Raw genomic sequence first — 144,179 nt, forward strand, 5'->3', positions numbered from 1 at the left:
CATATGATCTACCCAAACTGAATCAGGAGGATGTGCACAATTTAAATAGCAATTTCAAGCAATAAAATAGAAGATGCCATCAAAAGCCTACCAACAAAGAAAAGCCCAGGATGAGATGGATTCACAGCCAAGTTCTGCGTGACCTTCAAATAAGAACTAATACCAATACTCCTCAAATTATTCCATTAAATAGAAAAGGAGGAAATCCTTCCAAACTCATTCTATGAGGCCAATATTATTCTGATACCAAAACCAGACAAAGACACACCAAGGAAAGAAAACTTCAGACCAATATCTCTAATGAACATAGATGCTAAAATTCTAGCAAATTGAATACAAAAACATATTAAGATAGTGTACCACAATCAAGTAGGATTCATCTCAGGGATGCAAGGTTGGTTCAACATACATAAATCAATAAATGTAATTCATGACATCAATAGACTTAAAGATAAGAATCACATGATCATCTCAATAGATGCAGAAAAAGCATTTGACAAAGTACAGCACGCCTTCATTTTCAAAACACTAGAAAAATTAGGAACAAGAACATATCTCCACATTGTAAAAGCTATCTATGCTAAACACATTTCCAACATCATTTTAAATGGAGAAAAATTGAAAGTATTCCTTCTAAAAATTGGAACAAGTCAGAGATGTGAAGCAAGCCAATCCTCAAAATCCAAAGACCAAATGGTTTCTCTGATAAGTGGATGCTGGTCCATAATGGGGGGGGGGTGTCAAGGGAAGAATGGAAGAACTTTGGATTAGTAGAGGGGAGGAAGGAAAGGGGAGAGGGGTGTGTGTTGGGGGGAGATGGTGGAATGAAATGGACATTATTACCCCTATGTATGGGTATGATTGCACAAATGGTGTGACTATGTCATGTACAACCAGAGAAATGAAAAGTTGTGCTCCATTTGTGTAACAAATTAAATTTAATGAATTAAAAAAAAGAAGTGCAGAAGGGAGTTCTTCAAGCTGAAGAAAGAAAATGCTAATTAATAATATGAAAACATATGGGCTGGGCACAGTAGTTCATATGTAGCCCACCTGCTCAGGGGACTGAGGCAGGAGGATGACAAGTTCAAGGCTAGCCTGGGCAACTTAGCGAGGTGCTAAGCAACTTAGTGAAAGCCTCAGCAACTCACTGAGACCCTGTGTCAAAATAAAAAATTAAAAAGGCAGGAGTTTTAGCTCAATGGTAAAGCACTCCTGTGTTCAATCTCTAGTACCAAATAAACAAAAACCCATGAAAATATAGAACTCCCTGGTAAAAGTGAGTACCCTGTCAATCCAAATCATTTCAATAGTGTAATGCTGGTGGGAAAATAATTTCTATCTCAAGTATAAAGGTTAAAAGACAAAACTATTAAAAATAACTAATGTTATAATAATTTGACAAGGTATACAAATTATAAGAATATGTGAACTGTTAAACCAAGAGCATAAAGCATGGGTGGGGAGCATATATGGGTATGTTGGGCTGGGGCTGTAGCTCAGTGCTTGCCTAGCATGCGTGAAACACTTGGTTTGATCCTCAGCACCACATAAAAGTAAAATAAATAAAATAAAGACATTCTGTCCATCTACAATTACAAAAAATTATATATATATATATATATAATATAAATGGAGAAATTTATATATACATATATGTATATGTATGTAATCAAAATTATTTGTTGTTAGCTTAAAATAGACTGTTAAGGGTATCAGATGCTTATGTAAGCTTCAGGGTAAACACAAAGCGAAAACCTATAATACAGACATGAAAGATAAGAAAAAAATCCAAAGATGCAATTACAGAAAGCTATCAAACCACAGAGGAAGAAAGCAAGAGATGGAGAAAGAATCAAAAGATCTACAAAACAATCAAAATACAATTAGCAAAATGGCAGTAGTAAGTCCTCACCTGTCAAAAATTACTTTGAGGGCTGGGGTTGTGGCTCAGAGGCAGAGCACTCGTCTAGCATGTATGAAGCACTGGGTTTGATCCTCAGCACCACATAAAATAAAATGAAGGTATTGTGTCCACCTATAACTAAAAAATAAATATTAAAAAAATACTTTGAATGCTTGTGGATTAATAATAAAAAGGCATGTATCTCAAATAAACAACCTAATATAATGCATCAAGGAACTAGAAAAATACGAATAAACTAAGCCCAAGGTTAGCAGAAGGAAGGAAACAATAAAGATCAGAGCGGAAACAAATAAAATAGAGATTAGAAAAACAAAGATCAACAAAACTAAGAACTGGTTTTTTGAGAAGCTAAAAAATGTTGACAAACCCTTTGATAGACAAAGAAAAAGAAAACTAAAATAAATAAATCAGAAGGAATAAACATTACAATTCCAAAATAGAATCATAAGAGACCATTGTGAACAATTATATGCCAACATATTGGTAACCCAGAAGAAATAGATAAATTCCTAGAAACAAATAACCTACCAATCATGAGCTGTGTAATGTTTTGAACAACCAATAAAAAAAAATAACCTACCAAGACTGAATCATGAAGAAACTAGAGATCCTAACAAATAACAAATAAAGAGATTGAGTCAGTAATTAAAAGTTTCCCATCAAAGAAACATAGGACCAGATGGTGTCATAGTTAAATTCCACCAAACATCTAATTAAAAAAATGAGGAAGAATACCAATTCTTCTCAGACTCTTACAAAATATTAAAGAAGTAAAACTTCCAAATTCATTTAAGAAGCCAGCATTGCCCTGATACCAAGGCCAGAAAAAGACACAGAAATGAAAACTATAGGCCAGAATCACTGATGGATGTGGAAACAAAAATCCTCAACAAAATGCAAATGTTCCTAAATCATCATGTTTCAACATATGACTTTACAAATTTACAGTGGTGTGAAAAAAGTAACACCCATTCAATAGACACCATACTTCAAATTTTGAATCTTGATCTTCTTAAGCTAGTGATATGAGGTACAATACTCTATATGATACTAGGCAGTAGCAGGGAGACATAGTTTCCTGTCAGCTGTGTAATCATATGAATAAACAACTGAGACTCTACAGGACCATTTTTAATGGAATTAAGGACCAAAACCATGTGATCATCTCAATAGATGCAGAAAAAGTGTTTGACAAAATTCAAAATCTTTTCATGGTAAAACTCTCAACAAATCAGATACAAAGAAAATGTTTCTTGATACAATAATGATACAGCAAGCCCACAGCTAAAATCACACTCAATAGTGAAAAAACAAGAGATATTTCTTTAAGATCAGATATAAGACAAGGATGCTAACTCCCATCACTTGTGTCCAACATAGTACTGGAAGTCCTCGCCAGAGCATTTAGGCAAGAAAAAGAAATAAAAAGCATCCAAATAGAAAAAGAAGAAGTGAAATGGTCTCCATTGATGACATGATCTTATATATGGAAAACTAAAGATTCCACCAAAAACTGTTGGAACTGATCAATAATTTATTCAGTTACAAGATACAAAATCAACATTAAAAATTTAATAGCATTTGTATATATTAATAATGACTGTCAAAAAAAGAAACTAAGAAAATACCATTTAAAATAGCACACACACACACACACAAAAAAAAAATAAAATAAAATACTTAGGAGTAAATTTAACCAGGAAGGTGAAAGTTCTATACACTATTAAACTATAAAACATCGATGAAAGAAATTGAAGGTGTCACAAACAAATGGAATGATATCTCATGTTCAAGGATTGAAAGAATTAATATTGTCCAAAGGTACATTCTATCCAAAGCAATCTACAGATCCAATACAATTAAAATGTCACATAAATAGAGAAAATAATTCTAAAATATCTGTAACTGACTAAATATTTTAAATATTCTTATTCTTATGAAGGAACGTGAATGAACAAAGAAATCTTGACCAAAAAAAGAGGAAAGCTGGAGGCATCACACTCCCAGATTTTAAAATATATTAGAAAGCTATTGTAATCAAAACAGCTTGGTATTGGCATAAAAAGATGTACCAACCAATGGAATTGAATGAAAGGACCAGAAATAATTTTACACCTTATTAATGGATCTTTGACAAAAGAGCTACAATGGGGAAAGGGATCTCTTCAATAAATGGTGTCAGAAAAAAATGAATATTTCCCTAGAGAAGAATGAAAATGGAAACTTGTCTTACCTCTTATATAAGAATAAATTTCATATAGATTAAAGACTTAAATTTAAGACCTTAAATTGTAAAACTACTAGAAGAAAACATAAAAAAAGTCTCCTTGACATTGGTGTGGGCAGTGATTTCTTGGCTGTGATCTTAAAAGAAAGACAGCAATAGCAAAAGAGACCAATGGGTTGGTATCATATTAGAAAGTTTTTTTTTCCATAGAAAAGGAAACAACAGAGTAAAAGATAACCCAAATAGTGAAAGAAGGTATTTGCAATAATTACATCATTTAAAAAGCAAACATCCAAAATATGTAAGGAACACAAACTACTCAAATAACAACCAAACTACTCAAAAACAACCCTATTAAAAAATAAGCAAAAGGACTTGGGCTGTGACTCAGCCACAGTGCACTTGCCTGGCATCTGTGAGGCACTGGGTTCGAGTCTCAGCACCACATATAAATAAGTAAAATAAATGTCTATCAACAACTAAAAAAATATTTTTGAAAAATAAGCAAAAAGACCTCAATAGAAATTTCTTTAAAAAAACATACAAATGGCTGACTTATTTTAAAAAATCACATTTCTAATCAGAGAAATGCCAATTGAAACCACAATGAGATATCACCTCCCACCTATTAGATTGGCTATGATTAAAATGATAAAAGACAACAAGTAGTGGCAAGGCAATTGAAAAAACAAGAAAAGGAACTCCTATACAGTGTTAGTGGTATTGTGATTAGCATAGCCATTCAGGAACATAGTATGAAATTTCCTCAAAAAGCTAGAAATGTAATTTCCATATCATAGAGCAATTTCACTTCTGGGTATATACCCAAAGAAATTGAAATTAGTCTGTTGAGGAGACATCTGTAGTCACATGTTCATTGCATTATTCACGATAGCCACAATATGGAATCCACCTTTGTGCTCATCAGTGGAAAAGATAAAGAAAATGTGGGCCAAGATGGAATAGTATTAAGCCTTAAAAATTAGAAAATTGTCATTTGTGACAACATGAATGAAATTGAAGGACATTATGAAAGTAAAAATAAGCCAGGTCTTGGAGAAAGACAAATAAGATCTCACATGTGGAATCTAAAAGAGTATAATTCAGAGAAGTAGAGAGTAGAATGGTGGTTACCAGGGGCTGGGGATGTGGATATGGGTCCAAGCATACAAAGTTGTTTTAAGGAGGAATCAGTCCTGATATCAGGTTGCACAGTAGAGTGACTATTGTTAATACTAATGTTTTGCATATTTCAAAAACAAGCTAACAGTGTGGATTTTAAATATTCTTACCACAAAGAAATGATAAGTACTTGAGGCAATAGGCTAATTAGCCTGACTCGATTATTCCAAGATGTGTATACATGTATCCAAATATTAAGATGTTCATTAAAATGCTCTTCCCATTTTACCCCATAAATATTTAGTCAACTGAAAATGAAATAACATTTTAAACAAAAATACAGAAGTAATAAATATTGAGTCTATAAAACATTTATAAATAAAATAGCCTCAAATGTTAAATGTCAAATGTCAAAGTTGAGTTTGACCTTGCAAATATTTTTTTTTCTCTCTCTCCTGATTTGTAGCTCAAATTTTCTACATGTAATTCCAGATCAAAACCTTTCATATTCTTGATAGTCACCTTGGTAAGAAAGTATGTTTACAGTAGTGGTAGCAAGTATCAGATTATGTTTTTCTTTGATGCATTAAAATTGCATTCTTGCCATTTATAGGTACTTTGAATTTTGATTTTTAAAAATTATATGTTATAGTTTTATCATTTTCAAAATATAATTACTCTTTGCTTTCTTTGACCTATGCAACATTGAATTTTTTTGTGTGATAATGACTAGGTTTTAAATCCCTTAAAATAATTTTATATTATTTCAAAATCTTAACAAAATTTTCTTTTGGCATAAGTAGATAATGCTCTACTGATCTTCCTAACTCATTGGACTACACATTGGAACATTTAACTAAATATCATTAACAATTTTTTTTTGTTTTAATCTATTAGTATTGATCATACACAATATTACCTTTCCTGTGATCCTTGCATTCTTGGATTATGTTCATTAAGATGCTTAAAATGCTATTTAACACATTTTTAAAACCAACAACTAACCTTTAGTTCTGCAAAGTAAGAATCACTTATACCCACACATATTTTAATTTAAATGCCTAACAAAAAATTTCATTGGCCATTCTCTTTGGTATGAACCAACAAATAGTATTTTTCTGATCTTAATATTTGCATGAAACTGTAAACCGGTAGCACTACAGTGGCTTAGAGTTATCATTTTGAGACTATCATTTAATGTTGACTATAGATCTAGGAAAATCTTTTACACCACAATTTGTAGTTAAAACAATGAGTTCTTTCACTGATGGGGTTTTTGGACAAATCGGTTGATATAAAGACTCTAATCTACAACCCAAGCATTATCCCATATGATTAAACAGTGTTTTGAATAGATCTTGCTTGTTTCAATATATGCATGTGGCACTTTAAATACCTTATCTCAAGAACTTTGTTTTGGTAACTTTTTGCCAAATAGTGTTTCCCTCCCCCCCAAGCATTTCTCTTTAGGCATTCTCAGTTAGATGTATTAACTAAGCATGTTTAGTAATGCCCGTAGATTCATCACTCTTTTTCATTTAACTCTCTTCTAGATTTGTGCTCTGTCACCTCAACATGTCATGAGAGCAGTCACTAATAGTACTTTTCAAAAGTGACACTTTTTCTATGTCTTTGACTTGTTAATATAAATCAGACAATATTCACTTGGAGTTTTTGCAATTGTGTGTGTAGCTTGACTTTAGCTCTGAAATTGAGCTTAACCTAGTATTAGGTGTAACTGATTTCATAAAATAATTTTGTTTTGTATTTTAAGCTTGGTTTAAAAATTTCCAATCTTTTTCTCTTTAAGGTATACATTTTGAGAGGTGGAGCTGTTCTGATTTGCTCGGCACATTATTTCACTTGGTAGCCTGTCAGAGAAAGGGGGGCTGAGGATGGTACTGAGTAGACTGATAGAAGAATTAATGGAGAATATAAATGTCAAATTGAGACAATCCTCATATTTCTGCACTAAAATGACTTAATCTTCTCGATTCCTTGATTTCCTTGGCTATCTATTTCTGCAGAATTGTTTTAAAAGTCATCTCTGAATGTTGAACCTAGAACCTACTCCTTTAGCCTGTAATAACACTGTAAGTCTCTAATTTCCTGTTAGAATTTTGTTTTCTGCAAGGGAACTTCAAGTGATCCAACACATAGAACCAGAAACAGCGTTTTGATGTTAGAAGCTCAAGGAGGTAAACGTGGGGCTAGTTGTTTGACCTGCTTGAATTTGAAAACACTCAGGGTCCATTTATTTTGAAAGGATGACTTATTGGAATTCATCTGTTGTCTCAGGAAAAAAAAAAATCTGTTGGAGATACCTTTTTTCTATTTTGCTTCTTTTTAAAAATTTATTTTTTAAATTTATTTATTTTAATTAGGTATATATGATAGCAGAATGCATTTTGATTCACTGTACACAATTGCAGCACAACTTTTCATTTCTCTCGTTGTACACGAAGTAGCATCGCACCCTATGCAGTCATACATGTACCTAGGGTAATGATGTCCATCTCATTCCACCATCTTTCCTGCCCCCCTTCCCACTCCCCAATTTCCCTCCCCTTTGCCCATGTTGGAGATATTTTTGACAGGCCAAGCGGTCACTGCCTTAGCACAATATGGTAAACAAGAGGATTACAAAGGACACAGGGTGGGCAGGTTATTTCTAATTACACTGGGTGGTTCTGAGACAGAAAACGACAGGTTTAGAGTTTTACATTCCTAGTAGAAGTCATTACTAGAGAACAAGAGTCCCTGTGACTGCCTCACAATGATACCTTACCTCTTGTAAGGTCTCCACACAGTCTGGCTCTGCCAGTCTCTGATTTACAGTATGTAACAATGCATAGCTTCATCAGGCTTCCACAAAAGCTTAGGAGCAGTAACTGGGCCAGAAGCAATGTGCAGCCCAGTGTCTAGGTTATGGTTTCTAAATTCATTAATTATCTCTGGAGGTGCCAAGGTAACGATTCATTCTGGAAAACTTTTCTACATGAGGTATATTTCATAGTAATCAGACAGCTGATGAGGAAAAGACCTTTTTAGAATTCTAGGCAACAAATTCAGAATGAAAAAAAAAAAGCTAAAGCAAAAGAAAGAAACTAAGGAAAGAAGGAAGGAAGGAAGAAATCCAGATTGGAACAGAAGAAATAAAAACATCTTTAATTTGTAGGGGATATGACTGCATCAAAAAATCCTAATGAATCTACAAAAATCTTGCTAGAAGTAATAGTGAGCTTAACAAGGTTACAGTGTGCAAGTTTAATATAAAAGAGTTTAATATAATAATATACCGGGTCATTCCCTCCCTCCCTCAGGTCTCCAACAAATGTCCCCTTACCTGAAAGATCATCTCTGAACATTTAATTAAACCTTTCACAGCATTCCCATCTTCATCCTCACTATTCTGCATTTCCAGTGGCACTTATCATTATCCTACATCAGATTTCTGTTTGCTTTGTAAATTAAGAGTTAATAGTTGAGTGAGAACATTTATAATTTTAAGCTACCCTTGAACTGAATATATCTGTAGGCTTGGGAATAGGGGGCAAGGGAGATTAAAGGTGCTAATTTCTGTCTCCTTGCAAATCTGTGTACTAGTTGCACATAGATACTCCTTAAAATACACTTAAAATAAATACACTTAAAATACACTTCATATACTGTTAAGGTTGACTCCCATATTTCATTTCAGTCTCTTCTCAAGGGTCACATTACTGGGTATCCCTAATGGCTAGTCTAAAACAGCAACATGCCCATGGCTCTATATCCTTAACCCTGCTTTGTTCTTTATAGTACTATCTTAAATATTAAAGTATTAAAATGTATTTTAATACTATAAATCACCATTTCAAAATTGAAATTTAAAAACTACTCTTTACAGTAGCATAAAAGATCCACAAAATATTCAGATGCAAGCTTTAAAAAACAAAAAACCAGGAATGCAGGGGTAAGGGATGTAGCTCAGTGGTCAAGCATTTGCAGAGCATGCATGAGGCCCTGGGTTCAATTCCCAGCACCACCAAACAAATGAACAAATAAACGAACAAAAACCATGAGTGTCAGTTCTATACATGCAGAGGAGAAATTTTTAAATAATCAAACAGATGGACAGATACACTGTTCTCGTGAATTAAACAATTCAATATTGTTGTCAGTTCTCTCTAAATTTATCTATAGATTTAATGCAATCTCAATCAAAATCCCCAGCAGATTTCTTGTAGAAATTGACGAATTAGTTTCAAACCACATTGGAAACACAACAGACTTAGGATGGCCAAAACAACTTTAAAAGAAACAAATCCACAAGATTTACTGTAAAGCTACAACAATCAAAGAGATTGAGGTATTCCTGTAATGCTAGATATCCTGATCAAAGGGACAGAATAAAGCCCAGAAATAGACCAACTTACAAAGGATGAAGGTGCCAAAGTATTCAATATGTAAAGAATAATGTTTTCTTCAAGTGGTACTGGAACATTTGGACATCCATATGCAAAACTGATCCTCAAACCATCGCATAACATATACAAAAATTAACATGACACAGACTATAGATCTAAATGGAAGAGTCAGAACTATAAGACTTCTAAAACAAGATGCAAGAGAGAGACTCTTATTTTTTCCCTTTTGGGTTAGGGAAAGATTTCTTAAGTAGGACAAAAGCGAAACTAAACATAAACAACAAAATCTAACCTTCAAAAAAATGAGTGATTGGGAATTTATCAACACATAATAATTCTGAAGTTTGAAAGATGTTTTTAAGAAATGATAAACCCTACACTGGTAGGAAATATGTATCTGATAAATGGCCTGTATCCAGAATTTATAGAGAACATTTCCAAGTCAATAAGACAGACAATCCAATCAGAAGTAGGAAAAATATTTGAACAGATACTTCATAAAACAAGGTACAAAAAATGGCTAACAAGCACATAGAATGAGATCATCATTAGTCATGAAGGAAGTGCAAATTACAACCAGAAGGTGACACTGTTATATGCCCACTGGAATGGCTAAAATTAAAAGGACCGACAATATCAAGTGCTGTAGAGCATATGATGCAATTGGATTTCTCCTTCATTACTGGTGGGAATACAAGTACAGAATAGTTCCTTTGGAAAGCAGTTTGGCAGTTCTCATAACATTAAACATATACATGGCATAAAACCCAGAAATTCCACTCCTGGGTATTTTCCCAAGGAAGGAGAAACATATGTTCTCACAAAAACCTGTATATAAATGTCCAGAGCAGGATTTATTTATAGCAGTCCCAAACTGGAAAGGACCCAAATATCCATCAACCAGTGAATGTTTGGATGTTGAATCTCCATGCTGTGCAATACTACTCAGCAATAAAGAGAGACAATCTACTGATACACACAACATCAAGGACAAATCTCAAAAGCCCTGTGCTAAATCAGAAGAGTCAGATGCAAAAGTCTGAATATTATGTGACTCCACTTATAAGACCTTCTAGAAAAGGCAAAATTATAGGGAAGGAAACAAACCAGTTGTTCCCAAGGAAGTGGGGTGGAGGGAGAGGTTTGACTTCAAAGGGGCATGAGGAAAACTTGGGATGGTGGAAATATTCTGTCTTCATTGTGGGTAGTGGCACAGCTGTAAGCCCTTCTCAGAACTCATCCAACCATATATATTAAAATAAACATGACAAAAATAGGCATACCCAGTGAAGACTAAGTCTATGAGAAAAAAATCAAAACAACAGTTTTGATTGTTTCATTGACACTCTTTATGCCTTGCTATAATACTGTATTTTCAGAATGAGCTGGTATGACGCATTGGTTTAGAACATGTCTATAAATGTCAAGCCAACCTCAATTCAAGTCTTGTTCCTGCCATTTATTAGTAAAGGGACTTCATGCCAATGACTTCATTCATGCCTCCTAGGATTATGGTGGGGAGCTAATGATTCATTTTAACCACTTCATGACTGGCTCATAATAAATGTTCACCAAATGCCAGTTATTCAAAGAACCTTTAGAAATGGCCTCAGTGAGGAGACATGCATACGAACAAATAAATGATAACATCATATAAAAATAACAAATATATCAAGTATAGAGTATAGTAATTGCACAAAATGAGAAATGTTTCACTGTGGTGAGGACAGTGAATTGCTGCAGGAAATCATGACCTTGATAAATCTGAAAAACAAATAAGTGTTTTTCAGGCTCATTGGGGAGTGAAGGGCACAAAATGTCATGGTGTGCTTGGAGAATGATGAGCAATTGGCTATTTTTTTTTTGAGTGATGAGAGGAACGATTATAGAAGGGAGGAGTCAGAACAAGAAGAGTCTTGAATTCCAATTTAAGAAAACACTTGCACCCCATCATGCAGCCGAGCAACTGGGAACCTGCAAAGAGAGAAAAATTAGACTTGCATCTTACAAAGATTACTTTGATAACCCTAGAAACAAGAGATCAAAGCTAGGATGAGGCTAGGAGACAAGAGAGCTGTCAGAAGGCTTGCTAGAGGAATCCAGGTAGAGGATGGTGAGATTTTGTACTTGGGCTGTGAGAATGAAAAGGTGAGAATAAACTCAAAAGATGTTTAGAATCTAATAATTGTGCACAAAGGAGAATGGGAGGCAGACTTCATGTTTTGGTAGGTTTGTGGGTGCTTGTCACCTTGGTAAGCAAAAACAAAATATGTTTTTTCTGGTAAAAAAGATGCATTTAGGTGGGTAGTGGTGATGGTTGAGGTGTCTGTGGACTTGTAGTTGGAGCTGCCCAGCAAGTGGAAAGATATATGAGCCTAGAGCTCAGTGTCAGAATTTGGTGGGGAGTTGTGTATGTGGCAATTGAAGTCACAGATATAAATAAGATTGTCCCAGAAAAGCATATGGTGTGAGAACAAATCTCTGGGGAACAGCAACACTTGAGGAATAATAGGCATGGAAATAAGAGGATAATCAAGAGCAAGCACAGAAATCAAAGACGGAGTCTCAAGTACAAATTATCACCAAGAATGTTATATGCAGGAGCAATGTCAAGGAACACAAAGACTGAGAAGTATCTGAAGGATTTGAGTAGTTTGAGGGCTGGGAAAAAAATAGATCATTATAGTCTGAAGTGCGAATGGGAAGTTGAAGATGCAGAAGTACCTAGCAACCTATTTTTTTTTTTTGGTAAAGTAATGATCAGAAGGAGAAAAAGAACAATAGACTGGTAGATAGAAGAAACCTAAGATTGCTATGGTTTGAATAAGTGTCCCCCAAAGGTCTGTGTGTTGAAGCCTTGGTGCCACTATTGGGTGGTGATGTGGAAGTGGGGTCTAAAGGGAGGCCTTATGTAATTGGGAGTTTGCCCTCAAAAAGGATTGTGGAACCCCAGCCCCTTCCCATCTGGTTCTTCTACTTTCTAGCTCATGAGATGTGCATTTTGCTCTGCCATATGCTCCTGCCATGATGTGCCACTCTGGTCAGAGGCCCTAAAACAAAGCCACTCAATCTTAGACTGAAACATTCAGAACTAGGAGTCAAAATAAGTCTTCTTTTTATAAGTCAATTGCCTCCGGTTTTTAATTATAGTAATTGAAAATTGATCACCATCAGGATCAAAGGGAGTTTTTTTTTTTTTTGTAAGGCACTGGAGAGATTTAACTATATTTATAAATTGATGAGGAATGAGGAAATAAGCTGGAAAAGAAAAATAAAAGACTGAACATACAAAAGAGTATTACTCAAAGTCCAACCAGAAGGCAGAAGTCACACCAGATATTTCACAATAAAAAATTTAATATGAAGAACTGTTAGATATAGATGACACTGTCAGGTAATTTAAAAGGTGGGAAGGGAACATAAAAAACATATCAACGTAGCAATGCTGAGGGACTAATGGGGGCAGGAGTTGCAAAGTGTAAAGAAGAAAGAAAGATTTTTTTTGTTACAGGCAACCTAAGAGTGGGGCTGGAGTTGTAGTTCAGCAGTAGAGCGCTCGCCTAGCACATGTGAGGCCCTGGGTTTGATTCTCAGCACCGCATAAAAGTAAGTAAATAAAAATAAAGATCCATCAACAACTAAAAAAAGCATTTTAAAGAAAGTAAATGCAATGTAAGAGTATTTTATAAAGATGGTTTAATTAAATAAAAATGAAAGAATATTCTGAGAGTTGCACATACCTGGAAAATAATGGATGCTTAATAAATAATTGTTGAAAATGAAATGATGAGGGAATAGAATGATCAAAATAATCTATAGGAGAAAAGTATGGAAAAACAGGAGGGAAGAGAAGTTTGGCTGGGACTGGAGTGGTAGAGTATGCTTGGAATCTACAAAGGTAGAACGGGAATGAAGCAGGCAACCTTATGGGGGGGAAAGCTTTACCTGGGCGATTGGGAAGAACGACAGTAAGGGGAGAAAGGTGGGTAGGAGGAGGTTTTTAAGAGCTCTGGTTCGTTCCGTGGGGGAGGATTGGATAGCTTCGTGCACAGAAAGTTGGCAATGAAGGTCCGCAGCCTAGTGAAGCCCCCTCAGAAGGTGGCGATTTGGTGTCTTTTGCACAGATTCTGGCTGAGGCTTGAAGATGAGAGAATGCAATAGTATCTGCTTGCAAGTCTCAGCTGCTTGCTCCCCATTTACAGTTTTTACCTGGCTCAACACAAGAGAGGAGAATTCCCGTGTTTTTTTTTTTTCTTAACATTTTGAAAAGGTCTTTTAATTTTTTTAAAATTTGTTCTAATTAGTGCATTCCCGATATTTACTCTGGCCCAAAACATGGACTCATGGAACTGAGGACGCGCTCGGCTCCTTGGCGACTGAAAGCTGCCCCGGGCCAGACTGGGAAGCACAGAGCTAGCTCCCTGGCGAAAGCGCGCAGGCGCAGCACGGGGTCACCTAGCAACCCAGGGACAACTGTGGACCCAGAGGTGCGCCTGTATCCGCAGGTGCGGTTTACTGGTTGTGAGCAAAGGCTGTTCGGCGGAACCTCCCTGCAGGTACACCTGCCTCTGGGGATTGGAGAGGCGCAGAGCAGAGCCCACTGCAAAACTTGGGAAGGAGAAAGTGCCATTCGGATAGGGACTGCTGGGACAACTGAGAGAACACCTTAGAAGTGGTCCCTTCCCAGTGCCTGCAGTGTTAGAAGGGCTAAAGAAGGGTTTCCTAGGCGTCAAGCCCACCTCACCTTTAAAAGGCGACAAAAAATCGAGGTCCCCAGAGGGGATCTGAAGGTCTAAGATGACCAGAGAAGCGGGGCCCACTTGCTTTAGCGCCCCTCTCCTCTTTAAGTCTGGGCAAAACAAATCTCAGCCTTAGAAAAGATTTGAGATAGTAGGAGAAATACAAATGACCAATAAACTCGTGAAAAGCAACGTGGCTCTAGAAGAGGCAGATTTAAAGCAGACTTGCTTTCCTATCCAATATCCAGAATTTGGTACCTTTTCACACAGTTATTTTGCTGCCGGGGATTTGTCTTCAAGGAACAGTTGGAGATGTGGGTGGAAATTTTAAGAGATGTGCATTGCAGCTTTGTATATAATTTTAGAGGATTGAAAATAAGAGACTGACTAGATAAATAATGAACTTTGAAATATTATTTAATGGCATGCTACAGGAATCTGTTGTAGATGATCTTAGCAATAAATGAAGACCAAAATTTCATGAACTTACCTGAAATTTAAGAATTTAATAGGAAAATGGTCCCAGGAATGAGAAGTGAATAGGGACTAGAAATCCAGTTAGAATTGCAGGTTCACTATAGAAGACACAGAAAAAGAAACTATGTTGAAATAATACTAATCTCCCTGACTGTAACTTAGGGTGGTTTTTATTTTATTCATTGTCTCAATCTATGTTTTCCAAATTCTCTACAATGAAATGTATTAGAAATATCTCTTGTATAGTCCCATACCAACTGTTTATTTCCCCACTAATTACCATACCCAATGTGGTGATAAAATATAGATGCTTCTAACTTCACATTATTGTCTAAAACTGACTCTATCAAATGCAGTTATGTATGTTTAGGTTATTTTTAGCCTCTGCTCTTTGTTATGCAATTGCTACAAATACTATTAGTTTCTGAGTGAATGTTTCTGAGTGAAAATCATATGATTTAAAGCAACATTATGCAGGTATAATTTAATTGCTTCTTGAATGTTATTCATAGGAATAATATTCTTTTATAAGCCAGAGGCTGCTATATTTTGGAATTATAAAGAACTATTAATTCACTTTTTGTTCCTAGAGATTGACAGCTCCTCATTTGTCCATAATGGGAATAGTTCATGTGTCCACCTGAAATATTATAGGCACAAGGTCTAGGGCCAACATACTTTTCAAGCACCTAGGAAAGATATTGAGATTTGAAAAAAATAATATTGGCTCTAATTTATGAAAAAAAATAAGAAACTAAATTTTTATTAGTATTAATTTTCCATTACATCTAAAACCAATTTTCTCATTTTACAAGAATTTCCACATGTACATACTAATTGCTGAGTAATTTCAACAGCAAAATTTTTGATGAAAAATTGCATTTAATGGAGGATGTGAGTTCATTTTAGTATTTTAATACTGGATATAGTATAAGGTAGCAAATTACAAAATAAATCTTCCAGTCCCTCAAAGATCTTACACTTTATGTGACCTAAAGTCAGTGACCAGGAAAAACATCTTTCAGAGGTCTCTATGATAGTTTCCATGAATGTGTGGCTTTTTAATGTGTTTGATAAATTCTCCTCAGTGTTTCCAACACTAGAAGTTGCTATTGACCTTTTATAGGCACTTTGAACTAACCCTGACACTGTAAAATTAATCCAGGGATTTCTCGTTTCCCAAGGTTTCTTTTGGAAACTATGGAAATTTCTGTATAGCTAGTACACACCATCTGAGACTGCCAACATGACCCCAAATTTTCATTGAAGAAAACTGGGGAGATTGGGTCATTCTAATAGGCACCAACATCTTGGGAGGCTCTATACCCAACTGAGTTACTCCTCTGTGGTGTATTAACTATATATGTATATTATTCTTTTGACTTTTTTTTCCACATAGCCTTGGGCATATAAGGGCAGAAAGAAAAGGGTCTTGGGAGGAGTAGCCCTAACAACAGATTCTCAATTGTTTTTTAATTGAGCCACAGATTATATTAAACTTTTTTATTATCTAGGAAACTAACACAAATGTTGATTCAGTTGCAGTAGACCTTGTATACCATTCATGAAATTATTATTCCCAAGAAAAGTAGAGCTGATCATTTTTAAAGATATTTAATGCCTAATATGTACTAGACATTGTTGTAGGTGCTTAGGAGAGATGAGTGCCAGAAAATAGACAAACATTGCTGCTTTGTGACAGTTTTTCAGATCCCCAAAGTAACTTGGGTTTAGTCTTTCAAGCAGGTAAGCTATAAACATAGGAAAGCCTTTTCTGTTATGTGAGCAGAAGTTATGTCACTAATATATTCACCTCCTATCTAACCTGGAAACCACAACTTACGCTCAACAATCTTAGCAATAAGTTCGTTTAAAATTGTAGTGTTTAGAATAGAGATATTGGTGACATGTTCATATGTGTGCAATAATTTCCTACAGGTATTGCGATTTCTTTTATTAGGTAAAAATGTAAAGTAGAAAGAAAACCCCCTCCAAGAACATGAGTTACTGAGAGATTTGTACACATTCATAAAGCAGAAGTGTCACTTTATAAAGCATTTTTTTTTACATCTTTTTCCAGGATGGGTAAAAAGATAAAAAAGGAAATAGAACCTCCTCCTAAGGATGTGGTAAGTTTCTTACTTGAATACTAGTAGCTTTAACCACCAGTTTTAAAAATAAATTGTTCAGTTTGGCATGTACCAGTACATACATGAATACATGGTGGCAGAAGTCCAAAGTCTGACTAATGATAAGATTAGTCAGAGAAATCTAACATTAGATAAACAAACATTTACAACATTGTCATTATATAATTAGCACAATTAAGGAGTAATTGTTAGTTTTTCCAGTATGTGGATGGCATGTTTATAGCCTTGTTAATGAATAAATAGTTTTAGTTCATTCTTTTAAATACTTCAGGGTTACATTTGCCAGTCTTTCATTAATGTGAATTATCCAAGTGAATTTTCGAAAATTCACTTTAGAAGTCACGCTATAGCTCTAAGACATGTGTAAAGGATTCTCTGTTGATAACCTTGAACATGAGAAGTCCTGTATTTTCTAGTTCTAACAAAAGAGTCTCCTGGAATAATTCCCCATCACAGTAGGCCCTTCTTTCTCTTAGTAGCACAATTTTATTTGCTCCCTTCAATCAATTGCTAAAAGATTGTGTTAAAAACAGAAAGTGACCTTTGACAACTTTTGGTTTAGAAACATTTCAAAACAGATGTTTGTTGTGATTTTCTTCAGATGGGATCTGAATAGAAAAGAAATGAAGATAGTGCCCAGACTTTTAAACTTTGCAAGAACCTTTGAGCTTCCTGCAGAAACTTCCCCTCCAGAATGGAGCATTGTGGTTAAGACCGAAAGCTTTGTCCCAGCTTGGCTTCTCATGAGCTGTATTATTTTGGCCACTTTGCCAAAATTGGCCAAGTTATTTCAGTGTTTTCTTATCTCTTGCATGGGAATTGTACTCTCAAACTCATTTGGATCATTGTATAAATTAAACCAAAATACATTACATAAAATTCTGGGTGCCTAGGAGCTAGCATTCAGTAAATAAGATCTATTATGGGAATCCTCTGGACTGTGCTTTATATACACACACACACACACACACAAAAAAAAAAAACACACACACACACCGTATCAACCACATAGGTGTGATACTTCAACAGAGGAACAAAAACCAAAGAAGCACCTGTCTGCTTCAGTACAGGAAGCCTTTGCAGATACAATCACTGTGGTCGTGTGATGTCATTTCATTCTCGCTGCTTTCCTTTGGACACACTCCTAAAACGTGGCAGATCCTATTTACTCTGTGCGTCCTAGGTTTGCATTACCCCACTTTTTACTGCCAAATAGCATTATTGGCATCTTAGCAGAAAGTCGACTCACGAACATAGCTCTTGGCAAGAAACACATTCTGATTTAGAATAAACAGTAGATATATTTGTCTAATACCCTTTCTATAATTTCATAATGTCATGCTGGGATTGTTCTTTCTACTCCAGTCTTTGGGGATACTATGGAGGACTCAAGAAATGCAATCTTTCTTCCTGGGTTCCCAACATTCTTGGGGGTAGCCAAAGACACCTGTGACAATTACCAGTGGTCCCTATTTATTGCCTTTTCCAAGGGCCTTCCGTCCTTCTCCTACTCTGACTTTATGTTAACAAAGCTGAGCGAGTCGCATGAAAATATCTAATCCCTTTTCTTCCTTATAAATTCTAATACTTCAAAACAGGTTTCCTAATCCAGAACTCATTTCAAAGTCTGCCTCTTCACAGTCTGTGAAAGTTGTGTTCTACAAACTGTAAATGAAAGCCAGATTTAAAAGAGGGATATACAGATGCTTCATAAAATAAACTAATAAGCTAATGGTAATCTGTTTACCATATATTTCCTGAGCATTGTTTCCAATAACTTTAACTTTTAATTAGCATTTTGTCTACTGCTTAAAATGGGTAATAGAGACAGCAAGGGTATTTGGTGATATGATTAGAACAAGACAGTTCCTTTGTTTTCATAATATTCTCATTAGTCATAACATTCGTTAATATATACATATGTGGTTTCCAGATCTACACTTCCTTCTCGTGAAAGGGACACCAGCTAAAAAGTTGCCTAGATGTGGAGAAGATATGGCTTGAATGACCGACACGGGACATTCTGCCTTCCCAGATCATTTTCATGTCTGGCTGAAAGGTTGTTTGTGATGCTTTAATAAAGGAAAAGTTCCTGTGGAATGATTGCACAAAAGAATTCCTAATATAAAGGACTCTACAAAGCATTCTTTAGTATAAAGCAAGATATTCAGTGACTAAGCGCATAGGTTCTGGAGTTACAGTGCTTAAGTTTAATCCTCATTCTATCCCCTTCTTCTCACCTGGGGCAAGTTTCCTACCCTCTGTGTACCACACTGAGGATGCAATGCTACCTACTTCATTGGACTACCCAATGAAGATCAGATAAGAATAAGGTACTTAGAACAGTGCCTAACACGAGGTAAGAATTTAGCAAATGTTGTTGATAGTAAAGATGTAGTTGAGGGTGCTGTTCATCATTCTGCAGAACTGACAAGTTTGTATCAACTGTCCAAGCAGGCAGGAATATCAGATGTGTGAAGCCAGTTGGCCATGAATGCTCTCAAGAGCCTGGTGTTCGGCCACCATGATTTGAGTTTGCAAGTGGGGGTATAAAATTGTGTTCTCTCAATATTTCAGAGGTGACTTAGCCTCAGTAGATAAGCCCATAGTATCTAAGTTCTCATTAGACTGACACCTGGCCCTAAAATCTTAAGGATTAAGGATCAAGTTACCTGAACATTTGTGTTAATGGATCAGCACTTTCTAGCATGGTGATTATCAAGTCAAAGCAACAGAAAATAATAAAACATGTTCCCTCACTTGGGCTCTAAATCCATTTCCTGGTAAGAGTGGGTTGTCTCCTGGGGAATTGCTTTTCCCAGATCTTCATCATCAGTCTCAGAACTTAACCTTTAATCATTTGTCATAGGCTGATAGCACTCCACTTTTTGTTTTTTAACAAAGAACCAAAGGGAGTTATTTTCTGATCTTTCTCCCTCATCACAGATAAACAAAAACACCATGAATTAATTTAAAAGAATCAACTCATAAATAACATACACATAAATAATAATACACATAAATGAAATACACGTGTGGTTCATTATCAGTTTGCTTTCTTTTCCTCTAAAAGTTTGACACTTTTATTAGGTTGTAAAGTAAACTAAAGGCAAATTCAGCTATATTTATTTTAACCATTGGATATTTCAGCAGATTTTTCCTGAAGTCTAGATTTCTCTACTAAATGTTCATATTAGATGAGTGCAACTTACTTCCCGCTGTCTGTCTGGCTCTTTCCTAGGCAATTGGATCCTCATGATCTGAGGCCACTGATGTGGTAAACACATTCCATTAAAAATCAAAAGAGGCTTTTATTTGCACATATTGCCACCATAAAAGTCACTCGACTCTCATGATCTATCTGTTTCCACTGAGCTCAACTTAATAGCTTTGTAGTCCTTTTAGCCTTGGCTGTATGATACAGTAATCATTAGCTATATGTAGTTATTTTAATTTAAGTCTATAACAATTAAAATTAACAACCAAAAAGTGATTAAGAATTCAGTTCCTCAGTCGCATTGGCCACATTTACATTGCTCAAGAGCCACACACGACCTGTGAATGGCATATTGAACAACACAAAATCGAAACATTTCCATCAGTGAAGTTTTGTGGATACCACCATTCTTGACAAGTCTTATTTCTTTAACAGAGATATAAAATGTCTTTATGAGTCTCTGGCCTCTCCAACTGATGGGTCTTAAAACGAATAGCTTCGCCAAAAAATGCTTCCCCTTTCTTCGATTCTTTTTGTAAATAATTTTGGTTCTTCATTTATTTTGTACAGAGCGCGAAATTATAATTTCACAACAAGCTTGTTGGTGACTGCAGCTTCCTCATGGGAAAGCAGATGGGACGTGTAATTACAGCACAGTATTATTTATTTAGTCATGTGGCATTCTGTTATAGCTATCATTTTATTCTCAGTGCCTTTTTAAATAAAAAATTACTATAATGCTGTAGGCACCGTAGGAGAAAAAAATGCCATGCCAAGTATCTCCATTCTCTGCCAAACACTGGTATTTCTTCTGCTTTGACAGCTCTTTGATTGTAATTCTCATGGTCTCTATCTTCCCTTTAAGCTTCTCATACCCTAAATTGCCTTCTTAATGATGTCCGGAAGATATGGCAAAATACTGGAGTGTTTTCTAAACCATTCAGACAGATTAAATGATATTTACTACAGTTTTTGTTTAAATGTATTTTCATGTATTCTACTCCTTTAAGAACTGTAGTCACTCTATGCAGATCACAGCATAGCCATGTTTAATCATAGATTTAGTCACATGTTTATTTAAAAATATTAAAGTATTTTTAAATAGGCCCTAGGTCAAGGCAGACAACAGGCAGGCCTGTAGTGCCAAGTACTCAGGGAGCTAAGTCAGGAGGATTGCCTGAGTCAGAAAATTCAACACTATCCTAGGAGACATAGTGAAACCCCACCTCAAAAAGAATTTTTTTTTTTAACAACTACTTGGGAGACTGAAGCAGGAGGATCACAAGTTTCAGGCCAGCCCTGGCAATTTAGTAAGATCCTGTCTCAAAATGAAAAATTCTTTAAAAATAGGGGATGTGATTGAGTGGTACAGTGCCCCTGGGTTCCATCTCTGGTACCACACAATAAGCCAACAAACAGACTTAGAAAGTGGAAGTTCTCAAATCGAAGGGGAATCTGTTCTGAATGCGGGGTCCAGTGACCAGCTGGAACATTGAGGAAGCTGCTTTAAGTAGGAAAGGCTGTCTAAGGAATTGGTGGACCGTCAGGGAAATTTATGAATAGGATGAAAATGGGGACCCTTTCCCCACATAAAAACACACTGCAAACCTCTTTTTGTACACATGCAGTACAAAAAGGAAGCCCATCAGTGGCTCCATGAACTCATATTTAGGTTTCCTGACAACAGATGGCAGTACCCAGTTAAAGCACTTTAAGACCACATGAATAATAAGTTTCCAGGAGTCCTTTAATACATTCCTTCACAATCATGTGTTAAGTACTTCCATATTCCAGTACTGTTCTTTGGTAATGCAGATAGATAAATACTAACAGGGTCCTTTGCCTGAAGAAATTCCTTCACTAATTGGGCAAATATTGAGAGCATACCATTGCAAATGTTCTATATCTTGAGCATTAAGATGGAAACAAAACAAAGTTCAGCTCCGAGGCAACTGTATTATAGTGAGAGAAGCAGTCACTTAACCATATAACTTAGGAAGTGATGATATCAAGGAAGAAAAATAAAGTGGGATGTGAGATGGGATGGGACTACTATGAACAGGATCTGGGTCAGGCAGAGTTCCTAGTGGGGTCACATTTGAAAAAGACTTAAATGAAATGAGGGAGTATGCTGTGCACATATCTGAGGGGAGAACCATAGCCAGAAAACAATAACCAAAGCTTTACATAGTGTGCTTAAGGAATGCCAAGGAAGTTGGGGTGGCTGGAGATTAGTAGTCAAGGAGTAGGAGCTGGGCCACAAAGATGGTGGGATCCAGGTAATCACAAAGGGCCTTTTAGCCTACCTTAAGGAAGTTGGATTTTTTTTTCTAATGTGCAAAAAAGTAGAATTCGCTGAAAAGTTACAAGGAGAAGAGTAGTGATATCTGGTTTATTTTTAAAACAAAAAAGAATATCAATCTAGCTACATTGTGGAAGAAAGATGAAAACCAGAAGACCTATCTGGAGCCCATTTCCAAAGCACCATTAAGATATCTTGGCAGTCAGGACCAAGAGATGACAGTGAAGGGGGAGAGAAGTGGGGATATATACTGAAAGTGATGCTGAGAGGATTTACTGATAGATTATACCCATAGTGTGGGAAGGAGAGGAGTTGAATGATTTTTCAAGATTTGGGGCCTTGGCAATTGAGTGGATGATGATACAACATACTAAATAGACAAGAAGTCCAAGAAGCAATGCAGTTGGTGTTATGTGCTGTTACAGAGAAAGTTCAGAAGAATGCGGCTGTGATAAAATAAAAAGAAAGTTCAAGGATTTTCACACCCTAACCATAATGAAGAAAAACAATCAACATTTGTCCATAAAACTGCAAGCCTGACAATGAAATAAACCATAATCTTCTGTAGTCTTAAATATTCTTTTAATCCTTTAGAAATGAAATTAAACTATCAAGAAGTGGTAGGTGACACAGTGATCTCTAATGGTGTCCTCAGAGAGAGCTATATAGGTGATTCAATAAGGGGGAAAGTCAGGTTGGATTTGGCAGCCAGGTGTGAGAGTGAAAAAATGGAGAAAAGTACATAGGTTGTAAGGTTTTTGGCTGTGAAAGGGAAGGAAAAGTAGGATGGTATATGGAGGATGATTAATATCTAAGGAAAGTGTTTTTGTTGTAATAAGAGTTTTGAGAAATTAAGAGTTCTGAAAGACTAAGGTGGCTGCAGTTTGCAGGACAGGGTACCATAAAGGAGGGAAGAACATAGAGATATAGCTCCTGAAATCTGGTTAATGGTCCTTGTGGGTCTTTGAATTTTAAGCTTTACAAGGGGGAACTACACATGGCAAGGAACATGCACGAACAACTATCAGGAAGCTGTCAACTGAATAATTTTTAAAGTTCAGACAGGTCCAGGAAACAATGCAATTTTGACCAGAAAGAGTAAAGAGCCTTATTGAACACTTGAGGCATCATCAGATGGATTCTCAAAGAGGATCAGGCCTTAGTAGTAGCATGACTAAACTGATTCTATAGTAAAGGCTCCATAAGGCTTCCATAATAAAGCTAAAACCAGGCCTTAAATAGATCTAGCTGATCCATAGAACAAAATTCAATATATTTTAAGAGACGATTCCTCTCTCCTTCCTACCATAAAAAAATCTATACACTCAACTACATAATTTTCACAATGTCAGTTTCCAACAGAAAATGATTAGATATGCAAAAAAGGAAAATATGACCTATAACCAGTAAAACAGTCAATCAATAAGCCACTAGTGGAGATAAAATAGGACACTTAAAAAATATATATTATTCAAGAGAAGACAGGAACAGAGGAACAGGAAACAAATGGGGCAAAGTGAAAACAAATAGCAAGATGATCAATTGAAGTTCAACTATATCAATAATTATACTAAATATAAATGACTTAATATTCCAATTAAAAGTGAGAGATTGTCAAATGAGTAAAGAAGCAAGACCCGGGAAACTCCTTTAAACATAAAGATGCATATAGATTAAAATTTAAAGTATAGAAAAAGAAACATACATGGTTCCCTATATTCCCTAATTATAAGGAATCTAGGGTGACTGTGTTACCATCAGACAAAGTACCTTACAATTGCAGGACAAAGAATATTACCAAAGAAAATTTTTATTTAATTAACTGATTAGCTTGTTATTTATTTATTTTTTGGTACTGGGGATTGAACCCAGAGGTGCTTAACCACTGAGCCACATTCCCAGCCCTTTTTATTTTTTATTTTGAGACAAGGACTCGCTAAGTTGTGTAGGGCCTTGCTAAATTGCTGAGGCTGGCTTTGAATTTATAATCCTCCTGTCTCAGCCTCCTAAGCCCCTGGATTACAGGTATACACCAGCAGCCCTGCTTATGTGATTTTTAAAGCTCATATGTGAACCTGATATTTTTCTCTTTACATTTCAGTTTGATCCATTAACAATCGAAAGCAAAAAAGCAGCAACCGTGGTGTTAATGCTTAATTCTCCTGAAGAAGAAATTTTGGCTAAAGCATGTGAAGCCATTTATAAATTTGCTTTAAAAGGTTTGGATTTTTTCAGTTTATCTTTCTACTTCATTAGTTTCTTAAAATATTTACTACACAATGGGCACTTTTCTCCCTAATCTTTCACTTACCTTCCTGTTAGATGAATTCTTCCTGACAGCTGGAATCTCATTTAATGTACCCCTGAAAGCAGTGTTTCTCCTTAAGTGCCTACCGTAATTCTAAGGGGTAAGTTAGTCACTGGATAGAATAATCATTTGGAAGGTTTTATTGTAGTTTTAAAACTTGTAAAGTCTGGAGAATTAAGAGAATTGAAAAAAAAAAAATTTGCAAAAATGCCACAGTACTGGGGCTGGGGATGTGACTCAAGCGGTAGCGCGCTCGTCTGGCATGCGTGCGGCCCGGGTTCGATCCTCAGCACCACATACAAACAAAGATGTTGTGTCTGCCGAAAACTAAAAAAAAAAAAAAAAAAAAAACAAAAAAAAATGCCACAGTACTTAACAGAATCCTAGTGGTTAGAGCTGGAAAATAAAATAGTGTTGGATTATAACCCAAAATAAAATAAAATGAACATTCCTGAGTCCATACCATACTGATATATGTAAGTGATTGAATGGATGGATAAATGAATAAAGGAAGGAAGGAAGAAAAAGACAAATCTCCCATGAAAAAGAATTCCAAGAGCTTACATGGATACTCTGCCCTCAAATAAGTGAAATATAATTTTCCACTTTTTATGGTTTGGTCACACATAGTGACTTCTTCCCAAAGAGTGTCATGTAGAAACAGAGAAAAAAGAACAAATTTACAACAAAGAAACCTGACAAACACTATCCCAGCTAAGTGATCAAAATCTATATCAATAGTGATGTCAGGTTGACGGTGTGCACGGTTGGTATCGTGATGAAAGTGGCCTCTTCTCTTTATGGTATTTCTCCCTAAAACCCATAAACTCAGTCTAATCATGATTTTTAAAAATCAGACAAGGGCTGGGTCTGGGGCTCAGCGGGATAGCACACTTTCTTGGCATGTGTGAAGCACTGGGTTCCATTCTCAGCACCACATATAAATATATAAATAATAAAGGTCTATCAACAACTAAAAAAAATAATATGTAAAAAAATCAGACCAATCCCAATTCAGGGATATTCTACAAAATACTAACCAGTACTTCTCAAAATGGTCATGGCCATTGAAAACAGGAAAGTCTGAGAACCTCTCACAGCCAAGAGGAGCCAAGGAGACCTGGTCACTAACTGTCATGCAGAAATTCAATAGAATTCTGAAACAGAAGAAAGATATTAGGTTAAAACCAAGGAAACCAAAGTCAGGCATGGTGGCACACTCCTGCAATCCCAGCAATTCGGGAGGCTGAGGCTGATGGATTGCAAATTTGAGGCCAATCTGAGACATTTGGTGACACCCTGTCTCAAAAAATATAAAGGGCTGGGGATATAATTCAGTGTTAGAGTATTCATGGGTTTAAGCCCCAGTGCTGCAAAATAATAATATATATTTTTTTAAGTTAGAAGGGGTTGGGGATGTAACTCAATGGTAGAGCACTTGTCTAGCATGTGTGAGGTCCAGGGTTCAATCACCAGTAGTTTTAAAAAACAAAACAAAACAAAAAAACACCACCACCAAAAAAAATAAATAAATAAAAAATAAAACACAAAGGAAACCCCCAAAGCCTATGAGGATATTAGTAATAGTGTAGAAATATTGGTTCATTAATTGTAAGAAGCATACCATGATACTAATGTCAAACGTTAATAATAGAGGAAGTTGGGTCCATGATATGTGGAAGCTCTCTGTACCATCTTTGCAATTTTTCTGTAAAGCTAAATTATTGTAAAAAAATTAAGTTCATTTTAAAATTGTAAAGATCACAAATCAGATTCTATCAAAGGGTCTATTCATAGAAGATTTACAAATATACAAAATAGTTACATTTTAGTTAATTCCAAATGGTGATAAAAATCGGACTTTTATTAAATTATATGACATTTCAATTGAGACTATTTGAAGAGTTTAGCATAGCTCGGTATTTTTAACAAAACATTTCAAATCAAGATGGGAACAATTTGATTTTAAAGAAATGATGCTTTAAACACTGGGGACCTGGATAAAAGAACAACAAATTCCTCAATTAGCAAGTTGCATAGTACTCACCTTGCTTTGTGATGACGGGGAATCAAGACAAAACCCAGGGTGGTTGTGGAAGGTATGGTTTGTGAGTAGGTTGTATAGAATTGAGTTCAAACTTCAAGGAGTTATTGGACTGTGTGTCTACGGCAGTGTGGCAGTGTGCATCCCACTCAGCCTTAGAGTCATCTTAGGTCATCTGGCTAATTAGGTCACATGTACCTAATTATATCACCTTTTGTGCCATATGTGGTTAAAAAAAATAAGTATGTATTTCATGTAAAATCAATACAAAAATATTTTGTCTGGTACTTAATTCTGGCAGTATTTTCTGAAAAAAAAAATTAAGAAAAGTGATGGGACTTTTCCTTCTGGCCAAGATGGAGTAAAGGACCAGATTTATCTATCCTACTGCATGTAGAGCAACCAAGAAAACAGACAAAATGTATGAAATGTCAGTTGGCAAGACATTGACCTTCAGACAAGGGCAGTAACCACTGAGGGATGGGGAAACACAGGAAATACGTCCTGTGATTGCCCCAACTTGTTGACTTCAGAGAGTTTCCTGGCCACAGAACAGAAAAGGGTAAACCTGGTGGACAGAGTTGAGAAGTCACCTAAGAGTCCAGGGAGACAAAGGCACCCAGAATTTTCTGAACCAAGTAGCAGAGAAGTGAGTTGCACGGAGAGAGAACACAGAAGGCCTGTTATCTACTATTCAAGTACTCATGGAGTACTGACTGAGCAATGTGTGTGCTTGTGAGGGAACTACTTACTTAGAGACACCCAAAATGATGGGAGCAACAGGGGCCAGGCTAGAATACCTATTTCCATTAGCCAGACTGAAAAACCTCAAGATTCATGGAGCATTATGTAGAATATACAGAGTCACACCTTAGTAGGTGAAACAACTAGTCCTACATTGAGAACTGTTCTGTTAACCACCTAACAAATCTTAAAAGCAAGACCTGAAAGGATTAAACTGCTTATGAGTAACATAATTGTGCTCCCAAATTTCAAGAACACAGAAATATCCATTGCTTAACAAAGTAGAATTCAATTCCCTAATTAAAAAAAAAAAAACACCAGGCATGAAAAGAAGCAGAAAAAATTTATAATAAGGATATAAATCAAGCAGTAAATAAAAACTGACTCATATTAGAATTAGCAGAGAAAACATTAAAAGATTAATTACATTCCTATTCCATATGTTGAGAGTAAGTAGAAACATGGAACATATAAAACAGATCCAAATATAACTTGAAGAGATGAAAACTTCTGTGTCCAAGATAAAAATACATGGCTTAGATTAACTGCAGATTAGACATCGCAGAAGAAATTTTTTTTAATCTAAAGACAGAGAACCTATGCAAAATAAGGCACAATGAGAAAAGATATTTTTAGAAGATAAACAGAGATCCATAGAGCTATGAGAAAAATTCAGGAGCCCAATATGTGTCTAACTGGAGTGTGAGAAAAAGAGAGATGAGGACAGAAAGAATAATTTAAAAAAATAGCCAACATGTCCCCAAATATGATGAAAACTCGAGGTCTAAAGATTGAAGATGCTCATCAAACCACAAGTACAAAGAATATGAAATAAACCAAACCAAGGTTCATCACAAAACTAATCACTTAAAAATATCATGTACATCCAGGAGATCGAGATCCTAATTAGAATAAGATATATTTTGTGCTCATATAGAGTCTACTGTCATGTATAACTCAAAAGAACAAATGAAAATAAGAACAAAAAAACAGGATGAAGACAAAATTCTTAAAAGCAGCCAGTGGGAATATAGGGGTGTGCTATATTCAGAAGGACAAAGACAAAGATGACAACATTTAACAAATAATCAGTAAGAATGATTTATTATCAGCAGCAACACAAGCAAGAAGTCAGTGGACTGACAAAGTACTGAAAGAAAAATAAAAACTTTCCACCTAGAATTTTATACTCACAAAAATATTCCTTACAAACAAAGGTGAAATAAAATCTTTTCTCCTAAAACATACAAAATCTGAAATAATTGATTACCAGCAGACCCACACTACTAATTATGTAAAAGAGGACCTTTGACAGAGGGAGGTGACAGTAGATGGAAATATGGATCCACCCAAAAGAACACAGAGCACCAGAAGTGGTGACAACCAAATACTGTTTCTGATCATTTTTATCCCTTTAAATGCAAATTTTTACTTTAAATAAAAATAATAATCGTACATTGTGTAGTCCGGAACATATATGGAAGTAAAATAACGTGGCAACAGCAGCACTCAGGTAAAAAGGAAAAACAATGGAAGTACACTCAGACAGAGTTCTAGTACTGCATGTGAAGTGCGATCCAACTTGAGACTGGATGTCAATATACTGCACCCTGCCAATGAAATTACAACAACAACAACAAAATATATATATAATAATATATATATTATATATATATATATCAAATAAGTCAACAAAGAAGTAAAATAAAAGAATAAATAACACTCAAATTTGTATAAAAAGAAGGCAGAAATGAAGAAAAAGAAAATAAGGACTAATGGGGCATTTGAAAAATAAATAACAAGATGGTAGGCTGAACTGATAATCAGATAAAATGTAAATGGTCTCTGCTTTCCAATTCACATGGAGATATTGTTGTATTGGATAAAAAAGACCAAACTACATGCTGCCTTCCAAAAAAAAAATGTACCTAGAATATAAAGACACAAATAAAAGGATGAGGAAAGATATCACATGCAAGTACTAGCCAAAACAAACCTAGAGTGGGTATGTTAACATCAGGAAAACAGAGAAAAGAGGCAGCGATCGGTAAGTCTTTTTATAATGATAGTTAGTTAATCAAAAGACTGAAAAATTCTAAACTGTTAAGTAGAACATACAGTTAGAGGATAGATTAATGGGAATGGGTTTGTGTGATTATGGAAGCCAAAGTCCAGGTCCTGCGGCCATATGTAAGCTGGAGAACCAAAAGAGCCATTGCTGCCAGTCAGTGGAAATCAAAGGCCTGAGAACCAAGCCGGCTAGAATAAGGTCCTGGAGCCTGAAGGCCCAAGAACTGGGAGCTCTGATCTCCAAGGGTAGGAACAGATGGATGTTCCAACTCAAGAAGAGGGAGAGAATTTTGCCTTCCTCCACTTTTCTGTTCTGTTTGGATCTTCAATAATTTGGATGTTGCCTGACCACATTGGTGAGGGTCTTTCTTATTTAGATCTTTCTTATTCAGTCTACTAATTCAAATGCTGTCTCTTCCAGAAGCGTCTTCACAGACATACCCAGAAATAATGTTTCATCACTTTTCTGAGCATCCTTTAGCCTAGTCAAGCTGACACATAAAATTACTACATATGTAGTGCTTTCTATTGAATCTGTGGAAAGCTGTAAGAATTTGTAAGTGAGCAAGGTTGTAGTAGGCAAAATTAATATACTCAATTGCACTTCTACAAACAAGAAATAAACAATCAGAAATCAGTGTTACAAAATGCTGTTTACCACAGCACCAAAAATTATAAAATACCTAGGAATACATTGACCAAAAGATAGGAAAGCCCTGTATGAAATACTGCTATGAAATATTGCTGGAAGAAATTAAAGAAGATTCAAATGAATTAAAAAGATGTCCTGGGTTCATGGAGTGAAAGATCTCAATTGTTAAGATGTTGTTTTTCTACAAGTTGGTCATTGATCTATAGATCCATGCAATTTTACCAAAATCTCACCAGTCTTTATTTCTTAACAGAAACAGAATTTTGGATTTCTAAAATTCATATGTACATGAAAAGGACCTAAAAAGTCAAAACAACTTTAAGAACAAAGTTGGAGAACTCTCGCACTATCTGATTTAAGACTATTGTAAAGCTCCAGTGATTAAGACAGTGTTATCATCATAAAGATAAACAGATCAATGGAACATAATAGAAGGTACAGAAATAGACTTGCATGTATATATGGACAAATTTGCCAACAAAGATGCAAAGACAATTCAGTGAAGACAGTCTTTTCCATAAGTGGTTGTGAAACAATGAAAACTTCTAGTCTAAAACATGATCTTTAAGAATAATTGATAAATCATACTCCATTAAATTTATTCTGAACACACACTTGACCAAAAGTGAGATATGGCAAATAAGCATAGAACAATTTCCACATCACAAACATTAGGGAATATTAAATTAAAACAAATGAAATACGACCACTGTTTTAGCCTTTTTTTTTGTCACTGTGACCAAAAGACCTGACAAGAACAATGTAGAGGAGTAAAAGTTTTGGGGGGGGCTCCCAGTTTCAGAAGGCTCAGTCCATAAATGACTGAGTCCATAGCTGTGGACCCAGAATGAAGCAGAACATTATGATGGAAAAGTGTGGTGGAGGAAAGAACTTCAAAAACATGGCAATAAGGAAGCAGAGAGAGTTCTACTTTCCAGGGACAAAATATATAAACCAAAGGCATTCCCCCAGTGACTTTAACTCCCCCAGCCACATCCTAAATGCCTACAGTTACCACCTGGCTAATCCATTTCAGTGGATTAAGCCAACCATTTCGTTTCAACTCTCCTAATTTTTTCACCTCTGTACATTCTTGCATCATTTCACACATGAACTTTTGCAAGATACTTCATATCTGAACATAATAACTACATATCTATTCGATGGCTAAAATTCTTAACAACGACACCATCAAATGCTGTCAAAGATGTGGAGCAAAGGAAACTCTCATTTATAGTTGGTGAAAATGCAAAATGATATGGCCATTTTGGAAGACAATTTGGCAGTCTTAAGAGAAGCAAACAATCTTTCCATCTGATACAGCAAATTCACTGTAAGTTAAAGTGACTATTACACTCTGAAGTTCATATTGGAAATGAAAGATATATTTTCAAAGTTCAGTGAAATTGAAAAGCTGAAATTAATCAAGACCTAAACATTATTCCAAACTTTGCGGCATGATATCCCACTTACAGATGTATGGATAAACTACTTCTGAAGTTAGGCTAGACTCTGGCTTTACTGGACTTCTGCTTTGGGGGCTTCTTGCCACAGCTAGATTCCACAGCTAGATCCTGGGCTGAGCTAGAGTCCCAGTGGACCTGGTGGCTCATCTCTACATGCATGTTGGCTGCAGGCTCATCTTTCATGATATAAAAGGAGCTATGCTTCCATTTAGTGATGCATTAGTTCCCTCTGATCATCACACATACTTTAAGTAGGGACTATCTATACTAATGAACTGCTTTATAATAAACTATTCATGTGTTTATGGAATACTATTGTGTGACCAACACTGTGCTGCACACCAAGGATATAGCAAGGGTGCTTGTCCTAGAAATTTAAGTTATAGTGGAGTGGGCAAGCAAAACATGGAGGTTGTTAAGTGGTTTGATGAAAATAAAACAGGATAAAGAAACATAAGAAAGACTTGGGCATGGTGACATTAGATAGATGAGGTCTCTCTGTGTTGCTGCAGTGTAGCCTCTGAACTCAAGAGGAGATGAAGACAGCTCTGTAAACATCAGGGAGAGTAGAAAGTAGCAACATCCAAGGTAACTGAGCTATGAGTTTATTCTGAGAGAAATATGAGCAGAAGCAAAAAGGTATGAGAAAAGCAACATGGCAAAAAAGAAATTGCAATGATGATCTCAATGTGTGATTTCATTTTACCTGTGATGTCAGGAGAGGAAAATAAAGCAACCCTCCTTGAACTTGGAGCTGTGGAACCTTTAACCAAGCTTCTCACTCATGAAGACAAAATTGTAAGAAGAAATGCTACTATGATATTTGGAATCCTGGCTTCTAACAGTAAGTACCAACTTTTAAAAAACAACAGTGAATATCGACTTTTAAAAAATAAACAATCTCATGTAGTGTATTGTTCTTCTTTTAAATTTAAGAGATTTGCTTTGCTTGTGTTTAAGCTGACTTCAGTGTTAACAAAATAGCTACATCAGTACAATGCAACAAATGGATGATTCATATTTTAAGGGATATTTTTAAAATATAAAAATAGTTGCAGATATACACATACTAAAGCTCCTCTGAAAACTGATGATACAGTGTATCCCAGTCTTATAAGTAGGAGGAGTAATCATTACCTCTTAAAACAAAAATGGATTTTTCTTAAGTTAGTGTAATGTCATTTGCTGCCTACATGTAAGTTATACTTCATCTATATTTCATGGTAGATAAAGCCTAGAGTATAGAGTTTTGATGAATTGATTTTTGAAACTGCAAACTATTATCTCAGGGATTGGCTGTATCACAATTCTGTATCATATTGTTGCCCAAAATTCAGATGTGGACATTTATTCTTCAGTCAAATCTAGTACTTGCTTGAAATATTTTTATGTATTTGATAGTGTGGTATAATAGCATTAGTTAAAATATGCTGTTATGTCTATTAGAATATTGATTTGGGTCAAAACCAAGCCAATAAAGGAAGTCATGGTTAACTTATGAACAGTACAAGTCATTTTCCTATGTTATCAGGGTAGTTTTTGAGCCAGCCCACAAAAACTTTGTAACTGACAAAAAAACTTAAAGGACACCCTTAATAGAGACTGAATTCAGCCATGAAGTTCAGGCTGCTGGGAATAAACTCTGACAATGGTATGTAGTTCAAGTCACAATAGTTTCCCAGTCTCACCATGGTCTCAGCAGAACTGGGGCACAGATTCCTTCCCCTCCTTCCTGTATTCCCATCTTGCATTTTCTCTGGATGCTGTGCAATGAATGGGGGTTGGGGGGTCTCCTGGGTCCTGTGTGCCCAGCAGGGGCTGTGGCATCAGTGTTCCCAGAGACAGTTATGAGTGAGGGATGGATAGAGGAGAGGAAGGGGGTGTTCTGTGTGTCGTTACAACCTCAGGTACAGAGACTGCCTGGAGAGCTCCTGCCATGCTGGAAACAGGCAGAATTCTGCTGAGGTCCCCAGGGTAGGCAGCACCATCAGGAGCTGTAATGCTGTAAGGCAGGGGCTCTGAGAGCATTTCCACAGATGGCAGCAGGATGGAGAGGTTTGTGGGGGATGGACGCCCTACCAACTAGATGATGAGAATAACACTAGTTAACTCTTACTTGGCACTGGCGATGTGCCAGGAACTGTTCTAAGTGCTATTTGGACATCGAGTCATTTATTCCTAAGGAGCCGCTCTGCAAGGTAGGTATGACTCTTATGCCAATTACATGAGTAACTGAGGTGATGAGAAATTAATAACAGAGTAATCATTTGTGTGGAGCCTTCATAAATGGATCTCACAGATGAGCTGTGTCATAATTGTGCACAGTGCCATGTTGAATGTATAACTGAAAACGGAGAGAACATATGACCAGAAAAGGGAGAGGGGCATTGCTGCATCTCTCTTGCAGCATCAGGTGACACACACCTTGGTTTGCCAAACAAGGTCTTTACACACCTCAGAATTTGAGGAACAAGGTATTTGTTATACACCTATTGTATACACCTATTGTATAACAACCCTCACCTTGGGTGACGGGGTTTGCTCCATTCAGTGTACCTGAGGGTCTGAGTATTATGCCAAGGCACAATGAGGTCCTCCATCTTGGGACAGCACACTTCCTAGAAGAGCAATTATTCTTTGGTAGTTCAAGTCTATTCACCTCCATATGTCTAGCTGTGATTTTGCCTGACCTCCTTTAACCACTTCCAACAGAAACAGAGAAAGCAGAAGTTTTGAATAAAAGTCATAGTCCTGAATTCCTCAGGAAATGATGTCCAGTAAAAGCCAAGTGTATTCAGCAGGTAATAAGAAAGAATTCATGCAGACACCATCTACTTTGGCTGCTGCAAAGTGAACTTTCCCAAAATTCTCATGATGCTGATTTTGGCTTACAGATAAAGATAACTGAGAAAGAAGAACAATTGTAAAACTAAAGGATCAGAGATACCTTATTCCTCAGAAAAGTGAACTTTAAAACAGCCAATATACTTATCTTTAAGCGTTTTTTGCATTTTCATTAAATGGAATGTAAGCAATCAAGACATATTAACTGAAATAGGTTAGGATAATTCTTCTTTTGCATTCTATGTAAGTTTTATTAAAATCAAAAATTTAAAATACCTTTTCAGCAAAAGAAAAAAGAATTACTATTGTATAATAAAAGTGTAGGGCACAATAACCCAACTCTACTGATATGTTCTCTAGGCACCTTTGGCACTTTTACAGTTATCACTTGTGGTGTTTGGAAGGTAAGTAGCCCAGTGGTCAAGGGATATAGGTGAGAATCCCTGTAGGTCAGCCCAACCTGGACTTGCAACCTAGCCCTGTCACTTACTTGTGTAACTTTTGGACTTCAATTCCCTTGTCTGTGAAATTAGATAATATATCTCTTAAGGGACTATTCAATAGACATTGCCATGATTATTTTAATAAATATGGATGTTCTGTTTCTTCTTTGTAGGTGATGTTAAAAAATTATTAAGGGAGTTAGATGTCATGAGTTCTGTTATTGCCCAGCTCTCACCAGAAGGTAACTTTGCATTCTGCATCTACTTCAAAAATGGAACTGGTTTCTTTTTAAATTTTATGAAACTGCCTATTGAAAATAGTTCACATTGAACAATCGCTTATGAGTTGTCATTAAAATCTTGAAAATCACAGCTTAATTTTGAGTTTTATGGAAAAGGTGGGCTCTAAGTAAGATTTGTGGAGCTCTTGTTTTCAAAGCATATGTTAAAATATGGGTTGAATAAGCATTTAACATACTTTTCTTATTTATTTTGATATACAGAAGAAGTAGTTATCCATGAGTTTGCTAGTCTTTGTCTGGCAAACATGTCTGTCGAGTATACAGGTAAAGTACAAATATTTGAACATGGTGGGTTGGAGCCACTCATCAGACTACTGAGCAGCCCAGACCCTGATGTGAAGAAGAATTCTATTGAATGCATTTACAATTTAGTTCAGGTAAGATTAACTTCTAAAAAGTGTTAAAAGTGTTTTGTTTGTTAGGGTTCTAGTCCTGTGATGGAGAGATTTCCTACCATGCATAAGGCTCTGGGTTTGCGTCCCAGCACTGAAAAAAGAAAAAAACATTTTGACAAAAACTATTACAGGATTTATTTTCCAATTTTAAAAAGTTTTTTTTTATATAAAAAAACTCACCAGGTTTGCATTATTAGTTCTTCTGGATACATTTAGTATTTATCATTTAAAAAAATAACAGAAATTTAGTGTAGATATATTTTCACATTTTATAAGTAATTGCCTCCCGTGAAAGCATATTTTAGAAATATATTTCTGTGTTAAAATAATAGCATGGCATGCAGATTAGGGTGGGATTAATCTAGATAAAATGTGCTTCTTCTAAAACAGGAAATCTAAGATTCCTATTGAACCAAGGAAGTGACCTATTGATCTAACCCTGGCAATTTAAGCACACTGAATATAATCTCTCCCCTGTTCAGTGTACCAAGACTTTGGATTAGATTTATTTATCAAGGAAAAAAAAAAGAGCTAGTGATTTGAGTATGATCTGCATTCATTGTTCACAATAGCAAGAGGCAACCTCATTGGCTGTTTTCCTCTCTAATGTCTTATTTATTTTTGATACACAGAAGTATTTATCTGAGTTTCTGAGTCGACATTTGTCTAGCAAACATGTCTGTAGATTATATGGGTAGAGTGCAAATATTTGAACACAGTGGATTACAGCCACTCACCAGACTACAGAGCAGGCCAGACCCTGGTGTGAATACGCTGCCACCTTCCCCTCCCTGCCATCCTGTCCCCCAACCCCAACCCCCTCTCAACACCCACACCCTCACACCCGTAGCAGGTCAGTTTCCCAGAAGTTTAACAGCCTTCTCTGCTGCTTTTTCTGCTCATTTCCTTAATAATCAACACACACATTTGATAAGATTGAGATGAGGCAAAACTACAAAAGCCCCATTTTAAATGGCTATCAATAGAGCGTGAAAGAAAGATTTTGAAACAAGAGTGAGGGAGAGGATTCATAGCAAAGCAATGTATCTGGGCAAAGAGAGAGGAATGGATTCAAAATCTTCTGGCCTTAGTGTGTCTGCACAACTTGATCAGGCGCCCACTCCTAAGAGAGGGCCTATAGAGAAAGCTCAGCTCCTTTTTGCCTTCTCTGGTTACTTAGGCTTTCCCTCACCCAACAGGCCTAAGTATTCCTGTACATGTACTTGTGTTTTTAATCTCCAGACTCCTTTTACCTGTATTTCCCTTTTTTTTTTTTTTTTTTTTTTTTAATCAAGCAGGAATGAAAAGCATTGCCTCCACAATTTTTTGGCAGGGAGGTGGGTATCGGGTTTCAACTCAGGGGCACTTGGTCACTGAGCCACATCCCCAGCCCTATTTTGTATTTTATTTAGAGACAGGGTCTCACTGAGCTGTTTAGTGCCTCGCTTTTGCTGAGGCTGGCTTTGAACTCACAATCCTCCTGCCTCAGCCTTCCCAGCCTTTAAGATTACAGGCCTGTATCACCATGCCTGGCTGCACCGGAGGCTGGGTGGACTCCTTCCTCGCTTCTTCCTGGCTTCTGATGGGGACAGCTAGTGATGGCGTTCCTTGGCTTGCATCTGTGTCACTCTGGTCTCTCCCTTTGTCATCTTTCCCATAAGGACATCCATCTTATAAGGACACTCTTAAGCACCCAGCCTCCTCCAGGATGACCTTATCTTACCTAATTACCCTTGCAATGACTGTTTCCAAATAAGGTCACATTCTGAGGGACTGTGGGGACACAATTTAACCCATAATAAAGAGCAACCTATACTTTCTATGTCTAAAGAAAGCTGAATATTAGAGGTCAGTTGAAGGATGTCCAGGAGGAGGAGGCTTAGTTGTTAAGTGGAGGCTTTTCCACCTTTAATGCTATTCTCTACTTGTCACGTTTTGGGTGAAAATATCATTTAACGATCAGAGTTTGGGGGCTTTTAGTGGCTTCTTACTATGCTTTTTCTTCTGTTCACCACCACCAGTCCCCTACTCCCTGCTCCCACTCACACAGAATTATTGATACACTTGCAGAACAATTTGTCTAAAATATAGTGATCTCTTGATATCATAAATGTCTTAAGGAATGGTCATGCATCTGCTCTGAACCTGTGTAAATTTGCATGCAGACAGCCTGTCAATAGCCTGCATGCACATAGGTATTCATAACAATCCATTTGAAGATAATAAGGAATGGGTGCCATCATTTCATCTTATCAAATACTATTTGAACATTATATCAGAGTATGAAAAGAATTTTATCATGCATAGGTTTTACTGTAATGCTATTTATGATAGTAGGAATTTGCTGCTTCATAAAGAAATACTGGATACTATAAAAGTCATTGGTCATGTTTATTTCTGGTTGTTGACAATGTCTGCATATACCAATGGATATTTTGGTGTTGTCCACTGAGAGTTTTATTATTTTTGTGAATTATTTTGGAAGTAATCTGGAATAAAAGATGGAGAAGTTGTAATTCACAATGTTCTTTGCTAGAAAATAGAATTTCTCCATTCTTGGGACTTTATTTTGCTTCAGAAGTTACTGATGTGATCATTTGTATTTCATGGCAGGATTTTCAGTGTCGAACTACACTTCAAGAACTAAATGCAATCCCTCCTATGTTGGAGCTCTTGAAGTCAGAGTATCCAATTATTCAGTTGTTGGCTCTCAAAACCTTAAATATCATTACAAATGATAAGGAATCCCGTACAATGCTAAGAGAAAATCAAGGATTGGACCAACTTATTAAGATCATAGATACTAAGGTATTTTCAAAGAATATCTTTTCTAAATGTTTTATAAAATATTAATTGTATAATATTTAAATTAAATTTTATTATATTGAAGCATGGTACAAAGTATAGTGGAATAATTAATTAATTGCTACATAAAGGTTATTAACCTGATTAAATCAGACTTTTTTAGATTTTGAGACAGGGTCTTACTAAGTTGCTTACGGCCTCACTAAATTGCTGAGGCTGGCCTTGAACTTGTGATCTTCCTGTCTCAGCTTCCCAAGTAGTTGGGATTACAGGGGTGTGCACCATCATGCCTGGCTTCAGACCAATTATTGAGGCCATTTGAAGCTAATTTAAAAAAAATCTATTGGTATAGAAGATTTAAAATTTGTAAACTCTTATTCTATTGTCTTCCTTTTAATTCCCTAAAACACCTAGAATTAGTCTTTTAACCTTTATCTGCCATGATTTCCTCTGGAATAAGAGAAGAAGAGTAATTTATCTTCTAAACACATTTTGAGAAATATTGGAGCTGAATTTCTGTAGTTCCCACTAAGCTCCTTAGGAATGAATTGTACACTTTCAGACTCTGTAGGTCTTCCTTATAATTTCCCAGTTACAGAAACCAATCTAACAATTTATCGAATTCTTTACTTGTCTTAAAGTGAAGTAAGGGTCCACTGTCTAAACTTCAGAGTGAAATGGTAATATGTAGATTTCAGATCCACTTTCATAGGTTATTACGTGAATAAATTTAATGAATTCTAATGACAAAATCTATTCTTAGTACCTCTTAGAAATTTGGGCACTAGGGACAGAGTAAAGGTTTCCTGAATAATAACTTAATATTAAATTTCACTTTATCTAAGCATTAAAAATAAATAAATATCAGAGCTTAATTATACCAAACTGGTAAAATACAGAAGGGCAATACTCGAACACGTGTGTTTCTCAGCTGTGTAAATCTAGCCATCTTTGGTTTGTTGATCCCCTATTTACCAGTTTCTGGGCTAAACATTTTGAATTTGTGAATTTGAATGCATGATAAATTCAGTATTTTTTTACCAATTTAAAAATGGAAACTGAAAATCAGAGTGGGTATTTTATTTGCCCTATGTTGCATAAGTAGGAAGAGATTAACTGCAGGGATGAACCTAGACTTGTCTGATATATCATGGTATTTTCACCTGTTTGATATTTTACCTGTTGTCTTTTAAATAAAAAATGGGATAGAAACATCTACTATGTGGTGGGCATTGTTTAGATGTTTTACATGCAATTTTATTAATTTTATAATTCTTTTGAGAATGTGATAATATTTTTCTATAAGATAAGAATAAATGATAATAATTGTATCATTATACATGTCACATGTAATTATTGAATCATTAACCCCATTTTACAGGTAAGAAGAATGAAACTGACTGATAAATAACTTGCCCACAATCACAGAGCTAGGACATTTGCAAGAAGGATATGTTTTCAGAATTAATGCATGTATTTTAGTTGGAAAAATTCACATGATATCAAAATATCTAAAGTAATAAATGGAAGCCCCCCCCCCCACATATGATGCAGTACGGGCCCCAGATGTTTCCTCTCATTGCTTTTGTTCACCATCATTCTTACCACGGTGACAAGGCCAAGAGAAAGATAGGTATAAAAGACTGACAGACTAGGAAGGAAGAATAAAACTGTATTTATTCACAGATTACGTGACTGTATGGAGAAAATCCAGAGAGACTACAAGAGCCTAATAGAATTAATAAGTAGATCTATCAAAGTCAAGGGATAAAAGCTCAGTACATACTAATTAATGGAGTTTCTACATACTACAAATTAACAACTGAAAAGAAAAATTAATACAATTCCATTTACAGTGCATTACTAATGCATGAACTACAAGGAGTTAAATTTAACAAAATTTGGGCAAAATTTATTCACCGAAACAATACAAAACAGTTTTAAAGAAGGCTTAAATAAATGAAGAGTTATAACATGCCTGTGGATTGGAACACTTGAAATTAATGTGATTTTCTACCAGATTGCTTTTGAAATTAAAATTTCAATCAATTTTTATATAACTATTGATTTGGTTGTATTTAGGTGTACCATTTATTGTTTTTTCTTTGTCTGATCTGTTGGCTCATTTCACTCTTCTGCCTTCTATCATGTTAATTTAACTTTTAATGTTGCATTTTAATTTCTCTATTGGCTTTCAAGCTATATCTCTTTGCACTTGGTAATTGCTCTGGTGATGACAATAGACAACTTAAAATGATCATATTCTACTTAGAATTGATATGGAACTACTTCAAATAAAATATTGGAAACTTATAGCAATATATGTCTGGTTTTCCCATTCTAAATATTATTGTTAAATATTTTACATCTATGTTCATTAGAAACCCAATGATACAACATAAAATTTTTGTTTTGAACAGTCCTGTATCATATGAGTTTTAAAGAAATAAGGAAAAATCACATATCCACATTTGTGGTCTTGTCTACTCTTTAATATTTAGTTCTTATATTATCTACCCACATATTTACCATTTTGGGTATTGTTTATTCTTTCCTATAGATTTAGTTTCCAACTAGGTCATTTCCCCTCAGACAGAGGAACTTCATTTAGCATTTCTTATAGTGCAGATAAGCTGGCATAAATTAGCTTTTTAAAAATATATTTGAAAGTGTCTTTCTTTTGCCTTCAGTTTTGAGAAGCTGTTTTTGCTTAATGAAAAACTCCTGATTTGTACATTTATTTTTCTGTTTAGCCCTCTGCTATTTCTTCTGAAAGTCACTATTTATGATATGAATTTGGCCACTAATTATGATATTTTCCTGAGTATTATTTGCCTTCTTTGGCTGCTTTTGAGATTATCCCTTTATCTTTGGCTTCCTGCATTTCTCCTCTGCATAGAAGTTATATACAATTTGTGTATCCTGCTTGGGATATATAAATCCTTAGATCTGTAAATTAATGTTTTTCACACATATGGGAATTGCAGTCATTATTTATTCAAAAAAATTTTAAAAATATTTTTTAGATGTTAATGAACCCTTTATTTTGTTTTTTATTTATATGCAAAGCTGAGAATCAAACCCAGTGTCTCATATATGCTACCACTGAGCCACAACCCCAACCCTCAAAAATTTTTTCTGTTACTTTTCTCCTCTCTAGGACTCAATTAACAACTTTGTTGTCCTTCTTGATATTGCTTTATAAGACTTTATATTGATATTGCTTTAGAAGACTTGATATTGCTTTAGAAGACTCTGTCCTTCATTTCTTTCTTTCATTCTTCCTTTCTTTATACTTTTTGGATTAAATAATTTCATTGATTTGTATTCAAGTTCTCTTTTGCCATCTTCAATCTTCAGTCTGATGAATTCTTCTTTTTAACTTTATGCTTTTCAAACTGAAATTTTCATTAACAAGTTGCATGTCTCTGTTCAGCTTTCCTCTTTGTGCATATTTATAACAGCTCCTTTAAAGTCTTTGACTGCTTAATCGAACATCTGGCCCTATTTAGAGTGGGATGTAATTGACCACCTTTTTCTTTTCTTTTCTTTTCTTTTCTTTTCTTTTCTGTGTTTCACATTCTCCTGTTTCTTTCATGTCTAGTAATTTTTGGTTCAAAATGAACATTGTAGAAAATCCCTCCCAGTGTTTCCAGATTCTGTTGTGTTTTCCTGAGGATTGCTGGTACTTTGTTCTAGTAGACAGGTAGCTACAGACTCTGTCCCTCTGTGGTGTCCAACAGCTGGTATCTCTTCTCAGTTCTTACAGTTTCTCAGTGCTGCTGTTTTTAGCCTGACCCCTGGAGATCTCCCCCCATGCTTCAGTGGTTTGGAGTTCAGCTATAAATGTGGGAAGGATCTTAACTTAGTTTGGTCGGGGGTGTTCATCGTTTCTCTGTGGCTCCCTTGCTTCTGGGCATTCCCTCCTTTAAGTCTGTAGCTCCTCCATGAGCCCCAGGCTCTGACCTCTGATATCCTAAGCCAGTGAGGCTTCATCTTTCTACCTGCTGTGTTGCATGTAGATTAAGAAATCACTATATTTGAAAAGCAGTAAATTTACAAATTTCACCAGCATGGTTCCCTCTTTTAAGGATAAGATATATTGCTTTCTAGTCCCTGCCTGTTTATATTCACTGGGATTCTTGGCACCTCCTCCATGCACATATAACTTAGTGGTCATCCAAAGGCCTGGGCATTGTTTATACTCAGAATTTGGATGACATCCTATGCTAAAGTTCTCCAGAGACACAGAATAAAACAGATAATTAAGAAATTGGCTCACTCAATTGTGGAAGTTTGGCAAGTCCAAAGTCAGCAGGGTAAGGCAGCAGACTGGCGACCCAAGGAAGCATTACAATGAATCCAAAGGCAGCCAATTGGCAGAATTTCCTCTATTTCCAAGGAGGTCAGTGTTTTTCTACTAAAGTCTTTGACTGATTGGATGAGGCCCACCCACATTATGGAAAGTAATCTGCTTTACCCAAAATCTATTAATTTAAATATTGCACCTAAAAAAAAATGTCCTTATACAAACATCTAGAATGATGTTTAGACAAACATATGGGTACCATGGACTAACCAAGTTAGTACATAAAAAATTAACCATTATAAGTTTGTTCAGTTTGCCATTTCTCTCTCTCCATGTATGTCCTTAAATCATAATCTTCAAATAAAGACAAGGCCAAGGTCATATATTGACCTAACATGATTCAGCTATCCTGTGCCCAACCAAAAAGCCATTAACCCTTTCCCGAAATCCTTGGGTAATGTTTACTTTTCTCCTTAACATTTGGTAACTTAAATGCTACAATTTAAAGTTAACAAAAATTAAATACTATCGTATAAAGTTAATACATCTCATGTAACATAATGGGATAAGAGGGAAAAAACAAAGGTATATATTAATACATATGTATACATGAACATACATAAACACACATGAACATACATATACACATGTGTACACACAAGCACCTCTGTAGTAAAGTAAGGAATACTCATGAGAAAGTCTTCACTTCTATTACTGGTCTCATGACCATAGTTGATATTCACAACTGCCTTCTTCTGCTGTCTATTCCCTATTCCCTTTGCCTTCAGCAAGTACCTCAACTGATCATAGTTTTGTACTTTGGGACTACACAATCCTTCATCCTGAGACATCAGTATCCTGCATGTACTGGGTTCTTGTGGAGTTCCATCAACTTTAATCACAGGGCACAAGAGACACCATATGAGAATCTTATTTTTCAGACAAATTCTCCCTTACTTCCACTGTGCAGCAGCAGTCCAATTTCCCCTGCACAGTAACTCTGTTGTTTTGCTTATTGACTCAGGGACAAGAGGAACCCAAAGTGGGAGGGGCCACAGTCTTACCTTCCAATTCAATAGAATCATCATTGTTTGCCCTGGTGAAAATATTGCTCCCCTTAGCATTAAGATCTTCAGATCAGCGGAGCATACAGGTTGCAGGGACAGGAAGCAGAAATTTTGCTAGTGAGTCATTAGGGGTAATAATGGTGGCGCCACTCCCATTTCCACTCCTTGGTTCCTGGGCCATCTATGGGAGAATTAGCACTGTATGTCAGACACTGATTCACATCCTGTGAAGCCTGGTAGACGGAGCCCTGCAAGGTACTAACACCTGGCTAGTGTTGTAACTTGAGTCTTTAAAAGAACATTCCAGCATTCTATCAAGCCACTGCTTTGGGATGTTGGGGACATGGTAAGAATAGTGAACTCCATGAGTGTGGGCCCATCACTGTGCGGTGAAGTGAGTTCTTGGTCAGAAGCAATGCTGAGTGGAACATCACCACAGTGGCTCATCCTTCCTGCGCCTCTCCCTTTTAGGATTTCTTCCTGAAATTTCTAGCTGCAGTAAGGCTGCAGTTTTCCACTGCTTGGGGAGATTCCAATAACCTGGAAAGCAAGCCACAAAATTCACAATCATTTCCTTCTAACAGTTGCAGATTTTAAGGAACTTTTCTTCCTGCAGTCTGTCTGCTGTTTCAAAAGTTATTTCTTGGCATGTGTGAGGTCCTGAGTTTAATCCTCAGTTCTGGAGAAACCATTTTTTTCCCTCTAGATTTTAAAATTAATTTTGGTGAAAGATTAAATGAGCAACTTCACTTGGCTACATTAATGGTAGTTTCCTCTCTAGCCTTATTTTTAATTCATAAGACATTTGGAATATGTCAGTTGGAAATGAAAAAAATGGGGCAAATGGTTGGGAGAGGGTTGTTATTTTGGTAAAAACAATTGCCATTTCCTCAGGCCTTTGTCACAACAAAATTTCTCACATTATGTTCAAAGTGATCTCAGCTCCTCTTGTAGTAAAATTTGGGAAGAGTAAATTTCTCTTAATACAACTTTCTAAAGTTGTGTTTGCTTTTATTTTTAGGAATTGAATGATCTTCACATAGAAGCACTTGCAGTGATAGCCAATTGCCTCGAAGATATGGAAATTATGACGCTAATTCAGCAAACAGGGGGTCTTAAAAAACTTCTAGCATTTGCAGAAAACTCCACAATTCCTGATATTCAGAAGAATGCAGCCAAAGCAATTACTAAAGCAGCTTATGATGGTATGTCTTGTTTTCAACAAACTAATCATACATTTTTTTCCTCTTATATTCAGAAATTTGATTAGTACTAACAAACACTAGAGTACCTGCTTTTATATAATCATTCAACCATTCGAGAATAACACTGCACTTATTCCCTAAGGGCAAAACTCATTAACTACCAATGAGTTAAACTAAAGATTGCTTTATAAGGGATGTAATAAACTCTATGATTTAATTATAATCCTAATTTTTAAGCAATTCATTCCTAAATTAAGTTCTAAGGCCTTTATTTGTCTTGAATTTGGAGTGATGTAGAATGTGTGCATTGTTTGTGATCCTGAAAACACTGTTTTGAGAAATTCACATTCAGAATGACATCCATAAGGTAATTTCAAGTTTCAGCTGGAGTCTAGTAGTGCCATGAAAAATAATATGCTCCTACTATATACATAATACAATTTTCATTTCAGTGACAAGCTATGTTGACATAAATCTGTAAAATATGAGAGATTAATTACATCCCAAGCACTGAAGATGAAATTACAGTTTTAATTTATGTATATTTGGAGTATTTTGTTTAATAAAAGATGTGATTTTATTTTTCCCCTTCTGCATCACTATTCTTATAAATGATGACAGCTTTGACTATTTTAAGTGACTTATATTCTAAATATATACACTTGCATCTGTATGTATGTCTGTGTATATTGTATAAAATATTTTTTCCAGCCCATACTGGATTTCTTCAAGGCCAAGCTTTAATGCAGTAAGCAGAATTTCATTTTCTAGTGTGTAGTCAACAGAGAAGCACCTCATGGAGTAACATTATCAATGCCAAATCTGAATTCAGACTATGAAATTAAGCTTTTTAATACTGGCAAAGTTGGCTTATTCTGTGTCCATCAAATGCAACTTGGATATTATCAGAGCTGGCCAGTTCTGTTTTTCTTCTGTAAGAGGATTCTTAGCCAATTGAGACCCAAAGAAAGGTATACTGGGAAGACAGGGACAGTGCCAAACCTAGAATTTTGGCCTATCTCGACTTCTCGGTGGCCTAGTGTGGCTGAGTCATTCTGTGTCAGTTCCAACCCAGGTGGGGTGGTGAATTTCATATCTCCAGCCTTGGGCAGCACTGGACAGGGAGTTTTGGTGTTTCAGTCTAGCACTGGTTCTACCATTGGCCCTGCAGTGACCTAGTTATACGTCTCTGGGTGAACTACAGCCTCTCCAGACCTGTATATTAATTCATCCACTAATGATTTATTAAGCCCCCACTTTCTGTCAGTAACCCCAGAGCAGCCAAGTAAAGAAGCAATCACAATGCAGTGTTTAAAGGGCTTGATGATGGAAACACAGAATCCCCCAGGAAGGTCACCTGATGCAGATGGAAGTCAGAGATGTCTTCTTGGAATATGTGACTCACAAGATAGGACCTGGGGCAAATGACAGAAATTGGCCAAGCAAAAAGTTTGAGTAGGACAGAGGAGGAGGACTAAGAGTTGTCTAAAGAGGAATAGTGTATGGAAAGGCCAGAGGAGGGCAGGGTGGGGGAAGTTCTGGACCCCGCAGTGTGGTAAGTTCAGAATGGCGGTGAATAAAACACAAAAGAAAAACTGAGAGTTCCAGCTACCGAAGTAGAGAGAAGCCAAATGCTAAGGGACATTTATAAGCCATTATTTAACAGTGAGGAAGAGCTATTGAAAGACTTGGGGTGCAGAAGGGAGGGGAACATTGCAGCTTTTTGCTTTCCAAAAAAAGAGGACTCTTGCTGAAAAATGGAGAAGAGATTGGAAGCATGTGGGACCAGACATAGGAGACCACAAGGGGGGTTGCTGTGGTAACCTAGATGGGACAGCAATGAGCCCCAGCAAAAAGGAAAATTCGTGTCCTCACTAACATGTGAAAGATAAAAAGTTGGTCTCAGAAGCAGAGAATAGAATAGTAGCTACCAGAGCCTAGGAAGGGTGGGGTAAGGGGCTGGAGATAGGAGAGTTAAGGGGTAGCGGGGTGTACCTGGGTGCGAGGAATCACTTCTAATGGTCTATATAGCACAGTGGGGTGGACATGGTTGAGAAAAATCAGTTGAATATTTCAAAATGCCTTTCATAAAAGGTTTTGAATGTTCCCAACACACACACACACAAAAAGAATGATAAAGATGTGAGGTGATAGATATGCTAATTATCCTGATCTGATCATTGTACATTGTATACATGTATTGAAACATCACACTCAGTACAATCACTATATGTCAGTTGGAAATAAAATTGTATGTTAAAAATATCTTACCTTCTTGGGCTGGGGATGTGGCTCAAGCGGTAGCGCGCTCGCCTGGCATGCATGCGGCCCGGGTTCGATCCTCAGCACCACATACAGGCAAAGATGTTGTGTCCGCCGAAAACTAAAAAATAAATATTAAAAAATTCTCTCTCTCTCTCTCTCCCACTCTCTCTTTAAAAAATAAAAAAAATCTTACCTTCTAGACAAATGTATATGCATGGAAACAAAAATAAAAACACATATACGTAGAGTTTCCACAATTAGGAGTTGGCAAAATACACATAGATACATAAAAAATGGCCTGAAACAGAGATGTGGGGTTCTGATGGATTCAAGGTATCCGGCAAGGAACCACCGAACACAGCTCTTGGTGCATTGTGAGGATCCTTAAGTACTTGTGAAATGGTTACCTGTGCTGAGGGAGGGACAAGGTGCTATCAAGGTTAGGGATGAGTATCTGACTTGAACAGCTGGGAATTAAAAGGCGCAGCTCAGAAATGGGGAACTCAAGAGGAGGAGCACATTTTGTTTGAAGGAGAAGAAATGAGTTCCATTCTTTTTTTTTTTTTAACGTGGGATGAAATAGTCTTAATATATTAAGTTTGCCATTTGCTTTTGAAATATCTAGTTCAGTAGTATTAAATATGTTCATATTTTTTGTGCTACCATCTATTTTGTGCTATAATGTTTTAATTCAGCAAAACTAAAATTCTATACCCATCAAACAGCAAGTCCCCACTCGGCCTCCTCACTCCCACCATTCTACTTTCTGTCTCTATGACTGTGTCTACTCTAGGTATTTCACGTATGTGGAATCATACGAATTAGTCCTTTTGTGGCTCTTTAGCACTTAGCATGTCCTCAAGGGTCATTCAAATTGCAGCATGTGTCAGAATTTCTATGCTTTTTAAGGTTGAATAAAATTCCATTGTATGTGTAAGCCACATTTTGGTTTTCCAGTTAACCACTGATAGACAATTGGGTTGCTTTGGACTTTTTGGTTATTGTGAAGAATGCTGCTCTCAACATGGATGAACAATGTTTCTTTGAATCCTTGCCCTCAGTTCTTTGGGGTACACACCTAAGAGTAGATTGCTAAGTCATATGGTAATTCTGTCTTTAACTTTTTGAGGGAATGCCATATCATCTTCCTTAACAGCTGAACCATTTTTAATTCCCACTAACAATATACAGGGCTGGGGATGTGGCTCAAGCGGTAGCGCACTCGCCTGGCATGCGTGCAGCCCAGGTTCGATACTCAGCACCACATACAAACAAAGATGTTGTATCCGCCGAAAACTAAAAAATAAATATTAAAATTCTCTCTCTCTCACTCTCTCTTTAAAAAAAAAAAAGAATATCCTGCTTTAAAAAAAATATACAAAGGTTCCAATTTCTCCACATCCTGGCCAATACTTGTTACTTTGTTTTGTGATAGTAGCCATCCCTGGTTACGGGTATGAAATGGTGATATTTCATCATAGTTTTGATTTGCATTTTCCCGATAATTAGTGATGTCAAGAAGTTTTTTGATCTACTTATCTCCACTTTGGAGAAATGTCTACTCAAATCCTTTAACCAATTTTTAATTGGCTTATTTTCTTTTTGATGTTGAGTTGAACTTCATCCATTGTGGACATTAATCTTTTGTCTAATATGTAATGGGCAAAAATTTTCTCACATTCTGTGGGTTACTTTTTCACTCCATTGATTGTTTCCTTTGAAGCCTTTGAGTTTTTCATTTTGCTCTATTCCAACTTATTTATTTCCTTTGCTTTGGCATCATATTCAAGAGCTCATTGCCAGATCTAAAGTCACGAAAGCTTTTCCCTTTTCTAAAAATTAATTTTATAGTTTCAGCTCTTATATTTAGGTCTTTGATCTACATTGAGTTAATTTTGTATATAGCATAGGAAGGTGTCTAACTTGTAGATATCCAGTTTTTCTAACATCATGTTGACATTCATTTTTTATTTATAACACAAAGCAATTCAAACAGATGGTCTCTTAAGTCCTTTCTGGCTTTAGTGTTTTCTGATTTGTTTCCTTGCATTAGTTTAAAATAACTACATTCCAGTTTCAAATTGTGTCTCCTGTTTTATTTTAGAATACAATGACTAACTCTATATTTACTTCATCTATGACATTTGTAATTACATCATGTTCCTATCAACCATGATTTTTCCAGAGTGAAGGATCCTTGTCTTAGTCTTTCCCTGTAGATCTGTTTTCAGACTATCCTGTGATCATTCTCTTTCCTCTTTGGAACTTTCTCCAATTTTATAATACCCTCTTTGAAGTGTGTTGATAAGTATTATGAGCAGTATTTTTAAAACAGGTACTGTGATTTTTATATAATATAAAGATGGTTTGTTTTACGATTATTTTCTATTTCAATCCCAACAACCCTTTGAGGGAAAGACCTACAGTGAACTCCAAGGCCCCTTTCTTGGTCAGGATCCAGAGCCCAAAGATGTTCATTTTAAATTCCAATATTTTAAGTTCATGGTTTTAAAAATGTGAATTTTGCTTTGAGGCTAGTATGGCATTTTCTTTGAGTCTGGAGCATGATCCATATGCACAAGTGATCTATAAATCTTAAAAAAGGGGTATTCGGATTGTGATTGAACCAATGTTTATGTGTGCTATGTGCAAGACACTGTTCCAGAAATAAGGACAGAAAATGAAAGTGATAGATGTGTAAGTATTTGTTGAATAAACAAACAGATGTATTTCCTACAGAATGGAGGGTTTGATATTTATCTTTTAGTCCACCTTTATAAATTATAGTGGACAGGAATTTTTTGTCCTTATTTATTATTTTATCTACTTAATCTATCACAGATGAAGAATGGTATCCTGGAAGTTTCTCATTGCATTATTTCTGTCAAATTTCTCTAGTAACTTGAATCCACTTTGCTTTATTTATATTGCTTTACATCCTATACTGATTGTGGTTTTTTTTAATCTCAATTACTGCTGTTTAGCTTCAGATTCTAACTTGATATTAAGATTGCTGTATATTATTAAAAGTGGTTTTAGCAGAAGAAAAGTTCTGTAAACTCCAGATGGTTTATATAGAGACCCATGAAGGGACTACTTTCAGAAGTATGGTTAAGATTCTGAGAACCCACCAGAACTGGGAGTGAGGGACGTATTATCAGTATTGGGGAAACTTCACTGCCACTAGATTCAAAAGGTCAAGGTGGAGAAGGTGTCAGATTTATTTTCACAACTACTACATTTGGCCTTATTACTGACCTCATGTTTTATGTTTTCTGACCTTTGTTTTTCTACACTGTTTTCTTTCTTTCTACAGTTTTTTTTCAAACTTTTAAGAATAGTTATTGTGAAGATAAAATTACTATACTTAGTAAGATATTTAGCCATTTTGCTTGTGCAAGTTATCCCCTTCCTTGTGTTTGCAAATTTAATAGGGGGTTATATATTCCTCTCCCCGAAAACTCTATAAGCCTCTCTTATAGAGCTTTGTCATTGCAATCGATTATACCCACATTTGCCATTGGATTCATATACACATTGAATCCAGTTCAGTGCCCACTTCAGGTTCTCATGACAAAGCTTCCCCATTCTTAAGATTTTATTTTTGATTTGTTTTTCAAATTAACCACACTCTAGTTTTTCTGTTAAAAAAAAAAAATTGTTTTTTGCAGGAAGATCCAAGATTGGCGTGCTTTTGAAACCTTGCCCTAGCTGTGAATATACTGTTGTGCTCAAACACATGTGACAATTCAGCCGCATTTGATATTTCTCGAATTATAATATTTTCTGTTTGAACCTTGCTTTTGAAGAGTCCTAGTCAGACCAGTGGCACAAAGCGTTGCCCATGGGCTGCATATAGCCTGTATCTCTTTTGAGTCTAGGCACAACCTAAGGATAGGTTTTACATTTTCAAATGGTAGGGAAAAAAAATCCAAGAGGTGATTATTATTTCATGGCATGCAAAATTATATTGAATTCATATTTTCATGTCTACAAATAAAAGTTTGAGTTTCATCAATAAAATAAATGAAGAGTCCTAGTCTGAGAATAATCCAATTTTTATTATTTTGTATTTATGATGTTTTCTTCCTATGCTTGAGTAGAACCCTTGATCCTATGAGTTCAAAAATTTTGCAAAAAAATGTGCCTGAGTCCCTCTTCCCACTCTCTCTACTACACAGCAACGCTTCTTGATCTCTTTGACACTAGCCAATTCTAAATAACTCTACCTCTTCATCTCATCCATCGCTTAGCCTGCTTGTGGTTTCTCTTTCAAAAACTAAGTCCTTGTAGAATTTGACATTGACTTCTTAATTCCTTAACTCTGAGTTCTAAAGAAAGATACATCTTCATTTTTTTTAGCTTGATTTCTGTGTGGCATCCACTGCTGATTATCCTTCCTTTTAAAAACTCTTTTTGTCCCTCAGTTTCTACACCACTTCTCTCTTCTGACTGTTCTCCTAATGAACTCTCAGACCAACCCCTTCACCTTTACCAGCTCATTCTCCTCTACTGACCATTTCAGAATTATACCTGTCTTCCTGTCCTCTATCATATTCTTTTTAAATCTCCCTGTGCAATCTCACTTATGACTCATGTTTCAACTGCTTCCTTATTTGCTTACAAATCTCCAAACTGTTTCTAATTCTGTCATGTCTTCTGAATTCCTGCCTGTATTTCTGACAGCTCCCAAGCACATCCCACGACATTGCCCAAACACAACTTCTGAGGAGTCTTGAAGTCCTCGGAGAATCTGGTCAAAGAGTAACCTTCTTAAATTTACATGTGCACAATACTCTGCATGTAATTTCAGGGAGTTCTTGGACTGCCTGAAGTTCATCTGACTTCAGAATTCATGGTCCCCAAATTAACAACTCTTAGAGTAGAATAAACAGGATCAGAACCAGATAACATCATTTGGCAGTAGAGATTTTTCCTATGTTCTACAATCACACAGGCATTGGTTATCAACTTGTTCTAGACAAGACACTCTGTTGTGTTCTGAAACATATAACTTGGGATAGACTAATTTTATACTCAACTTGCTCTGATTTTGTTTCTAATTTTGGAAATATTGTTTTGGCTTATTGGTATCTTCGTTCTTCAAATGGATAGATTTAGAGAGAAATCAAATTTTCTAATGTCCTTGCATTTCAAGGTATCAGAAAAAAATAACTAGTTTCTCTTTAAAATATATACTTCCATATGATTGAATCTAGTACAGCTCAGCCTGCTTTAAATGTCTGTTTCCTCACATCAGACCTTTGTCATCTGTTTTCTCACATCATGCCTTTGTCCATCCCTACAGTGATGAATTAAAGCAAACACCTGTGCATGAACCACAGTAAGCTGACACTAGTGTTATGGAATACCAAGCAAGCACGGCATAAAAGTGAACTTCCATTGTTTAGCAGAACCTTCATTTCCAGATAGGAGAGATTTACATCTACCCTAACATCAGTAAGCCAACTACCTCTCTGTTTGACAGTACTCCTCCTTTGCCATTTTCTCACAGGTTTCATTTATTACTGTAAAAACTGCCCCACTCCCATGGTGCTGGGGATGGAACCCAGGGCCTTGAACATGCTAGGCAAGCACTCTGTCACTGAGCTATGTCCCCAGCCCCAAAGTTCATATTTTTATAATTCAATTTATTCAGCTGGTAACCTTCCTCCATCCCTTCTGGCATAGTCTCCTTCCTTCCTAAATTGATTCCATCTTTGGTGACTATACCAACACTGGAAAAGCATGTCAAATGCATCTTCAAATTCAGTGTCTAAATAGTTTAATCTTCTCATAGCCTAGGAGATCTGAAAGCTTGATTCTTGATATTTCTATGATTCTACAACATTTCAAGCTTTCTTTCTGTCTACATATCCCAAGAAATTCTTAAGAGTAAACCCTTTTCTGATTGGAAAAACAGGGGATTGAGAAAAATCTCTCCATTTCAAGCCGCTTGCCTTCACCATAGCATCTGTGGGCAGAACTGCCTGTTTCTCATCAGAATTCAATATGGTACCTGGCCAGAGTCAACATCCCTAAGGACAGTGCAATTGGTTAGGTTGGCATCTTCCTCATTTTCCTGACTATTCTCCTTTATGTTTATCAATTTATTTCTTAACTCTGTTAACCCGGCCAGATCCTCTTCCTCTGTGCCTAATTCTAGACTCTGTCTTCTTTTCAGGTCCTACTTGTATTTCTCATCCATTAAAATATATATATATATATACACACACACATACACACATATACATGAAATACATACATATATGTGTGTGTGTGTGTGTGTGTGTGTGTGTGTGTGTGTAAATTCTTGGCTTGCTTTGACTTCTATCTGCCAGACCCAGTCAATTAACTAGACATGTTTTATTTTATATTAGTTACAACACAAAATCTAAAACTTAAGGATTCACAAAGTTATTTCCTAATATTTCTTTATTGAAAATCAGTATTCATGAAAAGGTATTAAACTTTTTCCCATTAGAAAACTCCATTTCTATGTAGGTCTGGACAAATCTTACTCCTTATACTGTTAGACAAATGTAACTATCAATATTTATTTCTAGTTTTCTTTTACTTTCTATCATCACACTTTTTTTTTTTTAAAGATGTGGTCATGCATCATCAATGTGTGTCAAGAACGCAGTTGGAACACACACATGTGTCACACGCATTCTTTAAGTTTTGTTTGTGGAGGAAAGTTTTAACATGCATTCCCTGCTGGGGGAAGCCGAAGTCAGTGTGCATTTGACCTGGTACCAGTAGGAAGAAGGTGTTAATTACCATGTTGCCACGAGGTTTATGAACTGGCATTAACATCTCAGCAGGAGCAAAGGTGGCACAATAGCCACTTCTGAGCAGAGGCAAGAAAAGCATCATTACATGCACACTTATTTTTAGCAGCAAAACCTCATGCTTTTTATTTTAGCGATACTGCACAAGTGTTATTTGTAAAGGCCATTACTCTATTAGTAGCATAACTGTCTTGCCATCTTTATTATCTGTGTAATTAAAACACAAATACTTTACTTCTTGGTGTAGCAATTCAATGAAAGTACTTGGTTAATATGTTAATTCATCTTTTAAATCTATTATAGGCACGCTGCAGTCAGCACTTTGGAGGTTTGGTGAACACAGCTGGATTTTAAGAACACTCCCAGCAGGGTTGAGAAACTAATTGCCCACAGTATTTATTTAAATTATTTTAAAAAATCTTTCCAATAATTGCATATATACTGTTTTTTGAATGCAATAATTACATACTCCAAAGTCAGTCTATTCAAATAAATTACTACTGTATTTTGGCCAATTTTCCTGATAGAATCTGTGCTAAGAGTGTTCTGTTTAGGGAATTTGATTTAGAACCATCAGGGAAGTCTTAATGATAAATCTAAGCATTTTAGGTCAGAGGCTCTGGAAAAGTTTCAGATAATATTATTTTTCAGTGAAAGCCAGTAAGGACTCCATAAATTGTAAAACATTTTAGGAGTCACATACTTGAGATTTAAGTATTAACCGCAGCTTTTTTTTTTTTTTTTTTTTTTTATGAAACACAGTTCTGACCTGCCTGAATTCTAATGTTAAATGAAAGGAGCAAGGGATTAAAATGATAGGATTACAGGACATGGTTCATGATTGGTTTAAGATGAATGAGCAGCAGTGTTAGTAACTTAGCCTGTGTCAGTTTGGGCCAGATTGCCTGGTATACATCTGTGCATCAGATGAGCAAAGGCAAAATTGATTTGCAAATAGGGGTCCATCAGACTGTGATACTTCTGTGAAAAGGGGTGATCATTTTTGGTATCACTATTGAAGGAAAGGAAAAATCATAACTTTAAAATGGAAACCTAGTTGCTGTTAATGTCTGAAAATCTTTCTGGAAAAAAATAAGCTAATTAAAATATGTATAAGCAATGAATTAGTTCCATATGTAGAGACTGTAATATAAATTATTATCAGCAGTTTTGGCAGAGTTGCACATTCTAACAGAATATTCTCCTACATCTTCAGAGCACATATTCACATAAAGTTCTATTTTACTTATGAAAATTGAATGTATCAAAGGTTAATTTCACAAACTTTACAAAGGTAAGTAGTGGAGAATCAAGTATATCACAAAAGCTTTTTGAAGAAACTGGAGGTAATTTAGCAAGGAATTATTTGTAGATTTTTTTTTCTACACTAATCTCCAGTACCTCTTTATGGCTTTAGGGCTTTGTGTCCCTAAAAAGATAATAACTGATTTAGAATTAAGTAGGATAAAAAATGTTTTAAAGACATAATTAATGGAACACAAAATGAAAAATAAGTTCTAACTTAGTTTGATGCAATATTTAGTATAGTAATGAGACTGTCAGTTATTTTTTACAATATCAAACTAAGTCAAAAGAAAAAAATGTTTAGGGAACTAAAGAACCTTAAAAATTCTTTCTCTTCAGGCTGGGGATGTATCCCAGTGGTACAGTGCTTGCCTACCACACATGAGGGTCTGAGTTTGATCCAGGACTCAAAAAATAAATATATCTAGTGTCTAATAATGTGAGGAATATCACAATATGACTATAGAATCATAAATTTATTTTCAAATAAAGAAATATTTTAATATATTTTAATTGTGCTAATTTATCAATGAAATAGTTGTTTCAATTTTTGCTAGTTAAGCATGTATTGTAATTTGAGAAAAAGATGATTATGAGTTTTTGATATAAGACTGTAACGTGCTTAAGACTCAGGAACATATTCCAGCTCTGATTGCTACTCCCCTGCCCTTGACTGTGCTTCTCCTGAAGTCTTGGGCATCCAGCCCACCAGTTTCTACATTATATGCATTCTTCAGATATTGGGTTTTGTATTTAAAATAACCATCAAATAAATAGGCTCTTGTTGTTAGTGAGAAAACACAGTATGTGAACAATATTAGCATGTGCTTGGTGTTAAATAAGTGCCTGCTGTATCTAATAACTCACCTCTTCCTTATTACAGAATTTTCTTTGCCATGGTATTGATATACATCATTTAAGGGAACAAGAGGGAAAGGTAGCATCCGTGACTCATTTTGTATGATCACTTTGTTCTAAAGGTTAAGTAGTTTTATATTTTGTTTAATTTAGAGTCTGGCACTATAGTTAGCAAACAGTTGGTATTGCTTGGAATTAGTAGTAATACTTGCATATTTTTTTGCAGTCAAATTCTGATTTTTTTTTCCTTTTGGTTTCTGAAAGCTGAAAATAGGAAACTTTTTCATGAACTTGAGGTTGAAAAGTGCCTGGTAACCCTTTTGGGTTCTGAAAGTGATGGAACTAAAATTGCTGCTTCCCAAGCTATTTCAGCAATGTCTGAGAATTCAAGCAGCAAAGATTTTTTCAATACTCAGGGTAAGCAAACTTGAAACAAGCATTTAGAACTTTTTTAGTTTACCATAGTCTAGTGTAGATGAACATTTTTAAAATCTCTTTTTGCCTTTCTTTATCCATAGGGATCCCACAGTTAGTTCAGCTGCTCAGAAGTGACAATGAAGAGGTGAGGGAGGCCTCGGCCCTGGCCCTGGCAAACCTGACCACTTGCAATCCTGTCAATGCCAAGTAAGTGCAAAACTGCTGCTGGACCCCGACTTGTCAAGGATATTCCATGATCTAAGTTGTCTTAGTTTTAATATTTTAAGATAGTTACATGTTTTTTTCAGAGAGATCATCTTACATTATTCTTCCTGATCCCTTATGAAAATAGAATCATCAGATTGGCCTGTTTTTCCAAAGATATTACAAAATCTCAGCTAGGAATTTCCAAGTTTGTTGGGGAAACATGCTGGGCATTCATTTCAGGCACCAGGCTAACTCTTGTAGATGATTCTGGTGCAAGAAAATGTGGACAGTGCTGGAACTATCAGCACAGACAATGACCTGGAAACATTTGATAAATCCATAAAAATGTAAAAGATCCATTTTGAAAGAAAAATGTAAGCATTAGAAAAGTATAGAAGCATTTTTAAAAGTCAATTAAGAGGAACATATTATAGACAAATGCCATGAAGAATGTTTGCGGGGCAGGAATGTCCTCTGTATTATGAGCACTGAGGTTTGTGATTTATATTCAACTTAAAAATTAATGATCAGGGCTGGGGATGTAGCTCAGTTGGTAGAATGCTTGCCTCACATGCACAGGGCCCTGGGTTCAATTCAATCCCCAGCACCACACACAAAAAATAATAATCATTATCAAAGTAACCCATCAACAAATGAGGAAACTGAGATTCTGCATGCTTACCTAGTTTTCCTGGATGCACATGTTCACCAAATAGCTGAGCTGGAAATTCAACCCAAATGTGTCAAATTGTAAAGTCTGATCTTTCCTCTATAGAATATAAGATTGCCTTAGAAAACAGGAAGAATTTTTTGAAGGCAACTTTCATAAATAAAATAATTATTTGCCCTCCTTACATCTCATTTGCTATGTGAGTTAACTTTCATTTATTATTGTTTTGTGACACAGTGACTAAGATTACCTTCTCCTAACCTGAAATGCATCCTTCTCTTCCCCCATTCAACCTATTTCTCAACCTTTCTTTCCCTTTCTCTACTCCCACACAAATATTTTATAAGGCCTTAATGGAATGACTAAAATTCTAACAAAGCCTGATTTTTTAAAAATAGCAGAAATGTATAGCATCAAAATGAAACTGTGCTCTTTTGTCAGCTACAATCTTTGACATAATAATTTCCTAAATTAAGGGTCCCGATTATCTCTGTGAAAGCACATAAATTTCTAGAATATTGAGTCGTAGGAAGTAGTAATTTGAAGATAGCATATTCTGTAATTTTTCCAGAATAGTCATGCCACTACCAAAAATCTTACAGTGACACTAAAACATTTTTATCTCTAGTCCACTTAGATTTATATATTATCTAAAATTCTTAATAGGCCCCTCGAGTGTATAGATGCCTTGATTTGATGTGAGTTTGTCTGGCTTATATCACTTCACAGTTTTGTATAAAATCACAGACAATTAGGTTGGTAGGTAGTTCTAAAAGGGCTGGCTTCAGACTTTCTCTTTCAATTTAATTATCTATGTCACAGATTTTTGTCCTCTGACTTTATGTTCCATTTCTTCAACATAGAAAGGTCAATTAGGACTGAACAGTGACTAACCTCTCTCTCTCTACTATAGTCAACTTTAGTTTTGTAATTTGCTGTTATTCTTGTTAAGTTTTTTTTTCCTCTCGTTAAATTTTAATTGCAGCTTTTTAAACCTATTATATACTGTCCATTCCTTTTTTATTTATTTATTTTCTAGTTTGTAATTGGTAAGGGGTTCCCTGGATGTTCGTTGAGGTCTATAAGAGTTTTTACTTTGAACTAAAAAGTACTGAAAATAAATGTTTTTGAGGAGTCAGATTTGACATGTTCTGCCAAAAGCTAAAGACTGGAGTAAAAAGATCCCAGAGGAATGAGCACAGATAAGCCACATTATCAATCCTTCCAGCAAACCTCCCCAAGTATTAATTACTAAAGCCAGACACAACCACGGTGACAACACAGATGACTGGTTTGTTTTAAATAGAAAATGTTTCTACTCAAATAAAAAAAAAAAAAAACCTGTTAAGCTCAGCATGGTTGAGTGTTTCCAGCCTCCCCTTTAAGAATAGGCTACTGAATCCTCTTCCCCAGCAAGCACCGCAGCTTTGCTGCTAGGGTACTTGGAACCAGGGTTTCCCAATTGCTTTTCTGTGGTATATATAGTAAAGGAAGAAGGTAAAATCTCAGAGCTAAGTCCTCTGTGTGCATTTGGTAGCTATTTGGGTATCTGATATTCTATAGCCTAATTTTAAAAAATGTACTTAAGCACTGTATATACCAGTTGGGGGTATGTTATAGCTTAACTTGTCTCCTAAACGCCCATCTTGAAATGAATTTCTAACTCTTGAACTCAGTCAGGGCTGCTTCTAGAATTGGATGTTCATTTCACGAATTGAGCAATCACTGGTGTGTTATAATACATGATATTGGTGTAATTTCCTTTATGTAATGGGTTTGGGCCAAGAAAGTGGTAGGAAAGACTAAACTTTCTAAATTAAAAAAAATCAGCCAGAGGAAGGAGAAACATACTTTGTGATGTTTCTTTGTGAAATTGACAAATGCTTTTTTTCTTTTAATTAAAATGCTTTTATAATTTAAAAATAGTATTTTATAGTTTGGGAAAATTAATTTGTCATTTAATACATTTGGTCTCACATTTTCAGGCATCTTGATTCTTATGTCAAGAGTGGCATGACAATGAGCAATGATGAATAAATAGCAGACCATCCCCACCCCTTTGAGGAAGGTTTTTGACTTTAAAACCTTAACTGGTACCCAAGGTCTTACCTATTGATGGTATTCTCTGTGAATAAGCCTTCTTATGTCCAGCTTTCTGGACATTTCAAATTTTACTTGTTCCATGACTAAAGCTTTAAAATTTTTGCAATGAATTTGAATTAGCATCTTCTAAAATCCTTCCTCCCACCCTTGTGACTGACCATACAGCTTTGGAGAGGAGGTTTAGGAACATCATTATAAGTGGTCCTCACAATGTTCTCAGGGCTCTTTAAGGACCATGGGACCTTGGGCCTCATTTACTAGGTGCAGCTTGTGGGTGGCGTCCCTTGGGGATGCAGGTTGACCTCTATTGACAGGCTGTCAGTTGTTAGTTTTCACTGCTGCATGTGTATCTGGTTGGCAGAGCCTCTACTGTCCTCCCAGCCAAGATCCCCTTCAGATCCCTTCCTTTCTGTAAGTTAAAGGCTTGGCCCCCAGGTAACCAGCGGTATCTAATTTTATATAAAAGTCATTAAGGAGAACCTGAACATACTTTGGCTTCTCAGAGGCCCTCTCTGCCCAACCTCCACTAGAGTTCTCATATATGTCATGGATATAGGAAGCTCCCAGGTAGTTGGGTTATGCATAAATAAGATTGTAGTTTAAAAAATTATTAACAAGGGCTGGGATTGTGGCTCAGCGGTGGAGCGCTCACCTAGCACGGGTGTGACCCAGGTTTGATCCTCAGCACCACATAAAAAATAGGGGCATTGTGTTGTGTCCATCTACACCTAAAAATATATATATTAAAAAAATTATTAACAAACACAAATCCCTTTACTTACAAATAAGCTAATATTGTGGAGTAAACATTAAGATATATTCTGGAAGTGCATTCAAATTCCAAGAGTGCTTTTCTGCCCTCTTGCCTGGGATGCTCTTTTCCAGACAGCCTACAGCTCTTTCTCTCACCCCTCCAAGTCACTGTTCCAAGAGTCACCTTGGCAAAGAGGACTACTGTGAACACAGTGTTTAAAATTGCACCACAAACACACATACTCTTTTTTTTTTTTTCAAGTATCAGGAATTTAACCCAGGGACATTTAACCATTGAACCATATCCCCAGCCCTTTTTTTATATTTGGAGACAAGATCTTGCTAAGTTGCTAAGGCCTTGCTAAGAGTCTGAGACTGTCTTTGAACTTGAGATCCTTGGGGCTGGGATGCAGGGAGCCACTGCACCCTGCTTACACTTATATTCTTAATCCTCCTTTCCTGCTACCTTTTCCTCAGACTTATTATTTCTAACATACTATTTAACTCACCTACTTTGTTATTACTTATTTTCTGTAGCACCATCAGCATCCATATCTTTTTCTATTTAATTCACCAATACATCCCAAACATGTAAAGTAGTGCGCATCCCACAGTAGGTATTTTGGGGAAAATAGGTTTACATAAAAAAAAATGCAACCAAATGCAAAAAATAGAGGAAAAAACAGGGAGTCCATTTCAAAGTCTAAGACATCCAGCAATGCCCATGACTTAAAATAATCAGTGTTGTTTTACTGTAATTTGGATCACAAAAAGAACAGTGGGGAAATAGTGGTTTACCTCTAAGAGACTTCTATCAATAGTTTTCATTCTTTATCATCTGCAGAATAAAGGTTTGTGGGGAAAAATATGATAAGACAATGAACAAGAATGAAAAACCTTAATTGAAAGCATTGTAGAGAATGATAACAGTTACGTTCATTTAATAGAAGTGAAAGGAGAAAGTAAAATTATTTTTAAATGAGTAAATTAAGAGTGAGAAGATAAAAACAGTCCCCATCTAAAGGAACAGATGAAAATGGAAACCAAGAAGCAATAATGAGTTTTATATAAACATGTGATCCATTTAGTTAACTTGGACACAGATGTCCTTTCTTGGTACAACACTAATCTATTTGACAACGCTCACTGTGTAATACTTTTTGGAATAAAAAGCTATTAATTTTTGAAATAGGAAGTATTATTTGGGGCTGAATTTCATGTTGTGTTTACCCTGTACACTTCTATCCAATTAATCATATCAAAATTTCATATTATTTATGCAAGTACTGAGAGAATTACTCATGGTTTACATCCTTCTGAGGAGCCAATCCTACATGTGAGGTATTTTAAACTATTAATTTATAACATCGCTGCCATCTGTTGGAGCTGATCAGAATTAGTTTTTAAAGTCATTTTAAGAATGAATAGTTTAGTGTTTTTAATTTTCCTTTGCCAGTGTTACTAAATTTGGCCATTAGTAAACTATGACAAGTTAGAAAATGAGTGTAAATATAGGCAGGATATTTTTCAAAAGATGCAACTATTTTAGAAAATAAGATGCAATGAATAAAATAAAAATATAAAAAGTAACAGTGACAATCCTTTTGAAACTTTTGTAAGTGAAAACTGGTTTTGCTATAAGTAAATGTATAACTAAGATTCTACTGATTATACATAATAAATGTGTTAGATCATATTAACCCTAATTCTTCATACTTATTCTATGTTATCTCACTGAAGAACTGGGTGATTTCCTTAAATCTTAGAGACCATTTTATCTCCATTTCCTTATTTATTATTTTTTATACTCTTTCTTACTTTCCACAATAGCAGTGACCCAAGAAAGTTCTAAATGGTAGCATATATAATTGCTACTTAAAAAAAAAATGATTGATTGATTGCTGGGCCACTGCCAAGCCTCCATAATATGGGAGACAAAGAGCTCTTCTCTAGGGACTGTCCTGCCATTGTGTGACCTATGGCCAGAACCACACAAAGGAAGTGATGACATGAGTAGGGAGTATACCCCAAAGGGACTCATGAAATCCACAGAATGCCCCCAAATTATATGGATGTGTGTTTGAGTGCTTTGGAACTTTCTGAATGTCTTCATTATAAATGAATGTCCTTATCATATATGGATGATCTGTTATTTCATATCATCAGTATTAAAAATTCTCTTTACTGACATAAAAATAAAGACTAAAGAGTTTTCATGCCCATTAGAATTATTCATGGAGTATCAAGCCTATGAAAGCCATATAGCTTATAGGAAACATGTAAAGAGTATCCCACATTCAGAATTTTATATGGTATTTCATAAGTCAGAACCTCATATCAGGAAAAGCCAGTGCTGCACTTACTCACAGTGACCAAACTCTTGAATGGTCACCAGTACTGTTGGGGAAGACGGGGTCTTAAGGGATCACTACCCATTGTGTGTACAGAGAGCATTTGCCAATCCCCCACCCATTCTCGCCCCTTTAAATAAAGGAAGGAAATGTATTTTTGTATTGTTTTTTATCATTTCTTTTAACTTGTAGATTTTGGACCAATGCTCATTCCTTGCCCACATTTTACTGTGGAATGAGAACTGTGAGGCAGAACCAATGAAGGTCACTTTGAAAGGAAGTGGGGGGGGGAAGCTCTCTCGAAGTTGGCAAAACACTAAGTTTCTCTTCTCCCTCTCCATCCGTTTGCAGGAAAGGGTGATATAAATCCCTTTGAAATGGCTAAATATGTGTACTACTACCCTTTGAAAAATAAATTTTAACTCCAGGTGCCTAGATCATTCCTCTGGGCCAACACTCAGGTTCACTGAGAGCAAGTAACCTTGTTAGTTGGAGTACTTTCTTTTAAGGCAACATTGACCACAGAAAAAATACGCGAAAAGTGCAAACTCACATTATAGACCTGATGCATAGGTTGGACCTGATGCCAAAGATGTGCAGTTATTGTCTTTGTCGCCCAGGATATTTCCTAAGAAAGATGCTTTCCGCAGAGCTCAGGTTTGCCCGGCTTGCGCAGCAAGAGGAACCGCGTCTTCATAGTGACCCCTAGTGGCCGTTCTGGGGGAAGTTGGGGGAGGGGCAAGAAGCAATGGCAGAGTCGCTGTATCTCAATGAAACTCACACCAATTTAATTCGAGACACCACGATGATAATATTTTAAAAAACATGATCTGGGAAACATTTTATTGTGATGATTTTCAAGAGGAGAGATGCAACTGCTAAGTATATATTAATAGATGTTTTCTAAGGTAGAGTCATTTCAAAATGTTTTGACACCTTCCTTGTATGGGCAGATGAATATCTGCTGTGCTATATGACCACATAAGACAAATATAATACATTCGAACCACATTAATAAATCTAATTGCTATCACAGTTTCCCTAGGGTTGATATTTGCTATTGATTCTATATAATAGAAAAGATAATTTGGTTAAAATTCTTATTAACGTAACTTTGTTATAAAATTCTAGATCCTTTGAATTAGTGTGTTCACAATGTGTCTTGTCACATAAAGAGAGCTAGTTTTAGGAAGTTCCATTTGTACAAAGAATGATTTAACTTTTTATTATTAAGAATGAGACTTCAAATAATTTAAAGTATACTTTAAAAGTCCTTTGGGATTTTAGAGATAAAATAGATGAAAACCATCTTCATATTAATCTTGTGTTATTCCATCATTATTTCCATCCAACTTTACTGCTGATGCTTTTCATTTCTACTCCTTAAAAACTAGATTCCTCTCTGATAGTCTTGTTATTACATTGATTATATTTGATTGAAAACAAACACTGATTTCAAAAACATGCGAAATGAAAATATAAACTTTGCAATAAATAGTTGACTCCATATCCCCGTTTGGGGTCAGCTGATTCCTCCTAAACCTTAACAAATAGTTCGAATTTGATTAACTTCCAGCTTTGTGAGGCTCGGAAAATCTCATAAAATGTTCAATTAGAAAATCATCTGTGTGATTTTTGTAATCTACAGAACAAAGACTGATATCTGCATACCATCATTTTAAAGTTCCTGGTACTTTTGGGTTTAATTTCTAGCATTACTGATTTTCAGAGGAAATGATCAGTTTGGATATCTTATATTGTGTGATCCTCTCGCTTTTAGTTGGAAGCATACTTGAGCATATATGTACATTTATTTTTATTCACCCTTAATGTGTGTTGGGGGTGGAGTCAGAAGAAAGGGAACCTAGGGCCTCACGCATACTAGGCAAGTATTCTATTACTGAGTATACTAATTATGGTAGTATTCAAACTACCATAGGCCAACAGTCCTGTTTCTGTTTTTTTATTTTCCTGAAAACACTGTGCTTGTTAATAGCTAAGCAATTGATAAATATAAAATGATAATGGATTGAAAGTCAAAAGACCCTGCTTTTAATCCTGTGTCAATTTATTAACTTGCTTCATGAACAAGTTTTAATCTGTCTGAATTTTATCTTTCTTGTTATTAAATAAAAACCTCCAAAGGATCCTAGATTATTACCCCACTATTTTGTGCATCTAAATGATTTTCCTCGATGTAGCATTGGATTCTAGAACTCAGCTTCCAGTAGGGGGTGGAGGGAATCCCTGTCTGGCTTTTTCACTGTGTCTCAGATTCACCTACTAACCTAGATGTCTTTTGTAATCAGTTCACCATTCTCTGGGGGTTCTTCACGTGCTAGGTTGCTCTAGCTGTAGGAGCACAGTAGGGAAGGGGACAAATGTTCCATGAAGCTGATTTCATCAAGCTTACATTTTAGTCAGGGAGAGACAATACACAGGTCACTCTCAATGGTAATATCAGAAGTGATAGCAGTATAAATAAAATAGAGCAGCACAGTGTCATAAAAAGGGACATGAAAGGGTCTTCAAAGAGGTCTTAGGGAATGACATGGAGCTGGTCAAGGAAGCGCTCTCTGAAGAAAGATATTTGAGCTGATGAGAATAAGCCAGTCCTGGGCCAGGGATATAGCTCAGTGCTAGAGATTTTTTATTTTCTGTCAAATTAGCATATTCACCATCCTTATTATTTTAGTTAAGAAAATCAACAACATGGTATCTCTCATTTCTTTGGGATTGTGTCTTTTGCCATCTATAGATAATGGGTAAATAAGCTACAGAGGTCACTGAATATGAATATCCTAAACCCTAACCACAATTCCTGTTTTATTAGGAGACAAGTCATCCATGTGAAGTGAAGAGAGTTGTTTTTCCTGATGGCAGGTAGTTAATTGCTGGCAGAGCAATCTAGCTTTTGAAACCAAGGGGAGCATGTAGGGAAATGAAGAATTGTGATTGAACAGATAGGTCAATAAAGACTCCGTGTTACTCCGTGTAAGGAAATTACATTTGATTTCCCCAGACTTTGATTGACTGCCTCAGAATCAGTAACAAAAACACCTGTGCTATTTTTGGAAAGACCAGATTAACAAGACTAGTCTCTTTCTGGTTCTTTTGGAGAAGCCACAATGCCAGAGGAGGTAAAACATAAAAGAGCATTCTGGAAGTCTCAAATCATATCTGCTAACGCCCATCAATACATGTAAAATAGCACTTTTTTTTTTTTTTTGTACTTGGGAGCCCAGGGGTACTTCATCATTGAGCTATACCCACAGCCATTTTTCATTCTTTTTTCTTTTTTGAGACAGGATCTCCCTAAAATGCCTAGGCTGCCTTGAGCCTGTGATACTCCTGACTAACCTTCCTAAATATCTGAGATTACAGACAAGCACCAGTATGTCGGGGGGGGGGGGGGGAGGGTTCAGATATTTCTTAGAGGTTTTGTTTGTTTGTTTGTTTTGCATTTTTCTTATTTTGCTATAGAAGTCAAAACAGTTTTGACTGGGGTTATATTTTACCTTAATAATTATGTGTTATTTTAAAACCCTTCATTTAAAGCATTTACCTGCAGTTAATTGTGATTCTCTCCCTTAATAGTAAAAAGAAAAAACAACAAAAACAAACCCCCCCAAAAAAAAATTCTTTAAATCATATTTCTTTAAAAAGGGAGAGATTCTCTTGGCCAGTTTTGTCAGTCCTGGAGTTGAGCCAGAGTTTGAGGGCACACATCCCACCATTCTGCAGCTATGGGGCTACAGTCAGGTGATGGCTGCTTTGGGCCCTGAAAGTGACCAATTTAGCAAACACACCCCACTTCTGGGATCTTTGCCTTTGTTGAAAAGCTGGCTGAAACAAGAGTCAGGAATCCTGTTCTCCACATTCCAAATCTAGAGGGGCCAACCAGGAGACCTGCTTATCATATTGGACAGGGTTCAACCAATGCTGATTTACTGTCAGCCAGCAAGGGTTAAAAATGCCACCTCTGAATTGCCACTACACATGCACCTTTCCTGACCACTTGCAGCACGTCTTGCCACCAATATGTCTTCCTCAGTGTGACAAAACTCTCAGAGACATTTGAAAAAGTCATGCTGGTGGGAATGGTTGTAATCACTGTTAACAAACAAGGTTCTTATTGCCAATATTACCATCTGTTCCATCGGGTTCCACATATTACCCTGTATGTGGGCTCTGTTAAACAGATTTCCGTACTACCCAAGGTCACCCTTGATTCATGTAACCAGCCTTTACAGATGGGTCGAATGTGAATCTCAAAACTGCAGCAAAAATCCAGTTCCAAGAGATACCAAATGGTGTCACCTGATGACACCCTCAGAGTCAACAATGTTTGCAAATTCAAAAAAGAGGCATCCCTCCATATATGAATTAAATATATTCCTAAGATCCATAGTGCAAACTTTCGTTTATGGAACTTCACTTAAAAATTACCCAAAATTACGGGAGAAGCATTAAGGATGGGGAAGAAACGAACCAATTTCAAAGACAGCTGTAAGTGATAAAAGTGGAGATCCTGATTTTGTTGGATCATATTCTTTCTTTGGAACTTAAAGCTGAGCAAAGCACCTTCCCCCCTCACTCCTCTTTAACGCATGCAGAGGTTTTTCTTCACTCACCTTGAGTTAATTTAGGTCAATTAAAGTATTTTGATCTTCTCAGAACTAGAGATATAAATAAATATCAAATATTGTCTCTAAGAAGTACTACCAGATGTAGGCAAATCCCAGAGGAAGGGTCAGTGATGGTTATGGGCAGCTGCAGAGAAAGGGAGAGTTACACAGGAACTGAAGAGGGAACTAAAGGCAGAAGTACAAGAGGGATAGGGAAGGGTATTTCAGACAAAGTGAACACGAGTGCAAAGACAGCCACGAAATAGCACAGTATATTTCAGTGAGCTATTGACTCACTGACTCATTTGTGTAATTGAATTTCTCCTCAGGAGCCATTCTGTGAATTGTTTTTATTTTTTGTACCAGGGATTGAACTCAGGGATGCCTAACTACTGAGCCACGTCCCAGCCCTTATTTTTTATTTTGAAACAGGGTCTCATTAAGTTGCTAGGTTCTCAATAAATTGCTGAGGCTGACTTTGAACTTGTGATCCTCCTGTCTCAGCCTCCCAAGCTGCTGGGATTATAGGCATGCACCACCACACCCAGCTGCAAATGTTTTTTCATTGTGGGGCTTTGGGATGTGAAAGACTGCTTAATTGCTCAATTCTAACCCATAACAAATGCAGTAAAATAATATTTTTAAATTGTTACTTTTCTCTGATTATGCCAAAACAATTTTTTTTTTTTTTGGTAAGGTACTAGGGATTCAACCCATTAGCACTTTATCACTGAGTAGATTTCCAGCCCTTTTTATTTTTCATTTTGAAACAAGGTCTCACTAAGTTGTTGAGGGTGTCACTAAATTGCTGAGGCTGGCTTTGAATTTGCAATCTTCTTGCCTCAGCTTCCCAAATTGCTGGGATCACAGGTGTGCACCCCATTGTGCCCCCCATTAAATATGATTTTTTAAACAAAAAGAAAAGTTCACATTTAGTAAACAAAGCCACTGAGCTCACCTTTAAAAAGAGACCAGTTTGGGGATCAAGTAATGTTTCCTTGGCCAGGCACCATGATACATACCCACAATCACAGCAACTCAGGGGGCTGAGGTAGGAAGACCGAAAGTTCAAGGCCAGTCTCAGTAACTAAGTGAGAACCTCAGCAATTTAGTGAGAATGTATCTCAAAATAAAAAAATGAAAAGGGTGAGGATGCAGCTCAGTAAAACACCTCTACAACCAAGAAAGGAAAAAAGAAAAAGAGAAGAAAAAAAAACAATCTCTTGAAAAAGACATTTGTATTGGACTATGAAAGTTGAATGGGAATTATCCAGTGGGAAGAGGATATCAGGAAGTGGGAAAAGCACATGGGAGTACTCTGAAGTGAGAAAGAGCCCAGCATATTGAAAGTCTCTGTGGAGGCCATATAATATATTTGGGGTTTATCCTGAGCAATGGGAAACCTTGAGTGTTTTAAGTAGAGAAGCAATATAATTACATTTGTGATTTTAAAAGATAGCTTTAGTTGTAAGATGGAGAAAGGACCAGGGTGGGGATGAGATTATAGGTGCTCCTCAACTTACAATGAGTATTCCTATAAATCCATTGTAAGCTGAAAGCATCTAAGTCCAAAATGTATTTAATATAGTAACTTTCTGTGCACTGTAGCTTAGCAACACAGCATCCTGCAGGTACCAGTTGTTTACTCTGATGATCATTTTGGCTGACTGGAAGCTATGGCTCATGAGTGATACTCAACATGGTGAGAGAGTACCTTACATTACTGACCTGGTAAAACATGCAAATGTGTGGTTTCTATTGAATGTACATTGCTTTCACAACATTGTGAAGTTGAAAAATCATAAATTGTAAGTCAGGGACAGTCTGTATTTAGAGTCTGTATTTAAAGAGGCTGTTGGATTAAATTTGGTAGAATGATGGACTGAGGAGTGAGATTTGAGAAAAAAATGGAAGAGGAAAATAGTCAGGACCCGGTAATAGATTGGATATATATGACATGTCAAACTTCATCTTTGTTTACATGTGTCACATGATGTAAACAGATATTTTTATACATTCCTAGATTTGCTTTTTAGGTTTGTTTTCAATTTACATTTTAAATCTTACTTGATTAAACTTCAACTGGATGGAGACTCATGATAGCAAATATCAGAAAATATTTTTAAATTATTTGTGGTGACATATGGCCCTATAATTCTGGATTTTATAACAAAGCTGTTTGACTTCTGTCCCATTCATTTGGATAATACTATACTACTTAGGAAACTGGAATGCTTTTAAATTGTGACAGTCTTCAGCCTGTTTCCCTATTAGAGGCAGAGAAAAATAAAATGATGTCTTTAGCTTGAGAGAAACAAAATTAAGGCAATTATTTTTGGTAAAAAGTGCAAGTTCTGCACTTTTTCTATGAATGAAATTAGTTTCCTTAGGTGAGAACAATAGTTTAATTTTCTATGATTAAGTTAATTTCAGGTGTTCTTTTTTCAGACTTAGAGCTGGACATAGCAAATGAGGGACAGATAATGTGCAGATAATGCCGGTGGTTCTTCCAAGATGTGAAGGCAGGATTTGTCTTCCTGTGCTGGCTTTTATGTCAATGTAATAAAAGCTATCTTCCCTGTGTACTAGAATCTTTGGGTTTTTAAACAGCTAGATTTTTATGTACTTCCCTTTACTGCCTCCATAAAGAGCAAAGAAAAGAGCAGAATGCAGAGATATGGAGCAATGCAAAATGTGTCTTCATGCAGGAGAAGGAAGGCAAAATCAATGCAGCAGTCTGAGAAATCTGTCAAACCTGATAGAAATTCCTGTATTTGACCCAGTAATTCTTAGTTTCTTGGTTTCAAGAGAAACTAGAATGATGGGGTGTGATCCTACATACTCATTGAATTTTCCAAAATCTCTTGGATGCACATAAAAGACAAAGCCTTTGAGGACTTATTTGGTATGCATGTTCTTAAAATACTTCTGACTTCTATCACAGAAGCCGTCGAAATACCTCCATTGTGTGCTCTTTCTGAACTTTCCAAGATGTTTTAAAAAGTGAATATTGTCAAAGAGAAAAAAAAAAACAACCCTGTCACTTGATAAAGGATGGCATTTTGGCCAAGGCATGTTTATGATGATTAAAAAATATAAAGTATATGATTTAAGGGACTGATTGCATTAGGTGCCTGAAAAGTTACTCAAAAGGGAAAATGATCTCTGAAAATATTTAAATATATATTAGTTAGAAAATATACAGAATTTAAAATTCCAGGGACTGGGAGTGTATCTCAGTAGTAAAGCACATACTAAGCATGTTCGAGGCCCTAGATTTTATTCCCAGAAACAACAGTGGTCTTGCTATAAGTATCTAAAATTCAGTGTTTTAACTGTAAAATATAACTTGAAAAAATATGAGAAGTTTCTGGTAAACTAAAAAATTAGAAACTAAAAATTTTTCCTTATTCATAAGACCAAATGATCACTATGTCAATTAATAATAGGAGAGAGAATTAAAAGTGAAACTATCTTAACGAATGTTTATTTTATCAGAGAATTAAAAGTGAAATTGTCTTTTTTAAAATACTTATTTCTTTAGTTTTTAGGTGGATACAGTATCTTTATTTCACATTTATGTGGTGCTGAGAACCAAACCCAGCACCTCACGCACGCTAGGTGAGCGTGCTACCACTTGAGCCACATTCCCAGCCCAAAAGTGAGATTATCTTAACAAGTGTTTATTTTGTCCCCTGGGAAAGGAAACTGAATGCTAGCCCTTGGGCTATCACAGTAAGATGCAGGGTCTTCCAACATTTTATACAAAACAAGTAAACATTGGTTATATAACAGTCAGACAAAGTTTAATTTTAAGAAACATCTTTCTAGAGAAAGAAAAGAAGATATCACAAGAATGGTTGGTAACTATACACTAAGGCCTGGAGAAATGGAATTAGGCTTTGCTTAACCTTGGGATCAGTACGGTGTGTTTGATGGAATCGGACTGATGGACTGGTATACATAAGCCAGAGTGGGAAGTGGCCCTTCAGAGCCAACACCAATGGAGTCCGTCATTCTCCAGAGCTGCCTTCCCAGCCCATGGCATTCCTGTCCAACCCTGTTGTCCAGCTTCCTTCCACACCAGTTTGTGCCAGAATCACAGCCTCCCTTCACCATGGGCTACCAGTCTCTTTACCAGGATCTTAATTGCCATTGGCTCTCTTAGGGACAATTGTTATAACTTCCATTCTTGAGGTCTCCAATCCTCACAATCAGCCAATTTAAGTGACAGTGCCAAATTAAATGCCTCAGAATGCAGAGTGGTGGCTTAAATCATGTAGTCTCACCTTTTTTTTTTTTTTTTTTTCAGTTTTGGTTATTATGTGACCTTAAATGGAAAAAAAAATGTGTAAAATGTAAACTTAAAAGAGTTGTTCATATTATTGGAATTTTTATGATCTTGATGATCTCTATTAACATGATGATTAAAGTGGATTTTTTAACACATGATTCTGGGTCTTCATTTAAAACCAGGATGCTCTGTATATCTTATTGTTTGAACAGCTTGATCTCATTGCTTGAACATCATCTATTTAAAGCAATTCCAAATATTAAAGAATCTAATTAAGGGGTCTCCCACTCATTAAATACTCTAATTTTCTTTTTTACTCTTTTGTGAGATTTTTAAAATGATTAAAATGCAGAGACCATAGAAAATACTATGTTCTTAAAAGACAGTTATTAAAGAGGTTTTCTAATTGTGAAAAGAATGTTAAGTTATTAATAGCTAACTGTAGCCCTTGGAATAGGAAATTTAAAAATTAAATGTACCTACATTCCTAAAATTATCTATAGCAACACCATGATCTTGATCTTTGACATTTAGTTTGTAAAATCAAAATTCATATGTAAAAAATTTGCTGGTTTTAACCATTTTAGCCTCTGCCTACAAATAACACTCTCATTCAAGAAAGGGAAGATGATCTAAAGAATTTTAATTTAAATCAGGAGTTTCTATGCTCCCTTATTTTCCCTATTTAAAGTTTTGTTTCCCCTAACAGTCTAATAGATTTTCTTTGAACAGAATTTCCCAGTCTTATAAGTATCACTGAGGAAAAAAATTAAAAAGTTTATTTAATAGAGTTCCTTACAAAGTAATATGCATATTTTTTCCTATAACCAAAACCTGTGGAAATAGAAAAAAAAAGGATTATTTTAATTCATTCACACCTGAAATTTTCCCAGACTCCGCTTACCACCGCACCTAATTCTGGGTTCATTGTATGACAAATTAATTTCTAAAATCGTCATTTCTGTGTGCATTTGCTGTATAAGCTTTGTTGAATGCTCCAAAGATCATTTTTTGAACTCAAATGAATCGCAATCGTTTCTCCCTCATTTACTCAGTGCTGCTGCTGAAGCCGACGGTATCGATCCACTGATAAACATCCTGTCTAGCAAACGAGAAGGAGCCATTGCCAACGCCGCCACCGTGTTAACCAACATGGCCATGCAGGAGCCCCTGCGCGCCAGCATCCAGGGCCGCGACATCATGCACGCCCTCCTGGGCCCGCTGCGCTCTGACAACCCGGTGGTGCAGAGCAAAGCCGCGCTCACCGTGGCTGCCACCGCGTGCGACGTGGAGGCTCGGACAGGGGTGAGACATTCATTCTGGTTTTCCTGCTCAGTACCTATTAGTGGATGCATTTGAAACATTTTCAAGTACGTGAGCCTTTCTGTGATTTAAGTCCTTTCATAACTGGAACACCACATTGAAAAAACAAGTTGGCATTTTGTGCAGTTTGGGGGTTGGTGGGTTTGTTGTTCTAAGCAGTGCTGAGCAATGAACCGAGGGCCTTGCACACTCTAGGCAGGCGCTCACAAGTTGGCATTTTTAAGTAAAGAAGGTGAGTAAATCCTAGCAACCCAGCAATTCTGTTTCTATGTGAGATTCTCTCACCTCTGCATACCAGGAAGCATTGTTTATAATATCTAAACAACTGGAAACAAATCATTTGTCCCAGTGTTAAGAGAACGGATGAATAAATTATGGTGTATTCACAAAATTGACTCTCATGTAGGTCAAAATGAAATCAACCACAGCTTGACATCAGCAGGAATGAATTCCATCAACCGGATGCTGAGTAAAGACAAGTGGTAGAAAACAATACTTACGATTCCGATGCAGCATTCAGAAATTTGCAAAGCTAAGCTCTATGTTGTTTAGGCATCCAAATATATAAGTTAAAATGATAAAGATAAGCAAGGTAATAATTAATCCCAAATTCAAGAAAATGGTTGCTCTGGGGAGATTTAGGGAGTGGATGCGATTGGGAGACACACACAAGGGTTCAAGGTCATTGAAATGCACCATGGTAGACAAACAAGACTGCCTTTTATTAGGATTATTTAAATTACACATGTAGATTATATTCTGGTGTTTCTTTTGTACATCATAAACTTTAAACATATAAGTTTTTTTTTTTTAAGACTGATCATATAAAAATCTTGGTGCTTATGGTGAGACTAGTATATCTTTACTAAAATTTGATATAAACTTACAAACATCCTTTTTCTCTCAATTTTTGCCTTTTGAAATGTGTTACCATTGAACTCATTCAAACACTCAAGGACTTTGTTCCTTTTACCCAATAAAAATAAGGAAAGTTAACATTTACCGAGCACCTACTCTGTGCCAGGCTCTGTGCTAAGCATTCAAGCCTCAGTGAAACAGGCGTGTTTGCAATCCAATTTACAGATGAGGAAGAGAAGGCTTAGAGAAATAAGATGTGCAAAGCAGAGTTAGAAAGTGACATGAGAGCACACCCAAGTCCAGAGCCCAAGTTTGATACTCATGCTGTCCTACTCATTTTTCTTTTGTTTCTTAGATATGTATTCTATCTCCTTCCCTTATTCCTGTTACTCATCCATTCAGGTATCCACCAGATATTTATTTGTCAAGTACTATGTGCCAGGCACTCTGCTAGGCACTGGGAACACAGTGATAAACTCAAGTGTTATGACCACATTTTCCTGCATGAGTTTGCAGAGCAGTCCGTCTAGTTCCTGGAAGATTCAGAAGGCTCTTTACTGCTTTTGCTCCTCATACCTCCTCCAGACCAATCTTTCAAATATGTCATCTTCATCACACCATTGCAAGTCTCCCGTGGCTTTCCACTGCCACATAGTAAGGGTTAAAGAGCTTAGTGTTACATTCGAGGGCCCTGGATGATCCTCACCTGCCTACCTATTCAGCCCAAATTCCAGCTCTTCCCAGGTGGAACTCTACACCCCAGAAATACCACACTGTTTGTTGTTCTATCAGAATGTGCCATTCTCTCACTTACACCTCCTTGATTTCTCTGCATGGAAAGCTAGTCTCTCTGTCATCCATCTGATAGATTCCTCTTTCTCTTTTGAAAGGCAGCTCAGGGGCTGGGGATGTAACTATGTGGGAGAGTGATTGCCTAGCATGCATGAGGCCCTGGGTTGGATTCCCAGAACCACAAAAATAAATAAATAAATAAATAAACAAACAAATACAGATCAACTGTCTTGTCCTACGTGAATCTTTTTTTTTTTTTAGTCTTCAAAGTTGAGTTCATCATCCTCTGTGCTTCCATTACACTCCACACATCACTTCCTTTTTGTCCCTTTTGCACTTTATGGTTCTTGCGTGAAGGACTATAGGCTCTTTGAGGTTTTGAAGAAGGGAACTGAGGTTTTTCTTCCCTGTGTCTGGGTCATTAACATATACCGGGTACATACTGTAGACTAGTGAATGAGAGCATGAGTGAATGGAGGAATTAATAAATGAATTAGGTATTTACCAAGGGAACACATGGAGTTTGATAACTATCTTGTGTTTTTCCCAGAAACAAAGATGTTCAGAAATTTGACTTGCTAAGCATAGGGAGCTAAAAGAACTTTTCTGAGCTGCCCAAGTTACGTTTGCTAATGTGAAAGTCTTGCCAGAGTCTGAGTTTGAGACAAGAATGACTGAAAGTGGAACATGGCCCACGAGGGCTCTCAACTTTGGATATTGTCTTTGGTACTAATATTTGATAGAATATTATTTTGGTCCTCCCGGCTCCAATAATACAGTATTGCATTTTATTTATTTATTTATTTTTTTGTGTGATACTGGATTGAACCCAGGGCCTTGTGCATGCAAGGCAAGTACTAAGCTATATCCCCAGTCCCAGTATTACATTTCAGACCTGAGACAAGAGCTCTGTCAGATCTTTTTTTTCTTTTTATTCCTGATTAGAACAATTTTACACATTAGTAATTTATTTAAAGTAATTAATGTAGCTCCTTCAAATTCTTTTCTTGTTCTTTTTCTTCTCTACTTGTTAAAGAAATAAAAGGACACTGTGCAGATAGCAATGGTGGGTCTTTTTCTAGAGAACTGCTTCAATATTGCTTTGGCCACACTGCTAGCTTGGTGACTATGTCCAGTGATGTGGGTGCTGCTTGCCCACATTGATTGCTTCTAATCCAGCCTTGGGATTGTATTAGTTTCCTGTTGCTGCTATAACAAATTATCAACACTTAGTAGCTTAAAGCAATAAAAAGCTATTATCTTACACTTTGGGAGGTCACAAATCCAAAAATGGGTCTTATAAGCCCAAGTCAAATTGTTAACAGGACTGTTTTCCTTCCGGAGGCTTTAGGGGAAAGTCCATTTCCTTACCCTTTCCAGCTCCTCGAGTCACTTGCATTGTTTGGCTCATCTATTCCCCTCATCTATCTGCACAGCATATCACTGCAATCTCAGCTTCTATCACAGTTTTTACTGCTTTGGCACTCCTGTCTCCTCCTTGGAAGGATCCTGGTATTCATATTGGGCCTACTGGATAATCCAGGATAATCTCCATCTCAAAATCCTTAGTTTTATTCCATGTACCAAGGAATAAGCACACCATTGTGTGTGTGGGTGGGGGGGGAGGGCGTTACTCAGACTACCATAGGACCGAGTGAAGATTCAGTGTTCAGGAGCAGAGTATCTCAGCACAGAGCATCTCTTGTGTAGGCAGTGAGAAGACAGACTCCTACCCCACCCACCCCTACCACATGCCATCATGCTGAGTTCCCTCTGTGGGGGTCTCTTCTTATAGAAAATGGGCTCCTGTCTATAAAGGTTTATAATTGATTTTCCCCTACATTTAATAACTCTATATAGAGACACATTTTTAAATCATAAAAACCTTTAACAGCTGAGCACGGTGGCCTACACCTCTAATCCCAGCAGTTCAGGAGGCTGAGGCAAGAGGATTGTGAGTTCAAAGCCAGCCTCAGCCATAGTGAGGCACTAAGCGACTCTGTGAGACCCTGTCTCTAAATATAATACAAAATAGAGCTGGGGATGTGGCTCAGTGGTAGAGGGCCCAGCAAAAACAAAAAAAAAAAAAACCCAAACACTTTAACAATCAAACAATGAGGGGTTTTTTTGTTTTTAAGCATGAATGTTTATATTCTTAATGTGTTAAATTTTGGTTTCTGCTTTTAGTTAAGAAATTGTGGTGGACTGGAACCCCTGGTGGAGCTCCTGTATTCCAAGAATGACGAGGTGAGAAGGCATGCCAGTTGGGCCGTGATGGTCTGTGCCAGCGAGGAGCCAATGGCGGTGGAGTTATGCCGGCTTGGGTGAGTGGATGCGGTCTCAAGTCTCCAGCTCAGACGAGGAGCTGAAGATGGGAAGCACTGCCTAGAGGCAGGCGTCCTTCCCCATCCCTCCCTATCAGCTGCCCCACTGCCCTTTACCCAGCCAGCTTCATTATTTCCTTTCTCACTTCTCCATCTTGATACATGTTTCTCTTTCCCTTTCCTCTGCTGTTGCCAAACCCAATCTTATTTGTCTCTCAATTTTAAGACTAAAATAAAATAGGCAAGTGATGATATCATCTCAGTTTTTCTTCCCCAGCCATTCAAACCTTTTTTGTTATTATTTTTTTACCAGAATTATCTGATTCACCTACCTGGCCTAATCTGTTCTTCTTACAAACAGCAGATGAATTTAGTTGCCCTTAGCATAGCAGCAAACAGGGTTTTACAATTACTCTACTAATTCCTAACCATTTTTATTTTTTGTATATACTGTCTGGTTACCTGAAAAGGTTGGGGTCCAATACTACTTTTGTTTTAAATAGACAATGATTCTTTTTTTCCCCTAAAAGTGTTTGTGATAGCTAGCTTTCTACTACCGCAACAAATACCTGAGATGAATCAACTTACAAAGAGGAAAGGTTTGTTTGGGCTCACTGTGTTGGAGGCTTCAGTCCATGATCAGTTGGCCTTATTGCTTTGGGGCTAGTGGCATCCTAGCAGGAAGTAAGTGGCAGAGGATGGGACTAGGGTTCCAATATCCCCTGCAAAGGCATGCCCCCATGATCTAACTTCCTCCTACTAGATCCACTCTGAAAGGTTCTACCACCTTCCAAGAGCACCAAAGACTGGAAACCAAGCCTCCAACACATGAGCTGCTGGAAGACACTTAACCCAAACCACAATAGTTTTTTTGTTTTGTTTTGTTTTGTTTTGTTTTGTTTTGTTTTGTTTTGTTTTGTTTTGTTTTGTTTTCACAACCGTTTGAATATGAGTCACTACCTGGCATATATCTTCTCCAAAAGGGTTGATTTGTCTTCATAATTTTGTCAGTATTACGTTATCTAGATGGATCGGGAGGCATTCATCTTTGCATCTCAATTCCTTCAGAACCTTAAGCATGTAAGTGAGAGAGCTCAAGGTTGGATTTCTCCTAGAAAGCAAATAATGTCTTTTGCTTTTATTGACAGGGCTATAGATATCCTTGAAGAAATTAATCTATCAGTGAGACGAAAAAATAAATTCAGTGAAGCAGCTTATAATAAATTGCTCAACAATAATCTCTCTCTGAAATATAGCCAGACTGGCTGTTTGTTGTCAAATAACATAATTAGTGATGGATTCTATGATTATGGTCGGGTAAGTGACAGCACTTATTGTGTTTTAGTATGTAGGGTAATAATTTTTCCTTTAATCATGATGCCATTACATGGCCATTTTATGAGCACTATATATAATTTATATTTTTAGAAGCAGAAATTTGAAAGTCAGCACATTATCCTTAACTTTGGTTATAAGATTTCACATTTTTATACAGTTTTAACCAGAATCTAATTATTTGTAGTTTAATCATCTTGCTAATGCCAGTCTCAAGTGTCAGATAAGCTATAAAAGGGTCATTTTAAATTTTGGTTCTATTACTTCTTGTGCTTAGTGAATAAAAATATGTTTTTCATTTCATTAATTAGACTCTGATTGAATCTAACCAAATTCTAGTACTAGGCTTTAAAATGTAGAAGAATATTATTTTACTTAATTGTATTTATGATGGAATTTCAAAACAATATATAGTATAATTCAGCATTATATTGAGAAAAACAGAAAGAAAAATTAATATCTTGAGGACTTTTTGATGTGGCTGCTTAAGTTGGAATTTCTTTTTTTTTTTTTTAACTAATTTTAAAAACCAAAGGCAATAAGAGGCGTGGAGAAAACTTTAGAACTTCGCAAAACTGAGAAAACAATATGATTTAAAGACTTCAAAAAATTTGAGCATTACCTAAAGTCCCTGAGGTCAGGTAGAGCCTCTGCAAGAGGAAAAATGACAAAGGGAGGAAAACCACAGAGGAGTGAGAGAGCTAGTGGTGGCAGATCTCAGAAAGTTCCATCACGTATATACTTCCTGAGGCCCTAGGAGAACTCGAAAGAGCAAAAGCCATATGCTTTGCTGGGCAGGTGCAGGAATTCAAAACTGGACTGAGCAAGGCTGGAAGCAGAAACCTTCTTGGACCAATTGGGTTCAAAGAAGCAGAGAAGACAGGACCATAAAAGATAACTGAGCTGTATTTGCAAGGGAGGTCTCAACCATGTGAGAGAATGTGAGAAAAATTGAATAATGAAAAACAACTAGTCTAAAACTTTACTCTGGCTCCTCCTCCAGCACTTCCACCATACCCTTTAACACCCTGTGACACACATAACCAGTGCAAAAGCCGCAAGGGGTAAACATCCTTGACAGGACAAAGTGAGAGAAGAGTAGTAACTCAATCAGAGTCATAAAGGGCTGCCAAAAGACCATCAGAAGAACTTGGGTTTAAATCTGAATGAAATGGAAAACTGGCGAGGATCTGGGACAGAAGAAGGATGGGATCTGTCTTCCTTTAAAAAGACCACTTTGCCTTATTCTAAAAGGATCATGAAAAGTATCTTGGATGAGAACAGGATCTAACCATCAGTTAACTGGAAAGAGATCTCAGAGCTCAGAGGTTGATCCTAGACCATCCTCTTCTACCTGGCTGATAAAAATTGCCTGTCTAAGGCTTAAATGTCCTTGTGGCACTTTAAAAGTCAGTTTCAGCACTTACTTTTACAACGGTAAATTCTCTCTGAGGCATATAAATGGACTGTGAACTTGGATACTTTCAGGAGCTAAGAAATAGCTGAGACAGTAAAGGTTGTGAGGAACTGGAGAGATGTACCCCACCCAAAGGCAAGAATATCCACAGTGTCAGTGCCCAGTTCTCTCTCTCTTTCTCTCTCTCTCTCTCAACACCATGTTCTCCTCAAGGCCTTTTAAAACATGAAATGCCTTGCAAATATAACATATTGTTAATATATGAAAGAGGGGGGAGGGAGATACACACACAGAGATATGACGTGTATGTAAATGAATTTAACAAGCTGTCAAGAATATAGTGCATCAAAATTTATTTTAAAAAATCCTGACTCATACAGAGAATACTTTTCAGTTCTTGAACTATCTTACAGATAAATCCTGGCACCAAACTTTTGCCATTGAAGGAGCTCTGCTTTCAAGAACCAAGTGATCAACGAGCTGTACTCTTGATCAACAGTAAAGTTTCTGATAAGTGAGTCTTTAGGTGGGGGCAGGAGGTGCAGGAAAACACATTTTTTGGTTTTGTTTTTTTTGTTTGTCAGCATGTGACTATGTGAAGATTACCAGCACAGCATCTTTCTCTTCTCCTATATCTAACACTACCATAAAAACAAACAGTGGTCCATAAACTCCCAGCCAGACACAGAATAACCAGCCTCCATTACCAGTGCAAACTGTTCTCTGCTCTTTTCCTTTGACACCATGTTATCCTCAATTTCCAGTGGATTTCTGAAGTCAGGATTCTCACTCCTAGAGTAACTGCAGAAAGGGTAGATAGGAGTCAACCAAGATGAGTTCTGTTTATGAGTGTCTAGAACTGTGTACTTGAGTGTAACAACCCAGCATTTTTCTTTGAAATAAGAAGTAAATGATAGAACTAAAAAAATCAAAGCTCAACATTTTTTAAAATGATCACATATATCTATATAGCTAATATAGTACTAAGGTCATACATTTTATATAAATATTTCCTGTTCCAGTGTGTAAATGCTTTGTGATATTCTTTGTGTCTTAATCTCTCCTTTATGCTTTTAAAATAGTATGTTCCTGTTAAAAGTCTGCTCCAAATGTGGCTTTCAGAAAGAAATCTGTTCTTTTTACAATATTGACAAATTATTTTAATTCATAAATAATTTTAAATGTGGGCTTGGATTGTGGCTCAGTGGTAGAGTGCTTGCCTGGCATATGTGAGGCACTGGGTTTGAGTCTCAGGGCCACATACAAATAAAATACATAAAATAAAAATTAAAAAAAATAATTTCAAATGTGTCAAATTTTAGTTCTCCACCTCCATCTATGGACGATAAATCATCAGATGTTGGCTATGGAAGAAGTATTTCTTCTTCATCTTCTTTAAGAAGAGGAAGTAGAGAGAAGACCAAGTAAGAAAATGATGTTTTATTTATACTCAAATAACTCTCCCTTTAATCTGGAAGTGAAATTTTTTTTAGATTTTGGCAACATGATTTTGCTTCTTCTTACGGTAATATAATTGCATAATTGCTTTTTAAATTGCTGTAGCAAAGATCTCTGAAATAGGAGCTGGGAGATTTGGGCTTCCCCTTTTGTCTGCTGTTGACCCTGCAGTATGTGGAAAGACCTGAGTCAGTTCTCTGGGCAGGTCTGGCTTCCTTAGCTGTGGAGGGAATGATGTGTAGCCCCTGCTTCCTAATGGCAAAAAGAATCAAATCAAAAGGGGAAAGGCCTTATAAACCGTGAAATGCCTTGAAAATATAACATATTGTTATTTTCTGAATGATTATAATTGTTTGTGATATTTTCCAAATGACTCAAAAAAAAAAAAATCATTAGTTTTCGTATTAGCACTGGATTTGGATCTCCCACAGAAGAGAGAACAGAGCCTGCTTCTGGAAGAAACACTGTTGCTAGCAAAAGTGCTGGGAAAGAAAAAGGACCCAGGTAGGAAATGTGTCATTCTATCTTCTCATCATAAACACTCTTAAATTTCAGTTGCTCAGATAATTTGGAGACCAGGAGAGGTGGCTTTTCTTTTCTTTTCTTTTCTTTTTTTTCTCAGTGCTGGGGAACAAACCCAAGGCCCTGGGCATGCTAGGCAACTGCTTGAACACTGAGCTCACCCCCCCCCCCCAGGCCCAGAAGTGGCTTTTCACAGGAGGTTTTAGGGTCTGGTGGCATGCTCAGTGGTAGAGCGCTTGTCTAGCATGTGAGCACAAGACCCTGGATTCCATCCCCAACACCATGGAAAACCAAAACAGGAAGGTTTATTTCTGAAATGAGTATGTTGAAGGAGACAAGACTCCTGAAATGTAATTAAAAAGTATCTTTATTTTGCCCCTCACTGTTTCTTTAAATTTTACCCAGAGGGCTGGGATTGTGGCTCAGCGGTAGAGTGCTCACCTAGCACAGGTGGGACCCAGGTTAGATCCTCAGAACCACATAAAAATAAAGGCATTGTGTTGTGTCCATCTGCAACTAATAAGAAATATTTTTTAAAAATTATAAAAAAATAAAATTTACCCAGAGAGAATTTCCTCTAACTTTGGCTGAGAGTTTAGGGCACTGTGATCACTGAAAAGAAATATAAGGTCCCACAGTCACTTGAACTCAAAAATGACAACAGGATCTGCAGGTTCTAGCCTCCTTATGAGTCCAGCCCTGAGTATTGGTTGACCTGCGCAGCTCATTCCTGCCTCCCCAGGCCCCCTTTGGCCTCCAGCTTGCCCTGCCTTTCACTCCCCTTGTGGTCAGGAGTCTTGACCCTTTCAGGCAGAAGCATCCAGAAGAGGGAAATAGGATAACACTCTTACTTGACTCGACCAATTAATGTGACTTTGGGCCTTTTTTTTTTCTTTTAGTACTAGGGATTGAACTCAGAAGCGCTAAACCACTGAGCCACATCCCCAGCCCTTTTCATTTTTTATTTTGAGACAGGGTCTCACTAACTTGCTAGGGCCTCTCTAAATTGCTCAGGCTGACCTCAAACTTGCCATCCTCCTGCTTCAGCCTCCCAAGTCCTCAGAATTACAGGTGTGGGCCATTTCTGTAGTGACATTTCTGAATGTCATTTTTCCCCATTTTACATTTTTAAAATTTTAATTTGGTATTTATAATAGCAGAATGCATTACAATTCATATTACACATATAGAGCACAATTTTTCTTATCTCTGTTTGTATCCAAAGTAGAGTCACACCATTCGTGTCTTCTTACATGTACTTAGGATAATGATGTCCACCTCATTCCACCATCTTTCCTACACCCATGTCCCCTTCTTTCCCCTCCCTCCTCTTTTCCCCTTTGCCCTACCTAGAGTTTATCTAATCCTCCCATGACCCTCACTACCACCACATTATGAATCAGCAGCCTTAAATCAGAGAAAACATTCTGCATTGTTTTTTGGGGGATTGGCTAACTTCACTTAGCATTATATTCTCTAACTTCATCCATTTACCTGCAAATGCCATGATTTTATTCTCTTTTAATGCTGAATAATATTCCATTGCGTATCCATACTACATTTTCTTTATCCACTCATCTACCAAAGGGCATCCAGGTTGGTTCCAGAGTTTAGCTATTGTGAATTATGCTGCTATAAACTTTGACGTGGCTATGTCCCTGTAGTATGCTGTTTTTAAGTCCTTTAGGTAGAGACCAAGGAGTGGGATAACTGGGTCAAATAGTGGTTCCATTCCCAGTTTTCCAAGGATTCTCCATACTGCTTTCCATAATGGCTGCACCAATTTGTAGTCCCACCAGCAATGTATGAGTGTACCTTTTTTCCCCACATCCTCGCCAACATTTATAGTTGTTTGTATTTCTTAATAGCTGCCATTCTGACTGGAGTGAGATGAAATATTAGAGTAGTTTTGATTTGCATTTCTCTAATTGCTAGCAATGATGGACATTTTTCATATGTTTTTTGATTGATTATATATATTCTTCTGATAGTGTCTGTTCAGTTTCTTAGCCCATTTATCGATTGGGTTATTTGTTTATTTGTTTGCTTGCTTGCTTTTGGTGTTAAGGTTTTTGAATGCTTTATATATCCTAGAGATTAGTGCTCTAGCTGACATGTGTGTGGTAAAAATTTGTTCCTAAATTGTAGGCTCTCTATTCACCTCACTGATTGTTTCTTTTGCTGAGAAGAAGCTTCTTAGTTTCAATCCATCTGATTTAATTGATTCTTGATATTAATTCTTGTGTTATAGGAGTCTTATTAAGGAAGTTGGGGCCTAATCCAACATGATAGAGATTTTGGCCTAATTTTTCTTTTAATAGATGCAGTGTATCTGGTTTAATTCCTAGGTCCTTGATCCATTTTGTGTTAAGTTTTGTGCGTAGTGGGAGATAGAAGTTTAATTTCATTTTGTTGAATATGGATTTCCAGTTTTCCCAGCACCATTTGTTGAAGAGGCTATCTTTTCTCCAGTGCATGTTCTTGGCACCTTTGTCTAATAAAAGATAATTGTAATTTTGTGGGTTAGCCTCTGTGTCCTTTATTCTGTCTGCCAGTCTGTTTTGGTGCCAATACCTTGCTGTTTTTAATACTGTTGCTCTGTAGTATAGCTTAAGATCTGGTATAGTGATGCCACCTGCTTCACTCTTCCTGCTAAGGATTGCTTTAGCTATTCTGGGTCTCTTATTTTTCCAGATGAATTTCATGACTGATTTTTCTATTTCTATGAGGAATGTCATTGGGATTTTGATTGGAATTGCATTAAATCTGTATAGTGCTTTTGGTAGTATGATCTTTTTTACAATATTAATTCTGCCTATCCAAGAACATGGAAGATCTTTCCATCTTATAAGGTCTTCTTTAATTTCTTTCTTTAATGTTCTGTAGTTTTCATTGTAGAGGTCCTTCACTTCTTTCATTGATTCCAAGTTTTTTTTTTGTTGTTGTTGTTGTTTTGTTTTTCTTTCTTTCTCTTTCTTTCTTTCTTTCTTTCTTTCTTTCTTTCTTTCTGAGGCTATTGTGAATGGGGTAGTTTTCCTTTCAGAGAATTTGTCACTGATAATCAGAAATGCCTTTGATTTATGGGTGTTGATTTTGAATTCTGCTACTTTGCTGAATACATTTACTAGTTGTAGAAGTTTTCTGGTAGAATATTTTTGGGTCTTCTAGGTATAGAATCATATTGTCAGCAAATAATGTTAATCTGAGTTCTTCTTTACCTATCCATATCCCTTTAATTTCTTTCATTTGTCTAATTGCTCTGGCCAGTGTTTCAAAAACTGTTAAATTGAGTGATGAAAGAGGGCATCCTTGTCTTATTCCAGTTTTTAGAAGGAATGCTTTCAGTTTTTCTCCATTTAGAATGACGTTGGCCTGTGGCTTAGCACAGAGAGCTTTTACAATGTTGAGATATGTTCCTGTTATCCCTAGTTTTGTTAGTGTTTTGAACATAAAGTGGTGCTGTATTTTGTCAAATGCTTTTTCCTGCATCTAGGGAGATGATCATATGGTTTTTATCTTTGAGTCTATTGATGTAATGAATTACACTATTGATTTCCATATGTTGCATCCCTGGGGTGACCTTGCAAGTGATCTAGTCTGTTGGTGATGCTTTCTATTGAGTCTTTTTATTTGATTTATTATTTCCTTCATTTCAGAATCTCTATATCTTTCTTGAAGTAATCTTTTGCTACCTTATCTCTTTGTTGGTATGATCAATGGATGCCTATATTTGCTCATTTAGGTCATTCTTTAATTCACAAATCATTTTAATTATGAACCTTCTGAACTCCTTCTCTGACATTTCATCAACTGTGCTGTCCATAGGTTCTGTTATTGTAGTATCTTACTTGGTTTGGAGAATTTTCCTCCCTTTTTCTTTCCTTGTTTTTCCTCCCATGTTGTCTATGTGATTTCCTTTCTTATAGTGTGGATCTGAGGTATTACAGTTTTTACCCTATAATCTTGTAGTATCTGTGCAGATTATCTCTACCTCATCTTGGTATTGAGTTTCCAGACCCTGCCAGTGTCCCAGGATGGATGCTACTGCAAGTATAGGTGGTGGCAGCAGAAGCAGGAGATAACTCGAGACAGCAGTAGAGGTGCCCCAAGATGGATGCAGTGTCTTAGATGGGGCTAAAAGAATGGGCCTTATACTGGCTCTGGGATGCCTGATCCCAGATGCAGCTGCTTCTAGACTCTGTCTGTTGTCTCAAAGTAGAGGCTACTGCATGGGGAAGGTTATGGGGATGGCTACAGTGTCTCAAAATGGAAGTGGGTTAGACTTGGGCTCCCAGGTGGTGGTGGTGGTGCGGACCCAAAGTTACTCTATGCCCTGGCTCCCGTGCAAGTCAGCAAGGCGGGTCTGGGTCAGGCCTGAGCTCCAGTGTGTGTCTGCCAGTGGCAGGATGGACTGGTGCCTACCCTGGACCCAAGCTCCCACACAGGTCAAGTGAGGCAGGTCTGGGCTGAGCCTGACTACTGTGGGTGTCTGCCAGTGGGCAGAGGCAGTCCTGGGCCAAGTCTGCGCTCTGGTGGTCAGCCAGTGATGGGATGGACTGAGGCTTACCCTGGGCCCGAGCTCCTGTGCAGGTCAGTGAGGCGGATCTCCATTTCTGTAAGATTTTGAAGCATTTGGCTCGTAATCTCACTTGCTCCGGGTCACTTTAGTCCATCAGTAAAAGCCTTCTTTTATTGGTCCCTTGCCACCTCCCCATTCTTTGTGGTACCTCCAAAATTGATACTCACCAGCCTTCTTCATCATCTTTTTTTTTTTTTTTTAAAGAGAGAGTGAGAGAGGAGAGAGAGAGAGAGAGAATTTTTTTTTAATATTTATTTTTTAGTTCTCGGCGGACACAACATCTTTGTTGGTATGTGGTGCTGAGGATCGAACCCGGGTCGCACGCATACCAGGCGAGCGCGCTACCGCTTGAGCCACATCTCCAGCCCCCTTCTTCATCATCTTGTTTTCTTCTCTCCAGAGTTTTAGCCACCATTCAAATTTGTATGCCATATTGCCATACTAGTGTCTGTTGTATTCTGCTGCCTTTCCTATCCTCTACTATCCCCCCTCCCCTCCCCTCCCCTCCCATCTTCTCTCTCTACCCCATCTACTGTAATTCATCTACTGTAATTCATTTCTCCCCTTTGTTTTTATTTTTTTCCCTTTCCCCTCACTTCCTCTTGTATGTAATTTTGTATAACCATGAGGGTCTCCTTCCATTTCCATGCAATTTCCCTTCTCTCTCCCTTCATAACCCACTTGAATCAAAGTGTGAAATATGATATGTCAAGAACTATGTAATGGTTTGAACAACCAATAATAAAAATTAAAATTAAAAAAAAAAACAAAAAAACAAATTTGTATGCCAGCTAACAGTCCTCTTCTCAGTCCTGACCTGTATATCCTGTGGCCTGTTGGAGTTCTCTGCACTGCCACCCTGCCAGCACCTCACATCCAAATTGAATTCATTGTTTTCCCCTACTGCCAAGCCGTGGCCTCCTCGTCTCTCCTCTCGGTGGGTTAATGTTACTCCTATTCCCACACAACTGCCAATCCTGCCATCATCTTAAAGTTCTTTTCTTTTACCACTGATATCTAGTGAATCTCTCCATCCAATCCATTCTGTTCTTAAACACCATCTCTTAAATGGATTCCTCTCCTCTGTTTGCACTGTTACTTCTCCAATTCAGGCCTCGATATTGGATCTCAAACTTGTCACTTTCCTATGATAAGACCCTCCTGGCTTTTGCCAGCCTCTGCATAAACCTATCCTTCCTGCTCCCAGAAGAGTGCCTATTTTGAAAGTTTGATCATATTGTTACCCAACCAGACCTTTTTGCCTACCACACAGTATGCTAATCACTGAAACAAGTTTTTCAAAACAGTCTTTTTTTTTTTTTTTTCATGAAGTGACCAAGCATGGACACTAGAAAGCAAATCTCATCTTGAATCCACTTCTCTGAAGATAGGGTTGCGGGGATTTCTGGGTGGAGGCTAGGGGAAAGGTGGGTGGAGGTTAGTCCATAATCGGTGTCTGTGCACGTGCAAATCAAACATCATGGTTGGGGCAGAGGAGTTATCACCAAATTTGTTGATTTTTAAGGTCAACTTAAAGCTAAGTAACTAAGGGCAAGTGAAATGGGTTAAGTCTAGAGAGATTATTCTGTTTTTAACTCTGCTTCTTCCTGAAACAGTGACCTCCTGTCATCTCTCAGATGGAGGCCAGCGCCCCGCCCAATACCCTGGACTAGCCTTCTCAGCCTTGAGTGCAAGCAAATTCCTGTTCTTTATTTTCTTTGTATTTTTTGTGTTTGTGAAGATTTCTTTTTGATCACCCCAGGTTAAACATATACTTTATGCCTACTCCTTTGTGAATTGGAGTTTTTGAATCTTTATTCATTTTTTTCTAGTTTATTGAGGTATCATTGCCAAATAAAAATGATATGTATTTACAGTGTACAGCATGATGTTCAAATATACATTGTGAAATGTTTACCACAATTAAGCTAATTAACATATCCACCACCACAGGATTACCTTTGTGTGTGTGTGTGTGTGTGTGTGTGTGTGTGTGTGTGTGGTGAGAACTCTTAAGACCTACTTTTGTAGAAAATTTCAAGAATACAGCACAGTATTATTATAATGTTACCATATCATCTGTCACCTCTCCAGAACACCCTCATCCTGCATAACTGAAACTCCTTTATGAATTATGTCTCTTACCTATAACCTGCACTGATTGGTGTTGAATAATTTATTGGTCTTTCTTACAAAGCAGCTACTTACATGTTTTGGAACCAGCTAACTGTTCTGTTTACCTCCCCTCCTATTCATCCACCTATGAGTGTAGAAATATCCTTAGTTTTTTGATCTCACAGTAAATCCATGTTTTCTGGGGTACATTTGCTAAAGCTTGTGCAAGAAAGCTAGAAGTGCTGCTGTCTTTTATCATAAACTAATGTTCTTCCTGGAGATTAATTTGTACAAGAGCTAACTTTGCAATTTCCAAGTGTTTGTTTCCACATTGATTTAGAAATAAAATTTATTAAGTATTAAAGACCTTATTATAATACAACTTGGTGTCTTCAAATTTAAAAAAAAAAGTGCTTCTATTTATAGCAGGAAACTACAGTTCTGGAGTTCTGGAAAATTATCTCTTGCATCACTCAATAAGATGGTCCCCCCCCTGAAGGTATACCAGATGCTGTTACCTGTGAGCCAAATGGCTCTTACTTCTTACTTCCTGCAGCAAGTTCAGTAGGAAATGCTCTTGCTTCTACTTCGTGGGTGGCACTGAGTAATGATAGGAACTGAGCTATCCACTCTTAGAAAGCCTTTTGCAAACCACTTGTGGTGTAGCCTACCTGTAATCATAGCTACTCAGAAGGCAGAGGCAGGAGGATCACAAGTACAAGGATAGCCTAGGCAACTTAGCAAGGTCCTGTCTCAAAATAAGGAAAAACAAAAAGGTGTGAGTCACTGGTAGAGCACTTGCCTAGCATGCACAAGACCCTAAGTTAGATCCCCAGTACTACTGCTAATAATTATTATTGTTATTATAAAATAAAGAAAAAGCTCCCTTAAAATTTTAGGATATAGGTGAAACTATGCTTTCTGTAATTCTGACTTTCCTCATGTTGGTCTCTAATTTACTTAATATCTTAGCTCTTTATGAGAAGATATCTAATTTATTTTACAAAAAAAGTGTTAATATATCTGAGAATGGATGCATTTAATGGCATGTGATTATACTTTCTACTCAGCTACAGCAAATATAATATTTAATTAGAAAATATGAAACTTTTAGTACTTATAATTAATAGCTTTATAATTCTTGAATAGCAATCGACAGGAGTATCTTTCTACATTTAAAAAAAAATTTTAGTTGTAGATAGACATAATATCTTTATTTATTTTTGTGTGGTTCTGAGAATTGAACCCAGTGCTTCACACATGCAAGGCAGGCTCTCTACCACTGAGCTATAGCTCCAGCCCTTCTACATTTTTTCTTGAAAGAAATTAATAAGAAAATTCACATGGACTTCAGTTGATCCCTCCCTCCCCTTTATGTTTTAAGTAATATTTAAGGGTAAATATGAATAATTTTCCATTCCCCTTTTACTGCTAGTGGAACAGAGAACATAAGTGACTGATATGATATATATATATATATATATATATATATATATATATATATATATATATATAGAGAGAGAGAGAGAGAGAGAGAGAGAGAGAGAGATCTTAGGTGATTCTCCAATCTTTCCTGTTTAGCTCCATATTCTTGACCTTCTTGATCCTGGTACAAGTTTGAATTCCTTGCTCTCAATAAGGCAACAAAATAAAAGCTTAGAGAAAAGCTACCATGTAATCTTAATATTGCCAGACCTATTATTATAAACAAAATGTGTTAAGAAGATTTGCCCGCAAAAAAGGAGACAAATTTCATGAAGAACATCATTTGTAGGGAAGAGTATGAAAATATTTAGGTAAAGCAACAATTCCTTTTAATCATAAGCAGAAATGTTTCTTTATATATTGCTAGTTACTAAAGGATGAAATTCTGCTGGAAAAAAAATTAAAATATAGAACTGAGTACAGGCTGGAGTATTGCCTGTGAGTCAGGATCTAGAAGCAAAAATGTCCCTCTTCGAACTCCACCCCAAGTCCCACACCAGCCTATTCTGGAGAGCTGGGGAGCTAGGCCCTGGGCAGGGGAGTAGGTCTGTGGTTGTGCCCAGGGTCACAGGGCTACCTCCCACCCCACACTCGAGTCCAAAACTGCCTGGGAAATTATTCTCCTTTCATTCATTCTTAGACCCAATATCCAAGGTTGTCTGGGGCCATAGAAGACTGCTTCTTGATCTGCTTCTTCACGACTGTGGGTGCAGCAACAGTACTTCAAAAGGGGGAAAGCATCTTTAAGCACATCATTCATTAGCACCTTGGTAATGAATAAGGGGGGAAAAAAAGCACAAGCTAAAAACCCTGAAAAGTGACAGTTTTGAGTCCTATCCCAGCTATGAAGTGAGAAGGCTCTGACTCTCCTAACCGGCATCTTTCCCTTTCTGAGTTTCTGTAAATTCTTTGCAAAGTGGCTCTAGCACAGGGCCGAGGAAGTCCTCCCTGAGGGTCATCTGGCATCACCTTCTGTTCTCCCAATGCTGGCTCTCAATGCTGGCTCTCAACGAGTGGGGATCCCTCAAGAAAAGTCTGATAAGGTGAACCTTGTGGAGAGGTACAAATGACAGATAAGACATTATGCATTAGCCCACAGGTATTTTAACTAAATGATGATTGCACAGAGAAAGTGGTCAGCCAGTTGGAAGAGGGGTGCATAGCAGGAAATGGGCTGCAGCTCATCAAAGCACATCACATCACGTCAGCAAGGTGCCTGGGGTTAACCACAGGAAAGAGCAAGCTTTTCCATCTCTGTGTCAAAATATAATTCGTGTAAGAGTAAAATCATAACTTTTGTGAAAATGTAAAATTAATACCCAGAAAATTTTATATTTTTAAATTGATAGAGCAAAATATCAAACTTTTCTTTACAATTCTATGAATTTTAAAAGAAAAGGAGATGCATGTAGCTATCGGCTCAGTCAGGATACAAAACCACTCCAAACCCTAATCCCTGGTATTCTCTGATCTGTTCCATGATTCTATAGTTTAGTCTCTGAGAATGCCATCGAATGGGGTGATTCACTGTGGAACTTCACCCAGCATAATACCTTAGAGATTCTTCCAAGTTGTTTTACATATCAATAGCTTACTCCTTTTTATTCCTGGGTAGCATTTCATTGTATGGCTATACCATAGTATATCCATTGACCTATTATGGAAGGACGTGTGAATTATTTGTAGTTTTTGATAATTAAGAATACAGGTACTGCAAACATGTAGTTTTTTATGAATGTAAAATTTTTAATTTCTGTAGGACAAATACCTGGGTGTGGGATTTATGAATTATATAAGAAATATATGTTTAACTATATAAAACACTGCCCAAATTTTCCAGGGTAGTGATAGCATTTTGCATTATCCTTGCCAACACTTGATATTATCAGTATGTTTTGTAGTCATTTAATATGCAAATACTGATATCTCCTCATGGTTTCAGTTTGCATCTCCATAATAGCTAATGATGTTGAACATTTTTTCATACCCTTACTTTCCATCCTAATATCCTCTGTTCAAATATGGGTCTGTTCAAGTCTTTTGCTCACTTTCTAAATTGGGCTGTTTGTTTCCTTACTGTTCACTTTTAAGAACTCTATATATTTTGGTTGGAGTCTTTTGTTGACTATGCATTTTGTAAATATATTCTCCCAGTCTTTACCTTGTCTTTTCATTCTTTAAGTTGTATCTTTCTTAGAGCAAAAGTTTTCAATTTTGATGAAGTCCAGTTTATCAAATATTTCTCTTATGGATTTTGTTTTAGGGGTCCTATCTAAAACTTGGCCTAATCCCAAATCAAGAGTCCTCCTTCATTTTCTTCTAAAAAATGGATGTTTTATATTTTATATTTAGATTTAGCATCAACTTTGAGTTAATTTTTGCAGAGGATGTGAGGTTTAGGTTGAAGTCCAATTTCCATATGGAAATACTCCACACTGGCAGTTCAATTATTCCAGGAATATTTGCTGAAAATTAACCTTTTTTCCCCTCTCGAATTTTCTTTGCATCTTTATCAAAAATTACTTGGTGAATTTCTACAGGTCAAGATAGGGTTTGGGCCATGTTCCCCAAAGGTAATCCTCAGAGCTACAAACTTGAATGTTGAAATCCCCAACGATCAAAATCCTTAATGTCTAAAATCCTGAAAGATCAAAATCCCAAACATAATTCTAGTAAAAAGTAATTTTAGTATCTTTAAAAGACATTTATTTAGTTTTTAAAGGGAGATTTATTTGAGAAACATATAAAAGCACACACAGAACACTTCATAGGTCAAGTATGCAATAAAACAGGCAATAATAACATATTTTTATAAGCATAAACACTCTGGTATACTAAAAAATATTTACATATTTTTGCAAGTATAAACACTCTGGTATACTAATGACAGTTACACAAGAGTAACATTTAAGAGCAAGCAAATGGCATTCATAAAGAAATAAGGCAAAAAACAGAATGTATAAACATACCACTGTGGTTGGTAATTTTACGCACCCAGCTTTATAACTACCATCTTCTAAAAACCCAGGATGGACTGCCTAAGCCTTGATCAAATCAGTCAAATAACACAGTGATTCACCACCATATATGGAGTCAACCAAAGAGCCAAGATCTCAAGGGATTTTATCTTTCAAAAGGCATGTGTACAAACAGGACATCTCTTTATTAACTGAGGAAGTTTCAGCATTTTTACATGTGCACACAATTTTTACACGTAAATTCAATGTTGTGATAATGCACTTTTAAGGAGTCACATTTGCAAAAATAAAACTGCGTAAAATAAACTGAACTTTCTTTAAAATCTATGCCCCTGCTACTGGAAATGGCACAAAAACGAAATACATACTGCAGCAAATTGTTAAAAAAAAAAAAGGCATGTCAATAATTTGAAACTAAGAAAAAATTTAAATAGGAAACATGAGATATGAAAAAGTGTCTTATAAGGACAGATTATAGGCAGTTGTGTGGTGGTTGTCCATAAGAGTTGACTGGTAGACTTTCAGTATCATTGACTATATTTAAAAGTCTTACGTATCAATCAATAGATGCTTGTTTCTTGTAGGGAATGGCTCTCCTAAAAGAATACATTCATGATAATTTTCTACATGGCACTGCTCCTTTTGAAATTCTACCACAATTGGATACACACCTACTTGAGCATTTGCCACTCAGTTCCCATCTCCTGTGCTTTTACTCTGTTGTGGGTACATAGAAGTCCCTTCCCTGTGCACTCAAATAAGATCACAGGCTTGGCAGAAACAACACTGGTGAGGGAACAGCAGACTGTTATGTGTCTTTTTATCCCCCCAGTGCACAAAATTATTTTCAAACCACTAGTAACTTTGTTGACATCTTCAAGAAAATGCAGCTTCAATTCATTTAATACTCCTTTAATTTTATCAGCTGGAAAGAAGGCCAAAGCAGAAAAATTATGCATTTTTAAACTGAAATTGTTGTTGCTGTATTATATGGGCAATCCTGACTCCTCAGAATTCAGCTTTTTAACGATTTTGTGTCTTTTTTTTTTTTTTTTTTTTTTTTTTTTTGCCCCTCGAGAGTTGTGGTTTTCAGGTTTTTTGGCTTTCAGGATTTCAACATGAGGGATTGCAGCATTTGGGATCATGTTTAGGGGCATTGTAATTGACACTAGTGAAGATGGCACAGATTAGTTTTTCTCTGCTCTTCCCTGCTACATACAACTATTAACCCCTGAAATAATGCAAGAAATGATGCAACCAAAGGAGAACTCCAAAGATTGTAAGAAATCCAACTGGCTTGGGACCTGAGGACTTGGGGAGCAGCTCAGCAGCAAGGCATCTCATGCCTGCCCCCCAGCCAAGAGAAGACCCCCAACCTAGCAACAGAAAATATCTAGAAGTCTCTCTGTTGATACCAAGCAAGTCCAGTGCCACGGCAAGTACATGTGGAACATTTGCAAATATGCTGGGCCACATGACAAACTTCAATACATTTTAAACAATTCAAATTATACAGAATATGTTCTCTGACCGTAATAGAATTAACCTAGGAATTAAAACAGAAATGCATCAACAACAACAAAACTCTAAATATGTGGAAACCAAATGACATGCTTCTGAATAATCTGTGGAACAAAGAGGACATCTCAAAGGAAATTAAAAGGGACATAGAAGTGAATTTTAAAAGTGAAAAAACAATATCTCAAAATTTGTGGGGCACATCTAAAGCAGTACTGAGAGAGAAATTGTGTTGGTCAGTTTTCCATTGCTGTGAGAAAATAACTGAGATAATCAAAAGAAGGAAAGAGGAGCTGAGGTTGTGGCTCAGCAGTAGATCGCTCGCCTAGCATGTGTGAAGTTTGATCCTCAGCACCACATAAAAATAAACAAATAAAAATAAAGGTATTGTGTCCAACTAAAAAAAAATACTAAAAAAAAAAAAAAGAAGAAGAAGGAAAGTTTATTTAGCTCACAGGTTCAAAGCATTTAGTCCATAGTCACTTGACTCTTTTGCTTTGGGCCTGTGGCAGCACAGTATATAATGGTAATATTGTGTGATAGAGGAGGCCTATTCACCTCATGGTGGCTGGAAGCAGAGAAAGGAAGGAGTTCGAGCCTTCACATCCCCTTCTAGGGCTCACCCCCTCATGACCTAGCTTCCTCCGGATCAGCCTCACCTCTCCTACCACCTCCCAGTAGTGCCACAAACTACTAACCAAGACTTTAACATATGGTCCTCTGAAGGACATTCAAGATACTAACTATAGCAGAAATCTATTAAACTAAATACTTACATCAGAAACAAAAAGAGTTTTCAAGTCAATAACCTATTATCTCAAGAAATTGGAAAAAGAATAAATGCAACACAAAGCAGGAGGAAAGATAAAGTAAAGATCAGGAATCAATGAAATTGAAAACAGAAAAAAATAACAAAGAAAATGAATGAAATAAAAAGCTGATTCTTTGAAACGATCAGAAATATCAATAAACATCCAGCAAGGCTGACAAGAAAAAAAAAAGAAGACATAAATCTCAAAATCAGGAAGGAAAGAAGGAGTTGTCACTACTCATTAAAGGACAACAAAATAATGCACATTAGTTTATAAACTTAGATATAAGTCTACCATCACAGTTAAAATAATGAACAGGTTTATCCCTCTTGTCAAAAACTACAAACTACCAAAACTCAGGAAAGATGAAATAAATAACCTGCATAGTCCTCTAACTAGTAAGCTGAATTCATTAGAAATTTCCACAAAACAAATTCAACTCTCAATTTTCACCAAATGTTTACCAAACATTTAAAGAATTAACATCAATTATATACAAACACGTTAAGAGGAAAAAAAAAAGAAAGAACATTTATCCACTCATGTTATGATACCAGCATTACTCCAGTGTCAATACAGGACCAAGGGCATTACATGAAAATTACAAATCAAAATCCATCATGAACACAGATGCAAAAATCCTTTATGAAACATTAGAAAATCAAATCCAGCAGTATTCAAAAGAAATGTAAGGCTGGTTCATATTTGAAATATCAATTAGCTGTATAAAGAAGAAAAACCACTTGATCATATTAATTGATGCATCTATTAAGTGATTTTTTTTAAGTTGAAAGAAAGGAATAGGAAGAAACTTCCTATTATATCAAAGAATGCCCAGTTCAAGACAGGATATCATCTGTCCTTGCTTTTCAACATTATATTGGAAGTCCTAAGTAGTGACATGGGCATTTTTTTAAAGTTAAATGCATTGGAAAGTGTGGGGAAGGAAATAATTCTTATTTGCAGACAACATAACATAATTTGACTAAGTAGAAAATCCTTAAGTAATCTACTTTTAAAACAGTTTTTAGAAACTCCTAAAAGTAATAGGTGAGTTTAACAATGTATTAGGCTGTAAGACCAAAGACAAAAATCAATCATATTTCTATATACTAGTAATGAACAAATAAAACAAAAACCTTTTTAAATATTTTCAATAGCTCTAAGAAATGAAAAGTGAAGTTAAAAATGAAGCAGAACATCTAAAATATTTGTCATTGAAAATACAAAATGTTTATGAAAGAAATTTTTAAAATTAAGTGAAGAGACATACTTTCAAATATTAGAAAGTGCAGCATATTAAAAATGACCTCCTAATGATCTATTGATTCCATACAATTCCATCAAAATCTCAGTAGGATGTTTCATAGATGTAGACAAGCTGATTTTAAAAGTTTTATGGTAAATTAAATAATCTATAATAGCCAAAAGGATTTTTAAAAAGAAGAATAAAGTTGAATCACTCCACCTAATATTAAGACTTTCTGTAAAACTATAGGAACCACCTGGCATGGTGGCACACACCTTAATCCCAGCAGCTTGGGTGGCTGAGGCAAGAGGATCACGAGTTCAAAGCCACTCAGTAAGACCCTGTTTCTAAATAAAATACAAAATAGGGTTAGCAATGTGGCTCAGTGGCCAAGTGCCCCTGAGTTCAATCCCCAGTGCCCATCCACCCCCACAGAAAACTACAGTAGCCAAGACTGTGTGGTGTCGGTGAAAGGACAGAGAAATGAATGAACAGAATAGAGTCCAGAAATACACAAATATACCAAAAGGATATTTTTAATTGAAATTCTAATGAGATAATTATAAATTTTCATGTTGCCATACAAAAAAATATGAAGAGATCCCATGTACCTCAATTATAAAATTTTTAAACTTTACCACAATAGATAACTAGGATATTGACAGTGATACATCTAATGGCTCTATTCCATTCTATACAATTTTATCACATATGTAGGTTTACATGTCTACCACCAGAGTTAAAATAATGAACAGGTGTATCACCACATGGATCCCTCTTGTCTAATTGCTCCAGCACCACTTTTTTAAAAGCTTCCATTGAATTGCTTTTGCACTTTTGTCAGAAATCAGTTGGGCATGTTTGTGTGACTCCGTTTCAAGATTCTCTGTTCCAACAATTTATATGTCTGTCCCCCCACTAGTATCACTCTGTATGAATCACTGTGACTATATAGTAAGCCTTATCATAGTGGGTCTTCTTGTTTTATTTTTCTTCATCATGGTTGATTTAGCTACTCTACAGTCTGTGATTTTCCATATAAGTTTTAGAATAAGATTTTCTATCTAGAAAATCCCTTTGCTGGGATTTTGACAGGTATTTCATTAAAATTAGATATCAGCTGGAGGTGGTGGTGCAAACCTATAATCCCAAGCTTCTCAGGAGGCTGAGACAGGAGGATCCCAGCAACTCAAAATAAAAATAGCTGGGGATGCACATCAGTAGTAGAGAACCTGCCTATCGAGTGTGAGGCCCTATATTCAGTCCCCAGTACTGCCAAGAGAAAAGGAAAACAACTAGAGATCACTTTTTGTTTGTGTGTGGAGAACTGACATTATTAACATGTTGTATCTTCAAATCCACAAACACAGAATGCCATGCATTCATGTCTTCTTTGATTGTTTTCATTGGCATTTTTTATTATCGAGCACACAGATCAGGCAGGAATTCAAACTTTTGATTTCCATGCGTTGTTTCTATCTAGCAACAATTGATTTCTATGCATTAATCTTCCATACTGAGACTTTGATGAACTTAACTGTTAGTTCTAAAAGTTTTTTCTTACATTTCTTGGGATTTCCTACATAGTCACATCATCTGCTTTGTCCTTAATTTTTAAGTTTGATTTTGATGTGTTAAGGAATGGATTTCTTTGGGTTACCTCATTCTAATGAGGTATTCACTGAAATTCTTGACTATGTAGATTGACATCTTTAACTAAATTAAAAAAAATAATTTTAGGGCCTATTCAATTTTTTTTTCCTTTCTGCACCTTTTTTTTTTTTCCTTCTTCTGGGACTTGGTTGACACCAGTCTTTGTCTGTTTTTTTCTTTAATACCACAGGTCCCTGAGAGTCTCTCGATTGATTTTTCAGTCTTTTCTTTCTGTGTTATTTAGATTGGATAGTTTTTATTGTTCTAGCTTCAAATTTATATGTCTCCATTCTGCTGTTAAACCCATTCTGGGAGTTGCGTATTTTGTTAGTGGTGGTGCTGTTGCTGTTAGTTGCTGTTGCTGTTTGTTTTTTGGTTACATAGTTTTCAAATCCAAAATTCTATTTTTAGATCTTCTATTTCTGCAACTTTATAACTCACTATTCAAGATTGTTTGATCTTTCCACTTTTAAAGTCTTTGTAGGGTAAACATCTGTTTCATCTAGGCAATGGTATCTATCATCATTTGCCATGAATGGAGATTCTCTAGTTCTTCATGCATAGTAATTTTAGTTACAATATTATAAGTCCCATGAGTCTTATATATATTCTAAGAATATTCTATGTATGTGTGCATGCATGCACACGTGTATATTTTTTAGTAGTTAAATAACCCATTTGATTTCAAGCTTTCAATTCCAGCCACTGCTGTGGCTTGTCATTCCAGTGTCAGTCCAGTTTTCAAAGTCCTTGCAGTGCCATTTGTATCAGTCTTGGTTGCATACCAACCAGTGTTCAGTTGGAAGCTTGGGTGATGGGTGTATACTGTATTTCAGTTCTCAAAGTCAATATATGTACTGTTTAGCATTAGCTGTGCATGCACAGCTCATGAGCCTAAGAATTCATAAACAATTCTAGAAGGTCACTTTCTTCAACTTCTTCCTTTCCATGATATCTCTCTCTCTCTCTCTCTCTCTCTCTCTCTCTCTCTCTCTCTCTCTCTCTCCCCCCACTCCCTCACCCCCTCTCTCTTTCCTCGTCTCTTTGAGCTTCCCTTTGGGTCCTCCAGCCATAAACCTTCATTTACTTGTCCCTGCTGCCTCTTGCATGACTGCCCAGATGTCTACAATCAAACAGAGGAATGAGTGCATATGAAACAGTATTATCTCTTATGGGATGCTGGTGCCTCCCCTGTCATGTCATTCCTTTGGGGCTGGGGTGCACAAAACTGGAGAATAAGAAGAAAACCAAACAGAGACTTAGCTCTACTATCTTACCTGTTTCTCAAGAGCATTTCTCCTTGATTTCTTTCTGTCTGTGCTAATGCTCACTTCTTTTACTAGGGTAGGTTTAGTTCAGCGTGGGGAATTGTGAAGAAAATAAAAGGATAAACTCATTGTCAATTTAGTGGTAATTCATTTTGGTCTTTTTTGATCTTCCTGTTGATATTTACTTTTGGGGTCCTCAAATAGCTGTTACATGCATACTGTCCAGGTTGTATGACTATGTTCAGTGGGAAAGACAGAGTGGAATGTGCTTACTCCATGTTACCTGGAATGAGACCACATATCATTGTTTGTTGTTCAACTCATTAATTGATGAGGGAACCAGTAAGATGTTAATACTGGTTCAAAAGATACTTGAGTTATGAGGTATTTATATCCAATTTGATGAAGAAACATTACAAAAAGATAGTACTGAGTTCTGTGCAAAACTGGTTAACATCCTACAATGCAATAAACTAATTTTGGGGAGTACCTTTTCCATTGCACAGAAATTATATTAATCTTTACTAAACAAAAGCTACATGTTAAGTAGCAATTCTTCAAGTCTGGAACTTTTAAAAAATTGTAAATAGTTTATTTGATGCTAAGCTATTCCATTTTTACTAAGTATGTTCTCTCAAATCTTGAATGAGTCTTTGCTCTCATATGACTTGGAAATTATATGCCATTCTTATTTTCTTTTATGCTTTATTTCTATGTTTTGGATAATTTTTCTTATATTTAGCTATCCAGATTCTAGCAAGAAACCTTGCTAGGCAATTGTGCAGAAACCCAATGCATGACTTTTATAATATACACCAATCATATAGGTTCTTTTCAAAAATAGTTTTTCCGGCATAATATAGACTATAAATGAAAATTTCTAAACTACATATGGTACGGATGTTGAGGAATAAAATACTTTATTCCTATAATGCTCTTCAAATTAACTCAGCATAGTTAGTTTTGTTCATTTGTTTAGCAAAAGATGTGATTTTGATGGCTGTTTACTTTCAAAGGAAAGGCAGAGGGAAAAAAGAAGAGGAAAAACTGAAAGAGGAGGAAGAAGTTCTGGCAGCACCAAAACTGACTGGAGAAAGTTCTGATAAAGAGTGGTTCCCTCCTCCTGATCCTGAGTTCTGTATTTATGTGTATGAAGTGACCAAATCAATACTGCCCATAACCAATGTTAAGGAACAGATTGAGGTTCTGGCCAAGTAAGTTCTCTAGATATACATATACATTTTTAATTTCTGAATGTTTTTCATTTTAGTGGTTTGCTTTTTTTTTAAAGCCATTTTTGACAAATCCATTACAATAAAATTGAACTTCATAGTATCCTTTCTCTGACTCTGAAGCAGAAGCAGAATGAACTTCAAAATTTTTCAGTTTCTCTTTTAGGTCCCTTTTCTTTAAAGAATCAGAGCTAGGAGCTAGAAATTGCTTAGAGAAACATTTTTGTTATTTTCTCCAGCTAAACCATTAAAAGCATCCTTCAGTGTGGTCTTGGAGATGTTATGAATGAATCAAAAGTTTGAGAAATAAATCATTCCTTAGATGTACAAAGTCCTCATAATTTAAATAAGCCCCACTGGTGAATTATTTGTAACTTAAAAATGATTTTTCATACAAATAATCATCCTCTATTTTTCTATTTGTGTTTCACATTGCTCTAAAGTTGCTTGTGAGCGTTCTTAGAGCCTGTGGAATACTGGTCCTCATGAGAGTGTTGGATCAGATGCCACTAAGGAAAGGCTGAGAATGTGACTTGGTGGCTGTAAGGGATCAGGAATCACTAGAAGTGGAGGGTAGGCTTCGTGATTGACACCGCCCAGGAGGTGAGCTGCGGGCTTGTGCAACAGCTGCAGTCTCCACGGGAGCCTGTGTCTACTCCAAGTAGAAGTGAGCAGCAGTCATCAAACCTGGATGTGACAACTGCAAGGATCGCAGCTGCCAGATCACTGACTTCTTGTCAGCCAGGACTGAAAGACAGCATTTTTTGGCGACAGAAGTTTTTCCTGATGTCCTTGAGAAGTGATGACTTAAGCAAAACCTTTGATTCAGCTCCTATAAACATTTGTCAATTTCTCCATGCTTTGTTTCTCTCTGAGGTTCTTTCCATCACTCCCAAATCATTGTCCTTTTAAACCTGAGTCCATAACAAGCTGAAGAGAGATGCAGAGATCTATCCCCAGACCTTTGGTTCCTTGGCATTCAATAAAGCACTCCTGGCTAGATAGAGCCGGTGGTCAGTTTTCCAGCTTTCTCAACACGTTCCCTTTGGGTTTTTGTTTGTTTGTTTTTTGTTTTGTTTGTGATGCTAAGGACGAAACTCAGGGCCTCATACATGCTAGGCAAGCCACCACTGAGCTATACCCCCAGTCCTTTTATTAAAAAAATTATTTTGAGAAAGGGTTTCATGACATTTATCATGCTGGCCTCGAACTATCTATCCTCCTGCCTCAGCCTCCAGAGTAGTTGGGATTACAGATGTGAGCCACTGAGCCTGACTTTTCTTTCTTTCTTTCTTTTTTTTTTTTAACTATTGTTCTTCATAGTACAGCAAGAGGAGATTCTTTTAAACTTGTAATTCTACAGAGAGTGGTGGCTTTAATTGTCAGAGGATCTTTGCAGGAGTGATTGCTAAGTTCATCAGTGAGCACTAGGAGAAAACCTTAAACAAAGTATCCACTCCCATCATTGCTCACTGCTCTTTTTCTAATTCCTCCTCTTCTTTGTCTAACTTCAATGCTATGTGATGTCATGCTTTTCTCTCTCTCTTTCTCTCTCTCTCTCTCTCTCTCTCTCTCTCTCTATATATATATATATATATATATATATATATATATATATATGAAAAAAGTAAAATTAAAGGACTTGAAAATGTCAGTGAATCTAATGGGAAATTTTTCTATTTGTCTTGTCTCTAAATTTAAGTTCATTCAGAGAAAACTCTTATGTTAGTGCAACACCTTGGACTTGAGAGTAAAACATTATAATTCAGAATACTTTTTTTCAGAATTAGATAAATTTTAAGACTGCATTTATATTTGGTGTAATGTTGATTTGTATCTTGTTATAAATATTGGGAAATTAGAAATGAATTTCTTCTTCACAATACATTAAATTGCTAGAGTTTGTGTATATATATATATATATATATATATATATATATATATATGTAAATAATTACATACATACAGTAAGCATGATGTTAACCTCATTGTGAGTAAATTTTTACATTTTAAAAGTAAATCAAACAGCAAAAAATCAAAGGGAATTCAGTTTGGGGGGGGGTTGTTTTGACATCAGAGATTGAACTCAGGGGCACTCAACCACTGGGCCACATCCCCAGCTCTATTTTGTATTTTATTAAGAGACAAGGTCTCACTGAGTTGCTTAGATCCTCACTGCTGCTGAGGCTGGCTTTGAACTCAAAATCCTCCTGCCCTAGCCTCCCAAACTGCTGGTATTACTAGCATGCGCCACTGCGCCCAGCTAGAAGGAATACAGTTTTTATATGGATAATGATACACATAATAGTAATCAAAGTACCCAAAATGGGATATTAAACTTGATTGATTTTATTTCACAGGTATGTGGCAGAAAAAATGGGTGGTAAGATTGCAAAAGACAAACTGCCTGATTTCAGCTGGGAACTTCATATAAGTGAACTAAAAGTTCAACTTAAATCCAACGTTATACCAATTGGATATATCAAAAAAGGAATCTTCTACCACCGAGCTTTGCTTTTCAAGGTATTTTGTCCATTGGCCATTATGTTAAGATTAGAATTACTACCCTTGCTCTAAAGACAAAAAAACTGAGAGTTGGAAAAATAATTTACCTGGCTTCAGTCAGAGGGAATACTAGAATTTGAACCACATGCTTATATGAATAAAAATAAATAGACACCCCAAAAAAACAACCAAACAAAAAGCCTACCACACTGCTTCCACCCAGAGGGAATTCTCATTCTGGTAAAAATTCTGAGTGATATCAACTCCTTGTCACTCCTTGGCTCACCTCTTACTTGTCCCCAACCCACTGTCATCTGGCCTTTGCACCAACCCTCTCAATAAGTACCATGGTGACCTCTACAATGTCTCTCTTACTTAATATGTCAAAGAATTTGACTGTCTGTTCTATTTCTCTGACACTGCTCTCTTTGGTTGCTTTTGTCCTCTCGGGTCATTTCATTCAGTCTGCTTTGGAGATCTCTTTTTCTCCACCCCTCTCTTAAATACTGGGGTTTCTCTATGTTCTGACCCAGACTTTCTTCTGTTCTCTGTTAATGAATTTCAAAGGGTAAAGTCTTTCTTCATACAACCTGAAATAGTACCTAAATCCCTAAGGTTTACAATTGTGTCCCACTTCACAAAGAAGATGTAAGCTCATTTGCATGTTGGCTGGCTCACTCAGATTTTTCCCCAAGGTCACAAAGGCAGACTCTGGAGACTGATGCCCTGGCTTTCACTTTGGACCACCATTTACAGTAACCTTGATACAGTATATACAATATACAATATAATCTTGTTACAGTAATCAGATACTTTCTGATTTCAGATTTGTTCTCTACATCTATTCCATAGGACTTTTTTTTTTTTTTTTGAGGATTTAAAGTGCTTTGACATGGTGTTAAGAATCAGTAAGTACTATTTTGGAAAACATCCTGTAATTATATATATGTGTGTATATGTGCACAGACACACACACACACACACACATACACACACACATATATATATATGCACACACACACACATGCATGTATGTGTGTATGTGTGTGTGTGTGTGTGTGGTCTCTACCCCCCACTTGACCATGAGGACCATACATTTAGATATTATTTGTGTTGCAATGGACTGTTTCCTACACTGTATCAGGCTAGATGGAATATAAAGTCCTGAAAATGACAACCATATCTTAATCATTTTGGCTTGCCCAAAACTACTTTGCACAGTCATTATGTAGTAAGTAAACAATTAGTTAAATTAATATATGAATATAAAGATTGTTAAAACAACGAAAGTCTTGCCTTATGAATCTCTGTAGCATTTATAGAATACTTAACTTTTAATCCTCAATGCATATTAATTCACTTCATCTTTATAACCACTCTCTTTGTAACCAAATGAGGAAGCAACTGTTGTTCTCCCTTCACAGATGAAGAAATGGAAGCCTAGATATGCTGGGTTGTTGGCTTGTGACTAGTATACCTCAGGGCTGAGGGGAAATTAGATAGTTATTCCCAGCTTTTTTATTCACTGTGAACAGTCTGAGAAGTTTCCCGATTATTTTAAAGACACTTTAAAAAAAAATAACCTCAAAATCAGGAAAAATCGGGGCAATTTGAGGAGGTAATGTCTAAGGAACATAAGTATCCTCTAGTGAGGTGGCAGCAAGTGGCCTGAGAAGGGCCCACCACTCACAACTCTGCTTTCCCTTTAGGCCAGTCCCTGTCTACCTCACACAGAATAAATTGGCTAGAAATAGGTCCCCACGAACCTGATGCCCCCATTCGATCGCACTGCTGTATCACAGCCAAAGAGCAGCCTGGGGGTGTGGAAAGATTGATAGATGGGCCGGGGCTAAGAGCCACGCAATAGCTTTTCCCCAACACCTTATCCATCTTAGCCTGATTCAATACAGCAACTGCCTGAAAAATGTCACTTCCCCCAGGACCCTCTGAGATCACAGCATCCCGAGGAACCAGGGAACTTCTTACATTCGATCGGCTCCTATCACAGGTCGTCCACATTTTTCAGCCTTTGAATTCAGCCTTCCTTTGCAAGGTCGATCTGACCTTCGGTGGGTTTTACAACTAAGGGCTTTTCTCCACCCACCCACCCCCCCCCCGCCGCCTCTTGTTTTCCCTCCCCCAGGCTCTAGCTGATAAAATCGGTCTCGGCTGCAGTCTGGTGCGAGGGGAGTACGGCCGCGCGTGGAACGAAGTGAAGCTGGTCAACGAGTCTCGGAAGGGCTTGACCGGGGGCCTGCCGCTGCCCGAAATCTACATCGTGGACCTCATGTTCCACCCGGGGGCGCTGCTGAAGCTGCAGAGCAGGGAGGCCGACCTCTACCGATTTCTCTGAGCCATCGAGGGAAATGCAAGAGGGGTTCAGCTGAAAAAGTCACTAAACACACTTTCTGAGAAGTTTGTCGACTGATCTTATTTAAATAAAATTATTAGCAATGTTCTGTGTAGAAATGAGGAACTCTCTTGAACTGTATGGTGCTGCTGGATTCGGGCTTGTGGCCAGAGTTGTTAGGTCCTGTCCTGCTCACGATCAGTCTCTCACATAAAGGGTCTCTGTGGTCCCAACCAACCAGGACCACTGTGCCTCTCTGTCCCTGAGGAATCACCAGTAGGAGCTCTCAGCTGCTGCTCCCAGGAGGTCCCTGTGGCCCTCGACTGTCCTTCGTGCCCAGAGTGCTTGGGGAGCACGTGCTGATGCTACCTCTGAGGATTTTTCATGTCTTCAATCGCCCTTTCTCACTTTCATTGAGATTTGGGTAGTTTGAGTATTGGTCGGCTTATAGGTAGACCTTAGTATTACAAATTCCTTTTCTAACTCCTTTTGTTCATGTTTTTAAAAACTTACCATTAACCACACTACTTAGATCTACTTCACTGAATTGAAATTAATTTTTAGGGACTGGGGATGTAGCTCAGTGGTAGAGCACTTGCCTAACAGGTGTGAGGTCCTGGGTTCAATCCCCAGCACCACAAACCAACCAAAAGTTTCAAAAAAGTATTTCCTAAAAATGTCTGTGTCTTGTGTATACTAACTTGGAAACAGACCTTCAATGGAGGTAAGGGAAAGGATGATATGAAAATATGAGGACAACTAGAGGAAGGGACTGTAGCTTAACAAGGAGGATGGATAGGACCAAACTACTATATAAATTGTCACAATGAAACCCATTATTTTGTACAATTAACATGTGCTGATTAAAAGGAAAGAAAAATGTAGACTTTCAGTTAAAAACAATCCCGATTTATTCTTATATATTATTAGGCTGAATCATCAAAACATAGCTTTAAATTAATACAACAACAACAACAAAATCCTTGCTGAGGAATTGTTTTTTTCAGAATTGAGCACAAGACAGGAATAAGCATATTTCAATCAAGAAAACAAAAATTAGCAGTATGATGACTCTCATGATGTGTGAATCTCCTAGCCAGCCTTCAAGTATAAAGTTTACCCATGTAATCATTTTCTTTCTTGTTTTTCTTTTCGTTGTTTTGTTTTTTTGTTTGTTTTGGTACTGGGGATTTATCCCAGAGGGCCAATAAGATACATCCCCATGGGCTGGAGATGTGGCTCAAGTGGTAACGTGCTTGCCTGGCATGCGTGGGGTGCTGGGTTCGATCCTCAGCACCACATAAAAAAAATAAAATAAAGATGTTGTGTCCACTGAAAACTAAAAAATAAATATTAAAAAATTCTCTCTCTCTCTCTCTCTCTCTCTCTCTCTCTCTCTCTCTCTTAAAAAAAAAAAAAAAAGATACATCCCCAGCCCTTTTTTAGTCTTGAGACAGTATCTCTCTAAATTGTGAGGCTGGCCTTGGACTTATGCTTCCTGCTTCAGCCTCCCCAGTTGCTGGGATTACAGCAGTGAATCACCATGTCTGGCTATATAATCATTTTCTTTCTTTTTTTAATTTTTTTTTAGTTGTAGATGGACACAATACCTTTATTTTATTTATTTATTTTTAAGTGGTGCTGAGGATTGAACCCAGGGCCTCACATGTGCTAGGTAAGTGCTCTACCACTGAGCTCTAACCCCAGCCCTATAATCATTTTCTTAAAAGGTATTTTAAAGTGAATTTGACTTAAGAAATTAGGGTTAAGATTATTTTTTATAAACCAATCTGTAATTTCAAAGAACATGATTCTTTATTTCAGAATAAATGTCTTTATTTCAAATGGTATGGTAATTCTATTTATTTCATAATTTCATGAAATTAGAGCATGGATTATAGGACACAAACCCATCTCAGCATTTTCAAGTCTGTTTTGGTCAAGAAAACATTTAAAGTGGATTACAAAGATACATAAGGTGTAACAATGGAAATAAATGAAAAACAGGCATTACATGTAAGAAAGTTCAAGGCTAGTAATAAGTTTAGAATTCAAAATGCATTCATGAAAATCAAGATGAATGAAAATTCAACCTTAAATTCTCTAGCAGCCAATGCAGAGGGAAATGCTAATGGTGGATGATTTACCCCAGGGTCCACGAGACAAAAGTTCAGAGCAGTTTCTCAGAAGAACCAAGACCAGGGCAAGCGCTTCTCTTTGGGAGTTTCAGAGAGATGGCTAAATGTGGATGTAAGAAAAACCTTCTAGAAAGTTTTGAAAAGAACTTTCATAGGCCAATGATTAACATCAAGGTGAAATTAGGTGAGTGTTCTGAGCAGTGCCGCTGTGACAGGGCCCAGGAAAATTAACCACTTTTTAAAATCTGATGCATGCCAAAGACATTTTGGTTTGTCACATCTTTGAGACAGCCATTTACAGTATGTCTCTCAATGAGGTTCTAGATAATTATTGAACAGGAATAGTTAAAATTGTTTTCTCAGGCCTTTGAAGTCTATATATTCTGTTTTACTCATTAAACAGCTGTAAAATTTAATAATCAGCCAATTACAAAAAGAAAATATGTTTACAATAGCAACAAAGGTTAGGAAATGCCTAGGAATAAATTTAGCAAGACAAATTACAAAATTTTAATGAGATCTGAATAAAAAGACATAGCATATTCTTGGATGGGAAACTCAGCAGTACAAAGATATCATTACTCCCCATATTTGTGAGAGGGGTGGACTGGGGTCCTGGGAATTGAACCTCAGGCATGCTAGGCAAGTGATTGATCGCTGAGCTACACTCCCAGCCCTTTTTATGTTATTTTGAGACAGAGACTCACTGAGTTGCCCAGGCCAGCCCCCAATTTGTAATTATCCTGCTTCTACCTCTCAAGTAGTAGATAGTCAGGTATCACCATGATAGTTACCATACTAATATACATAATTAGTAAAATTTCCCCTAGAATCCCAATACATTTTTTTCTGAACTTGATAGCAAAAATTAATCTAGAATAAATGTGTATGAATACCAAGAGTATTAATAAAACAATGTAGAGGAATAAGCTATACCACATATCAGAATATATATTAAAAGGAATTACAAAAATTAGTATGGTACAGACATCAAAATAGAAAAATTAAGATTCCAGACATAAATCTATATATGCATAGCTCAAATTTAGTATTGATAAAAGTAGTTTTGTCCCAGTAGGAAAATTATATCTATTCAGTAAATTGTAATGGAAAAATTATAATCTTAGCAAGGGGATATACCCTTTCTATAAAGACAGGAAAACTTTAAAAGACTTTATATGACAAGTTTTGCTCTATAAAAGTTCTCGACAGCAAAATGCATTGCAAATAAATTTACAGCATATGTAACAGACAAAATGTTAATATTCTAAATAGGCAAAGATCTTCTATAAATCACTAAGAAAAAGACAACCCACTTGAAAATAGAAAAAGATGATCCTACACTTCTACAGTTGTAATAAGCAATCCCTGGACCTCACTGGCTTAAGTTAAAAATTGTTGATCACACTACACATCAAACAAATCAACAGAAAGGGCTCTGATTAGTAGGAGCCTGCTATAGTCTGGATATGACTGTCTCCCAGAGATTCATGTGCGGGAGGCCTGGTTCCGGTTGTGATGGTAATGGTAGAACCTTAAAGGTAGAACCTTTCAGAGATGAGGCCCTGGTGGGAGTTGATGGTCATGACCATCCTTGTGAAGGGAATAAGGCTAGTCTAGTGCACTGGTTTCTGTCTCACAGGAATGAATTAGCTCCTGGAGAGCAAGAGCAGTTTGTTATAAAAGAGCAAGCCTGGCCTCTCTCCACTCTCTTGCTTCTTCTCTCACCAAGTGGCTGCTCTGTCACTGTCATCAGTCTCTCTCTGGCTTTCATGCCATGTGATACCATTGTCAGTGTTGTGACACTACTAGGTGACCCATTCCAGATGCAAACACCAGGCTGTTTAGACTTTTCAGCTACCAGAATCATGAACCAAATAAATTTCTTTTCTTTAAATATTACTCAGCATCAGTCCATTTTATAGCCGCATTATCTGGAATATACAATCTTCTCAGTCCCTATAGTAGGAGGGGAAAGTTCTAAGGATCTCCTTCAGGAATTATGTACTTCGGCCAGGAATGACATAACTTTGATCAAAACTAGATGAGACAATATGGGGATAATAGCTGGAACCACAGAGATCTGAATCAGAATAGACGGGCTTACAAAACCCCAAACCCTGGCAAGTGCTGTGATTGTGAGGTTTTTGAAATACTTTCTATTCAATAGCTTGTAGTTGTTATTCTGTTAGAATCAAACTAGAGTTTCACTTCTGGGGATCAAAACATTTCATTAAAATTCATATCTAACTTTAGAAATACCTATTAATTAAGTGGAGAAATCGGCAGTTAAATAGAATCTTTCCCACAAGCTTCGGTTCTCCGGATAGGTACTGTGTGTAATGAGGGTTCAAGGCTGTGCTTACAGCAAATGCACATCAAGGAATAAGAAAAAACACTGCCATCCATGAAAAAAAAAATGCTTTTCTAGAAGCTCAAAATAATATGTGAAATCCAATGGACAGTGTCCTTTTCTTTTAATTGAGATGGAATTCTTACAAATAGTCATGTGTTTCTGAAGAAGGTAGCACCACAAAATTCCTCTGTCAAAGACAGCCATCTGGAGATGAGAGGTAGAGGACATCAGGAAACTGCATTTCAGAACCTTTCAGAGAAAGGATCTAATCCACATAATGCTTGTTTTTAAACTCGAAATTTGAACTCTGACTGAAGGCTATATGGAAACTATCACTGTCCTTGATATATTCTTTGAGCATTATAATAGTGTCAAATCACTTGTTTCAGGGCTTAGTATTTACAAGTACTATTCTTTATTTAAAATCACTTGAGAATTTTACAGCTCACTAGCAAATGTTTTGTTTAGACGTTTAATTTTAAAGCCATGGATATAATTAGTTTAGTAATACACATGGAACTTCACACTCCAGGACAATCATCAAAGTGTCAGGTGTGACTATATTAATAAAGCAAATTCAAATAGACCTCTTTGGAACTCACACATTACGAGAGAAACCTGACAACAAATACACCATGAATCATAATTTTAGAAACAAAAGCATTGTTAGGGCAAATAAATTTTTATGTACTGTTTTATTTATAAATTTAATAAGAGATAATATAATAACAGTATTTCTATCTTCCAAGGCTGATCACTAATAACTGAAAAGAAAGTCTTAAACAAAGAACAGTCAGAAAGGTAAGCAGAAAGATGACCATGGAGAATTGTCTCCCAACAGTGTCATCAATTCTTACAGTGCATGAGGTTTTACAGAATTTCTCATCTGTGAAATAGAAATGAAGCTGGGCACAGTGGCACACATCTGTAATCCCAGCTATTGGGAGGCTGAGTCAGGAGGAGCATAAGTTCAAGGCCAGCCTCAGCAATTTGGTGAGACCTGCCTCAAAATATTTTTTTTTTAAATGGCTAAGGTTGTGATTCAGGGATAGAGCATTTACCTTCCATGTATGAGACCCTGAGTTCAGTCCCCAGGATTTACAAAAATAAGATAGAAATGATTGAAACATAGCTATGTGAACTTATCATAGCCAGTCTGCCTTAAATATGAATATTTACATATACTTTGTACAAATATATAAAAGTTCATTATATATATTTGTAATTATTCAAGAAATATCAGAACATATCAACTCAATAACTCAAGAGACCAATTTTCTTTCTCTGACAGCACCAAAGGACCATTTGTGAGAGCATAGTGGGTATCCTCAGCACCATCCTGCTCAATATCATCTGCTCATCTTCTTTCTGAGTTCACATCCAAATTCAGACCAAGTCTCTTTGCTAAGCTCCCTCAGATGCTTCTGCTCTACTGGTGACCTATAAAAGTGCCATTTGGGCATTTTCCATATGCTTACTGACTGGCTCTACTATTTTCTTAATGTACACTTATGTTGTTTCTCTTTACATCAGGAAAAACTGCAGGACAGAAGGGCACATGAAACTGTGTGGTCCTTAGAGTCAGAGAGTCTTGGACTTGATTCCTGCTTCTGCGTCCTTAGCTGTGAGATCTTTAGCAAATGTCTTGGTTTCCTCACCTCTAAAATGGAGAACGTAACAATAATAGCCACTTCATGAAGTTGATCGTGGGAGTAAATAAGAGAGTGCATGTCTAGTGCTAAACATGGAGCCCCAAAAAAAAAAAAAAAAAAAAAGAGCAAGTTAGAACTCTAAGAGTTTATGGTGCATAAAAAAGAACAATTCACAAACTTGGAGGCCTCACTGTCTGTTTTATAGCAATCACAGCACGGTTTATGGAGCATGAATGAGGAAGTATTTTTATCTTTTTAACAATTGACTGTCATATATTCCTTTTTAAGGCAAATAGCTGTTTTAAGCTGATTAACCTGTAGCCAACTGGTTTAATTTCAGTGAATCATGATGACATAGTTTCATTGCTTGGCCAAAATTTTACTTCTAAAACTTCCTCTCAGGCCATCTGTGCATTTCCTTATAAAATCCAGTTTTAACAATGAACTCTTCTATGTCACTTTGATAAGAACCACCGTCCTCAATACCTGATCATTCTCAATATCTGATCAGGTTCCTCACCACCACCCCAACCCCAGGTAATGTCTGATCACCTCCATCCATCTTTTTTTTTTTTTTTGGTTTTTTAATTTTTTATTTTTTTATTGATTGTTCAAAACATTACAAAACTCATGATATATCATCTTTCATACATTTGACTCAATTGGGTTTTGAACTCCCATTTTTACCCCAAATACAAATTGCAGAATCACATCGGTTACACACTCACATTTTTACATAATGGCATATTAGTGACTGTTGTATTCTGCTACCATTCCTATCCCCTACTATCCCCCCTCCCCTCCCCTCCCCTCCCATCTTCCCTCTCTTCCTCCTCTACTGTTGTTCGATTCTCTCCCCTTATTTTTTCCCTCCCCCTTGCCCCTCACAACCTCTTATAATTTTGTGTATCATTGAAGGTCTCCTACCATTTCCATATGCTTTCCCTTCTCTCTCCCTTTCTCTCCCCCCATTCGTCTTTGTTTACTGTTAGTCTTTCCCTCATGCTCTTCCTTCCTGTTCTGTTCTTAGTTGCTCTCTTTATATCAAAGAAGACATTTGGCATTTGTTTTTTAGGGATTGGTTAGCTTCACTTAGCATAATCTGCTCTAATGCCATCCATTTCCCTGCAAATTCTATGATTTTGTCATTTCTTAGTGCTGCATAATACTCCATTGAGTATAGATGCCACATTTTTTTTATCCATTCATCTATTGAAGGGCATCTAGGTTGGTTCCACAGCCTAGCTATTGTGAATTGTGCCGCTATAATCATTGATGTGGCAGTATCCCTATAGTATGCTCTTTTAAGGTCCTCAGGGAATAGTCCGAGAAGGGCGATAGCTGGATCAAATGGTGGTTCCATTCCCAGCTTTCCCAGGAATCTCCATACTGCTTTCCAAATTGGCCTCACCAATTTGCAGTCCCACCAGCAGTGTACAAGTGTACCCTTTTCCCCACATCCTCGCCAACACTTATTGTTGTTTGACTTCATAATGGCTGCCAATCTTACAGGAGTGAGATGGTATCTTAGAGTAGTTTTGATTTGCATTTCTCTGATTGCTAGAGATGGTGAGCATTTTTTCATGTACTTGTTGATTGATTGTATGTCCTTCTCTGAGAAGGTCCTTGGCCCATTTGTTGATTGGGTTATTTGTTATCTTATTGTTTAATTTTTTTGAGTTCTTTGTATATTCTGGATATTAGGGCTCTACCTGAGGTGTGAGGGGTAAAAATTTGCTCTCTATTTACCTCTTTTATTGTTTCTCTTGCTGAGAAAAAAACTTTTTAGTTTAAGTAAGTCCCATTTGTTGATTCTTGTTATTAACTCTTGGGCTATGGGCATCCTATTAAGGAATTTGGAGCCCGGCCCCACAATATGTAGATCGTAGCCAACTTTTTCTTCTATCAGACGCAGTGTCTCTGATTTGATATCTAGCTCCTTGATCCATTTTGAGTTAACTTTTGTGCATGTCGAGAGAAAGGGATTCAGTTTCATTTTGTTGCATATCTCCATCCATCTTAAGCAAAACATCTGTTAGTTCATTTGAGCCAGAATACCCCTGGCCCCTGATGTTTCTTCTCAGTTACTTTCCATCCACTGGCTCTCACCTGCTCCTTGTGTGAGAAGCCCACTTGCCCATGCTGTAGTCAGAGTTGGGACCAATCTCTCTCCTCCATTGCAAGACCCTATGGCAGTCACCTCTATATTTATCTCCAGGGTTCTGAATAGAGTCTTCAATACTGCACTATAACAAGGGTCATTAAATAATCTTTCTTTAACAATAATGATAAGAACAAAACATTTATTTCATTTATTTATCATTATTATTATTAATAGTTTTTTGTGTGTGATGCTGAGCATTGAGTCCAGGGGTTTTACACATTCTAAGCAAGCACTCTCCCACTAAGCTGCATCCCCAGTCCAAAACATTTATGTTTGTGTTTGTTTACGTTTAGGGTTAGTGTTTGGGGGAAATCAGGATGACATCATTTTATTATCTGGCTGTGTTTGGACAATTAATTGGCCTTTGTGTTACTTAAACTGGGGCCTCTGTTTTTATTTTTCTTTAATAACAATAGTAAACATTTGACAACTATTGACTATTATTATGCTTTAGTCTCCCCCAGTGAGATGGGACAGTTCTGGTCTGGCATATAACTTATGGTCAATTACTACTACAGGGATACTCGAGCAATATTTGTTGACTGTCTTTATGCCCTAAACTAACTGATCTTAAAGACTGAAATTTATTTGACTTAATTTTTTCCATATTTTTATTGCATTATGGTTGTGCATAATGGTGAGATTTGCTGAAGCGTATTCGTACATGTACACAATATAAAAATATAATTTGGCCAATATCATTTCCTAGTATTTCCTTTTTCTTTTCCCTCCTGACTCCCCCTGTTTGCTTTCCTCTTCTCCACCAATTTCCCTTCGATTTTCATGAGACCCACCCTCCCCATACACCTTTCTTCTTTTTTTTTCTTCTCTAGCTTCCACATATAAGAGCAAACATATGGCTCTTGATCTTTTGACTTTGGCTCATTTTGCTTAACATAGTGTTCTCAAGTTCCATCCATTTTCACAAAAATGACAATTTCATTTTTCTTTGTGGATGAATAAAACTGCATTCTGTACATTTAGCCACTTTTTCTTTATTCATTTCTCCATTGATGGACATCTAGGCTGGTTCCATAGTTTGGATATTGGAAATTATTCTGCTATAAATGGGGCTTGCATGTATCATTATAGTATAATGACTTTAATTCTTCAGGATAAATACCAAGGAGTGGTATAGCTGGGTCATATGTTTGTTACATGCTTAGTCTTTTGAGGAAGCTACATGCTCATTTCCATAGTGGTTACACTAATTTACAATACCACCCACAGAGTAAAAATGTTCCTTTTTCTCCACATCCTTTCCAGCATTTATTATTATTTGTATACTTGATGACTACCATTCTGACTGGCATGAGATAAAATCTCTATGCAGTTTTGATTTCCATTTTCCTAATTGCTAATGACATGGAATATTTTTTAACCATTTGTATTTCTTGTTTTGAGAAGTATCTGTTTAGTTCATTTGCCCATGTATTCATTGGGGTTCATCATTTTATGGGTGTGGGGTTTTTTTAGTTTTTAAATATATTCTGGATGTTAATCCTGTCAGAAGAATAGCTAGCAAGGATTTTCTCCCATCTATAGGTTCTTTCCTCATATTCTTGTTTCCTTTGTTGTGTCTAAGATTTTTAATTTGATGCCATGTTATTTGGTAAGTCTTGGCATGATTTCCTGAGCTTTAAGGAATCTTATTGAGAAAGTCATTTTGCCTATATGTTGGAGTGTTGACCCTGTGTTTTCTTCTAGGAGTTGCATATTTTCTGATATAATTCCTAGATCGTTGGTCCATTTTGAGTTGATGCAGTGTGAGAGATAAGTGTCTATTATCATTCTTCTACATATGCATAAGTAGTTTCCCCAGCACCATTTGTTTTAAAAGGCTGGTATGGTTTTTTTTGGGGGGGGGGGGCGTGCTTTTTGCCAATGTATGTTTTTGACACATTTGTCGATAATCAGATTACTGTGTCTGAGTGGATTTGTCTCTGTGTCTTCTATTCTGTACCATCTTTCTATGTATCTGTTTTGATATAGTACCATTCAGTTTTTGTTTCTATAGCTCTATAGTATATCATGATGCTTCTAGCATTGATTTCTTTTCTTTTCTTTTCTTTTTTTTTTTTTTTTTTTTTTTTTTTTTGTCCTAGTGCTATTTTGGCTACTCTGTATCTTCAGACTTCCAAATGAAATTTAGGACTGTTTTTTCTAGTTCTATGAAGAATGTCTAAAATGGGATTTTAACTAGTTTCATTTTCATTGGATACTTCCGGAAGTGGTTGGGTGGTAAAGCAAATCACTTCTAACTCTAATTAGGTACCAACTTCATTTTGCCAATCAGTGTAGAGGGTATGTATGATGATTGCATGGCTATTTTTGAACTTCTATAAATAGGATGTGAAAATACAGAAATTCCTGCTGTCTTGGGAGCTTATGTCTGAAATTATCCCTCATTGTGCATATCTTCATTTCTCCAACACCTTGCCTACCCCAGATAATCTCCAAAAGCTATGTGTGACTGTTTCATTAAGAAGAAGACTGAGGGCTGAGGGTGTAGTTCAGTGATGAAGTACATGCTTAGCATCCATGAGGTTTAACATGTTAGATTTAATGACTTAGTATTGCTGCTCTGTGGATGGATTTGAATGACTCTCCTTGTATATGTACCCTGTAAGTACTACTATTTTAAAGTTAAGGTGACTTAGGTCCTTGTTAACTTGCCAAAAAGGCATAAGACTTTGTATATTTTTTCCAGTTTTAAAAATTAATTTATTTTTTGTTGCATTAAAATTATAGTGGGATATAGAGGTAAAATAATATCAGAATTTATTGTTACATGTTCATATACAGAAAAAATATAACTCAAAATTGTATTAATATAACTTAAGATCTTTCTGCCAACCAGAACCTGTAAAGGAGCAGGCCCCTGTTTTTCCACATCCCTAGGAAGCAGCATCCTCTCAGGGATAGTTCAGTCATGAGGGTCTGAGTTTGACCTCAGAGCAATGAGCTAAGGGTCACTGATTTCTTTTCTGGCTTCAGTAAGCCTTCTGTCACTGTGACAAAATACCTGAGATAATTTACTTTTAAAAAGGAAAAGTTTATTTTGGCTCAAGGTTTCAGCCTGTGGTCCACTGGCTCTGATCCTTTGGGTCCTGTGGGGAGGCAGAACATCATAGGGTAGAGCAAAACTATTCAGCTTGTTACATCAGAGAAGTGAGAAAGGAGGAGGAGGGGCTGGGGTCCAAATATTCCTTTAAAGGGTACATCCAGTGACCCAGCCTCCTTGCACTAGGCCTGATCTCCTAAAGGTGCCACCACCTCCCAATAGTACCCCAGGCTGTCGACCAAGCCTTGAACACAACAGGACTTGGGCAATACGCAAGAGCCAAACCATAGCAGGCCCCAAGCAATTTATCAAGACCCTGTCTCAAAATTTTTTAAAAAAGGGCTGGAGACACAGCACAGTGCTTAAGTGCCACTGGGTTCAATCCCTGGTTAAAAAACCAACCAATCAAACAAACAAAAACCCAAACTATACCACAGCTCATGGGTAGCAGCTCCCAAGCCCTGAAGACAGCCAGATTCTGATTATCTTGAGAAAGTCCAGGTTGTTTTACACTTGAACAGCTGGCACACAAATGGAATCAAGCTCTTTTAAGTAGTCGTTAATCATACTGATGAGAACAGCTGAAACACAGAGTGCTCTCACTACTTACATATCTGACATACAAATCAAGTAATAGTCCAATTAATTTATTTACAGGCTCCTTTCTTTGAAAAAAAAAAAAAGAGTTAATGTCTGTCTTTCCTTTTGATTCCATAGTCTTTACTTTTAAGATAACTCTGAAGAACCCAGGTGAGTGCATTTCATCTGTATTATCAAATTGTTTATCTGTGAACTCATTAATAGTCATTATGTGCATACACAATTTTCTAGTTGTATGATTTCATTTATTTGGCTTTCCAGAAGACTGCTTTTTTTAGCCCCATTTTATTAACACAAAGAGAGAGAGAGAGAGAGAGAGAGAGAGAGAGAGAGTTAACTAGGTTCGATCCTTAGACTCTTACAAAATAGAAAGCTTAGCTCGTATTTCTCATAAGCAATTATTTACTTCCGTAAGACTTAGGATGAGAGGAAAACTACTAAATGAGATGAGGAGATTTTCCTTATGTAGTTATTATTTTCCCTAGCCAAATAAGACAATAATAAAGGTATTTCCTTATAATGACTTAAGACAACTTCCAAACACAGAGCAAGCAAAAGCGGAAATGACCGGAAATGACCCTTCACAAGCACCATGGTGTAGGTGAGAGGTGCACTGGTTCTCTGCTCACAGCCCAGAGTGTCCAGTGAGACCAGGGCAAAAGGACAGTCAGTGTAGATAGAGTGATTCGGTCAGGAAGATGGTGGCTGATTCAGAAGGAAATAAAATGCTAATACTTCCAGAAGTGGCCTTGGTCAAGTTACTTCTTGGCCCTCTGTTTCTTTGCCTGAAAAAATGGCAATGACAAGGGCTCCTTCTTGTAGGTTCTTGTGCAAATTGAATGAATGAATGAAGGCAGGTCCGGGGAAAGAACCATGGAATGCCACGTCTCCTGGGCCTATTCATCTGTGCCCCCAGAAGCCAGATTTTGGAAAGGGAACTACAAAGGAATCTGGGTAGAAATGCTTCATCAGGAACAGGGTGACCAGGCCTCAGGGCTTCCCTCAGTTCACTGCCTAACCTCAGCCACCTTTGTCCTGTCACATTCTGGTCAAGGACTTTCACTCTTATTCAACAAGTTTAAAAATGCTCAAGTTCAATGTTCCTTTGGGTCTTCATTTCCATATGGAGACTTTTGTGACATGTAAAACTCACATCAGTATGTTTTCCTCTTATTCATCTGTCTTTAACCATCTAATTTGCAGGGCACCTGCCAATGAGCCTAAGATAGGTAGTTAGAAGAAAATGTTGGTTGGTTGTTGTTATTATTTTTTTTTTGCCCTCCTCTAACATTTCCCAGTTTGCATTTAAGAACAAGAGTAGGAAAATCTGCCTAAACAGTTTCTGACAGACCTAAAAGTAGGATAAAAGGATTCTGTTTCTTAAAAGGAAAATCACTTTTAATTGCTCAGCGTCAGGAGCCAAGGCTTTCTGTTGTGAATCAACTGGAGACTCCACCTTCCTTTTCTCCTTTGAGAGCCAGAGCAAGGCAGCGGCAGCGTGGGGGTGCAGCTCAAGACCAGAGCCTTGAAGCTCAAAGGCACCAGAGGGTTGGGAAGATGCAGTGTTTAGGGATCTCCCGGGTTTCAGATTGGAACTGGGTTTTCCAGGAATGCAAGTACTTGTTAGGGAGGAGGGGCAGTGGAGGGGAGCCCTTCTCCCTCTGTGGTGGGTAAAGCTGGTCTTTTAACTCAACTTCCACCCTCTTCTCCTGGCCCTGCCCCCAACACTCTGCAGGAACCTCAGAACCTGTTCTTCCAGCCCATGAATTCCAATGCCGTCCTTCTAGAAGTAGGAACTCCACCGCCTGACTCTAAGACCTTAGAGATTCTGCATTTTGAAAGCATGAAAAACTTGCCCAGTGACTGACCCTTTAATTGTGCAATAGTTCTGACGAACATGTATGAAATGGATTACTCTGTTTTGAAGAGATACATGCTCCTTAAATATGAAAAATAAAAGAAAGAAGACATTTTCTGATAACCACTGAGTATTTGTGGGGTTGTTGTTGTTGTTGTTGTTGTAATGCTGAAGATCAAACTCAGGGCTTCACGTGAGCTAGTTAAGTGTTCAACCTCTGAGCTACTCCCTCAGCCCCAAGTGTTTGGGTCACTCCCCTCCTTCAAATAAAAGCTGAACCATAAAAAGCAAACCCAGAAGAAAAAATCTTAGACATGTTAAATTTTGGATGGTCCTTCTCCTGGCCTTAGCATCATGGGTCCTTTCTCAAAGACATTGGACTTTCTGGGATAGCAGCCATAACCCCTGACAAGCCAGGTGATAAATAGGATATTGATGGGCAATTATCTGACACAAAATAGCTCCATATGTCAACCTGCCTGAAGTAGGTAGCACAGTCCAGGGCAGCTGTAAGGGGATGCAGGCCCATAGCCCTGCAAGGGGAAGATGGGGAGCAGGGGCAACTCTCCTGAGCACCTGGCAGAGAAGGAAGCCTTCCTTCCTGAGGTGCAGGCTCCCTGGCTCCCATCTTGCTGTGGCCAGTGCACTTCCACAGAAAGCAAGGCACCCCACAGAAGGCAGGTAGCGCCAGGGCAGTCTTGGTGAGGGTCATGTCCAGCCAAACTGCCTGCTGACAGTCAGCCCCATGGTACTGAAGGAGAGCCCAATCCCTGACTTAACCAACTCCACTTTGGCCCTCTCTGACTCCATTTGCCTTTTTAACTTTATTTCCATATATGCCACTTTCTTAAGCAGTCACTGTCGATTTCAGAAACAAGAGGCCTGAGTGATAAACATCATTGAAACAGAGGATCAAAACTATCCCTAAGCAATGGTGACCTCCCAGAACAGATCACCCCATGATGAGATTGACCCCCCAAACAGGCACTATTGTCTCGCAGTGGGAAACCTCAAGCGGTGATGACCCTCCCAGAGCTTCACAGAACCAGTCCTGAGATAATGATCAATCAGACTCCGGCCTGACCAGAGTGACCTGCTCTGCCAGATGTGCAGACCCTCAGCCATGCAAGCTCTCAACCCTCCTCTTGGCTCTCCCTTTCTATAAGACCTCAAAGTTTCTGTCAACTCTTTGAGAACAGATTGAGATGAAAATTGGGGAATAAAAGGAGAGATACTGAATCTCAAAGGAAGCACCCATGAACCACTGAAATGAAGGAAAGACCCCTGGACCACTGAAATGCAGAAGGCGCCCATGAACAGTTGTAACTCTTGAATGACAGCCCAGTCCCTTGTCTGTAACACAAGGACAGTGTGCAAGTGCAGGGAAAACTGTGGGAAATGTGCAGCTCTGCCCTGCCCCTGCCTCTCGTCCGGCACCCACCAACCATCCCACCATAAATATGAACACCCCACACAATGGTTCTTGTTTTTTCCTCTGGAGATAGCCCACATTCTTCCTCCAATGGATATTCCTTACTGTAGCGCAAAGTCATCCAGAGATCACCCCTCTTCTCCCTTGAATATGTAACTATTTTCCTAAATAAACTTCTATCTAGGTTTTGACTGGCACATGCTGAAATTCTTTTCCATCACACATGCCAAGAGCTCCGCTTGTCCTGAGTTGGACTCCCCCTTCTGTGCATGAACTCCTCAGATCCATATTCAAAGACAGCTCTTCTGGAACAAGATCTTTGGCCACCATTCTCCTATATCTGTTCTTCCTGGCATGGCCATGTTGATTCAAGTTCCTTTCCCACCCTTCACCATTGCTAGTCTCTTTCACTGTCATATTGGGACAGATGCTAAGCCTGGTCGGTCGGGACGACTGGGGCTGGGCCCTTTGCCCAGGGATTTCAGTAATAGTACTTCCTCAGTGAAGGATATGGAAAATGACAACCCCCCCCCACCACCACCACACACACACACACACACACACACACACATGCACACACAGGGGAATGAAGATTCCCCAAAACTAACTGACCCAGAGGAAGAGGGAGGAGGAAGGCAACCATTAATCCTCTCCCAGTAAATCCTTTCCCAGTAACAATGGGCCCCCAGGGAAAAAAGGAAACCTTCATTCCCTTCCCAGCCACAGTGAGTCCTGAAGGGAGGAGTGGATACTGAAAGCTGGGCCTTGGACTTTCACCCTTTCCCACTGCCAGTGAATCCTGGGAGGAGAAAGGCAAATAGTGAAGCTCTGGGTCCCAGAGGAAGAAGATAAACAGTGAACTCCAGCCATTCTGAGCCTTCATCCCTTCCCAGTAACAATAAGTTTCCGACTTTCTACAACTTTTTTCCTGACATTCTGCCTCAATCTCCAATGGTTAATTCACCCTCATTGTATCCTATAAAACTCAGAGCGCCTCTGTAACCTGCAGGCATTTTCAATTACCCTGAAATTGAGCCCTGGAACAAGATCTTTGGCCACCATTCAGTGCCTGACTGATTGACTCTACTGTGGAATCGAGGAAAGCTTGCTGACCCCCGTGAGGTCTGCTTCCATCCCGGTTGTTTGTGTTTTCATAATGGTGCTGAAACCAACCGTGTTGGTTATTTTGGCTTACACTGACCTCCTCCAGAATGGGAAGCTTCAAAAATAATGGAAGCTTCAGAATTCTAATAGTAGTACTGTCCCATTGTGTAAAATTTGTTTTGTTTTTGTTTTGTCACTGGTGATCAAACCCAGTGCCTGATATATTCTAGGCAAGCACTCAACTGCTAAACCCTATAGAGAATTTTTAAACTGTAGATGAATATATATAAACAAACAACTTATAATCATCTGCAGCCCCACGGCCAGGGGCAATTAACTACTATTAACATGTGGTCCCTTTATAGATTGGATACTTAGAAAAGGCGCACTTTCAGCCTCAGCCTCTATCACCACCCTCTCAAGGACAAAGCTTCACTCTCTATCCACCTGTCTCCTGGGCAGGTTCAGCTCTCTCTTGCCCAAAAGGCAGAGAGCTCAAATTTCAGGCACCCAATTTTCTTCCCAAAGCTTGCAATTCCCCTGGTGACTTAGGAGATGTAAAATCCTCCCTGTTCAGATAACAGACAGTAAGAGATGGGCCATCCCAGTCACAAAACACCAACCCAAAATGAAACATATTTCACCCCTTGTTATGGTTTAGATATGAGGTGTCCCTCAAAAGCTCATGTGTGAGACAATGCAAGAAATTTAGAGGGGAAATGATTAGATTGTGAGAACCTTAAACTAACCAGTGCATTAATCCACTGATAGGGAATAACTGGGTGGTAACCATAGGCAGGTGTGGCTAGAGGAGGCGGGTCATTGGAGGTATACCTTTGGGGTTTCTATTTGTCATGGGGAGGAGAGCTTGCGCTCTCTCTCTACACCTTTTTCCAGCTCAGGTCCTAGGGAATAGAGCTGGCCATCTGTGGACTGGGATCTCTGAAACTGTGAGCACCAAATAAATTTTTCCTCCTCTAATTGTTCTTGCCAGATCTTTCAGTCACGGCAGTGCAAAAGCTGACTAAAACACCACTGTAAAAGCAACCAACAAACCCAAAGCCCTCTAAAAGCAGGATGGTTCACAACAGAGCATGGTACACCATCCTTCCAAATGCTGCTAGAATAAATCATTACCGACCTCTTTTAGTAAAAATGGAAGGAAAAAGGCCCTATTCACTCTTTCTTAAGGCAGTTCTACTTAGAAATAATAAATGAAGTTGAGTTTGTATGCCTTAATACATCCTACCACTGCTATTTTGCAGGTAACTACTGAGACTTTTTTTTAAAAGTCCCTTTATAATATTTTAAGTACATGAAAAGCAGAATTGCTGAAAATTAATATTCCTCACTTTCCTGCCAGCCTCTATTGACCAACCTGAGGCCCAGATATTTTTTACTTGCTATGGTGACATATCTCATTTCACGTGTGGTTCCTTATCAATTGCTGCCTAGATAGAATTTACTCTTTGTGTTCATAGTCACACAAGCATGTCTAAATGAAAAACACACCTTCCCAGGCCTTCTAACAAAATCAATTCCTCAGCAGGAGAGTTGAAAGCTTGTCTATGATCATGCATTGAAATGCACATTTGCATGCTAATTTCCCAGAAAGCTCCTCAGTTCACTGAGGTGTTATGGAAATTCTGGGTCAGAATTCCAAGGGCTTTTGCCTGCCTGAGTAGAGGGATGGGAAATGCAGATGGTTTCCACAGAAGCAATTGAAATACAGTCTATTTTTAAAGTCATTTTAAAAAATCCATTTTAGCTGAATTAGTCATGTCAGATTAACCAGAGAATGTGATCTTGGGTTGTTCTGATGGTGGATTTCTGTATCAAAAGCAAACAATTTTAATTTTTTTTTCTGTGTCATTTACCGCTTAGGGAGATCTCTTCACTGAGTCCCTGAAGTCTATGTGCCTGAACATAAGAAAAAACTGTAGGGGACATGAAAATATCTTTTTTACCCATTGCTAGTTTCATGACTAAGACCCCAACAGCAAAGGATACATGAATGAAAGAAAAGCACACAAATGGATTGAATATGTTTTCCATGATGTGAGGTACTTCATAAGAAATCAAGATCCAAAGACACAAAGAAGCCAAGTGTATCTTTCTGCTAAGATTTGGGGTGGGAGCGGGGCAAGGAGGCTGGTACTAGGGATTGAATTTAGGGGCACTCAAGAACTGAGCCACATCCCCAGTCCTGTTTTGTATTTTATTTAGAAACAGGATCTTACTGAGTTGCTAACTGCCTTGCTTTTGCTGAGGCTGGCTTCAAATTCACAATCCTCCTATCTTAGCCTCCCAAGGATTAAAGGTGTGCACTAAGGTGCCCAGGTCTTTCTGCTCTTTGATTGGGTGGGGGCGGGAAGTTATGTTATTGGTGGTGGTCCTGGGAATCTTGGGGTTGCATTGTATTTCTTGGCTTTTGGGTTCTTACTTGAAAAACTTTTAGGCGAGACACAAAATGTAGAAAAAAAGTATAGCAAAATTTATTAGGAAAGAATGCACTCTCAAGAGGGAGGGAAAGAGTGGATCATCTCTGAGAGAAATTACATGCCCCTTTCTTCCCCAGTTTTTTTGGGGGAAGTTTTAGAGAGTCCCACCCAGGTATCACCTCTTACCTCTTGCTTCAGATTTCTAAGTCCCTACTGCGCATGGGCCTTACCCATAAGTAACCAAGTGAAATCCATGGGGATGGAGGCAGGATTTTACTATTATAATGAGACTAAATCACATACTAAAGATATAAAGGCAACTCTTGGTCACCTTGGTCCACACTACCCATTCTAATTGGAACTTTTTTTTTTTTAATAGGTTTTATGGTCATTGGGCTTTGCTTTTAATTGTCCTGTTTTCCAGGGTCTTAGAGTGAAGAAGCTGACTAAAACACCATGGTAAAATCAACAAACAAGAGTAGTTAGTGGTCTTATCAGCAGGGATGGGTCTTAAATTCCTTATCTCTGAAAGAATAACCCTAAGGATCACAGATTCTCATGTAACATCCTATTGACTTAAGCTCAATCAGGGTCAGAGTGGCCTTAAGTAAATTGCTTTTTTTTTTTCTAATTCATTTATTTATTCTAATTAGGTATATATGACAGCAGAATGCATTTTGATTCATTGTACACAATTGCAGCACAACTTTTCATTTCTCTGGTTGTACACGATGTAGCGACACACCATATGTGCAGTCATACATGTACCTAGAATAATAATGTCCATCTCATTCCTCCATCTTTCCTGTCCCCATACCCCCTCCCCTTTCCCCCTCCTCTTTTCCCAATCAAATTCTTCCATTTTTCCATGCCCACAACCACTCTGGAAAGCAGTATGGAGATTCCTTAGAAAACGTGAAATGGAACCACCATTTGACTCCTTGGTCTATACCCAAAGGACTGAAAACCAGCATACGATAGCAACACAGCCACATCAATGTTGATAGCAGCTCAGCTTACAATAGCTAAGCTGTGGTAAATTGTTTCTTAAGAACAAACTTGTAGAATTCTAGCACAGAGGCCCTGTTTATAGAATTGTCCCCTTAACTTCATGTGGCTACTGTTCATGTCCATGTGCTACCTACCAGTTATGGAGAGAGAGGTATGATAGGGAGAGGGGAGATGAGGGAAGGGAAGAAATGGGAAACTCAGCAAGACCTGGGGTCAAATTCTTCTCTGGGTCCTTGTGTCTTCAGAGGTAAGGACAGATGTAGATATAGCATGGACACCTCTCAGATGAAGGTCTTATGACCCACTTCAGGGGAGAAAGGCAAGGGGAAGGAGTGACCTTCTTCTTTTTTTTTTTTTTTTTGATTGTTCAAAACATTACAAAGCTCATGACATAACATCTTTCATACATTTGATTCAAGTGAGTTATGAACTCCCATTTTTACCCCAAATACAAATTGCAGAATCACATCGGTTACACATTCACATTTTTACATAATGCCATATTAGCGACTGTTGTATTCTGCTGCCTTTCCTATCCCCTACTATCCCCCCTCCCCTCCCCTCCCATCTTCCCTCTCTACGTAATCTGTTGTTGTTCAGTTCTCTCCCTTGTTTTTCCCCCCCTTTCCCCTCACAACCTCTTATATGTGATTTCGTATAATGTTGAGGGTTTCCTTCCGTTTCCATGCAATTTCCCTTCTCTCTCCCTTTCCCTCCCACCACTCGCCTCTGTTGAATGTTAATCTTTTCCTCATGCTCTTCAGGAGTGACCTTCTTAATTTTGCTGTTTTCTCAAATGTCAAGGTTCCATAATTTGGGGTAGCGTGTTCTGCACCCCATCAACACAATTCAGGGACTGCTCCAAAGAACCAGTTGCTCATAGCTCCAAATCTATGTTCCATAGCTAAAAACGTATTGTTTTCAAATAGTGTTCTAATAGAAAAGAATTCTCTCCTGCTAGAATCAAATGAAGCTACATCTATTCAGCAAAGTCAATCTGTGAATACAATTTGAAAACTGCTTTCTTTTATTGAAAACAACAAGGTAAAATGAGAGACCTACTTTTACTCATACATATAAATGAGAAGTAAAAAAAAGCCTTTTGATTTTCTTAATTTTCTCTACTGTCTATATTGTAAGGGTGAATGCAATGTAAAAATATATATATATTTATTTTCCCTTTTCCATTTTGAGGAAGATGCCATTTCTTTTGTTTTGCCATTTTTTATTCCTGTTTTGCTTCTGAAAGGTTTTGAAATTCTAAGAATGCTAAATGGAAATGAAAATTTTCCTTCCTATTTCTTAAATTGACTAGTGGTGTTTTAGGCTTTGATTTATTTTTCCATTTGTGCCAAACTTTCTTCTATTGTGAATTTTCCTAACACACTGGTAGCCCTAGTGATTCGTGCACCTTAAAGCAGTATGTCCAAACCTGCCCACTTAAGCCCTAGGGAGCAGAGGCCCAAATGGAGGAATCACTGCAATGAATTGGCAACAGACTAGTAAGAGAAAAGGCTTTCACATCTATTTAACATGCACAGGGGCATCACAGAAAGGTAAGCACCCAATAACCCATCGAGATTCAGATCCATACATACTTTTCCTCATAGAGAAGGGAATTGGGAGATATAGACAATTTTTGAAAGATAGGAGGTTGTTATCAAGAGAATGAATGAAGCAAGAGGAGAGACACTAGTTTGCAAATAATTCCTTTTAGGAGACCGAATGGGCCTAGAGTCAAAAAATAACTTGTGAAAAACCCTGTCCAGGTATGGTGACATTCCTCAGTCATCCTTCCTGTGATAGGCATTTTGTTAGTGAAACTTCAAGGAATGAGGCTATATTTGTCAGCTTTCTGTTGATATAAGAAATAGCTGGGATTATCAATTTATAAAGATGAGAGGTGTAATTTGGCTTACTTTTTCAGAGGTTTCAGGTTGCTTGGCCCCATTGCCTTTGGGCCTGATTTGAGGCAGTACATGGTGGGAAGCACATGGTGGAGCAAAGCTATTGAGCTCATGTTTCTAGAAAGCAAAGAGAGACAAGAAGGAGATGGCATCCAATATCCCCTTCAATGGCATGCCTCCCAATGACCTAACTTTCTCCCACCAGGCCCCACCTCTTAAAGATTTCACCACTCCCCCCATAGCGCCTCAGGCTGGGGACCAAGTCTTTCACACATATAATACATAAATACATTAAATGTGTTTAAACTGTTCTATAAACTGTCTCATTGAACTTCAGAACTAAACATCTTCAGTGTGAATGGAGTTGGAGCAGGAAGGGAGAAGATAGGTCATGCTGGCTTGTGTTGGAGACAAGTGTGATAGGTGAGATTTACTGAGTGTGTATTGAACACAACTAAGTAATACACAGGTTTTTAACTTTCTTTGTGCAAATAATGAAACTGTAAGCAATGGAAGAAACATTCTAGTGCTTTTTAAGCACTATGTTAAGTCACTTGTTAAGCACTATGAAGGGACAGCCATTCTTTATAAAACTCAGCCTAGTCTAAGTGCTCCACTCAGATGTGGTTTTACCCTGTATTGTATAATCCAGGATTTCTGAACAAATTCCCTGCAGATGTCAAGTGCTCACCAAACTGGAGATCTGAACTCAGATTGTGTATCATTAACCAAAGCGAGACTCTGGATGTCTTCCCACCGCACCCCCACCTCTTTCCCTGTTTAATTTACTTGCAAAACAGCTATGAATAACTCATCATCTGATAATTGCACCAAAAGTTCACCTAAAAGGATTATACTGTCCTGGATAATAGATTATGCTCCCACCTGCAAATAATCTACTTAAGGCTTATTTTGAGCTCATCTATATGAACTGTCCAATGATTTTTTTTTTTTTTTTACTTTTTCAGAAACAACTTTTATACGGTCTCTTCCATATTGCACATATACCATCATATGGATCCCTCGGGCATTTTTCAAATCTAAAGCTAATAAAACAAAGGCTGTTGTCCCTTTCGACTCAATAATATTATAACAATAGAGTTTCATTTATTTTTTTATATTTTGCAGTGCTGGAAATTAATCCCAGGGCCTTGCATGTGCTAGGCAAGTGCTGTATTACAGAGCCAGATCTAAAACAACAGTTTTAGAGCTCAAAATCATCTTGTTCAACCTTCTTATTGCCCAGGAGAAAACCTGAGACCCAGAAAAACAAAATGATTTGCCCAAGGTATTTGTTATTTTGTGGCAATGTAGATTCAGAACCCTGCCCTGGCAGTCTCAGGGAAGCTGTCTTCCCATACCTTAGAGCCGGGAAGCAGGACCGACTAGCTCTTCAAGAGCAAAGACAGTGTCTTCTTTTTTTGTGGCCTCCACCTGAGCCTGTCCCCTCCTCCCCCCAGAACTAGCACAGTGTTAGATGCCAAGAGCATGTCTTTCACCACCTGGATATGGAGGTGATGGTGGTCAGGTTCTTGTCTTGGCATTGCAGGGGCCTGGACCTTTTTTTCCTGAGATGCAAAATAAAAGGTTGGAGCTGAAAACAAACAGTCCTGCAAGTGCTTCCTGGTTTATGGAGCACTGTCACATCAGGACCCACGTGATGGTTATAAGGACCAGGGAGGCAAAGTAGTGAAAGGGTAGAGTTTCTAAGCTGCAAAGCCTGAATTAAAAAGTGAAAGACCAGGTATCCTTAAGTTCCTCTGCTACACCCAGAACCTGAAATTCCTCAGATAGTTAGACAACGCCCTACTGGCCATTTAGCCTAGGGCCCTGTGCAGTTTGTCACGTAAGCATACAGGGCCCGAACCAATCAGTTTGAATGTGTACCCCCCCCTTAGGAGTGACCAATCTTCCCCCCCACACACCCGACCTGTTCCCGCCAATGAATGTGCTAACCATGTATGAGAGTTGTTGTTCAATTTTCCCGCGCCTCATGCTGATTTGTTCTGATGTATGCAAAGCCCCCGCCCTCCCCAAAAAGTGTACTTAAGCACTGCTTAGCCTCTGCTCTGGGCTCTGGGCTGCTCTATCTTCCTGAGTGAGCCTGGAGCCTCAGCGCGCTGAATCAGGATCCTCAATAAAAATCCCCTTATGCTTATTGCATGAAGCCAGTCTCTTGTGGTCTCTTCCTCCGACGTTTCGCTAGTCCCTTACAGTAGGTGCCACTCAATCCCACTCACACTTAAGAGAAGTGGAGCTTAGGGAGGGTCTTTCCTGCACTGCTTTTACACAACTGCTGAGCAGCAGAGGGCAACAGGATTCTTAGGGCAACAGGATTCTTCAATTTGCCCTGACTCCAACCCCTTTGATCCCTGCTCTATCCCATATTGCTGCTGGTCATTTCTAAGGTCCCTATGGTTAGCAGTAGGAAGACAGAAGGTCCAGGAGATGGGGGGGTGCAGGGAGAAGAGGAAGAAAAGGAAGTTCAAAACTATGGCTCTGTGGGTACATGTACCTTTGTACATCTCCTTTCTAAGAAAATTCATCATAAACCCTTTTAGGAGAAGAAAAATACCTATTTTCTCTTCCCATCCCAGGTTCATGGCTGAGGACCTTATAACAACAGGCAGGTCAACAAGAGAAAAGGAAACAAATTTATTTGATAAGTTTTATATGACAGGAGACACTTCATGAGAAAATGACATGAAGCCACAATATGGCTCATCCTGTGTATTCTTAAGCTAGGTTTGATTAAGAAGTGGATAATTGTGAAGAAGTATGAGTGGACAAAAGGGTCTGATCTAAAGGTAATAAATGGGGGCAGGAGGTACTTAGCAAGCCTGTTTAGTGGTACTCTTCTTATGTCCATGTAACTCCAGAGATAAGGATGTTTCCTTCCTCCAGTAGCAGGAGGGACCCCTCTCACATGGAGTTATTAGGATCAGCTTCAGCAGATGGTCAGAAAATCCTTCCTAGGTTTTGAAGCCAGATTTAAAGTTAGGTAGTCAGTGTAGTTAGGTAAATCGGGTCTAATACCGAGTGAAATCTAAAATGGAGGCCATGCTGAGAATGATTCCGGGAATCGCAGGACAACTCATGGAATGTTAATGAAGTCCAAAAAGGCCCTAGGCCAAAGTCCACCTCAAAGAAGTGTTAATGAACAGCCCCCAGCAAACTTAAAGATAGCCCATCACAAAGAAGTGTCCCACCCTCGGGCCTTCCAACCTACATTCCATCACCAAAACTATAAAAAGGGGAAACAACCGCACTTCCAGGATTCCACCTCTTGGGTCCCCTTCTTCCTCTGGGAGAAGTCTTTTCTGCTGTCCTTTAATAAACTTCTAATTTCTACTCTGACCTTGCCTCGGCGTGCTTCTTTGATGTTATTTTTCAACATTGGGAAAGCAAGAACTCGTCACCGGTCAACAGCGGTAACAGTTTCATGATCTATTTTAGGAGAAATTCAGAGAGAACTTCCTGTTTCTGCCATTTTCTCAGATTCCTTCAGCTTAAAATATTCAATATGCCAAGACACCCATATTTTGGGATAGCACATCCTCTACCCACTACCTTATCATTTCATCATTGGTACCACTATAAAGAAAATGGGGGAGGAAGGAACAGAGAAAAATTGATTGATGGATACTAATCCTGGTATGCTGTTGTACAATATGGTAACTGTAGATAGAAATTGGACTGTATATTTTAGAAAGGATTTTGAAAATTTTTGCCATAAAGAAATTATAAATGTTTAAGGATATGGATATTTTTAATCCAATTTAAACATCACATAATATATGCATTATTAAAACACCCACAAATATGTATAATTTTTTTTTTGTACAAGTTGAAAATATAAAATTAATTTAAAAATGTTCTCAAAATGGAAATAATTCGTGGTCATAGTCAGACGCTCATGCTGTGGGTACATTACATTGTTTCCCAAGGAGCTCAAAAAATCTAGATACCATGGCAGGTAATTGAACTTGATCAATTAATACTCAAGTGGCCTGCCTCTTCCTCAGGGAGCAAGATAGGAGGGTCCCATCCTCAGAACCAGCTCCTCATCCTTTGCAACTTGGTAGGCATTCTCCCTAGGTCAGGCCAAGTCAGAAACTGGCTGATGGGAGGGAATCTTTCTGGCTGGAGTATGTAAAACATGGCCAATGTTACTCAGAGCAGTCTTAAATCATATCTACTTCCCTTTTATGCAATGCCATTGCAAATTAGCTTTTTTTTTTTTTTTTGCATTTGTAATTAGAAGCTAGAACAGATGGGGAGGCCATGGTTCTAGGAGATAAATCTGCAGCAGTTACCCGGGCTGTGTGTGGGCAGTGGCTGCACTTGTCCCTCTGTTGTGATTCATGCAGATGCCACCCAGAAGCCACAGTGCCAGGAATCACCTTGACCTCTCCCTCCTGTCTAACTGCTTCTTTCACATTTGTGGAGGCTCCTACTTACCTATCAGAATTCCTTCCCCATCATGGAAAGAGAACATCAAAAGTAGAAGTTGCATTTCTTACAAATTCCCTCAGCTCTCTTCTCTATTTGGAACAAATCAAACTCTGTCCATCATAAATAAACTCCGGACATTGGTTTTAAAGTCTCAAAAGGGAGCATTTTCCAAGAGCTGAGTGAAAGTCAAGAAATACTTTGGAGAAAGGTATTTCTCCACATCTCCTTTTGTTATACTCGAATTCGGGGCCCCAAAGACCACCAGAGACCCAAGATCGATGCAAGCAGCAAAGAGGTGTTTATTGCGAGCTAGCTCGGTCCTCCGCGCACACACACACAGCAACTGGTGACGCTGAGAGGCCCCAGCCCAGGGTTTGCAGCAGTTTTATACATTTTTTGGAGAGGGCAGGGACTTCACATACATCATAGCATCCCTTAGCAAATCATCACACACCGCGGGAAAAATCAAATAACAACTCTAAAACATGATTAGCATATTCACTGGTGGGAACAAGTTGGGTAGGGGTGATTGGTCAGTACAAAAGGGGTATTCATTTGAACTGATTGGTTTAAGCCAAGAGGGGTGTACGTGCTGAACTACATGGTTTCCTAACTTGTTATCAACCACCATAAAATACTGGGAGGGTCATCTGGCATCCCAGGTATTTCCCTGTCTCATGCTGATTGGTGGCTGCTAGGGGGCTGCTATGGATCCCCACCAAGCCTGACTGAGTCAGGGACACCTGGCGCAGCCCATCTCTCCTGTTATTTGTATGTAGATAAACAACTTAGCAGGGTGGGAATGTGCCTAGGAGTGCTCTGTGGGTTTTTCCAAGGACAAAGGCCATGTCCCTTCCTTGGACAGCTTTGCTCTGAGATAGAGGCTGGTTTTTCACTTTTAACAGGGAAATGAATTTCAAGGGAACAATTGGCAAATGTGTCCTAGGCACTGAACGTAGTGTCTATCACATGGTAGGTGCTTAATAAATACTTATGAAAGGATGCTTAGTAGAATAATAATATGTTTAGGAACTGCACAGTAATTTTGTAGAATGAGGCTATTTCTGGAGAATTCGATCAGCCTAGGGATCCGCCATCTTTGCCTGTGCCCAGACCCAGCACTGGAGCCCAGCAGGTGGCAGTACTGTCCCAGGAAGACTCCAGCTTGCCCTGCCCCCAGCTAGGCTGGAGACAGGGCATCTCTTTGATTTCCCAGGGCATCTTGTTCTCTCTGAGAGCACCTTCCAGCTGCCACCAAGAAATTGGAAGTCCTCTGGAAATGAAACAGAAACTTTCCAATAGGCTTGGCTCCTTTTTCAACGCTGCAGGAAGAGGTTTACGTTTTGGATATTGGATAGCAGTTTGGACCCAGTTAACAAGTCTCTCCCACCACAAATCATCCTGTGGCATTCTTAGATGACATTGGCCAAATAAACTCTGGGATAGCAAGGCGCTGGCTTTCGTTGAAATGTAAAACAAATGAAGAAATCAGGTCTAAGGTCTGAGCATGAGAATGAGGAACTGGTCTGAGATCCACTTGGAACCCTGCGTCTGTTCTCCCTGCATGAAAACACAATGGTGATTCCATGGCCTTCCTTAACAGCCATTCCTACCCAACTGAATCCAGTCTGCAGAAACTTGCTGACAGCCAACAGCTGAATGAAGATGTTGGCCCTGGTAGCAGAGAGCAGGTGTTTGTAGTCGGAAGTCTTGAGTGGGTTACGACCAACACTTGATTCCCTTTGTAACCTGAAACCTTACATTTGTTACCATTCAGAGAAAATAATATGAGAAGAAATGAGTTTCTAAGAAAGAATAAACCATTCTCTGGAACTGGTTTGAACTCCTTAAGTGCACACACCATGATGTCCAGAGCAGCCAGGGGGGAAAAAATTTTGTTTATTTCTGGTATGCTGGGAATTGAACCCAGGGCTTTGCACATGCTAGGCATCTACACTCCAAAGGCTTAGATTGGTCATCTTCATTCATATTTCTTTTTGGATGACCCAATCTCTTTCAGGTATATGCTCCATGCTATAGACTTCTTCCCCACATGGCCTTCTGCTTAATTTCTCCCCAAGATGGCCTCTGGGTGAGCGCTGTGAGTACAGGCTTCACGTGGTGTCCTGAGAGTTGTCCTGTTGCCCGGACACAGAATAAGAAATGGATGGGCAGGAATTTCAACTAGGCAGCTGGTTGGTGCATGGCTGGCTGTCCTCATCTTCCTTGGTTCCCACCCACTCATGCCCAGCTCTCTTTAACCCAAAATTCAAGAGTAAATAGCCATACCCTCCCACATTGTGAAACAGGCAGGCGTGGACTGCCTATTTGTGTCAGAAAAACATAAGGAACCTGCCTCTCTCTCCCAGCAATTTAGTATATATTTAGCCTAAAACAACAAAGAGCCTACCTTTGACTCCTAGCAAAAGAAACATTTATGGGGGATAGATCATTTCACCTTGGTGTGAGCTTTATACTATTAATAAAGCAGTATATACTCCAAGTTCTGTGCTCTATCGAGTAAAGTGTGGAAATATGTAGTCAAGGTCACCCACTTTCTCCTCTAAGTCATGGTGAAGCCTTGTGATGTCCTATTCTCATTTTATAGGCACTTTTAAATTGCTACAATTTCAGGTTACTATTTTCATGTGTAGAAGGCACAATATCTGGAACTCATAGTAAAAATGGTTTTCTGCTGTTTCAACGGCAGCAGGCAGGGTCTATTTGTTATAACGTCTGCTGGTGTTCCTGTTCAGCCACAGACTGCCAGCGATTCCTCTCCAGGTTCTCGGCTCACAAACTCCAAAAATGAAATCCATACACAGGGGAAGGTGAGGAGGAAAGAATAAGATTTACTCAAATGAGAAGAAAAGAAACAGCTCTCACCAAGAGAGAGGGGTCCTGATAGAGGGCTGCTGAGGAAGGATTGGGGTTAAGACTTTTTCTACATGGCTAGGGGCACTGCCTAATTTTTGTGATAATTAGGTATCAGGAAGGTGACTTGTTCATTGGTTGGGTCCATGACACCCTGGTTGGTTGGTTGTACCCTTTTAGCTGTTGAGTTTGAAATTCGATGTAGCTCCCACTCAGATTTATCCAGTTTTCCCCTTTTCCACTTCTCTGGGTCAAAGGGTTTTGGTGTTTGGAATGTTTCTACAGAGAAATTCATGAGGCTTGTCACCCTACCCCCTACCTCTTCTTTACTATATCTGACTTTCCTACCTGTTCAATAGTCTCTCCAGGTGGCTGGAACAATATGATATATATATATAATTATTAATATATATTTTTTTCACGGTGGTTTTCTCCTTGAGTAGTGGGATTATTAGTGATTCTTTCTCTCTCTCTCTCTCTCTCTCTCTCTCTCTCTCTCTCTCTTTATTTCTTTCACCAGGGGTTGAACTCTGGCACTTAACCACTGAGCCACATCTCAGCCCTTTTTATTTTTTATTTTGGGACAGGGTTGCTTAGGGCCTTGCTAATTTTGAACTCAGAATCCTCCTGCCTCAGCCTCCTGAGCTGCTGGATTACAGGCATGTACTACTGTGCCCAGTATGTTTTTATCTATTCTTTATGCATTTCTGTATTAAGGATTTTTTAAATATCAAATAATACTACATTTACATTTAGTGGAAAATTGCTATTTTTCTCAGTAATTTTGTTATTCTCTTGGAAATAGTTATTTTTCATAAAGATGCCATTTGTGTCTATATGTGATGGACTTATTTCTGTCATTTTCAAATACATTTATAAATAAATTTTCCCGTTTTAATTTTATAATACTGTAAAAAGAGATAGATAAAACCTGCAGAAGGGTCGAGATTGTGTCTCAGTGGTTGAGTGCTTGCCTAGCATGTGTGAGGCACTGGATTTGATCCCTGGCAGCACACAAAAATGAACAAATAAAATAAAGGTATTGTGTCCCTCTACAACTTAAAAAATATTTTTAAAAAAAATCTTCAGAAACAATATTTTATGGAGTCTTCAATAAGTATGAAGGGGTCATGATGCCAAAAAATTTGAGAACCATGTCCATGGGAGAGATGTTACAGTAAGATTCAGAGATGAAAGAATCTAAACTCAGGTTCCAATTCTGTCACTTAACTGACATTAATTTTAATGAAGTTGCTTCGGTTCAGGTTCTCAAGTCTGACTGTCCTAGTTCATAATTTTGGCTCCACTGCGTACTGGTGGTTTTACCAGGGTCTTAGGCCAGAGGCCTGACTCTGGGGATCCAACTAAGCAGGTCTGATCACCGGCCCCAGGAGCCTAACAGAAAAAGTAATGGTGAAAGCCGTGAAAGGAACTTTAATCAACGTAGCTTCACCATGAAGACAAAGGGACCCATAACCTTAGTTCTGTCTTCTAGGGGCTGACAATGACTTTTAGATTTTATTAAAAAAAAAAATGATGGCAAGGGTTAGGGGTTTGCACAGCTGCCAAAACAGAGATCTTGATGGCCTGTCCATCGTTATCTCAGGATTGGTCAGGTACAGCCTTTTCCCTGACAAGAAAGTTGCTGTTACCCTAGGAAGTTACCCCGGGAGGGTAGCTTCTACTCACCACAAGAGGTTTATTAGTTCAGACCTTGTCGCTGGATCCCAAGGTGTCTTGGAGCAAAGCAGATGGATGCAAAACGGAGCAGAGATGTCAAGTCTTAAATGCTGCTTTTAGCCACCCTCAGACATTTGCAGGAAAAAGTGAACAATCTAAGTCCCTGTTGCAGCATGACCTTGAGTGAGTCATTTGATCTCTGTCTGTAGGAGGCACTATAAGACCTGCTTTATCAGGTTGTGGTGAGCCTTTAATGGTATTAGACTTTTTAAGTGCTTACAACTCTACTCAAAACACAGGAAGAGTTTAGTAAATCCTGACAAATATGAAAATGCTTTCAAATATGAAAACAGACCCTTTCTTTTTCATCATCTCATGGTTCAAAGTTGTCAGTAACAATGAAGCAGGAGATAGATTTCCTATAGGTAGAAATGACAACCTCGGAGAATGGGATCCCACCACCCCAGATTAAAACTCTAGGTTAAATCTTGCTGTCCTGTTTGTTTTTGACTGTCTGACTGTAAAGTTCCACTCATGCTTGGGTACCCATACATTCTGTTACTGCCCCAGGAAGACAAGGCCACAAGATATTGACTTTTCCTTGACTACCCTAACATGAGTCAACCTCAGGAAGCTGTTTGGAACCCACTCAATTCTTTTGTTTTAAAGAACACCACGTACAGGACAAACTCAGGTTAAAAAACACATCAGATTGTCCCATGACAGGTGAGTCAGAGAAAGAGAACAATCAAAGGGGACTCTCCAATGAAAGATTAGTTATTTATCAAAACAGTATAAAAACCCCTAGACAGAGAGGCACTGATGGTACCCTCTTGGGACCCTTCCCATGCTGTGGGAACTCCCCTTGCTTGCCTCCAAAGGAGGTGCCAGGGAACAAAATGGAACTAATTCTATTCCACTCATGTGATTACGTAAAATACAAACCACTGAACTCTCCCCTCCATTGTCTGGGTACTTCCTTCTTCTAGTGCATGAGACAAAAGCCCTCCAAGTACTCACCTGACCTGTGTTACAATAACATGTGATTCTAGAGGGGCTGGAAACTGTTCCCAAACCCACCTCCTCCATCCTCACCTCCTGCTTGCACTAGGGAGATGCCAACATCACAATGGATCCCTGTTTTCCAGGAGGAGGACAAATTATCAAGGCAAGTTATGACTCAAAAGCAACAAAAATATTCTAAGATTGTTGTGGGCTTGGAAAATCCAGACAGCCAGGCACAAAGGATGCCTAAGACCCCCACCCCCAACCTGGGACATATCCAGCATCCCCTAATGAAGCCCAATCTGGCTTCATCCCTGTCCCCTGCCACACCATATGGTCCTAGAAACGCCACACTGCAATGCCTCTGGAGCTCCCCAGTCTTACTAAAAGCAGCCATCCCTTCTCTCCCTCCCTCCCTTCACCTCTCCTTCCTTCCTTGGCTCTCCTCTTCTGCAGTTTTCTCTTGTTCCTTTCCTTTCTTCCAAACACCCCTCCTCCACCTCTCCTCTGGGGTCTGACAGTGCTCTTCTCTATTCAATCTTTCATGGACAGACGAAGGCTATCCAGGAACAACCCCGGAGCCCTGAGGAGTTAGAGCCCTCCAGCCCTGGGGCCAGAGTTCCACTGGCCTCATCTTTTAGCAAAGGGAAACCATTCCAAGGTGTTGAGCACCCCCTAGTGGTCACTTCATTACGCCAACTCCTACAGTCTCAAAGACCTGTTTTTTCAGAGGCGAAGGATGACTTGGGCTTTGGGAGTGAATTCCACCTTTATGTATACCCACAAAGTACCAATTTATAAAAAAAAAATGGATAGGGGGAAGGCCAGTGGAGTAGAGGTAGGTGAACAGGGGATAGGGGTAGGGAAGGGGAAGGAGGAGGAGGTACCAGGGACCAAAATGGAACAAATTATATTCTACTTGTGTAATTATGTCAAAATGAAACCCACTATTATGGAGTGTTAAAATACACTAATAAAAACACGAACAATAATGACCTTGTTCTAATAATGTATCAGTGAACATTTCTCTGGTCCCTCACTCTTTAAAACATTTTTTTTATGAGAAGGTAGACAGTAAAAAGAAAATTGTTAAACATCCAGCTGCTGCATTTTACAATGAAGTTGAACCTGTCCAGAGCTCCCTGAAAAATTCTGAAACCCCAAAGCAGGATGCAACAGACTAGGCAGTAAATAATGATGCAGACGGGGGAGTAGAAAAGGCAAAGGGCAGAAGAGATGTTGATTTAGCCATGGTTAAACCTTGACTAGTGCTGGCCCTTTCATTTGCTGATTTATACTAAGATGCACTTAAGAATGCTCATGAGCAAATTCTGTACTCTGAGCATAATATTTCTTCCTCTGAAGAGCCAAATTGGGCTAGGCTGTGCAGCTTCTTCAGGAGACCCTAGAGTGAGAACAAGTTCTAACCACAGATTCCAACTCCCTGTATTACTAGAGAACTTATTCTCTTTAAATGGCAGATTGCTCCACCAGAAAATCTCCTCTGTACAGATTGCTTTAACTTGTAACCTCAAAAGTCAGGTTGTCCGTGGATGTGTAACCAATGTGATTCTGCAGTGTGTATACGGGGAAAAAATGGGAGTTCATAATCCACTTGAATCAAATGTATGAAATATGATATGTCAAGAGCTATGTAATGTTTTGAACAACTAATAATAATAAAAAATTCATGTCATGAATGCAAAAAAAAAAGAATTGTAATGCAAAAAAAAAGAGAGCTCATGTATAATGGCATAATTTGGTGGGAACATTCTTTATATACAGAGTTACGAAAAATTGTGCTGTGAATGGATAATTATGAATGTAATGCATTCCACTATTGTCATGTATGTAAGAAATAAATTTTTTTTAAAAAGTCAATTGTCATAACCTAGAACTCTGGGAAGCATCATCATGAAATCATAAGATCTTGATCTTGGCTAAAGCGATATGTTTTTGTATCAATAATTCATGTGGTTGCATACAAGTACAATTTTGACAGATGTTAGTACATACACGAGCTGGTAGAACATCCCCATTAGTAACTATCTGCTTTTTCTAAGAAGCTAAACAGACCGCTCCTCAGAAGCAGGCTCAAGTTCAGGGTAGGTTGGGGATAGTATTTCCACTTAGACATTTTTAAGGTAATGGTAATAGAGTCTTGAATGTTTCTGACAAATAGCAGGTCATAAATATGCAACCAGCGTGATTGCTTTTTAATAGGTTCATGCAAGCAGTAATTACTCCTTTGTCTTATTTGATCCATGCTAATTCCTGCCTTGCTCAATTGATTTGATTCGTGGCCCCTGGATTTCACAGTGTCAACAGGGAAACTAAGAGGAATAGTGATGTTTCCTGAGAAAGAACAATTCCCATGGCTGTCCCAGAGGAAGAACCAGCCATCGTGGGCCAGGGTGGTGATGGCTGCTTCATGCATGGGGAGAAACCAGGGAAGGTGACCAGGGGCTTCGATATCCTGGCACCAAATTTTTCCTTCGAAATTATGCATCTTATTCATCGGAAACACACACACACACAGTAAGGGGAAAGGCTCTTTCCTGAGTGGGCTAAGTATACACACTCTTCTAGCTGTTCCTGAAGGTTAAGACCCAGAAAGATCTATCATGAGTGCTGATGCCAGCACTTACCCTTTTTAAAATTTGTTTGTTTTTTTATAGTTGTAGATGGACAGAATGCCTTTATTTTACTTGTTGTGTTTTTTTGTTTTGTGCAGTGCTAAGAATTGAACCCAGTGCCTCACACATACTAGGTAAGTGTTCTGCCACTGAGCTCCAGCCCCAGCCCTAGTGCTTACCTTTGAATTGTATATTCTGCCTTAAGAGTATTATTACAATTTCATAGGGGCCATTGTAAAATGCAGAGACTGACTGCACTGAAAATGAGGGCCCTGGAGACTCCCTACCACACATGGAAGGATAGGGAAGAGGCTGAGGTTTTGTGTCTTGAGCATTAAAATATTTTGTATGGCATATCAAGCTTGTATTTTAGGAAGTAATGTAGATTACAGTATTTAATTGCTTGTCTTTGATATGCTCTTTTGTCATGGTTGGGTAATTAGCTGTGGACTTGGCCCAAGTTCCAAGAGATTGGTTACCAACCAGCCAACTTATTGGTGCCATTATCTAATTTTCAATGGCCAAGTAGTAACTGATACCATTAACTAAGGCCAAAGAATTGTACCAAAGCAAAACAGGAGCGATGCAAAGTCCTTATTGTCTGTGAAGAGAAAACATACCATTTCATCAGAAGAAAAGTTTTTTTCCAACATCAATTTTATGCATGTACATTCCTATGGGAGATCCCCTCTCCTTGCTGGCTTAGCCCCATCCTTCTGGTTGAGCCCATTAGGAAGAGAACACGAGTTGGCATCAGAAGACCTGGGGTTTGAGTGTTGGCTCCTTAGGTGTTGTTGGGTCAGTCACTTAATATAAAGAAGGAAAATATACTGAACAATTAGCATGAGAAATAAGATAAAGATTGCAATGTGCTATTTAAGGTAAGGCTTTTTAAAATTGTGCTTCTTTTTATGATAGTTTTGCTCATCCTAGATGTAAGGGTCAGACCTTCCCACACACTCTTGAGTCTCAATGGTTCATCAGTACAATCTAAATATATGGTTTCAAAAGTCAGGCTACATCCTGGAATGCTGACTTACTCTGGGGTCCTTGCTCTTGGCTCTCCATTCTTGCTCAGTAACTGAAGAGTCTCTGATTTCTTCCAGCTCTTCCCAAATTCAATCGCTTGATCAGTAAGCCAGAGATTAATATGAATAATCCACTCTTGCACTCATTTGTCACAATTTCTACTTTTGGCCCCGCCCACTCCATCCATCCTTCCTCACCGTCCTTTCTTACAAACAGAGCCTAACACAACATTTCATGAACGCAGTAAGGTCTGAAGCAGAATGCTGGCAATGAAGAGATCTTGCAGTCATTTATCAGTTTTTAAGAAGTCACTTTTTGTTCCTAAAGCCACCTTATTTAGTGGTCTATCTTAAAAGGTTTCGTATGATGAAAGGTTGTTTTTGATCCCCAGTCCCCAAATACTAAAGATAAAATGCAAATGATGGAAAAAGCGTTCCAAGTTGAGGTGAAAATTTTACCAAATGAACATCAAAAACAAGGACAGCGACTTGTAAATAATTTGCTGGCCTCACTGGAATTTGTCTAGCTGTACTTTGATCTTGGTGATTGGTGACTGAGCTGATAAGGTGATTAAAAACCTTCTCACTAAAACAAAGGGGCTCAGACAGGACAAAAGGGGAATGGGTTATCTATTTGGGGGTCTGTTATTTTTCATCCGCTCGGTTTCCTTGTCTTATGACACCTGGGGAGAGATCTTCAGGTGAGAGGGACTCCATGGTTGGAGTTTTTAAGATACTCCAGTGCATATTATGCATAAGGTCTCCATTTGGAAAACTGCTGTCTCAGGCACTAACCAAGATGAATAAGAGTGATGCATTCTTTATACTTAAAGGCAGAAGATACCTCCTGGGTAGGCACTTTTTCTATTTATGAAAATTTCCATCACAGATTCTAAGAATTTTTCATTTTTTTGAGAACAAAGTATTAAATCAAAAGTATACTGATACTTGATGTATCTGGAAAAATTGTGATATCTCACAAATTAATTTTGCTTTATTTTTTTCAGTGCTGAGGATCAAACCCAAGGCCTCAGACATGCTAGGTAAGTGCTTTGCTACAGAATGATATCCCCAGCCCTAACTTTCCTTCTTAAAATCCCAAACTTAGACAAAAAATCAGACTCCTTGGGATGACAATCTTTCTCAAATGAATTGTATGTGTGACTGATTTATCAAGGAATTTATGAAGGTATTATTCTTCCCTTAACCCTGGCTTCCAGTGGTACAATCCCAAATAGGACTTTTTCTCTCTGCTAATGACATCTCAGTCAGAATCCATAATTTCTGGTTATTTTCACCTACTGAAAGATAATCTGCTAAATTCATAGGTCTTTCAATTCATGATATAGGCAAGTCTCGGGGGACCAAGACCTTGAGGTATGGTATGGGATCAGATTTGTCTTTTCATTCTTCTTCTCACCCCAGCAAGTTGCATCTGGTTAGCAGGCAGAAGGGATCCTGCCCTACTCCAGGGTCCAGCAGCTCTACAGGGAGGAGGTAGAAAAAGGATGGGGAAGTACCACAGCCACAGCAGCATGCTCATGGGCACATGGAGGTCGCAGTGGATATGGTAATAGGTGATGTGCAATAACACTGTTGCGATGGTTTGGATGTGGCTTATCCCCCGAGGGTCCATGTAGTTCAGCATGGTGATGTTAAGAGATGGTGAGACTTTTCAGAAATGGGGCCAAGTCATGGAGATCATTAGGTCATTTAAAGCACCATCTTTGGAAGGAATTAAGATAGTTCTCATGGGATCCTAAATAGTTCCCTTGAGAGGGTTGTTACAGAAAAGCAAGACTGGCTCCTCCCCACTCTCTGGCTTTCTGTCTCACTACTATAATCTCTTCTCCTACATGCTCCCTCCATGATGCCATCCACCATGATGTGCCAGCCAGGAAGACCTCACCAGAGCCAGTACCATACTACCCAGACTTTCAACTTTTAGCTCCATGAATTGAATGAATCTCTTTTCTCTCTAACGTATCCAACCTCAGCTATTTTGCTACAGCTATGGAAAATGAACTAATACAACTACAGATAGCTGGATATTCATCCAAGTGCAAGTGAACGGATGAACTTCACATGTTGTTTTGTAGAAATACAGAATGATAGCTGTCTGGCCTGCCTTGTATTTCCTCAAATTTGGTGATCTAATCTAATGTAGTAGACTTGACATAGAGAGTTCATCCTCTTTCCTTGGATGGTGTTTTTAGTTTAAACTCAGTCTCCTCCATCATTAAAGACCTCAGAGACCAGCAGTCTGATCTGCCTTTAGCCTCATCAGCAGCCCACACTGCCAACAATTCCTCAAAATGGCACACTCTATTGTTTGCTTTGGTGGCTTTTGAGACACTCTTCAGCTCTCACCTTTCTCCAAGTTCCATCCTTTTTCATGTGGAACCATGGGAATGACTAGGACATTTTCCCATTCTCTCCAAGGAACATAGAGAAGTTGGTTGGGGCAGAGCTGTACTGCTCTTTTTCCGGGGTACTACCATGGTCTAAGACTTGCTGATGCAGAAGTCTTCACCGGACCTTCCTCCCTCCGAACACGCTGGACCAAAAAGCAGCAATAGTCCCTGTGTACTTGTGTGCCCCAGCTCAGAGAATTCATGTCATGTCAATTTTGATAAAGAATTCTCTCCTTTAGTTTGGCTTATTAAGTCTTCAGGCAGGGGATCAGAAACAAGCCTCTTCTTATGGCATGCACTCCAATTTCCATATGTGATTGTCCTGAAGAAAAGGAGACGTTGCAGTTCAACTTGAGATAAGAAAAGCAGGGTTTGCTTACATTGGGTAAGATTACATATCTTACCCAATCAGGAAGTGGAATCAAATAAAAATCTGCAATTTATGAAATAGAGGATTGCTTCACTGCTCAAAGATGTTTTTGTGCCTCAAAATTCTTAGAATATTGACTTAAACTACGATTAGATTCTAATTTTCTCAGTAGAACTCTCAGAAAGCTTAGTTCCTAAAAAATTTACATAAAGAAGAAAAAGAAACCCCCATACGCACGACCTTCCAGATTCCCACTGTTCACCATTCCACGAGCACAGTGACTTTTCTGTATTGCTGTCCAGGAAAAACCCTACCTCTCAGCCTTACAAGAGGAAGCTCCTTAAGCAT

General features: G+C 37.7%; 1 protein-coding gene across 2 annotated transcripts; it reads left to right on the plus strand.

The window, feature by feature from the left end:
- Nucleotides 1-16,982: 16,982 nt before the first annotated feature.
- Armc3 (armadillo repeat containing 3) lies at nt 16,983-105,645 on the plus strand. Of its 2 annotated transcripts, none has more exons than XM_026401199.2 (18): nt 16,983-17,030; nt 24,672-24,789; nt 32,573-32,698; nt 35,315-35,383; nt 35,645-35,820; nt 38,452-38,646; nt 45,041-45,224; nt 56,711-56,863; nt 56,965-57,070; nt 72,925-73,174; nt 77,030-77,166; nt 78,315-78,483; nt 80,332-80,432; nt 81,241-81,342; nt 81,773-81,880; nt 100,572-100,769; nt 103,148-103,310; nt 105,436-105,645. In XM_026401199.2, exons 1-18 carry the CDS (start codon nt 16,983-16,985, stop codon nt 105,643-105,645), a joined length of 2,613 nt encoding a protein of 870 aa, XP_026256984.1. The 2 variants fall into 2 exon arrangements, with proteins under 2 accessions (XP_026256984.1, XP_026256985.1); XM_026401200.2 differs by having other exon boundaries at nt 81,785-81,880.
- Nucleotides 105,646-144,179: the final 38,534 nt, after the last annotated feature.

The sequence above is a fragment of the Urocitellus parryii genome, chromosome 9, assembly GCF_045843805.1.
Source record: "Urocitellus parryii isolate mUroPar1 chromosome 9, mUroPar1.hap1, whole genome shotgun sequence".
NCBI lineage: Eukaryota > Metazoa > Chordata > Mammalia > Rodentia > Sciuridae > Urocitellus > Urocitellus parryii.

Excerpts from the sequence above, each read along its gene's own strand:
- Armc3 (XM_026401199.2), top strand. The coding sequence starts at position 16,983 with ATGGGTAAAAAGATAAAAAAGGAAATAGAACCTCCTCCTAAGGATGTG. Across the intron at positions 35,384-35,644 it reads TGCCCAGCTCTCACCAGAAG|AAGAAGTAGTTATCCATGAG; the intron begins GTAACTTTGCAT and ends TTTGATATACAG. Across the intron at positions 73,175-77,029 it reads ACGTGGAGGCTCGGACAGGG|TTAAGAAATTGTGGTGGACT; the intron begins GTGAGACATTCA and ends TTCTGCTTTTAG.